This window comes from Muntiacus reevesi, chromosome 1 (assembly GCF_963930625.1).
Source record: "Muntiacus reevesi chromosome 1, mMunRee1.1, whole genome shotgun sequence".
Classification (NCBI taxonomy): domain Eukaryota; kingdom Metazoa; phylum Chordata; class Mammalia; order Artiodactyla; family Cervidae; genus Muntiacus; species Muntiacus reevesi.
Window position 1 is genome coordinate 248,957,453 of NC_089249.1, and position 141,110 is coordinate 249,098,562.

The 141,110-nt window shown below is 46.7% G+C and overlaps 2 protein-coding genes across 2 annotated transcripts; one reads left to right on the forward strand and one right to left on the reverse strand.

The window, feature by feature from the left end:
* The first annotated feature begins 44,052 nt into the window (after positions 1-44,052).
* FABP6 (fatty acid binding protein 6) lies at positions 44,053-49,970 on the forward strand. Its single transcript, XM_065936371.1, has 4 exons — positions 44,053-44,119; positions 45,300-45,475; positions 47,195-47,284; positions 49,917-49,970. The coding sequence occupies exons 1-4, from the start codon at positions 44,053-44,055 to the stop codon at positions 49,968-49,970; spliced, it is 387 nt and encodes a 128-aa protein (XP_065792443.1).
* A 6,235-nt stretch (positions 49,971-56,205) lies between these two features.
* CCNJL (cyclin J like) lies at positions 56,206-120,414 on the reverse strand. Its single transcript, XM_065936381.1, has 6 exons — positions 120,163-120,414; positions 119,658-119,772; positions 89,564-89,777; positions 61,352-61,654; positions 59,651-59,810; positions 56,206-58,217 (listed from the first exon to the last, which is right to left on the reverse strand). The coding sequence occupies exons 2-6, from the start codon at positions 119,721-119,723 to the stop codon at positions 57,803-57,805; spliced, it is 1,158 nt and encodes a 385-aa protein (XP_065792453.1). The 5' UTR covers positions 119,724-119,772; positions 120,163-120,414; the 3' UTR covers positions 56,206-57,802.
* Between the last annotated feature and the right edge of the window lie 20,696 nt (positions 120,415-141,110).

Here is a 141,110-nt window from a genome sequence, read left to right on the forward strand (position 1 = left end):
TAAAAGCAGGTACTTTGGAAACCAGGCAACGCCGGGCTCCAGTCCTATATAATAGCTGGGCCATGAACCCTCAACCTCTTCCTCAACCTGTGACTCCTCCTCTGCAAACTAAAGCTAACAATAGTACTGATTCAATAAAAGAATGCTTATCTGGTGACTCATGAATTCATCCATTTACTCTTTTTTAAAAATATTGTCTCATAGCATCCCTTTCTTCTGGGATCCACACCACGGTATGTCCTCCGTGAAGACTTTCAGTCACAGGGACTTTCTTGGTGGTCCAGTGGCTAAGACCCACGCTCCCAATGCAGTGGGCCTGGGTTCAATCCCTGGTCAGGGAATTAGATCCCACATGCTGCAACTAAAGATCCTTCATGCTACAACGAAGATTAAAGATTCTACGTACTGCAACTAAGAATGTGCTGTCAAATAAATATTAAAAAAAAAAAGACTTTCAGTCACAGAGCCTTGGCCTCTTCCAGGCCACAGGGATGAGGCATGGACCGTGCTCAGCCAGTTACACTGTCCTCTTCTAGGCAACAGTGATTGGACCCTAGGGTGGATTAGAGACTCAAGTGTGCCATCCAGAGTCTGGATCTCTCCTCCCTGGTGGTACTGAACTGGAAGAATATGAGTTTGGGGAGAGCCCGTCTACCTGTGGGTGAAGTCACTGCTTAGAAGGAAACAGAGCCAAGATAATGGCAATGATAACCACCATCATGATGATGGCATCATCATGCATTGCTTCAAGTCGAATCTGATCCTGAACTTCCAGGTTTGAAGAACAAATTCATTCACATTTTCCTCACGCCAATCTAGTTTGGTTTCCTTTACCTGAAGCTCCGAGACTCTTAAGCCATTTGGCATGTGAAACCCTGAGCACAAAGTCTGTCCCCATAGGAAGAGCTCAGTGAACTGTCACCAGAATGAAAAAGGTGAGAATGGTCTTGAGCTCCTTCACCGTCGCCCTTTTCCTTCCCAGAACACAGTCTCACCCCTTTCTATCTAGCCTGGGGAATGGGCTGCTGCCTGTGCTGGTTTCCCATTTGCAAGAATGGGCTGGGGCGTAAAGGGGTGGGGGGGAGGTTCAGGAGGGAGTGGACGTAGGTGTACTTATGACTGACTCACGATGTACAACAGAAACCAGCACAACATCATAAAGCAATTATCCTCCAATTTAAAGAAAGCTGGTTAAAAAAATCAGCTCAAGATTTCCCTCTATCAGAGGCTTTCAATCTGGTCTCCCGATGAGCATGGAACTTCCTTGGTGTAGCTTCATAGGAGGTTTTGAGCCAGAAGGAATCAGGGTGTAATAACCCTTGTCAGCTTAAAGCAGAGCACCTTGGGGCTTCCCTGGTGGCTCAGTGGTAAAGAATCCGCCTGCCAATGCAGGAGACACAGGTTCGATCCCTGGACCAGGAAGGTCACATGCCTCGGGGCAACTACTGGGCCTGTGTGCTCTAGAGTCTGTACTCTGCAACAAGAGAAGCCACTGCAATGAGAAGCCTGCAACTAGAGGGTAGCCCCTGCTCACCAAAACTAGAGAAAAACTCTCGCAGCAACAAATACCACACAGTCAAAAATAAATAAGTAAATAAAATTATTTAAAGCAGAGCACATCGAATCTGTCCTGTTTTATACATTATAATTTCATGTAAGAGTTATTGGAAATAAATGTCTCTATTACCAAAAAAAAAAAAGAATGGGCTGGGGGTTAGTGATATGGTGACAGGCAGGCCAAACACCCAGTGCTCAGTAGTTAGCACAGCACAGAGCTGCAGGAGCCCCCCTAGGTCTCCAGCCTGCCCACTGAGTGTGATTTGGATCTACTGCCTGGTAGAGTGCCCATCACCTGGAGTCCCCCTGGCCTGGTCTGAATCCTGTCACTGCAGAAGTGTGACTCAGTCAACATCTTTCTGGACTTCTCTTTCCTTGTCTATAAAACTGGGGCAATAACAGCTCCTGTCTCTCAGAGAAGCTGTGAGGACTAACTGAGAAAAAAGTCAATAGCCCCTAGTACCTAGTATTGACAGTATGCTTGATATATTCCAGGCACTGTTCTAACCACTTTACAAACTTAGTCCAACTGACTTCCACAATAAGCCAAGGAGATAGGTACTACTATTATCATTCCCACTTTACAGATGAAGAAACTGAGGCACACAGAGATTAATAACTTGCCCAGGGTCTCAAAACTAGGAAGGGGCAGAGATGCGCTGTGAATCCAGACATTCTGACTTGAGTCCACATAAGTGGCTCAGACTCTAGGCTCCCAGTGTAGGGGGCTGGGGTTTGATCCCTGGTCAGAGAACTAGATCATGCATACCACAACTAAGAGTTCACAAGCCTCCATTAAAGATCCTACGGGCTGCAATTAAGATTCACTGAAGCCAAATAAATAAATATTTAAAAACAAACAAAAACCCATGCCAGACAGTTCAAGATAAGGAATTTAATATGGGCAACTAGTTAGAGAGGGGCTAGAAGAGATGAAAACCAAGAAAAGGTGGGGCAACTGTAGAGATTAACAACTGCATGCATGTGTGTGCTCAGTTGTATCCCGATTCTTTGTGATCCCATAGACTGTAGCCCTCCAGGCTCCTCTGTCCATAGAATTTCTCAGGCAAAAAAACTGGAGTGGGTTGCCATTTCCTTCTTCAGGGGATCTTCCCGACCCAGGGATCAAGCCCATATCTCCCGAATTGACAGGCAGATTCTTTACCACTGCACCGCCTAGGAGCCCTAACAACCATATAAGAAATCACTATTTCCCCAGGGCTAAAGGGATCAAGGTGGCTCAGACGGTAAACCATCAGTCTACAATGCAGGAGACCTGGGTTCGATCCTTGGGTCAGGAAGATTCCCTGGAGAAGGAAATGGCAACCCACTCCAGTACCCTTGCCTAGAAAATCCCATGGAGGAGCCTGGTGTCCATGGGGTCACAAAGAGTCGGACATGACTGAGAGACTTCACTTTTCACTTAAAGGGACCAAGGGAGGAGTTAGTGACACTGCAGCCCAAGAAGGGCCTTGGCTCCTGGTAGGAGCTAGGATTTTGGAGGAAGAAGCCATCCTCTGGAGTCATTGCCAAAGACTGCAGAAATGGTGGTGTCAGGGGTATGAGGGGGTGAGGAGGTGGGCACAACCCAAGTTCTCCCTGCCCTCTGTTCTCTGATCTGTCAGTACCTCCCACTGGCCAAACTTAATAGGAAGTCCCTGGTGGCTCAGTTGGTAAAGAATCTGCCCGCAGTGTGGGAGATCTGGGTTTGATCCCTGGGTTGGGAAGATGCTTTGGAGGACAGCATGGCAACCCACTCCAGTATTCTTGCCTGGAGAATCCTCATGGACACGGGAGGCTGGCAGGCTGCAGTCCATGGGGTCACAAAGAGTCAGACACTTAGACCGAGTGACTAAACAGAGCACAGTAGGAAGTCAGTGGGCAAGGGATAGGTCTGCGAGCAAACAGTAAATGACCCACACATCACCACCCCCTTGTGCCATCTAGCCTCCTCATCAAAATGCAGGGTACATAGGGCAACTGCACCCACAAATGGGAATTGTAGGGACAAGAATTTAGATCCCTGACTACTAGTTTAATGTTGTGTCTGGTACAAGAGTAGAACCTAGCAGTTATGAGCATCCTGTGACACTGAAAAGCAGAGGAAGGGGCCACTGGGGCTCCTGATGGTGCCTCCTGGTCATGGCCTTGGCGCATCTAATCACAGCTCTACACAGCTGGGTGCAGATCTGCCACAAGAAGCAAGCATTGTTTTTCTGTTTAAAGGGAGTGAGAGCAGCCTGAATACCCCCAGCAATTGCTCTGAGATCTGAGAGAAACATGCAGCTGCTGCTGAAAACCAGGAGGCAAACAAGTGGGGTGAGGTGCCTCTCAGCTCCCCACGCCCTCCTTTTGCAGAGGCCATTATTCTGTCCCTGCAAAGTCCCCTGCAGGCCCCATATAATCTCCGTGAGTAGCTGGGAAGCAGCTGCCACTTGCAGCCCTGGAAGCTGGCAGGATTCCACAGGTGCCAGCATGAGCATGGGCAAAAGGTCCAGGCCAGAGCACAAGAGATGTCAAATCTGAGCAGGTCCTGCCAAGATGGAGAAGAGGTGGTCATTGGAACCCTTCCCTTTGACCAGGACTCTGCCTCTAGGGATTTATCACAGAGATAATCTTACACAAGTGCATAAAGGCTTCTGGACAAGGCTATTCACCTCACCGTGGGTTATGATTCACAGAAGACCAGGGGGAAGAAAAAGTAGCCAACTGGAATTTATTTGATTGAGCAAATAATGGTGTAGCTGAACAACAGAATACTCTGTGCATCTACAAGGAATGAAACATCTGTATGAGCTGTAACCGGCTGATCTTCTAAACAGATTCTAAAGTAAAAAAAGCAAGGGACAGAACAGTGTGCCTACTGTGCTGAGGGGGCAGGGCAGCAGGGGATATTCTTATATATATTTACATATTAATTTTACACATATATCTATGTATATTTACACAAGCACCTCTTGCTATCCAGATCTATTTGGTTTCTGAATTCAGATAGCAAGGATTCAACGCAAGGGATGCTACATTATTGGAATCTTTGACTCCTGTCTTTCCTTTCAGATAGCAAATATCAGGAGTTCATTAACAAATAGTTCATCCAAGAGGCTATAAGAATCCATTTTGTCCCTGAGTTGGAATAGTGTTTGGATAACCAGGGTAGACAGCAGGGATGTCTGTATATATGAAACTATATCTCTGTATATAGAAAAAAAAAAAGCCTGTGTCTCTGAGTATCTTCTCTCTGGAAAGATACACAGGGAATTAGTTAGTAGTGGTTGCCACAAGGAAGGGTAATTCAGCCCCAGGGAAATGAGGTAGAAGTGAGTCTTGTTTTTCAGTTTACAAATATGTGTTGTGGTGGTTTTAAAACTTGGCCCCTCAGTTCTTTGAGAGGTGGAGTCTATGTCCTGGTCCTGTTCCATCAGAACTGTTTGGCCTCTGCTTAGAAGGATGAAGAATGGCAGGCATGATACTATGTGACTTTGAAGGCTAGGTCATAAAAGGTCCTGCAGTTAGATCTGGGACACTTTCTCTCAGACCCCCGCCACCATGTTAGGAGACGTCCAAGCCACGTGGAACGGCCCTGGGTAGGCACTGTGGTCCAGTGCCACCTGGGCTTCAGCTAACAGCGTATGCAACCATGTGAGAGAGCCGTCTTGGAAGTTCAGTCCCCCCAGGAGCATTCAAATTAGCTGCCATGTGACCAAATCAATGCCAGGGACCCCAGATGAGAACCCCCTATAAGAAGAACACTGGCATACTGAACCCCAAGAGACACTGACACTTTGCTGTTTCAAGCCTCTGCGTTCTGGGGTAGCTCTTTGTGTGTATGTGATTATTTACTGAAACATATATATCGTCACACATATTACCTATTCAAAACTAAGAGCAGCTTCCTTGTAAACACACAGGGATGGTGCTAAATGTTAAATGTGCAGTATCTCAATGATTCCTCACAAGTTCACTGTATCTCCATTTCACAGATGAGAAAACTGAAGCTGTGAGAGTTTCTTTGGTTACTTGTCCAAGATCACACCTCACGAAAAGAAGCCCTATGGGACTTCTCTGGTGGTTTAGTGGCTAAGACTCCATGTTTGCAGTGCAGGGGACCCAGGTTCAATCCCTGGTCAGGGAACTAGATCCCTCATGCCACAGACCCCATATGCCACAATGAAGACCAAAGATCCTGCAGGCCATAACTAATACCCAGCAGGGCCAAATGAATACTTTTTAAAAAATAAACATTAAAAAAAATGTTAAAAAAAAAAAATGTAGCCCTGGGATAAAAAACAAGGAGACCTCTAACGTCTCAGGGCTACTGTACCTCCTGGGACCCTGCTGTCACTCTTTCCCACTATGGGCCTCACCCTCTCCAGTGAGGGGTTGGAAAGAGATGAGGGTTGGAAACTCACAACCCATAGGGGTCTGGTCAGTAACACAGAAGGCCAAAGTGGGCATGGTGGGCTCAGCTCCTGAAAGCCAGCTCAGAGTAGCCAGATCCTTGGATTTTTAAAATAGAATCCAGAAATCAGATTTTTATGCACAATCTATTTTTGTTTTAAAGTTAGCAACTAGTCTTTTTGTTTGTTTGTTTTTAACTGAGTAGACTGAAAAGCAAAACAAAGACAGAAGCCTGTGGGTTTGCCTCTCTGGACTAGAAGATCTCCAAGGAGTCTTCACACAGACATCCTGACTTTCAGCAGAGCCTCACTGGGGAGACAGTGCAATTCCAATCCCAGGAGGCTCAGATCTGAGAAAGGAGAGGGGTGGTGAAGACAGAGACGCCCCAGCCTCTCCAGTGGCGGTGAGGGGAGGCAGGGGGTGCCGGGAAACCAGGCCACAGGGAGCCACAGCCATGCTGGAGGGCAGCTGAGCCTGCGGTCAACAGCCGCCCGGAGCTGCCCGCCTCCCCCAGCTCAGTCTGCTCCCTGGGGCCAAGGGAGGCAGCCAGGGCACCAGGGGAGTCTGAAATTCTGTCGCGATGGGAAACCACCTCTGCCCACACTAGCCATTTTTTCCACGTCTCCTGCTCACCCTGCTGCTCTTCCAATGGGAACCCTGCCCCCCTCCTCCTTGATCGAAACTCCTTAGCAGAGGGGGGATCGATCCCCTCCTCAGCCATCTCCTTGGGCCTCTCTCCCCACCCCCTACTCCCTAGTGTCTTCGATTCCCTCCTGAGCCTGCTGCCCATTCCATCTTCAGCTGACTAGTCTTCCTTTGAGATCCAGTCTGGCAGAGCGCAGCGGAGTGATTGATGAGCTAGGGAGCTGTGGCCGGCAGGACAGCCAGCCAAAGACAGGGCTCTCGCAAGACAGCTGAGCTGCCCAGGGAAAGCCCCCAGCTACCACTGTGCTCCCTGAGGCCCCCCATCCCCCCCACCGCCCCCACAGTGCAGCCCAGATTGACACGGCAGCCACTCTGGACAGACCAGATAACCACAAGGGCCCCTGGGTACAGTAAGTACCTGGCACACAGCAGTCCCTCAGCCAGTGAGAGCACTCTGCTCTCTCTCTGCTCCAAAAACAGAGACCCAAGGAGATGAAGACGGTGAGCTTCTTAGGGCTGAAAATGTTCTCATTCAGCCATGCCTCTCAGTTCAAGTGTTTATAATTTGTACACTCGTTCATTCATTCATGCAGCCATGAGAGTTTGCTAGGAGCAACTAGGATAATTGCTAGTGTGATCAAACCACTGGGGCATGGTGGTTTGAATCCAGGCTCCATCACTTCCTAGCTATGTGAACTTGGGCACATCACTTTACCTCGCTGGTGGTTTAGTCACTAAGTTGTGTCTGACTCCTGTGACCCCCATGGACTGTAGCATACCAGGCTTCTCTGTCCATGGGATTCTCCAGACAAGAATACTGGAGAGGGTTGCCATTTCCTTCTCCAGAGGATCTTCCCCACCTAGGAATCGAACCTGGGTCTCCTGCATTGCATTTCTACTCTCCTAAAAAGCTGTTTTCTTTCCTACCTCTGAGCGGTGCACATGCAGTTGCCTCTTCCAGGAGGGCCCACTTCTCAGGATGTTTCTATCCCCTCTATGTTCATCTCAATTTACATTTTTTTTCCCCCTGAACTGGTTAAATTGACCATCTCCTCCTATAAGAATCTGTATGGGCTCAGGAACAGACTGTGTCTTTCTTACTTCTAGATCCCAAACCCTTGGCACAGCCCTGCCCTTGGTAAACTCTCTGAGTATAGGTTGAATGAATGAGTGAACAAATGAATGAAGGTGAGACCTGAAAAATGAATTGAGTTAGACAGGCAAAAAGCAGGGAAGGGAGTGCTAGTCCAGGCAAAGGGTTTGACTTGTGCAAAGACCAGGAGGCAAGAGAACGTGGTATAATCGGAAAATCAAGAGGACAGACAGATCTGCAGCTACCTGTGTTTTCTCCAAGTCCTTTGCCCAGCTAGCACACATGGGATCCTCAGTAAGCACGGAGGCCTCCCTGCTCTCTCTCATGTGTCAAACAGTGAAACAATAGCAGGATGACCAGAGCCCAAGAGCCCCCAGGGGGATGGACTGTGCCTCACTCTATGCCAGCCCCAGGCTGACGCATCATAGGCCCTCTGTAGTTTTTGGACAGTGACTGAGGCTGAAAGGACATTTACGCCTCTGCTGCAAAAATGACAGGACTTGATCATTCCAGAATGTTATTACAGCTCCAGTAAAGTCTTTACAGCCCAACCTGCCCGGGAAATGGGGAATGAGAAAACTGAGGCCCAGAAAAGAGGATGGATTTGTGTTAGCTCACACAGCAGATCAGTGTCAGAGCTGGGATGGGAGCCCGGATGTCCTGCCTGCTGACGCAGAGCTTCTCCCTCCCTGTCTCCACTTCCCCAGTCCCCCTCCCTCCCTCCCTATCCAGCCTTCGGCCTTTCAAGATGTCAGAAGCCAGCAGACTGGAGCCAACAGAAAATCTCTGAGTGCCTTTTACAGAGTGAAGGCGTTGTGTTACAGGGAGGGCAGATGGGGCGACCCATTAGTCAGCTAAGACTGAGTTCCTGTGGGTTCCATTAGTGCCTCTGATTAACCCATTAGCACCCACTGGAAACAGGAAGCACAGAGACCCCCAGAGGGGCTCAGTAATGGAGTGAGCCGGCTTTGATAAGGCCAAGGGAGCAGAGCTGGAGAGACAGAAAGTGGTCCTTCCTCTTTCCTTAGAAGGTGAATTTCCTTGGAGAGGGTGCCAGGTGGTGTCAGTGATGAAGAAGCCCAGGAAGGACTCAGAAGTCTGACATTTCAGAGCTGGAGGGAGCCAGCTGAGCTGATCCTCTGTAGAGATGTGAAAACAGCAGAGAAGAGGAATTTGTCTTTGAGTCAGCCATGGAGATTATAATGGATTCCTGGCCATTATACTACATTACAAGACTCAGGTGTGCTGCAGGAATTACAGTGAAACATATAGCCAACCGTTATTGGAGCACCAAGCTAACTGCTCTACATATTTATCTTATTCTCACAGCAACCCTGGGTGGAAGGTACTTTTACCCCAAAACTGAAGCTCAGAGTGGTTGAGTCATCTGCCCCAAATCACAAAGCTAATAGGTGGAAGTGCCAATATTCAGATGTGTGCACACTGATTGCCAAGTCCTCATCTTTGTCATCATGCTGTCTTGCTGAGCAGCAGAAATAGATGGAGCCACCATTTGATAAACACTGTCTGCGGAGCCCTTCACTTGGTCGTGCTTTTTATTTTAAGCACTTGAAGATGATATCCTCTTATCTTACAAGTTGAAAGCCCAAGGCCCAGTGAGACCAAGGAGCCCACCTAATGTCATACACACAGATATCATCAGAATCAGGATGCAACCCCCCCGATCTTACGCCATTGTTAAGGCTCTAGGTCACTCCACCACACGAGTGTGAAGACCCCCCACTCTAGGACAAGTGTGTAAATGTGCCTACCTCTCTGCTTGGCATGCAGGCTGGTCCTTCTACTTACTTATCTTCATCCACTCAGACAATAAATGTAATACTGAGGGCCTGCTGTGTCTGCCAGGCCCCTGCTTACAAGACCAATGGGATTCCTGTACATGTGCAGTTTCCATTCTACTTGAGGGACGGGAAAGACAGCAATTTCATTAGGGTAGGGATGACAGGACAGAGAAGGCCAAACTGGGACTTCTAGGTCAAATAAGCATTGTCCAGGCAGAGAGGAGCTGGGAGCAGCACATGCAGTGGTCCAGAGGTATAAAAGTCCACCAAAAGCTGGGTTGGGCCAGAGATTTATCTCTGGGAGGAGCCAGTGGAAATGGAGATTCAGGAAGTGGCTGGAAGGAGGATTTTATCTCCAAGAAAATGGGGACCACTTTTGAATATTACCTGTGCCATGAAGATCAGCACTTAGAAAGCCTGACTGTGGAAGAAGGATGTGATGGGCTGAGGGTAGATGCCTGGAGGCGGGTTTGGTGGAGTTTCCAAAGATAAGGAGGACTAGGGTGATTGATTAGATATGAGAATGAGAGGCAGGGAAGAGGTCTGGTTTCTGACTGGGCTGACAAGAGAATGGGGGTGGGGACTGAGAGGATGAGAGACAAGTTCCTTGGACCTGTTGAGTGTGAGAACCCAAGGGGCTCTATCTAAAGTGTGGCTGAACTTACTGGCCTGGATTTCAGGCCTATGGGTCTTAAGATTTTGCAGAGAACTGACTCCAGACTTCCTTACCCCATGCCTCAGTTTCCTCATCTGTAAAATGGGTAATAATAACAAAATCTCATACAGTTGTGAAGATTAAAAGGATATAAGTATACAGTTAATGTTGAAAGCATTTAACATAGTCCTGGGTATGTGGCGGTGCTTCTTTTTTTTTTATTTGTATGCTTTTTATTGACTTTCTAGATCATTCCACCAGTACCTGTGATTTTCCATCATCTGAAACCATGTAACACTCAACACAGCAATGCTATTATTGCAGATAGGATGTTAGTACTATCTAGCCTAATCTTGAAACTGGAGTAGACCCATCCAGTTAACTCTGGTGATTCAACTCACTCACTCCACAGAGAAGACTTTTAACCATTATCTTAATCTCTTTACCACTCTTCTCCTCACTTGTCCTCATTATCTTCTTCCTCTTGAGTTCTCTCCTTTAATCATTCCCTGTTATGTAAATCTCCCTCCATTACTCCATGAGGATGCTTAATAAAGGTTAGTGGAATCAATATATGAATGGATGATTCTTTGGGCTGTGGCTACTACAAGTTATTTGGAAAGAGTTAATTTTAAAAGTCATGGACCTTTTTCATACACCATGATCTAGTGGGATTTATCCCATGGATGCAAGGATTTTTCAATATCCACAAATCAATCAGTGTGAAATACCACATTAACAAACTGAAGAAGAAAAACCATATGATCATTGCAATAGATGCAGAAAAACTTTTGACAAAATTCAGCTCCCATTTATGATAAAAACTCTCCAGAAAGTGAACATAGAGGGAACCTGCCTCAACATAATAAAGGCCATATATGACAAACCCACAGCTAACATCATTCTCAACAGTGAAGAGCTGAAAGCATTTTCTCTAAGATCAGGAACAAGATAAGGATATCTACTTTTGCCACTTTTACACAATATAGTTTTGGAAGTTTTAGCCATGGCAATCAGAGAAGAAAAAAGTACAAATAAAAAGAATCCAGATTGGAAAAGAAGCAGCAAAACTGTCAGTCTTTGCAGATGACATGACAGTATCTGTAGAAAATCCTAAAGATGCTACCAGAAAACTACTAGAGATCATCCCTGAATTCTGTAAAGTTGAAGGATACAAAATTAATACACAGAAATCTTTTGTATTTCTATACGCTAACAATGAAAGATCAGAAAGAGAAATTGAGGAAATAATCTCATTTACCACCACATCAAAAAGAATAAAATATCTAGGAATAAGCCTACCTACGGCTGCAAAAGACCTGTACTCTGATAGTCTATAAAGTATAAGATGCTTATGGAATAAATTGAAGATGACACAAATGGCAAGCTACATTTGAAATGACAACCCATGTTCTTGGGTTAGAAGAATCAATATTGTCAAAATGAGTATGCTACCTAAAGCAATCCACAGATTCAATGCAATACCTATCAAAACACCAATGATATTTCCACAGAAATAAAACAAAAAGTTTAAAAAATTTGTATGGAAACAGCAAAAATACTGAATAGCCAAAGCAATCCTGAGAAAGAAAAACAGGGCTGGGGGCAAAGCAGACTATAGTCAGTGTTGGCCCTGACACCAGACTATACTACAAAGCTACAGACATCAAAACAGAATGGTACTGGCACAAAAACAGAAATACAGATCAGTGGAAAAAGATAGAAAGTCCAGAAATAAAATCATGTACCTATGGTCAATTAATCTATGACAAAGGAGGCAAGGATACAAAACAGGGAAAAGACAGTCTTTTCAATCGTCAGTGCTGGGAAATCTTGACAGCTACATGTAAAAGAATGAAATCAGAACATTCTATAACACCATACACAAAAATAGGGGGTTTCCCTGGTTGCTCAGTGGTAGAGAATCCACCTGCCAGTGCAGGAGATACAGGTTCGATCCCTGATCTGGGAAGATCCCACATGCCACGGAGCAACTAAGTCCGTATGCCACAACTCTTGAGACTGTGCTACAGAGCCCAGAAACTGCAACTACTGAAGCCCCAGTATCCTAGAGCCCATGCTCTGCAAAAAGAGAAGCCACTGCAATGAGAAACTCAAGCATCTCAAGTAGAGAGTAACCCCTGCTTGCTGCAACTAGAGAAAAGCCAGCACAGGAGCAAAGACCCAGCACAGCCAAAATAAACAAATAAATAAAATTATGTATACAAAAATAAACTCAAAATTGATTATTAAAGACCTCAATGTAAGACAGGATACTATAAAACTCTTAGAGGAAAACATAAAAGCAGTGCACTCATTCACATAAATCGGAGCAATATCTTTTTGGATACACCACCTAGAGCAATGAAAATAAAGATAAAAATAAACAAATGGGACCCACTTAAAGCTAAAAGCTTTTGCACAGCAAAGAAAACCATAAACAAAATGAACAGACAACCCACAGACTGGGAGAAAATATTTGCAAATGAAGCAACTAATAAAGGATTAATCTCTAAAATATATAGGCAGCTCATGTAGCTCAATATAAAACAACAACAACAATAACCCAGCCAAAAATGGGCAGAAGACTTAGATATTTCTCTCAATAAGACATATAGATGTCCAAAAAACACATAGATGCTCAACATCACTAATTATTAGAGAAATGCAAATGAAAACTATAATGAGGTCTCACCTCATACCAGTCAGAAGGGCCATCATCAAAAACTCTACAAACAATAAATGCTGGAGAGGGTGTGTAGAAAAGACAACCCTCCTACACTGTTGGTGGGAGGGTAAACTGGTACAACTATGCAGGCTCCTTAAAAAAAAAACTAAAAACAGAGTTACCATATGATTCCCCGATTGGGGAACTAAGATCACACAAGCCAGAAAAACAGCAACAAAAAAGAAGGTATAGTACATACGTATGATGAAATATTAACTTGCCATAAAAAAAGAATGAAATAATGCCATTTTCATCAACATGAATGGACCTAGAAATTATACTAAGTGAAGTCAGACAAAGACATATATCATATAATATCAATTATATGTGACCGCTAAAAAAATGACACAAGTGAACTATTTAAAAAATAGAAATAGACTCATAGACTTTGAAAACAAATTTATGGTTACCAAAGGGGAAAGGCTGGAGGGAAGGATAAATTAGGAGTTTAGAATTAACATATACATACCACTATACATTGGAGGAGGAAATGGCAACCCACTCTAGTCTTCTTGCCTGGAGAATCCCATGGACAGAGGAACCTGGGGGACTACAGTCCATGGGGTGGCCAAGAGTCAGACATGACTGGGCCACTGAACGACCATCACCACCACCACCACCACACAGAAAATAATCCACAAGAATCTCGGCTTCCCTGATAGCTCAGCAGGTGAAGAATGCTCCTGCAATGGAGGAGACATAGGATACGTGGATTCGATCCCTGGGATGGGAAGATCCCCAGAGAAGGAAATAGCAACCCACCCTAGTATTCTTGCCTGGGAAATCCCATGGACAGAGGAGCCTGATGGGCTCCAGTCAATGGGGTCAAAAAGAGTCAGACACAATTGAGTCACTGAGCACAAACAAGGACCTCCTGTATGTCATAGGGAACTCTACTCAATATTCTGTAAAAATCTACATGGGAAAAGAATCTGAAAAAGAATGGATATATGCATATGTATAACTGAGTCACTTTGCTGTATATATGAAACTAATTCAACCCGTAAATCAACTACACTCCAATATAAAATAAAAATTAAATTTAAAAAAAAAGGGAAAAATAAATCATGGACCTTTTCCCTCCTTCTTCAATATTCAGGGCTGGGTTGGAGAATAGGGGAGAAGCATAGTAATGGCAATGTTAACCTGGAAAGGATTGGGTAATAGAGGGGATGGTACCTTTTTCAATCCTCATCCCCACCCTGGAGACACACACACATCTTTGGAGGTAAAACCTTTGCTAGATACTGAATAACTATAAATCTTATCAACTGGGGGGAACTGGAGGTGGGGGGGTGGTTGGAGGACATTCTATGGGTGTAAGGCTTTGGGACACTGTTTTGGAGGAAAGGAATGGCCAGGCCTTTTCTGTGCTCTCTCTCAATGGAGCTGGGGATCTTTCTGTATGAAAGCACATATTAATGTAGGGAGTAAAGAGCTCAAGGTAGAGCTCAGAATCTTCATTCATTCACTCCCTTGTTCATCCATTCATTCAATTAATTCAATGGTTCTCAGTCGGGGTGATTTTGCCCTCTGGTGAACATCTGTCATTACCTAGAGACATTTTGGGGTGTCTCCCCCAACTGGTGGGGGAGTATTACTGGCACTCAGTGGGGAGAGGCCAGGGATGCTACTAAACATCCCAAAATACACAAGATAATCCTCACAACAAAGAATTTTCTAGCTCAAAGTGTCAGTGCTGTGGTGGTGGAGAAATCCTGATCTAGTTAGTACTTACTGAACTCCTATTGTGTGCCTACTAGGAAATACTGCAGGGAGACAGTCAAATTTACTACCAGGAAGGGGAGACACACAATAAATTTATCAGGTGATGATAAGCATTTTCCGGAAAATGTGGGGGCTGCAGTACAGAGAAGGGACCTTGACTTTACAATTGCAAAGAGCTGGGGGAATGGAACTGCTAGGGCAAAGGCCCTAAAGACTGTGGGGAATTTGGTTTTATTTATTCTGAGCTTCCCCGGTGACTCAGATGGTAAAGAATCCACCTGCAGTGCAGGAGGCCCTGGTTCAATTCCTGGGTTAGGAAGATCCCCCACTCCAGTATTCTTGCTTGGAGAATCCCCATGGACAGAGGAGCCTGGCAGGAACAGTCCATGGGGTCACAAAGAGTCAAACATGACTGAGCGACTAATCACAGCACATTCTGAAAATACTACTGAAGTGCCTCCTGTGAGTTAGGCACTGTCCCAGGTGCACAGTATGGATCAGAGGGCAATAAAGACACAAATTCCTGCCCTCATCAACAGTGTTGGCTCTGGTGCCTAAGGAGACTTTATAATAAAACAAAAAGTGCCTCCTCTGGGCACTGAGAAGGTGACACCAAACGAATATTAGAAGTGAGAGAGTGAGCTTTCCAGAAAGTGAGGACCACCAGTGCTACACCAGTGCAGCCTGCGTTGGGAGGGAGCCTGTGGAAGGAGTGGGAAGTTGTTGAGTGAGTAGCCAGAAAGGGGCTATGGTCTGAATGTTTGTCATCCCCCACAGTCCGTATGTTAAAATCCTAACCCCCAAAGAAGAGGTGATAAGTCAGAAGGGCTCTCATGGGATTGAAGTGAAGCCAAATGAAAGTCACTCACTCATGTCCAGCTCTTTGCGACTCCATGGACTGTAGCCTGCCAGGCTCCTCTGTCCATGGGATTTCTCAGGAAAGAATACCAGAGTGAGTTACCATTTCCTTCTTCAGGGGATCTTCCCAACCCAGAGATCAAACCCAAGTCTCCCGCACTGCAGGCAGATTCTTAAAGTCTGAGCCACCAGGGAAGCCCCTCATGGGATTAGTGCCCTTATAAAGGAGGCTCCAGAGAGATCGCTTTCATTTTTTTCTGCTGCTCAGCATGTGGGAATCTTAATTCCCTGACCAGGGATTGAACCTGTGCTCCCTGCAGAGGCAGCTCCAAGTCTTAACCACTAGACCCCAATTCACGTTGTTTATAAGCCCTCACTCTGTAGTATTTGCTTACTGCGACCTTAACAGACTAAGACGGGCCATGTGGGTCAATGTAGGGACAGGAGCAGATAGGGTAGGGGGAACCAGGAAAAGAGAACCAGACATGGCTTTCTTGACTTAAAAGAAGCCTCCCTTTTTTCTTGGCTGTACTACATGGCTTGCGGGATCCTAATTCCCAGACCAGAGACCAAACCCAGGTCACCGGCAGTGGAAACTTATAGTCCTAACCACTGGGCCACAAGGGAATCCCCAAGAAGCCATCTTTGACCTAAGCCATTTTGTGATCTAAGCCTGGCCACAATGCTCGCCCTTGAACAAGTCTCAGTAATTAGTGATCTTAAGGGAAGTGAGGGAATACAGGAACAAAGGAAAAACAGTCAAGAAAACAATAGTTATCAGTGACAAAACAATCCCAGTTCCTTCTCAAGGGATAGACATAACAATCTGATTATGTCTTTGAGTTCGGCAGGAAATAAGGCCCCCACCCTGGTGGGGAATGGAATGTTGACCAACATGACTTTAATCAACCAAAGCTTAGTAGTAGTAGTGTGTGCTCAGCTGTGTCTGACTCTTTGTGACCCCATGGACTGTCGCCCACCAGGGTCCTCTGTCCATGGGATTTCCCAAGCTATAATGCAGGAGTGGGTTGCCATTTCCTTCTTGGACTTTGTCAACTGTGGCCCCAATTCTATGCTCAATCCTCCTCACCTAGAACCCCTTTATGAATATGCATTGACCTTAGCTTAAAACTTCCCCAAGTTTGCTGTTCAGGGAGACACTATCTTGGGAAAGATCTCTGGTAAGTAAGATTCTCCTTACTTGCTGCCAAGTGATAACTACTTTCCTCTCCCCATCTTTGATTTGGTTGTATCTTTCTGCTGACACCCACCAAAAGGCAAATCCAGTTTCCAGGATTAAAGGCAATGTCTGACCAGTGAGAGCTGCCCAGGAGAAGCCTGTAGGAAAGAATAACAAGAAGGGTTGTGGGCAGTCTAGACTGGCAGTAATTAGTCCACAGGAAGCCGCGTGGACAGACGGGAGAAGTGGGTGGCAAAGTTCCACAAGGAGCAAGCAAGCCTCTACCCTATAGACTGATCTACAGGGGTAGGCGAGAAAATGAACAGCTCCCCCTGAGGGTCCTGCAAGGGAACGGGTGGGGTGGGCGGCGAGGGGGAGAGCAGGTTTCAGGCCAAAAAGGGGAAAGGAAGGTGCAGAGAAGAGGCTGAAAACCCAGCAGTTTGCTGATGAGGACTGTGGGCTCGTGACTGCACCGTGGCATGGGTGGTCGCGGAAGCAGGGACCCTGGGTCAGATTAGGAGTTGTGCGGGGCTGGGGGCGGGGGAGGGGGCTTGTGGGAGACAGGGTGCAGGGGATGGAGCATGAACGCCGTGGGAAGCTCGGGTTTGTGGTGGTGAGGGATCTGAGTCCGGCAGTTACACCTATTCTGATCCACACCTTTAATAAATGTTTACTACTACTTCTACTATTTCTCCAGGCAGCCAGAGCAAGGAGCTTCTGAATTCCTCCGGGGCGGCTTTCCCAGTTCACCCCGGAGGGAAACAGGCTGGGGCGGGTCTCGGATTCCAGCCCGGCGCCTGGAGCCACTGTGCAACCCCACGGCTGCCCTCGGGCAGCTCCAACCGATCCCTTATCAGACAGGAGCTCCCGAACCCGGCGCGGATCAAATGCTGCTTTCTGAGCCGTAAGGAGCTGGGCGTGTCTTCCGTGCTTTGCAAAATCAGGGGGTGCGGGGTGGGGGTGGGGGCGCGGGGGAGCCTGGGCGAATCTTCTGGCCCTGGTAGGAAGCAGGCAGAGCACGGGACTCGCCTTAGAGCTGGGCTGCAGCGGGGCGGGGGCCGAAGCCGCCGGATGCGCCGAGCAGAGAACCGGGGAGCGGAGACCGAGGGGGAAGGCGGGGCGGCCGGGCGGCGGAGACCGAATCGCAGGGGCCTCCCCTTTCCCGCCTGGGAAAGGCCTCCACAGACACCCCCAAGCTCCCCCGCCGCTGCAGCCCCACTCCCGGCCCAGTTGACCCTTAGAGGCCCCAGGGGCCGAGGCGCCCCCTAACCCAGGCGCTGGCCCATGCCTCTCTACCCTGAAGGAGGCAGTCCCCAACCTGGCTGTTAACCACGTGCTGGGTGGCCTTGGACAGGTTGCTTCTAGGCTCTGGGTCTAAATTTTCACGTAAAAAGAGGACGCTGAACTCAAATTCTCCCAAGAATTTCTCTCAGCTCCAAGGAGTTGAACTGGACTCAGCTCCTCCGGGTTGGAGCGGTTCCTGCAATAACATACCTTCTGATTTGGAACCCTTCTTTCCCCCGAAGCTTTCAGGTTATCTCAGATGCTGTTTATCCATTTTGTATTCTTGGGGGCGGATCTGTTGCTGTGTGTGCAGCTGTGCTTCCCTGCAGAGGTCTGCACACTTTTTCTAAGAAGGGCCAGATGATAAAAAGTTTAGGCTTTTTAGGCCATGAGCTCTCTGTCACAACTATTCAACTCTGCCCTTGGCAGCAAACGCAGCCATGGAGGATGATGAACTAATGAGCGGCACTGTGTTCCCATAAGACTTTGTTCATGGCAGCTGATTTCAATTTCTTTTAATTCTCGGGCATCAAGACAATATTGCTGCTTTTAGATATATCGTTTCTTTCACTTAAAAACGCAGAAAGCATTCCTAGTCTAGCAGGCTGCGCTAAATCAGTTTGTAACCCCTGGTTTACAGCCCGGGCTTTGTAATGTGGGCTTTGGGACTGATTCCTTCACTTTTCTGGAGCTGTTTTCCCATCTACAAATCCCTGACAAACTTTAGCATGGTTGTGGATGAAGCTACCACATAATTGATGTTATTCTCCGTGTTGCAGCTGGTACGTGTCTGCAGCAGAAGATGGTGGCTTAGAAGTCAGGATGGTGTCTTGTGGGGTCCCACAGTCCCCCCATTTCCTGAGTGCTTATTATGTGACAGGCACTGTGTTAGCGGTGTGCGTGCTAAGTTGCTTCAGTAGTGTCTGACTTTTTGCAACCCTATGAACTATAGCCAGCCAGGCTCCTCTGTCCATGGGATTTCCCAGGCAAGAATACTGGAGTGGGTTGCCATTTGCTACTCCAGGTGATCTTCCCAACCCAGGGATGGAACCCCCGTCTCATGTCTTCTGCACTGGAAGGCTGGTTCTTTACCATTAGCATTACCTGCTAAGCCTACTGGGTTAGCTGCTCACATGCAAATCTCATTCAATCATCTCAGGCTTAGAGATAGAAACTGTAGGTAGATAGGGTAAGGTGTCCCAGAGAAGGAGAACCAGGCATGGCTTTCTTGACAGAAGAGAACCATTTTTTGGCCTAAGTCATTTTGTGATCTAAGCCTGGGGCACAAATCTTGCCCTTGAAAGGGTCTCAGTAATTAATGATCTTAAGAAGGGACGTGGCATCACTGACTCAGTGGACATGAGTTTGAGTAAGCTCCGGGAGTTGGTGATGGACAGGGAAGCCTGGCTTGCTGCAGTTCATGGGGTCGCAAAGAGTCAGACACGGCTGAGCAACTGAATTGAACCGAACTGAAGAAGGGATGTGAGGGAATGAAGGAACAAAGGAAAAGCAGTCAAGAAACAATAGTTCAGTGATAAAACAGTCCTGGGTCCTCCTTAAGGGATTTACATAACAATCTGATTATGTCTTTGAGTTCTGCAGGATCCGAGGCCCCCACCCAAGTGGAGGAGGGAATGGTGATGCAGACACTCCTGCCTTCAATCAACTAAAACCTGGACCCTTCATGAATATGAATGTACCCTTAGCTTAAACATCTACTTCTGCTTCATTGACTTCACTAAAGCCTTTGACTGTGTGCATCACAACAAACTGTGGAAAATTCTTCGAGAGATGGGAATATCAGACCACCTTATCTGCCTCCTGAGAAATCTGTATGCAAGTGAAGAAGCAACAGTCAGAACAGGACATGGAAAAACAGACTGGTTCCAAATTGGGAAAGGAGTATGTCAAGGCTGTGTATTTTCACCCTGCTTATTTAACATATATGCAGAGTAAATCATGAGAAATGTCAGGCTGGATAAAGCACAAGCTGGAATCAAGATTGCTGAGAGAAATATCAATAACCTTAGATATGCAGATGATATCACCCTTATGTCAGAAAGTGAAGAGGAACTAAAGGGCCTCTTGATGAAAATGAAAGAGGAGAGTGAAAAACCTGGCTTAAAGCTCAACATTCAAAAAGCTAAGATCATGGCATCCGGTCCCATCACTTCATGGCAAATAGATGGGGAAACAATGGAAACAGTGACAAGCTTTATTTTCTTGGGCTCCAGAATCAGTGCAGATGCTGACTGCAGCCATGAAATTAAAAGACGCTTGCTCCTTGAAAGAAAAGCTATGACCAACCTAGACAGCATATTAAAAAGCAGAGACATTACTTTGCTGACAAAGGTCCATCTAGTCAAGGTTATGGTTTTTCCAGTAGTCATGTATGGATGTGAGAGTTGGACTATAATAAAGAAAGCTGAGCACCGAAGAATTGATGCTTTTTAAACTGTGGTGTTGGAGAAGATTCTTGAGAGTCCCTTGGACTGCAAGGAGATCCAACCAGTCCATCCTAAAGGAGAGCAGTCCTGAATATTCATTGGAAGGACTAAAGCTAAAGCTGAAGCTCCAACACTTTGGCCACCTGATAGAAAGAGCTGACTCATTGGAAAAGATCCTGATGCTGGGAAAGGTTGAAGGCAGGAGGAGAAGGGGAAGACAGAGGATGAGATGGTTAGATGGCATCACTGACTCAGTGAACATGAGTTTGAACAAGCTCTGGGAGTTGGTGATGGACAGGGAAGCCTGACATGCTGCAATCCATGGGGTTGCAAAGAGTCGGACATGACTGAGTGACTGAACTGAACTGAACTTAGCTTAAAACTTACCCAATTTTGCTGTTGGGAGACACTGCTTTGGGAAAAATCCCCAGCGTTCTCATTGTTATCATCTGCTTGTTCAGTGGTGTCTGACTCTGAGACTCCATGGACTGTAGCCTGCCAGGCTCCTTTGTCCATGGGATTTCTCAGGAAAGAATACTGGAGTGGGTTGCTATTTCCTCCTACAGGGGATCTTCCTGACCCAGGGATCGAACCTGTGTCTCCTGCATTGGCAAGCAGATTCTTTACCACTGAACCACTTGGGAAGCTCCTATGTTCCAGTATTAATCCTTCCTTCTCCCTTTTTGGGGCTTGGTTGTGTCTTTTGGCTCAGCATCCACCAAGAGGTGAACCCAGTTTGGGGTTAACAAGATGACATATTCCTACTTTACAGGTGAGGAGGCCGAGGCTCAGCCCAGATTTGAACTGGATGTTAGGTCAGAACCCCTTTCCTTGTTTCTTTGTTCTTCCGTTTGATAAAACTTAGGGTTGCTTAGCTTAGCAATGTGATCTCAAACAGAACACTGTTTTTCTAGATATTTATAATCTCTCTGGTCAAAGGACCAGTATTAATTCCCAATATGTGCATCGGTCATTTTGCTCCCATTGTTTCAGAAGAGAAAACTGAGGCTTGAAGGGGCTGAGGACTGAAATCTGGGCCTGGCTGACCCCTCAACTGAGCCCTTTTGACTGAGAACAGTTTCCATGTAGCTGGTTACATAGGCTTCAAACCTAAGCCCCTTCTAGGTTTCCTCCTGTCCCTTCTCCCATGTCCATGTTGACAAGTTGTTTTGATTAATATTTGAAAATATATCCTGAACCTATCACTTGAGGGAGGGAGAAGAGCTGCTTTAGGGCTACTGTGATCTTTTGAAAATGCAGAGCAAAACATTGGGAGCTTTCCTAGTTGACTTGGAATAAGATCCCAAACCTTACGTAGCCCACAGGACAATGTGCCATCTAGCCCGGCTCTAGCCATCTCCTGTCTCCCACTCATGGCCACATTCCCTTGGTCTCAGCCTCAGTGGCTTCCTACCTTCCAATGTAATAAGAGACTGAAAGAGAAAATAGGCACAGTATGGTCACAGGGCAGCCGCCTGGTAAACGACAGCGTGGTGACAGTGGGACTGTGATCAAGAGGACTGTCCCTCAGGCTCAGCACTGTTGACATTTGGGCCAAGATCATTATTTTGTTGTGGGGGCATCCTGAACCTTGAAGGGTATTTAGCAGCATCCCTGGCTCCCACCCACTAAAGGCTGGTGGCATCCCCTCTCAACTTATGATAACCAAAAACGTTTACAGGTATTGCCACATCACCCAAGGAGACACAATTGCGTACAGCTCAGAATCATGTGTCTCGGGGAAGATGCTGCAGGAGTTGAGAGAGTGGCGTGGAGGCAGAAAGAAAAGGAGGTGGATGTGAAAGGCAGCAAGCCTGCCTCCCCCTCCTTGCAAAACTCCACAGTCAGCTCCTCTTGCTCTGTCCCAGGAGACCCTTTGTCTCAGCAGGAGGCTTCCTTCTGATAAGGCTGCAGTAAACTGCATGCGTGCCTGTGTGTGTGTGTGTGTGTGTGTGTGTGAGAGAGAGAGAGAGAGAGAGAGAGCTGGAGAGAGAGCTGGAGAGGGAAGGGAGAGAGGGAGAAAGAACGGAGACAAAGAAAGGAGACAGTGATGGGTATGAGAATGAGAGGCTGCTGATAGAGGGGAAAAGAGCTCTGTGAGGCTGGAAGCCCCTCTGGCCTCAAGGTCCCCAGCCTCTGAACACTCTGAGCTACATCCCTGGAGGCTTTTGGCAATGGAGTCTAGGGTCCTTTACCCCTCTTCTAAGTGACCCCAGGAGATGACTCAGTGGCCTTATCCTCAGGCTGGAAGGAGTGTGGAGGGGGAGGCACCAGCCTGGTCTTGGCCCCCACCACCTGCGGCCCACCAGCTGTTCCTTTCCATCTGGCCTCTCAGATTCCTCAGAATCTGACTCCACCCCACTCTGGTTCAGCAACCATCCCCCTGGATCTGGAGACCTGGAGTACTCTCATAGCTGCCTCCCTGCTTCCACCCTCACCCTTCCTATCATTTCTTCTCCAAGCAGATGGAATGACCTATTATTAAAATTGCAATTCAGATCATGCCATCCTCGCTCACAGCCCTCCAGTGACTTCCTTGGGCCCCAGAATCAAATTCAAACATCCAGACCCCTGGCACACATTCAGGCAGGTGTGGTCCTCAGCCCCCATCTTTTACCTGAAGTTCCCCTGCCTGCTTTCCCCAGTCCTGTGTCCTCAGCAGGCCTCACCAGACAGGCCTTCCCTTCCCTCCTCATCTTAAAACATTTCCTCAAATTTTGGCACTTCCTCCCATTGCATATGTTTCAAGGCACTTTGGACACAAGGCTTACCTTCTTTGTTATCTGCCTCGCCTTGCTGGAATCTCAGTTTCTTGTCTGTCATTAATTCCTGCATCCGCAGGGCCCATGTGGCCGGCAAATAGTAGGGGCTCCATACACACTTACTGAAAAAACAAAAGAATGAACAATTCCATGGTCTCAAGAGCCCCTGTCCTTGCTATGACTCTATCGATTAAAAAAAGATGTACAACTTGAGAGTTGTGAGTTAAGTTTTATTTGGGGCAAAATGAGGACTGCAGCCCGGGAGGCAGCGTCTCAGATACTGCTGAGAGACTGCTCCAAAGCGGCAGTGGGGGAAAGTCAGTATATAAGGTTTTGGTGAAGGGGGAGTTTAGTGCCATGAATCACTCAATTTACTAAAGGTTTTTTGATAGTCATGAGGGTCTGATGTCAGCATGAAGGGATTTAGTGCTTCTCTAGATATGAGGAGATGCAAGCATTGAGACATAAAATCTGTTCCTAAAAACATCCCACTCTCTAAAGACCTGTCCCACCAGGTTCCCTGGAGCACAGGGTGCCTCACCCCACCCTGAACTCTGGGGGATTGTTGAAGGTCACCAGCTATAGCAGCATGGGGTTCCATCTCCATAGAGGCCGACGGTGAATGCCTTTGTTGTTCAGTGCTCTGGTAAGTGCCAATTTGTAGCTGACAGCTCTGTGCCTCATCATGGGCTTTGTGGCCTTGGGCCTGGTGAGGCTCGCAGGCAGGGCTGACTCAGCCCAGAGTGACGGGGCAGGAGGCACAGATTCAGCAGCCCTGTGAACGGGTGAAGACGTCATCAGAGGCAAAGGCAAGATGTCCCCGGTCACAGTGGAGGGGGACACTTGGGGAGTTACACATAGAAAGACTCTAATGATGACCCCCACGGCTTCAAGAATCCGTTCCCTTCTTTCAGCAGTCTCGGGGGCGCTCTTTTTGAGAGTGCCTCAGTGTTACTATTATTAAGCTGGCTTCCCTCTCCACACGGAAGGACAATCCTGGGGGTAGTGCCCGCCTGCGCCCAAGATGATCCTGGTGGGGAAAGGGGCCGCCCCTCCTCCCTTGGGCCCCGCCTGCGGAGCGCGCCACCAGAGGGCGCTCCAGGTCACCGCATCTTCCTGCAGCGACCGCCAGAGGCAGCGGGGCTGGGTTTTGCTGCCTGTGCCACCTGCTGGGGCCTCTCTCTCTCTCTCTCTCCCCATCTCCCTTTCCTTCTCCCTCTCGCTCTCTTTGAGGTTTTGCTGTAAGAAGTGGGGCTGTATATGGCCTTCTCCATGGAGAGAACTCTACACCCCCACCCGCTACCTGCAGCCAGTTCCTCTCTGAGCCCCTCACTGTTCAGTCACAGCCACTTGACTTTCTGAGATGGAAAAGGCTTATCAGGGTCGCTCTGCTTCACCTCACTGAGGGTGAATCTAAGGGTGAAACAAAATGTTAAACCTGGAACTTTTCTTTTTTGTCCTGATAGCTCGTGAGGTCTTAACTCCCAGCCAGAGATCCAGCCCAAGCCTCTGCAGTAGAAGTGCAGAGTCTTAACTGCTGGACCACCAAGACTGGATGTATATCTTGCCTCTGTCACTTAAGACCTGGGCCACTTGAGTTGGTTCCCTACTCTCTCTGAGCTCAGGCTGCAAACCTTCCAGCCTCTTAGGGATGTGGGAGGTTACACATGCAACATGTTATTGGCTGTGCCTGGAGCTTCCTGGTGGCTCACACCATAAAGAATCTTTCTGCAGTGTGGGAGACCTGGGTTTGATCCCTGGATGAGAAGATGTCCTGGAGAAGGAAACAGCTCCCCACTCCAGTATTCTTGCCTGGAGAATCCCGTGGACAGAGGAGCCTGGTGGGCTACAGTCCGTGGGGTAGCAGAGTCCATATGACTGAGCGACTACTTTCACTTTCTGGAGAGAGCTATTATCATTGTGAGAGTGGCCTATTTAGGCCACCTGTCAAGCCAAGGTGGCAGACCTGGGCCCAGAATCCTCTAACTCAGGCTCCAGCCCTTCCTCTGATGGGCAAGGGTCACCTCTGGTTGCTTATGGGATCCTAGTTCCCTGACCAGGAATGGAACCCAAGCCCTCGGCAGTGAAAGTTGCGGAGTCCTAACCATCAGACTGCGAGGGAATTCCCGAGGGGGATTTTCTTTGTGGCCCTTTTTGTTACTCTTGAATACTGAAACATGTGAATGTATTACCTATTTTGAAGCTTAATTCTCGAACTTTCTGTAATGAAAGAAAATGGTGACCAAAGAAAAATTATATAATACACCATAATATGATAGGACATGATATAATGTAATATATTTGGGTTGAAGAGAACTCATCTGGGATTCCTTCTCCATCCCCCTCTTCTTTCCTCCTTTTCTCCACTTCCTCCTCCTTCTCTTCAGGGAACTGCCTTCTCTGGACCAGCCCAGATGGTGAGCTGTCTCTGAACTCATTCATTCATTCACTTGTCATTGATTTATTCACCAAATGTGCTCTGGGACAGAAGGAGGATTTAGGCAGACATAACTCTACTTTCTGCTGTCTATGGGGGAGAGAGATATTATGAACCCACAACTACCCAACAGTGTCATTGCAATTAGTGAGTGCCGTGACAGAGAGGTGTTGTGGCAGCACAGAAAATGGACCTCAGCTAGCCTCCAGGGTTTAAAAGGCTTTTCTGAGGAAGTGACTCCTCCCCCCCGCCCCTTTTATTCTTGAACAAACTCTTATAATTTCTTTTGAAAGAGCTAAAAAATGTACAAAAATATAGAAAGCATTATCAGGAACCCCATGCAGCCATCACCCAGCTCCCACAATGGGCAACATGGTTAATCTTGTTTTGCTTCTGCACTACCCACTCCCCCACTTCACCCCCACCCAATTATCTTGAAGCAAATCCCAGACATCTTATTATTTCATCTTTAAATACTTCATTGCGCTGTGCTCAGCGCTAAACTGTGCTTAGTCGCTCAGTTGTGTCTGACTCTTTGGGACTCCATGTACTGCAGCTCACCAGGCTCCTCTGTCCATGGGGATTCTCCAGGCGAGAATACTGGAGTGGGTTGCCATGTCCTCCTCCAGGGGATCTTCCCAACCCAGGGATTGAACCCAGGTCTTCTGCATTGCAGGCAGATTCTTTACCATCTGAGCCATCAAGGAAGCCCAAGAATACTGGAGAGGGTAGCCTATCCCTTCTCCAGGGGATCTTCCTGACCTGGGAATCAAACAGGGGTCTCCTGCATTGCAGGCAGATTCATTACCAGCTGAGCTACCAGGGAAACCCAAATACTTCATTATGTATCTCTAAAAGATAAGGGGGTGAAAATCTATCTGCAATATGGGAGACCGGAGTTCGATTCCTGGGTTGGGAAGATCCCCTGGAGAAAGGAATGGCAACCCGCTCCAGTATTCTTGCCTGGAGAATTCCACGGAAAGAGGAGCCTGGCGGGCAACAGTCCATGGAGTCGCAAAGAGTCGGACACGACTGAGCGGCTAAGACTTTCACTTTCAAAAGATAAGGACTCTTTAAAAAGAAAAATATCTCAGTGGTAAGGAATCCACCTGCCAATGCAGGAGACATGGGTTGAATCTCTGGTCCCCTGGAGAAGGAAATGGCAACCCATTCCAGTATTCTTGCCTGGAAAATCTCATGGACAGAGGAGCCTGGTGGGCTACAGTCCATGGGATTGCAAAAGAGTCAGTCATAGCTAGTGTCTAACCAACAACAACAAAAATCACAACACCATCATCATGCCTAAATAAAAGGAACTTTTCCTTGGGAGAGGAAGTGACATTATGCTTAGAGTAGGTGAAGCAGGTGCAAACGCCTGAGGCAGAGAGGGGCATTTTATATATATATGGAATAAACAGAAGACCTGTGTGGCCGAAGCAAAGAAGAGAAGGGTCGTGGCATCAGCTGGACAATCTAGGGCTTTGTAAGGTGCAGTAAGGACTCTGGCTTTGAACCTTACCCTCATAGCAATAAGTAGCCCATGAGAAAAGTGAAAGTGAAAGTCGCTCAGTCATGTCCAATTTTGAATTCTCCAGGCTAGAGTACTGAAGTTGGCAGCCTAATCTCTTCTCCAGAGGACTTCCCGGCCCAGGAATCAAACCAGGGTCTCCTGCATTGCAGGCAGATTCTTTACCAACTGAACTATGAGAGAATCCCGTAGCCTGTGAGTGGTTTTAATCAATGTTGAGAGATGATCTGTGGGCAGTGAAACAAACAATTCCAGCTGAATACCTGGGCCTCCCATTGAGCCTGAATTGTGCTTTCATGTTTTCAAGGTTGAACAGTTATTTATCTCCTTCAAGATGTTCAAACAAGGGCTTCCCTGGTGGTCCAGTGGCTAAGACTACGAACTCCCAATGCAGTGAGCCTGGGCTCAATCCCTAGTTGAAGAACTAGATTCCGCAAGTTGCAACTAAGTTTGCATGCAGCAGCTAAAGATCCCAAGTGCTGAAACTAAGACTCGGTGCAGCCGAATAAATAAATTAATAAATATTAAACAAAAAAGATGTTTCGATATCTGTGTTCCTATCTGACAGAATGTGAGCTCTGGAATGAGGCCGATTGGAATTGAAATCCCACCTCTGCCCTTTGTAAGGGCATCCTTTCCCTTTGTAAGCATCCTTTCCCTCTTCTATAAAAAGACCCAGTGTCTTGCTTCAGAGTTCCCTGTAGAAATGGGGTGAAATTCCATAGGGAAGTTGCAGGCTTCCTTGCTTCCTGATCCTTTACTGGGAAATGTGCTGTAGAGTGAAAGAGAAGCCCAGGGCTCAGGGCCCACCGGGGTAGGAGGCACCCAGCCAGCAGCCTTGGGCTCTACTTCCTGCTCTCTCTGAAATCTCGACCTGAAGTTTACAGCCCCTTGGGTGAGGCTAGGGTGGGGATCATGGAGGGAAGCCATATGGCAGCTAAGCTTGCCCATTGGCTGTTGGAGAATGGTGGTGTCCCAGGTAGAAAACCGCAAGCTCTCAGGGAATAAAAAATTGTGGTGGGTCCCCTCCTCCACTGCCAATAGTGTGGTTTGAGCTTTTGATAAGGCCTGAGTCTTCTTCCTGGCTCGAGACCCAAGGCCTCCCAGTCAAGGGCAAGATCCCAGTGATGATTCAGTTGTTACCCTTGGCCAGGATTTGCAGTCTCAGCGTATTTAAAGCCACAGCTCGGGCAGGTCAACACCATCGACTTTCTCTCTTTTTGTGTGCCCACACTCGAGTCCCTGGCTCAAATGGACACTTGCACCTGCATGCACATACACACTACATATTTCCTTGTGTGTATATGCACTTTTCTCTACACAGACTTGTGCATCTACATGTGCATTTTTGCACATAAACAGGTGTGTATAAACTGACACGTACACACATGCACACATATACTGCCCTGCACATACCCACATTCCTTAAAACGTACACACACAAGCAAAAGGGCACATGATCAGATACACCCGCCCTCACGTTCATGACGTACGCCTGCTGTGGGAGAACGTCTTTAAAGATGGCTGCCATTGCTTCTTTTCTTCTCTGAATGTGCATGCTGCCCTACCTAGCCAAAGGTAAATTCTATTCCATTCCTCTTGGATAGCTGTGGAAGAAGTAACATTCTAAGATTTCTGAATCCAAGCTTTATGAGGACTGGCAGTTTTACTTCCTCCTTGCTGGAAGTCAGTAGCTATGTAAGAAGTGCAAACATCCTGAGACCACCATTCTGTAAGGAAGCCCACATTAGTCATAAAAGAGAGAGAAGCGATGCGGAAGGGCATTCACATGTCAGACATGCAAACTTAGACTTTCCAGCTCAGCCCACTTACTAGAGGAATATAGCTTTGTGAATGACCCCTGATGATACCATTTGGGGGAAATGACCACCCAGCCATACCCTGCCCAAATTCTGATCCACAGAGTGATGGGAAATAATAAATAAAATTTTGCTGGTTTAAGCCATTATATTTTGGAACAGTTTGTTATGCAACAATAGGTCATCAAAACAACCATACACAACACATACTCACTTATGCTCACATATACAAAAACTCATGTACACTTCTAAAAAGGCATACTTGCATACATGCAAGTACATAACTTTGTACTAGATAGCTTTTTTTTTTTTTTTTTTTTTTTGCTGTGCCGTGCAGCTTTCTGGAGAAGGGAATGGCTACCTACTCTAGTATTCTTGCCTGGAAAATTGCATGGACAGAGGAGCCTGGTGGGTTACAGTTCACGGGGTCACAAAGAGTTGGACTCAACTGAGCGCAGCACAGCAGCATGCAGCTAGGAGGCTTCTCTGACCAGGGACATGGCAGTGAAAGCCCAGAAACCTAACTGGTAGGCCACCAGGGAACTCCTGTACTAGACACTGTTGGCTATCTATCCAACACCCATTCCTACTTGTCTTCCTTCCTGACAGAACTGTCAGCTGATTACCGTTCCACCAAGCAGCTTTGGGAGTTGAAAGGCTGTGTCTATCCTTAGTTCCAGGAGAGGGATCCTGGTGCATCTAAACCAAACTTGGTGGTCTCATCCCCTCAACAGATAGGCTTAACTTTGGCCATGCTTAGTTCTACCCCATAAGGCATGGAGGGAGGTAGGCTTGGGCTTCTGGGAAAACTTCCTCTCTAGGGAAAGTCACCCCAGAAACATTAGATTCTTTTTTTTTTTTTTTGGCTGTGCCATGAGGCATGCAAGATCCTGGTTCCCCAATTAGGGATCAAATCCGTGTTCCCTGCAGGGGAAGTGTGGACTCCCAACCACTGGACCACCAAGGAAGTCCCAGTCACTGGATTCTTAATGTCTGAGTGTGGGATATGGAAACGCTACAGTCATTTTGTGACCATGAGAATGCAGAATTAAGCCAAGAGGAGAGGTGGTTGTTGTTCAGTTGCTAAGTCATGTCTGACTCTTTGTGACCCCATGGACACCAGGCTTCTCTGTCCTTCACTATCTCCTAGAATCTGCTCAAACTCATGTCCATTGTGTTGGTGATGCCATCCAACTATCTCACCCTCTGTTGCCCCCTTCTCCTCCTGCCCTCAATCTTTCCCAGCATCAGGGTCTCTTCCAGTGAGTCGGTTCTTTGCATCCAATGGCCAAAGTATTGGAGCTTCAGCTTCAGCATCAGTCCTTCCAATGAATATTCAGGGTTGATTTTCTTTAGGATTGACTGGTTTGATCTTGCTATCCAAGGGACTATCAAGAGTCTTCTCCAGCACCACAATTTGAAAGCATCAGTTCTTTGGTGCTCAACCTTCTTTATGATCCAACTCTTACATTCATAGGTGACTATGGGAAAAACCATAGCTTTGATTATAGGGGTTTCCCTAGTGGCTCAGATGGTAAAGAATCCACCTGCCAATGCAAGAGACCTGGGTTTGACCACTGGGTTGGGAAGATCACTTGGAGAAGAAAATGGCAACTCACTCCAATATTCTTGGAGTGAGAATCCTGGAGAATCCCATGGACAGAGGAGCCTGGTGAGCTACAGTCCATGGGGTTGCAAAAAGTCAGACACAACTGAGCGACTAAGAATGCATTTATGCACTTTTGTTGACAGGCCCTTAAAGACATTATTGATCAAAGCAATCAGTCAGCTTGAGAGTCCTCCTTCCCCACCTCTGGAATTCCAGTCACGTGAGATAAAAGCTTATTTATTGTTTGGGAAGGGTTGTTTGCTTGTTTTACTTGAAGTCTAAGGCATCCAACTAATACCTACCCTCCCTTCAGTAAATAAACACTCTCACATAACTATATACAAACAGATCCAGGGTCATGCTCAGAAAGTCACAGCTGAGCACATGTGCACCCTGCTTTGCATGGATACACCAGTATATAATAATACTCCACATGTATACCCAATGATATATACCTACACACAAAGGAAGTATATATCCTTCTACATATACAGATACAGGGGCACCTACACATACTTTCTCAGGACATGCATGCAGTTTCATTGTAGAGTACTGCAGATATAAACGTTCCTGGGCAACGTGCATTTTTGTATAGAGAAGCACAGACACGCACACTGGCCACATTAATGTCAACATGAATTTAGTGATTCCTGCCCGTGTCTGAAGAGCAACAACAAACAGAGCTCTGAGGGGGGTCCCTGGCTGCAGTGAGAAGCCACTGGCAGAGGCCAGCAGCACCTCACCTGGGACTGACGGAAAGTTCTGGAAATAGGAAAGAGGGACTTGCAGACCAGAACATGGCCCAGGAGGCGGGAGGTCAATTCCAGTGTGACCTAGACATGCATGGCAGCCCCATGGTCATGGAGGCTGAACTCAACACAGCACCAAGGAAGGCTGTGAGAAGCTTGTTTCTACCCTCAAAGGGGAAAAAAAACCTCCCCCACCGCTGCCCAGCACCTCCTTCTGCACTAACACAAAACCTGTGCTGTGAGGAAGCCCAAGCTAGTTTGCCCCCCAAGGGCCTCTTTTGGCTTTCTCTGTGGGCAAGCATTTGACACTGCAAGAAAGTGGATTTTCACCATTTAAGGCAATGGACATTCCAGGTAAAGATGAATACATGCAAAGGCACCGTGGTGCAAAACAGCATCGTGAGTGTGTGGGGTTCCAGTGACCATGGGTTTGCAGCAAAGACAGGGCACAGCAGAAAAAGAGGCTGGGGAGGGGGGCAAGGGCCGCATCAGGCCCCTGGGTTTATCTCTAAACTCCACAATTCCGTTCAATCACCCTGACTCCCAGTGTCAAGAAACTCTGCACTTAGGCCTTCACCCTCCATTCACTGCTCTTCTCATGCCAAACTCCTACATCAAACTGATAAACCAGATGTTTTGTGAGATAAGGTAGCAATAAGCAAATTTCCTTTTTGGCTTGCTTATGAGGTTATTTAGACTTTATTCTCTCAATCCCCCTTCTTTTGTATCTTCCTATAACCCAGATGATCTACCAAGGATATATATATATATTTTTTTAACCAAGGATATTTTTGTTAAATTAGTTTTTATTTATCATCTGATAATGTAAACTCATCTTTCAGAAATCTCATATTTCTAATGTTTAATAAAACACAAGTTCTAAAATAGAATGTATGATACAATCCTATTTTGGGTAAAATGTTGGCATGTATATTAATGTGCATATCATAATAACATCTGGAAGGATACATACACCAACTAGTAAACAACTGTCATATCTGAGTGATGGGATTACAAATGATCTTTCTAGTTTTTAGGCTTTACTGCATTTTCCGAAATTTTATGCAAAAACCATAATTGACTTTTAATATCAGTAGAAAATGATGTCAAATTAAAAAAAGAATTTAGGGACTTCCCTGGTGGTCCAGTGGCTAAGACTCTGTGCTTCCCCCCATTCCCCCTAGTGCAGTGGGCCCAGGTTTGATCCTTGGTCAGGTAACTAAATCCCACATGCCACAACTAAGGTTAGATGCCACAACTAAGAGATCTCACATGCCAAAACAAAGATTGAGCATCTACGTGCCTCAACTAAGACCCCACTTAGCCAAATAAATAAATAAATAAAAATGATATATTTTTTAAAAGAGTTTATCCACGTTTTAGCCAAAAGTTTAAAGCTGGTTGTTAGAAAGGAAGAATAAAGGGAGAATTTTAGGGAGAAGTGGGGAAAGGAAACATGAAATCACCTTGTGGATGATAGACTTTTCCAGGTGTCCTCAGAGCCCTGACCTAACCCTTATCGCCATAGTCTTGCAGCCATGCTCTGAACCAAGGCCAGACAAATAGGTAAAGAAGGTCATAGACAGAGCTGCCACCTCAAGGATCGTCTGATACCACTGGGGTGGCAGCCCGAGTCACATGTGCAGGAAATGCATGCCAAGCAGTAAATGAGAGGTGAGCTAGAGAGCTAAGTCACCTGGGGGTGAGGAGACATGGGTTCTGTTCCCAGCTCTGGCACCCAGCAACCTTGGGCAGGTTGCCTCACCACTGTGAACCTCTGTCTCTTATCTGTCAGAGGTATAATGACGATAACCGGGATACTGTGATGATCAGATGAGATAACCTATCTGTGACTGCTTTGTGAACCCTGACAGGTGCCATAGGTCACCTGTCAACCTGCAACAGGGCCTCTACGGTAAAGGAATCCATCTCTAGAGGAAAATTCAGACTCAAGCTGTCGGCAAGGGGAGTAGGCCATGTGGGGCAGGGTCGCCTTTGGATGGGGCTTCCCTAGAGGCTCAGCAGTAAAGAAGCTGCCAGCCAATCCAGGAGACACGGGTTTGATCCCTGGGTCAGGATGATCCTCCAGAGGAGGAAATGGCAACGCTCTCTAGTATTCTTGCTTGGGAAATCCCATGGACAGAGGAGCCTGGCGAGCTATAGTCCACCAGGTCACAAAGAGTCAGACACGATATAGTGACTGAGCATGAACACCACCTTCAGATGGTCTTTAAAAATCCCACCACACAGGCTGCGGCCTGCCCAGCTCTGACATCACACACAGAACGTAAACTCAGCAAGGGCATTCATGTCTTCGCTCAAACACCCACACAGCTGGATCCCCACGGTAGGGCAGTACAACCCAAGGAGAAAACATAGGAGCGACCACTTCCTGGCCTTCTCTGAATGTTCAGTCCTTTCCATAATTTAACTGCCTGCTCTGGGTAATTACTTCTCTCCTGCTTATGAGCTTAGAGCAATAGTAGTTCCCGATTACTAGAAACTTAATAAGGCTAAATTATAATGAGTGTCCCGTGAAATTACATACCGCATTAGCACCAAATGAGTTCATTAGAAATTCATTAGGAGTGATTCCTATGGCTGCCACAGGTATTAATCATGGTTAGCCAGCGGCAGGAGAGGGGGCAATGAATAACTGCACAGGAACTGTACAAAGACCTTTCAGCACCTGACTTTGGCCCGAAGCAATATTTTTCAAGGGTCACAGGCTGCTTTGGTTCTAAGTTTGGAGGGCAGGTTGTTTGGATGTTGTTGGGTCTATCTTCCTTGCTTCCTCCTCCTTGCTGGCTATGGCCCCAGAAAGGGTCAGATGGGGAGACATGGCGGGGTGGCTCTGGGGTGCTGAGAAATTATAAAGAGGATTCAGGGTTCTTGCCTGCCCAGCATGCATTTCCCTGTCCTCTGTATGAGTCCTTATCTGTTCCTTGAAGAGTTACCTCTACCCCTGCTGCACATGGGTCTTCATGGGACTGTCAGTCAAGACCCTCCACCCACCCCCAGGAGTTGAATACAACCTAGTTAGGCCAACAGAACTTTGTCTCCTGGTCCTTTTTTTTTTTTAAAGCGTGCTTGTTCAGTCACTCAGTCGTGTTCAACTCTTTGTGACCCCATGGATTGTGGCCTGCCAGGCTCCTCTGTCCATGGGATTTTTCAGGCAAGAATACTAGAGTGGGTTGCCATTTTCTCCTTGAGGGAGTCTTCCCAACTCAGGGATCAAACCTGAGTTTTCTGTATCTCCTGCATTAGCAGGCAGATTCTTTAGCACTAAACCCCCTGGGAAGCCCAGGGTATCTACATACTGGTTCAGTAATAAATTATTTACAGTATTATGTACAATTTAAAGACAAAAATACACACAAATACAAACCTATGTATGCTAAGTTGGTTCAGTCGTGTCCAACTCTTTGTGACCCCATGGACTGTAGCCCACCAGGCTCCTCTGTCCATGGGATTCTCCATGTAGTGGATTGCCATCCCCTTCTCCAGGGGATCTTCCCAACCCAGGGGTTGAACCCACAACTCTTATGTCTCCTACATTGGCAGGCGGGTTCTTTACCACTAGCGCCACCTGGGAAGCCCGACACAAACCTACCACTGTAATAAAATGTCATGGTATTTTTTTTTTTTCATTTATTTTTATTAGTTGGAGGCTAATTACTTTACAATATTGTAGTGGTTTTTGCCATACATTGACATGAATCAGCCATGGATTTCCATGTGTTCCTCATCCCAATCCCCCCTCCCGCCTCCCTCTCCATCCCATCCCTATCCCCCCTCCCATCATGGTATTTTTAACAGCTATGTATTTCTGTGTATGATTCCACTTGACTCAGGAGGCTCCTAGGTCATTTGCTATAAATTGAATTTCCAATTAAGACTTGGAAATCATAACATAAATAACACTATAGCACCTTGAGACTTTGCCTGCTTTAATGATACTTGCTGAACTGCCTGGCTGTTTTAAAAGTTATTTTTAATCTTTTTTTATTTTCAGGAGAATTTTTACATTCTCTTATATTAATAGCATTCATTAATATGATTCAGTATCATTTAAAGAAAAGAGGATCACAAGGTGAAAAGTCAAAATGACCACTAAAAAATAGTCCTTTAAATTAGGTAGCATCTATTAAGTATTTGCTAGGTCCTATGCTCCTTCCTACATACCTTCATGTGTTGAGTTATTCAGTCCTCCCCACGTCTCTAGGAGTCAGGTTTAATCGTTAGCCCCATTCTGCCCACAAGGACTCCCAAACACAGAGGTTAAGTGACCTGTCGATATAGCCAGTAATTGGTTGAGCTGGGAATCTGAGTCTCCAGTGGAGGACTATAAGAAGGGAGAGTGGGGGACTTCCCTGGTGGTTCAGTGGCTAAGAATCCATGCTCCCAATGCAGGGGGCCTGGGTTCAATCCTTGGTCAGGGAATGAAGTAAAAATGTTAGTCGCTCAGTCATGCCTGACTCTTTGTGACCCCACGAACTGTAGCCCACCAGGCTCCCTTGTCCATGAAGAATTCCCAGGCAAGAATACTGGAGTAGGTTGCCATTTTCTTTTTCAGGGGATCTTCCCAGCCCTGGGATCAAACCTGCACCTCCTGCTTGGCAGGTGGATTCTTAACCACTGAGCCAGGGAATCCCCCAGTATATCCATATGGTGGATTAATTTATGGTCATTAAAGTGATAGCAGGGGACGGGGCGGGCAGGCAGGCAGTGGGAATGATGTAGAAGACTTGATAAGGGCAGTTGACATAGATAATGGAGTTGGGAACCACCGCTGATGAGGGGTAATACCACTGAGCTGTTCAAAACCTGGCTGAGGGCCGACCATGAATTTGTCGTGGTGGTGCGCTCCTCCACCACCTTCAGTTGCGTGTGTTCTTCTGGTTGTAGCCAGCAGTCTAGTGATAGGAGGTGGAAAGGCAATTTTTTTTTTTTTTTTTTTTTTTTGTCCAAAGATGGGACCTGGGAAGCCAGGGTGACCAAAGGACAGTGAGAGTCCTAGCAAAAGAAGTAAAGCATCTGGGATTTCCCTGGTGGTCCAGTGGCTAAGAATCTGCCTTGCAGTGCAGGGATGCAGGTTCAACCCCCAGTCCAGTAACTAAGATCCCACACACCGTGGAGAAACTTAAGTCTGCGAGTGGCAACTACTGAGCCTGCGTGCTGCAACTAGAAAGTCCATGCACCACAACAAAAGATCCCTCGTGAAACAACGAACATCCCATGTGCCACAACAAAGACCCAGGGCAGCCAAATAAATAAGTGAAGCACCCATGGGCTGGAGAGGAGAAGAAATGAGGCCAAGAGTAGGAGATGAACCTGGGAAAAGGGAATGAGCCATGAGGCTAGGAGGTTCATTCAATGGGGCGGGGACTGTTCTCTCTTCTGCTGTGTTATCTTCCTTCCCTAACACAGCCAGATGCTCAGTAAACGCATTTTGAATGAATGAATGCATGGGTTATTACTCTGACGTTAGAGCCAGAGACTGGCATTCTGCTTTTCATCAGAGAGCCACAGTGGTGGCAAATATCACTTCAGATCAGAGAAAACTGAGTTCACATTCAATTTTGATCAACAACAAGCTGTGTGACCCGAAACAAGCCACCTAACCTTTCTGAGCCTAGGCTTTCTTTTCTGTAAATAGGGATAGGGACAGATTTCTCAGAAGTCTGTTGCAGGGATTAAATGAGATGCCATGTGTCGAGTCCCTAGCACTGTGTCTGGCACTTAGGGATCACCTGCTAAGTACCATAGGAGGAATCGTGGTCTCCAAGAGCCTGGCTGGTTCTGGAGGCTGCATCCAAATTCAACTGATGCATTTAGTTAGAGGTCACGACTGCAAGACCTGAAGTACAACTGTTTTTGCAGTCAACTAACTGTGACATTTCTGAGCCTGTTTCCTTATTTATATAGTAGGGATAATATCAAGGCCTACCCAATAGACTGGTTGGGAAAATCTGAGTAATAATTTATGAAAAGCATTTAGCATACTGCAGGTGCACAACATATGCTGGCTGCTAGGATTCCCCATTCTTGGAGGTGAGGAGGAGCTGGCTTTGTTGAGGGCGTAAGAATAGGAGTTTTGGACCTGTCAGCCTGAGATGGCACAAGACATGAAGCGGAATTGTTAGGTGGGCAGTTCAGTGTAAATTCAGAGAGAAGGTCTCAGATGGGGAAAATATCTGGGACTCATCGACATACAGATGATATTTCAAGCCAATAAACTGGGGACTTCCCCTGGTGATCCAGTGGTTAAGAATCCCCCTCCAATGCAAAGGACATGGGCTATAAAACTGGTCACAGAACTAAAATCCCACATGCTGTGGGCAACTAGAGATCCCACATGCCGTAACTACTGAGCCTGTACCTTCCAGAGATTTTGCACCACAAGAGAAGCCCATGCATTGCACAAAGACCCAGCACAGCCAAAATTAAAACAACAACAATAACAAACGAGCTAAAAATTCAGCATTAAAAATAATAATAAGCCCATGGACTGGATGAGACCTCCAAGGAAATAAGTGCTTAGAGAAAAGGCAAGAATGAGGACTGAACTCGGGGGCACTGGATGCTTAGTGATGAAGGACATAATTGTCACTACAAAGCTGGTGACCAGATACAGTGGTGCTGAGGCTGCATGGCCAGCCTGCCCCAGCAACATTTATTTAACGCGCTCTTACATACTGTGCCAGGCTCTGAAAAGAGTGCTTTATGAAAATTAACTCATTTAATACTCATAGCAATCCTTTAAGTTAGAAGCAATTATTATCTCCATTTTGCAGATAAGAGAACTGAGACACAGGAAGATAGCTAACTTAACCAAGGACACTCTGCCAGAAAGTAGCAGAGCTGAGATTTAAACCCAGGGAGCCTGATCCCAGAGCCTCCATCTTTTCTAATTTTAAATTGCTATGTTCTACTTGTGTATAAACCAAATGTCAACTGGATTTTCCAAGGGAATGCTGAATTTCTTATTCTCTGACCATCGAGAGCAGAGCTGGGAGAACTGTCCTGGAATAAATGGCCATCAGAGGTCCCACTCAGCCTGGGTACCCCAGGATTAACCCTAGTTAGCATTTCAGATTCTTGGCTGAGAAGAGAAGAGGAAGGGGATGGATGGCTGATCAGGGAATTTATAACCCTGACGGGTCACTCAAAACTTCATACACGGCTCTGGAAAGTCCTGAGGTGAGGAGGTTAGGGGGAGGTCAAGGGCTCATGTTCCAACTGTGGACTCAAGCACCTGCATTTGCTACTTTCTTCACTAATTATTCTCAGAAATAATGGTGGCTGATTTGACGCTGGAGCCAGAGTCCAGGTGGGAAGTTGGGGTGGCCCAGGGGGGATTAACCTTGGGGGCATTCTTTATCTCCATGGGGAAGAGCTGCTCTAGGGGTTCAATTGCCCCATAAAACCTCACTGTGACACGGAAGCAGTTTGAGTTCATTTACCCCTGTTGGAAGGTTCTCAATGAGTGTCTGAACTAATAGGTGAACCTCAATGGAAGAGGGGGAGAGAGAGAGTGTGTGGGTGGGTGGAAGGCTGGACGGTCAAATGCACAGGGACTCCAGTTCAGAGGAACACAGCTGAGTCAGGTGTCCCGGTGCCAAGCCTGTCCCTTCCCACACCCCTGCCTCTCCCATCCTGTCTGTGCTGCTGGCTTTGGATGAGCTACTGAGGAGAAAACGGTTCTGACCATTCACAAGGAAGTTCATGGGAAAGAAAGCGAAGTCGGGGTCTGCTGAACCCATCTGGTCCATCTGCCAGCTGCTGCCCACAAACCCTGACCTGGAGCTTCTTGGGGTAATAACCACAGCACAACTACTGGGGATTCCAGGGCCCCACCAGGCTCGCCAAATCAAGTTGTGTGGGGCAGGGCCCATAGGTTTCCATTTTTCACAAGCCCTCCTCTCCTGCACCCTTAGCAGTGTATGATTAAGACCACACTTGGAAAACAGTCTCACAGCCTGCTCTTCCAGACTGCTCTGAACCAATAAGACAAAATCAGAGATGTCCCAGTGCTTACTAGGTACACAGTCATAAACAAGTAGGAAATGCACCCTCTTCCCTTAAAGGGATTGTAATCTGATTGGGAGATAAAACACACATTTTGTGAAGAGTTAAACTAATGCTACAATAAGCAGTGGGCATTCCTTGTGGCTTGGTGGTAAAGAATCTGCCTCCAATGCAGGAGACTCGGGTTTAATCCCTGAGTTGGGAAGATCCCCTGGAGAAGGGAATGGCAACCCACGCCAGTATTCTTGCCTGGAGAATCCCATGGACAGAGAGCCTGGTGGGCTATGGTCCATGGGGTTGCAAAGAGTCAGACATGACTGAGCCTCTAAGCGCACGCGCGCGCACACACACACACACACACACACACACACACAGAAATAATAATATCATTCAGTGAGCACCTACAAAATGCTGGATCCTGTGCTAAGCCCTTTATTTATATACGCTCATTTAATCTTCATTTAGTCTCTGGAAGGCAGGTCTGGTTTTGTTTTATTTGGCTGCACTGGGTCTTAGTTGCAGCACCCGGGATATTGTTGCTGCGTGTAAGATTTTAGTTGCAGCATGCTGGATCTAGTTCCCTGACTAGTGATCAAACCCAAGCCCCCTGCATTTGAAGCTCAGAGTCTTAACCACTGGATCACCAGGGAAGTCCCAGAAAATAGGTATTTTTATCCCAACTTGTGTCAGGATGGCCGAGTGGTCTAAGGTGCCAGACTCAAGCTTCTCCTTTCCACTTACTAATGGTTTATTTGCCAACTTCCCTCACGCCAGCCTTCCCTGACCCTTAAGAGGTGACAAGAGTGATGCCTCTGTTTTTCAAAATACCCTGATATAACAGACATTATCTCATTTATCACACCATGTTGCAACTGCCTGTTTCCTAGGCTGGGCCTCTCACAAGACTGAAGACAGATACTTGGTAGTTCCAGGATCTGGTGCACCGTAGGTACTCAGATAATATTTTCTGAATGAATAAAGATTCTGTGTGAAGTCTTGGTTAATATTGTGACTCTAAAGCCCAGGTTTCCCCATGAGCCGTTACAAGCAGCTGGTCCACACCAGGCAGATTCCTGTAACTGATTATCTACAGGTTGGAGTAATCAAAGAAGGCTCCCTGGAGAAGGTGGAGTTGGGAAGACAATTCAAATTTGGAAAGACAGGTGAAAGGTGAGCAGTCATTCCAGGCAGGCCAAGGTACAAAGGTAAAAGAGCATACTTCCTAGAGGCCCCAGGGGATTTGAGGAGACTATATCCCATCCCCTAAACCTCTCTAGCTTAACCATCTTACATCTAGCCTACATCCCAAATACTGCTGTGGATTACTTTCTTCCAAGCTTTCCAGGGAGATGACAAATGCTCTTATTGGCTTCCCACGCCTAGACCAGTGGATTTCTCCATTTGGAAAGTCCCTTTAAATAATGAACGGAGTAGTTTTCAGTTTCCATGAAGAAATAAGATCCATTAATATCTATGACATACTGCTAGGTGGGGGAAAAGGCAAGGGAAAACAGTGTCTTTAGAGATCAGCAACCGGGCAATCAGGGGCTAATCCAATTCAGTCCCAATGTGGCAACACATATTAAGAGTTGAAAGAATGTTCCAGATCCCATAACTTTGTAATCCTTTAATGCAAGAAAATTCATGTAAACAAGCTCACTGTGGCCTCTCATTTAAAGGGGTAACCTGGGAACCCCCTAAAATTCCAACGGCAAACATTATGCAGCCATTTCTAACAATAAACACGGCAGCTTTGTGACTTCCCTGGTGGTTCAGCAGCTAAGACTCTATGCTCCCAATGCAGGGGACCCGGGTTCCATCTCTGGTCAGTGAACTAGATCCCTCATGCCACAGCTAAAGATTTCCAATGCTGCAGCTAAGACCTGGCACAGCCAAATATATAAATATAAATATAAAAATACATATAAATATAAATATTTATATTTAAATATATATGGCAGTTTTACAGAAACATGGGCCTATATTTACAAACCAATACTGAGCAAAGAAAAAGAGAATGGAATATTGCATTTACATGGTGACTATGGCTATTATATATCTGTTATAATTTGAGTCAGTGAGAAAGAAAGCAAGGATGAGAGAGGAGAGAGAGGAGCGAAAGAGATAAGAGAAAGAAAAAGTAATGGGATTATGGAAGGTTTTTGGAAATGTCTTTAAATGATGCTGAAAATTGTCTTGGTAGTAAATATGAACGATACATAGGGACTCTGTGACTTTGATGGGATACTTAACTTCTCTGAACCTTGGTTTCCTGGTTTCCTCCTTGACTAAATGGGGACAATAATGGTATTTACTTCACAGAGTTGTTTGGAAGATTAAATGAGATAATCCATGTAGAACTCTCAGCATCATGCCCAATGGATGGTAAACAGTAAGTGTTAGCTATTACTGTCATTGTTACGTCATCAATGCATCTCCTGTGTCCTGCATTGACAGTTGGATTCTTTACCATTGAGCCACCTGGGAAGCCCTATAAGAACCATAGTCACCATGTAAATGTAATATCCCGTTCTCTTTTTCTTTGCTCAGCACTGGTTTGTAAACACAGCCCCATGTTTCTATAAAGCTGGCATTAAATATGTATATACCTGGCTGTGCCAGGTCTTAGCTGCTGTGTTCAATATCCTCAGTTGCACCATTAGGGATAAGGGGAAATGGATCAATGAAGGAAAATTCTCATGTGCTCTAGATAGGAGTGTAAACTGTTCTAGTATAGATATAGTTTTAACTTACATATAAGTTTATATATAACTTTAGGTACAAAATCTCTGTTCTAGGAATTGCATGTCTAGGAATTCATCCTTAGCAAATAATCTTAGTAAATAATCTGACTTGTACACCAAGAGGAGGGTATGAGAATTTTATCTCAGAGTTATTTATAACAGAAAAAGATTGGGAACAACCTAAAGGCCCAGCAATAGTTACACAAACTGTGAAACATACATAGCATAGAATGTGGTATACTTTTATGTAATGATACACACATGTACTTACATCATTACATAAAGAATAGATGACAGAACAATATAATCTTATTTACAGAAGAAAGTATAGGTATTCACTTAAAAGTCTGAGAAGACAGATACCAACTGTTATCAAGGACATCTCTGCCAGAACTGTCACTCGCTCTGAATTACAAAATTTTAATATATATAATTTAGCATCAGAAAATCCAAGATGGGGTGGGGGGAGACAGTGTGGGTATGCGTTGATTTTTTTTTTTTTTTAATAAGACTCTTGACTGGGGCAAGGAAGTTTAAAATTGAAAATTGTAGATTTGCAGAATGTGGCAAAACTGGTTCCATCAGTTCAGAAACCACTCAGTCCCAGGTCTGGGGTTAGTAACTGCAGTAAATTCTGCTTTGCATATAAATGATGGGGATTCTTAGGGACTCTAGAAAAGGAGACAGATGCAAAACTTTCCTTAATAATAATAAACATGAGAGCCTTTGTAAGTGCTTCATACTTTGCATGGCCAATCTATTTGATCCAGAGAGCAGTCCCATGAGACAGGCAGGGCAGGAGTTATCATGAGGAGATGGAGTCCTTGAGTGTGAAGTGGTGCCAGAGTCAGAACAGAGACAAGGCGACTTCCCTGGTGGTCCAGTGGTCAAGAATCTGCCTTCCAATGCAGGGGACACGGGTTTGATCCCTGGTTGGGGAACTAAGATCCTGCAAGCTGTGGGGCAAATAAACCTGTGTGCCACAACTAGAGACGCTGTGCCTTACAATGGAGATCCAGCACAACCACAAAAGAACAGGGACAGGAAGTTGGGGCTGGACTCCTGGCCCTTCCAGTTGCTCAGCTGGAACAGAGTGAAATTTGCCACACTCCCAGCCCGTGCCCGGCGCATAACTGGTCTGAAACTGGCACTGCCTCCTCTAATTGACTCCCTGGTTAGTGGGCTACACTCCACGGGTGCGGATGATCACACCATCTACACCCATCTCATGCCTGTGCTTCTGCAAGTGTTCTTTGCTACAGACAAACTCATTGTTTCCTTTCTTGGTGGCCCTACCCACCTTCATCACATTGTTCCCTCAACTTACAATGTTATCTGCCTCTTCCAACCTTACCACTTCTCTAAACATCCAGATTCTTTCAAGACCTGTATTAAAGGCCACTTGCTATGCGAAACTGCACCAGCTAGCTGGACCCTATTGCTTCCTCCCCAGATCTGTGTGTCTCAGGACACATCCCATCCTGCTTGCATGAGGATTCTCTGCAGGTGTGTTTTGTCACTGGACCAGACTGGAAGCTCTTTGGGGAAGGGGGCATGTCTCACTGTTTCCTCAGTGCTGGCCCCACACTGAGGTACCCGACACACTCTGGTCAATGAATGCGGGGGTGACTGAGTAAAGGAGGGATGCTAGGAGCATGGATGGAGGGAGGACATGGATGGATGGATAGAGGAGGGCTGGGCAGAGATGGATGACCACTCAAACCCTGCAGCAGAGCCATCCCTAGCCTTGCCAATGGCAATGGGATTCCAGCCAGCAAGTCCCCAGGTGAATAACCTCAGGGTTTCTGCTCCTCCACGTCCTGCCCACATCATAAAATTGCAAGCGTTTCCTCTTCAGGGGTGGGAAGGAGAAGTGGGGTGACTTTGGGGCTGAGCCTCAGCATCCAGGAGGGTTTATAAACTGAGGCACCAGGCCCCTCAGCACCACAGCTCTTCCTTCTCATCCTTTGCTCCTGAGGCTCCAGCTCTTCGGCAGCATGGCCTTCACCGGCAAGTATGAGATTGAGAGCGAGAAGAACTACGATGATTTCATGAAGCGCCTGGGTGAGTGAGCTCCTGAGAGCACCTTCCTGGGGCTGGGCTGTCACAGCCAGCTCTGCACAGGGAACCCAAAATCCATGAGGCTCAGAGAAGCTGAGTGACCAGTGTAAGGTCACGAAGCTAGTAATGGGTGAGATGGAGAGTTGATTGGCTTATTCATTCAAACATCAATTGAATGCTTGCTATATGCACGGGCCAACCTAATGTTACTGATGGGGCATTTCAGCAAGACCTGCCCAAGGTCACGCCTCAGTGCCAGAGGTCATGAGACCCCCCAGGAGCCAAGGATGAGATGACGAGTGATGTCACCACATCCTGCCTGGGGAGAGGTGACAAAGGGGTGGGAACATAGATACCAGGGTTGACAAGCTACTCGTTCACTCCATCGTTCAGCAAACAAGGGCCTCTTACAGTGCGAGGCACCGCAGGTGGAGATCAAACACCCCACTCTTCTGACTGCTCGATTTGTAACACTGGTTGAGAGGAACCAAAGAGACAGTGAACTTGACGATCCTGCAGAAATCTTGGTGTGTCAGCCAACTGTGAGGCAGTGCAGCTGTCTATATTCAGAGGACCGCAGGGGACCTGGGCCTGACCTGGGCCCAGGTAGGAAAGGGGCCCCAAGAGCAGGGGCCTGGGGCCATGGTGAGGAAAGAGCCCTTCTGAGTCAAGCACTGGGACTGGCCCTGAAGGAACAGTGACCCAGCTTCACCTACAACAGTCTAGTTGCAGGAATCCATATCTGTAAAACAGGAGCATTAGAAGACAGTCTTGGAGGTCTCATTCATTTTAGGACTTTGTGAGCTTGGGAAATTTCGAGCGTACTATTTTCTACTATACTACTTTCTAGTAGTATAGTAGTAAATTTCTAGTATAGTACAGAAGAGCAGCTATTATTGTCAACTCCATGCCAGGAGTTTTACCAGACACAATCACTGTCATTTAATCCCTGTAACAGTCCTGTGAAATGGGCCTTATTTGCAGATGAAATGGGCCCAGTTTGCAGATGAAAACACTGAGCCTTGGAGAGATAGTAACTTGCCCAAACCACGTGGCCCTTCCAGAACTGGGGCTTGTGCTCTTGCCTGTCAAACTAACCTGCCCTGGGTGAAGCAAGCGCGTGCCCAAAGCCACAGGTTGTAGGCAGCTCTTACACCGCCTCTCTGCTTGTTCCCGGGCCCAGGGCTCTCCAGCGACACGATTGAAAAGGGCCGCAATTTCAAGGTCGTCTCGGAGATAAAGCAGGACGGGCAGAACTTCACCTGGTCCCAGCACTACCCCGGGGGCCACTCCATTTCCAACAGTTTCACCGTTGGCAAGGAGACCGAGATGGAGACCGTGGGAAACAAGAAGTTCAAGGTGAGAGCCTGCTAGCTACCCCTCCCTCCTTCCCCAGGCCTCTGGCTGACTTCTTGGTCCCCACCATGTCCCCTGGGGCTGCTCCCCGAGCTGGGGCTGCTTCTCAAGTCTGTGTGTGAGTGCTAAGTCGCTTCAGTCGCATCCAACTCTTTTGTGACCCTATGGACTGTAGCCTGCCAGGCTCCTCTGTCCACGGGATTCTCCAGGCAAGAACACTGGAGTGGGTTGCCGTGCCCCCCTCCAGGGGATCTTCCTGATCAAATCCAGGTCTCCTGTGTCTCCTACATTGGCAGGTGGGTTCTTTACCACTAGCGCCATGGGGGATGCCCTTCTTCTCAAGTCTAGCCTACAGCGTTAAGAGCTTGAGTTACTTGGCAATTTAGCCACTCTTGGTTTTTAATGATATGTCAATAATGGACACAATAATGATAAAAATTGTTCCCATCTGCCGAATCCTTCACACATATATTCCAGACACTAGCTGGATCTGTCACACATCTTAATGCAGGTAAGCCCGTGAGGTCGCTATAACTACCGCCCCACTTTACAGATGGGGGCGTTGGGCTGAGTCATGTGATTAAATAGCTGCCTGGATCCCACAGCAAGGCTGGGCCTGCACACCCAGGCAGTCTGCCTTCTGAGAACATAACCACATTTTTATGCTGCCTGTAGGGTGACCTAGAGATTAATCTTGCCCAGGCCCTAGAACCAGACTCATCTGGGTTTGAAACTGCAAACATGGGTAGCAAAGAAGTGAAAGTTGGCTGTTTATCCCCTTCCTACCCAGAATGGCCCCTCAGGTCTTCCACCCATCCCAGGTCCCCTCTGTAGCCCCCAACCCTGACCAAGAAAGTACTCTGCTCCTCAGATTGCCGGGGGGAGGGAGGTGGTGGGGGGAAGGATAAGCAGTCATAATATTGATATTCTGCCACTTGGGTATTTTAAAAATTTAACAACTTCTCACGGTATCTTTCAGTGTCAGCACATATTGACTTGCTTTATTCTTTTCTTAATGGTGGTATAGCGTCCAACAGTATAGAAATGCTAGTCACCATTCCCTCATTAATAGATATTTAGGCTATTTACCAGTGGACAACGTAAGTTGAATATTTAGGTTGTTCACTGTTACAAACAATGCTGCAGTCAACAGCCTCAGATGACATCGCTTAATAACAATGATCATAACAGATTCTGTAGCTAACAAGGAGTGCTCAACAGCGAGCCCGGCACTGTTCTAAGCACATATATCATGTGTGACTGCTCAGTCACGTCTGACTCTTCTAGGGAATCTGCCCTAGAAGGATTGAACCCTCACCTTCTGAACTGGCAGGCAGATTCTCTGCTTCTTCACTGAACCACCTGGGAAGCCCACATATATGATACTAAATCATTTAATCTTCACAGTAACCCCATGGAGTAGGTACAAGTACTATCCCCATTATAGAGATGAGAAAACTGAGGCAGAGGAAGGTCCAGTGACTTGCACAGATTATCTGTATCTTTGGATATATGTAATCACATGTCTATGCTGTTGTGGTTCAGTTGCTCAGTCGTGTCCAACTCTTTGCGATCCCATGGACGGCAGCGTCACATGTCTATAGGACAAATTAATTCCTAGAGGGGGACTGCTGGGCCTGGAGGCAGGTCCATTCATCCCCGAGGGCTGGCCTGCATTTGTCGGGGCTCTGCAACTCAGGCTGCCTTTTGCTTCTCTTTCAGGTCACCGTGAAGATGGAGGGTGCGAAGGTGGTTGTGGACTCCCCCCACTACCACCACACTGCGGAGATTGTGGATGGCAAGCTGGTGGAGGTAAGAGTCCTGCTGGTTCCCACATAATATACAGAATGTTCTGCCCTGAGGGGCGGGCCTCTGGGAAGCTGGCTCTACAGGTATGCCCCGTGGGCTGGGCTCTGTGCTGATCACTGGATGCACACGACTTCATCTGACCTTCACAATCCCCCTGTTAGATAAGGATTTTTATCCCCATCTTGCAGGTGAGGAGACTGAGGTGTGAGGAGATGGAGTGACTAAGAGATTGGCCAGAGGGCACAGAGTTTTTTTGACAGAGCAGGAATTTGGGGTTAGGCGCCAGACTCCAGTGCCTGCACCCAGCCACCTCAGGGGCACAAGTCTGGACTTCCCAGAGTACAGATGAAGCGGGGAGTCCTGGTGGGCCCCGCAAGAACAGTTACCACCCCCTCACTTCCATGAGGGACCTCAGGCCCTTACTGCTGTATCTTCTGGTGTGTCAAGCTGGATATTGGCACTTTTAAGTGAAATTTCCAGGCTAGCCAATATTGGCAACTAATTAAAAGATTTTTTAAAAATGTTGGTGGGGCCAATTCACCCACCTGTGGACTGAGCCCTTTCCTCCTCCAGGGGATCATCCTGACCCAGGGATTGAACCCTTGTCTCCTGCATCTCCTGCATTGGCAGGCGGGTTCTCAGTAAACACAGGTTGGAGGTGCTCCCTCTCCCATCCAACTCTTCCCCCGGGGGCTCCAGAGTTTCCCTGGGTGAAGGAAACGGATGTGAGGTGAAGAGAAAAAGGAAGATGCTTTTCTACATGTCAGTCATTTCCCCCTCGTGAGCCTATGTCTTGGGCTAGAGTCCCCCCAGGGAGAGGTCTGGGCTGTCCTTCCCAAGCCTCTCCAGGAAGAGGTGCTGAGGGAGGCAGGGTTTGCCACCCTTATTCCTATCTTGCAATCTCTTCCCTGTTTCCTTGTTTTCCTCACCCAAGTCCAGTCTAGAGAAAACCAGCACATGGCTCAAGAGGCTCAATGCCCTCACATTACTCCCATTTTACAGAGAAGCCACAGAGGCTCAGAGACATAGGCAACTTGCCCAAGGCCACACAGCTAGTCTGTGGGGGAGGCAGATGAATTGGCTGATTTCTAAACTCTGCCTGCTCTTCCCAGGCCATGGATCTTCTTTCCCTCCCTTCATTTTAGTTTTAAAAAAATCTATAGTGTTTTAAAATATGTCTGTGTACATGTATGTATATACCCACATATACACACATATATATGGCATAGGCTTCCCCAAAGGCTCAGCAGTAAAGAATCCTCCTGCCAGTGTAGCAGATGAGTATTTGATCCCTGGGTTGGGAAGATCCCCTGGAAAAGGAAATGGCAACCCACTCCAGTATTCTTGCTTGGAGAATCCCATGGACAGAGGAACCATGTGGGCTACAGTCCACAGAGTTGCAAAGAGTCAGACATGGCTGAGCCTCTAAGCACAAGCATGAGCATTTTTTTCTGAATGGAAACTGACCTCTTGGAGAATCCGATGAAAGCTGGAGGACACTGACTCCCAGAGGCAAAACTCCCCAGCCTGTGAGGGGTGCAGGGAGAACCCAGGGTGGAATGAAGCACATTTGTGCCCAACAGGAGAACTCATCTTCCCAAAAGGAACAAATCTGTTTCCTAATTGCTGGGGGCACCTGACCATGAAGCCTGTACAGTGTGAGCAGTGCCCAGAGTTCATGGCCATCACACACACACACATGCACACAGGCACAGGAATGCACACACACATGTGCATATGCACAGACTAGGTACCAGAGAGAAGCTGTCTTGGTTGCATATTTCCTCCCATCTCTGGAGGCCCAGAATCATTCTAGACACCTTCCTCCTTCTTCACCCACAGGGATGTATTTTGTGAGTATCCCTCTTCCCACTTCCACCCATCACCAGCACCCCTTCTCTCATCACTTCTCCTCTAGACAGAGCCCTGGCCTCCTCCTCCACGCCATCCTCCATCCACCCCATATGCAAATCACACATCACTTTACTGCTGCCCTTAGACAAAACTGCTTCCACAAAATTCCATTTGCCACCTGTCCCCTCCCACAAGAAAGCAGCTCTCCTCTGCTGGGCATCAGGACCAAATGATGGTACACGTACACCCCATGACAGCATGTCTTGGCCTTGAGCCCAGGGTACTGCACACAACGAGTCTCTGCTGAACACCATCCTCTTTTCAGCCTCTTCCACAAAACCTTCCACTTCCCAAGGGCAGAGATTGTATCCCCCCATCACTGAGCACAGGGACCCCATAAATGCTCAATGGTGTAGAGGGTGAACATGGCTTTCTTCCTTAGGAGGGTGACTGACTTCTCCAACCTTTAGTTTTCTCATCTGCACAATGGGGTAAGCTCACTGTTGGGGGAAATGTAACTGGCATGGGTGAAATGAAATGGATAGACGAGTGGAAGGTTATCCCAAGGAAAGTCACACCATGTCAACATGGGAGTGCTCGGGCCATGTAAAAGTGAACAGAGTAAGCCTTGCAACAAACTAGGAACCGGAGGCCCAGAGAAGTGTTGCCACAGGCTCACTCCCATCAGGGCGGGGACTAGAGGCCAGTCTACCTTCCCTGGGCCCCATGGTCACCTTGGGATCCCTGCACTGACTCCCTCTGTTCCCGCTGTTTCTTCCAGGTCTCCACCTTTGGAGGCGTGATCTATGAGCGCGTGAGCAAGAAGGTGGCCTAAGCTGGCCTGAGCAGACGGGTAGGGCTCCGCGGGGGCCGTAAAGCCGTATCAATAAAGCTGGTGTAACGAGACTATCTGCTCGTTCCAGAACCTCTCTTTGTTCTCTAGTGTCTTGGGGCAGTTCTGGCTGGTGGAAATGGGAAACCCCTGAGGACGGCTGGGCAGGCCACACCTTGGCCCTGAGGTCCCTGTGGGCCCCATGTCACCACAGAGACTTGGGGTGTGGGCAGGCATGGATGTAGACCCCTGGCCCAGAGAGAGGGCACAGGCAATGCTCAAGAGGCATGGTGGGCACATCTCTGTGGTCCCTGCCCCTACTTGCCACCCACACTCAGGGTGGAGAGATCACTCTTTCAAGAGACAAATGTCCCCTGGGAGGGGTGACACTGACTCTGAGATGGGCCACAGGAAAGTGTTATCAGAAGCAGGGGCAGGACTGGCGATTCCCTGGAAGGACTCGCCGCTGCTGGGCGCCGAGGCTGCACAGACACTGGGATGGATGTCCCAGCCAGGGGCAGTGCTTCAGCGTGACTGGGGCTCTCTGCCAATTCACTGTGGAGTCCTTCCTTTGGGCCTCAGTTTACCCACTGGTACCAGAGAGGGCCAGGAGGGCCAATGGGGTACTGAGGAGAAATGGGAGTCTATGAGATGACAAAGGGGTTATGGGTGTGGCAGGCAGGAACTGAAATGTCATGGATTAAACTAGCAGGGCTTGGATGGGGGGCCGGGGAGAAACTTGGAGAGGCTGCAGTGGGATGGGAAAGGGGATCAGAAAGGTCACTCCGACCCTCGGGTAGGTGTCTGGACCCCTGCATTATGGAGGATTCCAGGGCCACACTTGGACTGAGCAAATGTCCCTGCCTGATCACGGTGCCTGTTCCGGGCATGAGAGAGGAGGAGGGAGGTCTGCCTGTCCCCTGGATAGATCATCCCTAACCTTGAATGGTATTTTTTCATTCTCTTCTCTCCTCGGTACCACCCTGAGTTCTTCTCTCTTTTGTTTTTTTAATTGGCTATGCCACACTGCACACAGGATCTTTAGCTCCGGGGAACAAACCCATGCCCCCTGCAGTGGAAGTGCAGAGTCTTAACCAGTGGACCGCCAGAAAAGTGCCCATCCTGACTCCTTTTTACCCCATATTTTTCTCCAGGACAATTAATTTGTTTCTACCCCAAAGGAAACATTATATCACTTTCATACATGGAAAGCCAACATCATTTGCCATCAATAGATGAAAACTATTTTAAAAAGTCAAAGCTGAACAATATTGACTTTGCGTCGGATTCTGCTGCCACAGTTCTGAGCCTTAGCCCCCCCCCCCCCCTTTGTGAAAAGGGAAAGAGCCATACAACAGCCAGGGGCACCAAACAGGAAACCCTCCTTCCCTCATCACCTGCAGGACCCCATGACAAGGATTCATTAGGAATTGAATTATCTAGGTGTCCATCAGTGGATGAATGGATAAAGATGTTTCACACACACACACACACACACACACACACACACACACACACACACACACACACACAGAGGAATACTATTCAGCCATAAAAAGAATTAAATCCTGCTGTTTGCAACAACATGGATGGACCCTGAAGTGAAGTGAAAGTGGCTCAGTTGTGTCTGACTCCTTGAGACCCCATGGACTATACAGTCCATGGAATTCTCCAAGCCAGAACACTGGAGTGGGCAGCCTTTCCCTTCTCCAGGGGATCCTTCCAATCCAGGTCTCCTGCATTGCAGGCAGATTCTTTACCAGCTGAGCCATAAGGGAAGCCCTAAAGCCTGAAGGTATTATATTAAATAAGTCAGATGGAGACTTTTCTGGTGGTCCATATGATTTCAAAATAAAACAAACTCATAGATACAGAAGGAGATTAGTGGTTACTAGAGAGTCTGGCATACATATAAGTGCTATGCTACCTGACCTCAGGTACTTGCAGCCTGTGTAATCTACAGGCTTTCACTCTCAGGAGCCGGCCTCAGCCTGGACAGATGGCACAGCCCAGCTCACTGGCAGCTCAGTCCTTGCCTCCTCCCACATTGTGCCCTGAAACATGTTTCTTTCCAAGAACAGCACTCAGCCTCCCCTACCCACCCACCAAGCCAGGACCCTGTGAATTCCAGCACTTTGCCAAGACTTACTGCTAATTAAGTGAACCAGATAAGCATTAAATTAAACTAGCAGTGTTCCTATTTTCCATCCAGACTGAATAATTACTCATAATGAACTTGGACAATAAGTCTCTAAATAACAGAGAGTTAAATACAACTAGGTGGAAAACTGAGAAAGAGAGAGAAGGGATGAGATAAAGAGTAGAAAGAAAGGAAGAACTGCGAGGAGAGAGAGTGTTTTTGCTTTGGTAACTGACTCAAGAACAAATTCAAACACTGCAGCCAGTGTTACAGAGTCACAGACTCAGAGAACAGAACTCCAGAGCGCAACTAGTTTAAATTCTGTACTTCAGATATGGAAACCAAAGCTCAGAGAGGTGACGAGATTTATCTAAGGTCACATAGCTGAGCGAGTCTCTTGAGAGAAATGTGGGACTGGGCATCACTGGCTGATGGAGGCTTCAGTTTCTCATTCCAGTTTATGTGAGTAAGTGGAGGAAGGTGAGATGCAGTGAGGTGTCCATTTTACCGGCATCTTGGAAAAGAAGTTTCCTCACCCAGAAGGATGGACAGAGGTTAAGAGCTCTGACTCTGGAGTCACATTGCCAAGGTTCAAATCTCTCTTCTGCCTCCTAGAAGCTGTGTCACCTTGGGGTAAGTTCATTCATTTCTCTGAGCCTCAGATTCCTCCCCTGTCGGTGGGGATAAAAACTGCACTTACCTAATAAGAGTTGTCATGCTACGAATTAACTAGCCACTGTGACCATGACCAGCATCAGCTCCACCATCAGCACCACCATTCTCAAGCCAGCCTGATGAAAGTGTTAGGAGTGCCTCCTCCACTCACGTGTAAGACATGTGGGCGTCCTGCAGCGTTTCTCAGTGTCCTGTCCACGTGTACAACAGGCTAATAAGGCCTTCCCTTCTTGGGTTGTAGAGGCGTTTCAAGGGCAAAAATCCATGCCAGTGGCCTCTGGAAAGTTAGATGTGCATCACCATTCTGTTGCATGGTCCAAGGTGCCCCTTTACCCTGACCCTTGGGAATCATCGCTATCTCATTTCCCTCCCACCGTGCTCACTGGGTGTTAATAGGAGCTTCTCGAAGTACCCTTAAAGACCACCACTAGGTGGCGCTCCACCACGCACCCGTGGTCCCAGGGACCCCTGGGTGTGCATCATGTATGCTGGGGGCGGGACAGGTGGTGGACCAGTGAAATCCCAATTGGGCCTTGGGGTGGGTGTGCACGTGTCCTCTGGGGGGTTGGCGGGCAACTCAGAGGCCACGTGGCTTCTCAGTCCAGCATATCTAAGTGCGAAACAGTTCACCATTGCCCGTGGTGAGACCTTGGGCCTCTCTGAACCTCAGTATCATCTGGAAAATTGTGATAGTAAATAATGCTAGGTCATGGATGTTGAGAGGACAAAAGAGGTGCAGAGGGTAAGAGAACATGAGGAAAATGTCATGTACAGGGCCTGGAACACAGTAAATTCTCACTGAACAGGATCCTTATGGGTGGTTCAACTGGTGGAATGGGCATACAGTGGGTCAGAGATTCTAGAGCAAGACAACCAAACCCGGATATGCATACACATTTCCTGGCCCAGGCCCAAACACAGACCTACAGGATGGGACACTTTCAGGTATGAAGACCAGGGAGCTGTAATTCTTCCAAAGTGCTGTCCAGCTAGGTGTGACCTTGCAAACCATTCCAGTCCCAATCCTCCCATTTTGCAGATGAAAAAACTGAGATCCAGAAAGGGGGAATGACCTGCCTACGTCTACACAGCCAGGGGGTAGCAGAAGGTCTGACTTCTAGTATATGGTGTCTGCTGTGGCTCTGGCAAGGGCAGAACCTGAAACACTCATTGGAGATGGGCCAGCAGAAGGCTGATTACTTAAGTTCCTCTCCCTTAAAAATCAGAGCTGGGCTAGAGGGAGGTGAAGCTCTGGGGCTCATCTGAGCACCACTCCCCAAAAAGGAGTGGTCCACTTTTGAGTCCTCAAAGGATGCACTGTTGGATAATGATTCCATATATTCCATGCTTTCCTATCATAAATCTAAAATGCAGCCCAGCCTGACAACCTTCCCACCTTTATAGATGACGAGACAGAAGTTCAGAGGGGAGAGGAAGCTCTTCTCAAGGCCACCCACCTAGCTAAAGGCAGGCAAACTCAGATCTTCCACCTCTTAGATCCAGTGCTCTTGTCTACACACCAGAAGTTGCAAGTTTCTAGGCTAAGAATCTCCCTAACCTACAATATGTTTCATTGGTCTTCTACTGCATTACAATTTTCTAGGTAGTTTTAAAAATTACAAATAATTAGATTTCCTAGAAAGTGTAGACTTCCAGGTTCTCTGAAAATCTGAAGTTGTGGCAACATACAGCTTATATCCCTGAAAGGCTGTAGTTAGTCAGCGCTGAACAGAAGCCAACCATATCCCTTACAGGGGAACACAGGCTTCACTGGTCTCCCCCATCTCACACTGTCTCAGTCATCCAGCTGATCCACTCACTGTTACCTGTCTGGTCCTGATGGGCCATTGGATTTGACGCTCCTGCTAAAGGCTATGGCCTTTCTACTGAAATTTGTCCCAAGGGGCTTCCCTGAGGAACAGAGAATGAGATTAATGAGGTTGCTAAGATTCTTTCGCTGGAACTCAAAAAGAGCCAGGTATTGCCAGAGCCAGCCCAGAGGCAGGGTCCCTCCCAGGGGATGCCCCGAGCAGGGTCTCAGATCTTTACCTTCACAGAGGAGGCTGGGGGATCCCCTCCCAGCTCAGAGCCTGTTGGAGGCAGGCAGATGGAGCTGTAAATTGTATTAGCCTGCGGCAGCTGTGCAAAACCATTTCTGTCTGCTACTGAGCATGCTCCAAGAACCCCCTGGGACCCTGTCAATCAGGAGCACAAATGCCTGGCAACCCTGTCACAAACCCATATCCATTACTCTGTTATGTCTTCTCCAGCAGGTAAGCGGGATGGCCAGCGGGAGCCTTGCACTCATCCAAACCCAAGGCACCTCAGGGTGGCAGGGCAGCTCCTCGCTGCCTGAGTTTGAATTATGGCTCCTTCCTTCACCTGACCTTAGGCGAAGAACCCCTCTGTGCCTGTTTTCTGCTCTGTAAGATAACAGCAGATAATAGTTCCTACTTTGGAGGCTTATTAGGATGATTATAGGAAATAATACGAACAAATTCCTTAGCATAGAGCTTTACACAGCAAATAATAAACGCCAGTTGGGTGATGAGCACTACTATCTACAAATATCTATATATTCTATTGGCTGGAGGAGGTTTAGGGCACAGCCATCAAACTCAGTAAACAAGATGATTCCAGATGATTTAACAGCTATGATGAAAATGAAAGGGGTAATGAAAGGGACCTGGGGGATGATGGAGACCTCATCTGAAGGTGTTCTGTGGGCTGAGGTTTTTCAACCATGGCACTGTTGTCATTTTGGGCCAGTTCGTTTTTCACTGCGGGGACTGTCCTGTGCATTGCAGGATGTTTAGCAGCATCCTGGATTCTACCTGCTAAATGCCAACCATGCCCCTCTCCCAATTGTGACCACCAAAAATATCTCCAGATGTTGTCAAAGTTCGCTGGAGGGCAAAAATGAGCCCTACTGAGAATCACTGTTTAAGGGGTTAATAGAGAGGAGTGTTCAGATGACAGAACAGATGGCTCTGGAGAGATGGATTTTGAACCTAGAGGGCATGAGGAAGTGGAACCTTAGCTCTGATCCTAATGCAGGCATTCGCAATGTTTGGCCAATTCCCTTAGAATAAATCACTCTCACTACATATACAATGGGCTCTGTTTTTCTGGAGCACCCTGCCTGATTTGGGGGTGGTGCTGGGCTGACTCTTGCAGCCCAGCCCAGGTCCCAGGGAGGCATAGCTCCAGCTCAGTGGGCAGGAGCTCATCTTGCTGTCACCCACTCCTCCCCGACAACCTCGGGGTACCCGTGTGGATCCCTGGGGCTGAAGAGGAAGAGACAGGGAGGACTGGCTGAGAGAAGGCCAGGAAGAGAACCCAGAGAGGCCACAAGCAGGTGATGTATTTATTGCAGGTCCACTTTTTCTTGGGGATGGGTTGGCTGTGAGGCTCTATTTGGGGGGAGACCCTCACAAATGCCCAGACCCAGAAAAGACAGACACAGTAACTTGGAATCCAAACCAGTTGCACATAAATAGAAGGAGGCTGGCAAGGAAAAAGAGAAAACAAACGAACGTGCACTTTCCTATGCTAGTGTGACAACGTGACCCCTCCGTGCCAGCGTCCAGGCTCTTCTTTCACTCAGCTTCCATGCTGAGGCTCCCATCAGCTCTGAAAACCACCTTCGGATCTGACTTCTGGCAGTCCCTTTGCCAGTCTCCTAGACTGGCAACCAAGTCAAGAAAACCAAAATGGGTTCTTCTTTAAGAAACAAACCAAAATACGCTTCCATGGTTCTTTGCACCTCCCAGTCCCAGGGGAGGAACAATTTGGCCACTGACCCCAAACCAACCAAGAAATAAAATATGCTGAGCACAAGTCGTGAGTCAGAATAAAAACATATTGCACATGGTTCCAAGAGTCTTCCTGACAGCCCTCTCACTGCAGAGACCCAAATACTGGCTTTTGATCCAAGCCATTGCTGGCTGTCAGTGGTGTCACAGACCCCACATGCCCCCAAATCCAGCTGGCGTCAGGCATACATTCCACATTATGATCCTTTGCTCTGAGCCAAATGCAAGGCTGAGGCTGGATTTAACCTCATGCACTAGAAGCATGCGGTGGATGGAGGGAGGTGGGGGTTGCTGGTGTTAAGTTTTTGTCTACTTTTCAACAGTCCTTTTTCTCTGGGTGGTTATTGAAGTTCTACAGATGAACAGAGCATCCAAGATGTGGAATCTTCTGGAACCGAGAGCCTGGAAAGTGGTTCTCCCCAACCATACACTTTTGCAAAAGGGAGCTCTGTGGTTAACCAGGGGTCCATCCCAAGCTGGGTTAAAACCTACAGCCCACGCATGGGACAGGCAGTGTAGCAATCACCAATGTTTTTCTCCTAAGGAATTTTCAAGTATCACAAAATCCCTGATACAGCATGTAAACAAGACATCTTACTGAACAGAAAGCTAGGTCACTTCGGGAAGCAGCAACACATGAAACATCTAAAAGGCTGAAGAAGGTTTTAGGTTTCACAACAAATCAAGACAGCTGTCACTGTGTCTTGGGAGGCAGATGCACACCCAGGCCCCTGTGGATGGAGCCAGACGGCATCTACTGGGGTTCCTGAGAGCACGTCAGGCCACCCCATTTTCAATTGTGTAGCTGCCATCAGCAAAGAATAAAGGCGTCTTCGATGTTAAAACCTGGAGCTGCTCGTGGACTGCAGGCCTGCATCCAGTCTCCAGCCTCCTGGCCTCTTTCCAAGTCTTCCTGGACCCACTGGGCCCCTCTCCAGAAGGTGGCCACCAAGCCACCCTCCTGCACCCTAGCCACAAGTAGAAGACATTTTTCCAGAGGAATGCTCTCGGGTGAGGTATGTGATTGCCTGTTTTGCTCCGGGTCACTTTTATTTAAAAAGACCACAGACCGGCTCTGTTCACGGGCCCTGAGGCTCTCTGTGGGGGTGGCCTCTCCCAGGTGCCTCCCTGGGCTGGGCTCCCCTGGTCTGCATCCTCTTCCTCTGCCCGGGTCTCCAAGGCCTCCCTGTGTGGCTAAAGGTGCCCTATCTATCAAAACAGCCTGCGGGGAACGCATGAGCCCCACTAAAGTAGCTGCTCCCATAGGTGGCGGCGAGGCAGTGCCGGGGCTCGGCTGTGATGGCCATCTGCATGCTGAAGGACGCGGGCAGCGGCACAGAACACACGTCCAGGGGCTGGAGGGTGGGGTACAGGGTGTGGAGGGACGGGCTGGTGCCCCCTGAGAGCAAGGTCCCCGAGCGGTGGGCTTGCAGCGAGTCCCGATAGGCCAAGCACAGGTCCTGCACGGGGGTCTGGAATTGGGCCAGCGCCGTCGCCGCCGTCTGGCTGAGGCCCGGGTAGGCGGGTGGCTGGAACAGCACCTGGGTGGGTGAGCCGGGCACCATTGCCAAGGCCTGGCTCTTGACAGCAACGGCATCCTTGAGGATGTTGTCGTAAGCTCTGAAAGGAAAGGAGTGGGTGAGACTTGGGAGGCCAGAGGCTGCAGCGCCGGTCACCTGCCTTGCTGACTGGGATGCAAGGAGACCCGTGTCCAGCAGGCCTCTCCTGGTCTGTGCTCACCGCCTCAGCTCATCTCCAACTAAACCCAGGCTCCAGATCTCAGCTTGGATCTGCTTCCCACAAAAGCCCTGCAACCCTCAAGACTAACCTAGCTGTTCATGTAGACCCTCTGCACTGCCCCTAATTGGCGGTCAACACTGCAGACGATAACTTCCGGGTCACTGAGTGGCCCCGTGTGTGGAGCTGAAGCTTCGAGAGGGAGGGCCCGTCTGCTTTTGCTCATCACCGCATCCCCACACAGGGCACAGGAACTGCCCCCTGGTGCTTAGGTGAACAGCCCTTCTACCTTCGAGACACTTTTGGTCAGCTTCATCCCTGGCTGGGATGGAGTTATGAGACTAGCAGATTTCAAACAGGTTGCCCCCAGGGGCCTGTCTCCATCTGAAAAGCAGGATAGAACAGGTTTTTTTCCATCTCAAAAAAAAAAAAAAAGCTTCCCATAATAAATTTGTTTTGAGGAAACAATTAGAGGCTTTGGTAAGAAAGAGGCAAGTGAAGCTGTAGCAGGTCTGAGCAGGGGGCTACCCCAGAGCCTTGGGGAAGAGGCAGGGCTGGTGGCTAAGTATCTGGGGCACTTGTCCTCATATTCTCCAGCTTTCAAAAGGGAGAGATTTTAAAATCAGGGCTAGGGAGCATGACTGATTTCAGAGGATTGAGACTAAGGCAGCTGTACCAGGAGGGTGAGAGATGGCTCTTCAGAGGCGTGGCCCCGAAGTGAGTGGGACCAGCACGCAGGAGATGCTGCCAGCTGTTGGATGCAAGAGAGATCAAGTGCAGCCAGGTGAGAGCTTTCTGTCCTCTCTGCCCTCCTCCCTGCAGTCACTACTCTTTGGCCTCCAATGTCAGTTTTAGGGTGCTGTGTCTTTAAGCATCCTCTCTGAAACCCTGAACATTTCCTCCCCAAGATTCCTAGGCTATGGTCTCTTCAGCGAAGTCACTCTGGGTCGAGCAGGCTAAGAGTTCACTTTGTGACCACGTCTGAGTAAAGCAACTCATAATGAGGGTCTCTCCATGTGATCACCCAGAAGACTGACTGATACACTGGGTCAAAGAGCCCAGACACTCAGAAAAATGTGCAGTGAGCCCCTCTTCTCCTGCACTCTTGACCTGACAATTGCAAACCCAAAGACACCCAAAGTAGGAAGGACTAACTTCCCAAATATGTATTCTATCAGGAGTCATGGTGGTTCACTTTCTGTGGGCCACCAGGACACCATAAGCTTCAAACTGCAGGAAATCACCTGAGGTGGGCCTTAGGAGCAAGTGAAACTTAGCTATTTCAGAAACACGAAAGGATCAGGAGAGGAACTTACACTAGCAGGATTTCGATGCACGTGCTGAGATGTTCCAGGGAGTAGTTTGAGATCCTCTGCAGGTCTCTGGTCCAATAGGGAGAAAGCTGAAGGCAAATCCTAGAGGCCCCAACGCAGGCTGCAGCCACCACGGAAGGCTGGAATTTGTAGAAGATATGATCTGAAAGAGAATCACATAGAGAGAGTCACCATCAGAAGCCTGGCCTTGAAGCTCTGCCTTGTGCTCCCTGGGAACTGGGAGACAAATGATTAGGTCCAAGGTTGTTAACCATACCTGCAGTGCAGAGGGTCTACAAGAAAAATTAAAATAGCATGAGTTTTCATTCTTAAAACACCTCAGCTCTTGGTCTGGGATTTCTGATGTCAGCCTAGAGCAGTGATTGTCAAAATACATCCCTGGCTTCCAGGGGCTGCAATGGACTTGCTGATGCTACAAGGAGAAACACTAAACATCTGTCCTTCCTTTGAAAGACAGTAGTAAACACACACCATTTCAAAGACTTCTGTTTGGGGTGCTGACTGAAGGCTATTTAGTAATGAAGCCGGCCCAAAGCAGGAACTCACTAAAAATCTGCTGAAGAACGAACAAATAAATGAATGTCTATAAGTACTTGATATTCAAAAATTTACTGGGTAATCTTCCCCTCACCCACCCCAGATTTATTGACAAACAACTGACAAATACTATATATTTATGATGTACAGTGTGATGTTTTGGTACAAGTAAACACTGTGAAATAATATAAGAAATCTTCATGTCCTACTAAGATATCTGGCAACCTGGCAAAGCTGGTACTGCTCAAATTTGCACTGCTCAAATACAGTGCAAAGGCAAACTGCTCAAATTCCCACAATTCTCATGAATAGCTGGTTATCAGCACATTACTTTGCTGTCTTAAACTGTTCATGACTTTCAACGATTTCAACATTTGCCCCTTAAAGTATGAATCAGGCAGGGTGGTATGGTTATAAGAACAGTCAGAGTCAGACTCCCCAGGTTCAAATCCTAGCAATGACCTTAGGATAAGTTACTTCACAACCTGAGTATCAATTAAGGAAACTGATTTGTAAAATGAGAATAGCAGAAATGATCTTCACGTGAAGCTGCTGTGAGGTTCAAATGAAACAATACATGCAGAGCACTAAAATAAGATGCCTCGTGTACATTTAGTGCTCACTTACTGCTTAATATCACAACTGTTGATATTGTTACTCATAACCATTTTGGCTTGGAGTGGGTTATCAGGTGGTTAAATCAACTGTATTTCTGACCTAGTGTTGTACCTAATACCTAGATCTTAATACCCAGATCTTAAGACACTTTAAGTAAAAGTCTCCAAATGGGAAAAGTGTATTGCTAAAGCAGATGGAAACAAAATCCTCTCTCCCATCCTACCTGTACGATACTCTTCCAGAATGACCTACCTTGACTCTGTGCTATTTAGACATTTGCAGTGTTCCAAGTGAGTTAAAAACTACCAGGTAGGTGATCAGTAAATAGACAGACTACAGGTTGCCTGCATACAAGCTACTCCCCCATTACACATTATTGCTAACTCGTTCCATCTCTGCTTACCCCTGCAAATCTGTCTCTGCCTATCCCTGCGAAGTGAGGTGATCTGGTGATGTGGGTGCACTGGCCCCCAACCCTGGCCCCCATGTGGGTGGGGAAGGGTGGACAGCCCTTGACATTGGCCCCACCTTGCAGGGTGACCTCTAGGAAGTAGTGGGCGTACTCCTTGAGGCACTCTTTGGTCTTGCGGGGGCAGGTGGTGGGCCAGCTGTGGCAGTGGTGGTCCTTCTGGCTGACGGAGGCTAAGAGGTAGTAGTCGAGGAAGTGGGCAGGCGTAGGCAGGCAGAGGTTCCAGCCAAAGGCCTCCAGCAGCAGCAGCTCTGTACTCAGCAGCTCCTTCCTAGTGAGGGAGAAGTTTTGGCTGCTCAGAATCCTGGTGCTGTTTATCTGCTCCAGCTTGGGGACGTGGTCTTCCCGATCCTCGAACTTACCTAAGGGAGAAGCAGAGATTATGTGAGACAGCCAGCACTTGCTGTAAAGGCCCTCTTTACGGTGCTCAGATGGTGCTGGCAAGGAGAAGAGCAAGCCCAAAGGCACATATTACAGATCTATCACATCTGAGCTCGAATCCCCACACCATCACCTCCAGTTGTGTGATCATGGAAACATATCTCACCCTCTCTGTGCCTCAGTTGTCTCCTATGTACAATGGAACTTATACCTCTTAAAGCTTTTGTTAGATTCAATGAGATAACACACACCAAATGTACAGACCAGCGTGTGGATCACAGAAGATGCTCAACAGCAGTTAGCAATAGCAGCAAGGGCCTGGGCCCTCCTGTCTGGTCTATACTAATTCAACATCAGGACTGGTCAGGGGGCCATAGTCATGGTAACCTTGTAAATCTGGCCTGTCCTTGCAGATGTGAAAGAGCCCTTCAGTGGTTCCCTAGTATCTTCAATACTGAGCTTAAACTCTGTCAAAAGTTTCTGAGTTTGCATTTCCTTAGAAACAGTTTTCTTGGGAGGTGAGCCTAGGGAAGATCTCTAAGTGGTAGAGAGAGACGAAAGCCAAAGGGGCATTTTATCTTGAAGAGGTATCTGCACCCCATCTTCACTGCAGCATTATTCACAAGAGCCAAGAATGCCTAAGTGTCCAACTGACAGATGAATGAATAAAGAAACTAGTTATTTATATACAATGGGTCCCATCATTTCATGGCAAATAGAAAGGGGAAAAGTGGAAACAGTGACAGACTTTATTTTCTTGGGCTCCAAAATTACTATGGATGGTGATTGCAGCCATGAATTTAAAAGACACTTGCTCCCTGGAAGGAAAGCTATGAAAAACCTAGACAGCATATTGAAAAGGAGAGACATTACTTGGCCCACAAAGGTCTGTATAGTCAAAGCTATGGTTTTTCCAGCAGTCATGTATGGATGTGAGAGTTGGATCATAAAGATGGTTGAGCGCCAAGGAACTGATGCTTTCAAACTATTGTGCTGGAGAAGACACTTGAGAGTCCCTTGGACTGCAAGGAGATCAAACCAGTCAACCCTAAGAGAAATCAACCCTCAGTACTCACTGGAAGGTTGTTGAAGATCAAACTCCAATATTCGGCTGCTTGATGCAAAGAGCCAACTCACTGGCAAAGACCCTGATGCTGAGAAAGATTGAAGGCAGGAGGAGAAGACAGGGGAACAGAGGATGGTTGGATGGCATCATCAACTCAAAGGACATGAATTTGAGCAAGCTCTGGGAGATGGTGAAGGACAGGGAAGCCTGGCGCGCTGCAGTCTGTGGGGTCACAAAGAGTGGGATACGACTGAGCAACTGAACAACCTATTTGTTGTTGCCATGTCTGACTCTTTGCAACCCCATGGACTGCAGCATGCCAGGCTTCCCTGTCCTTCACTATCTCCTGGAGCTTAATGGGATATTATTCAGCCATAAAAAGAAGAAAATCCTGCCATTTGGGACAACATGGATGGACCTTGAGGACATTATATTAAGTGAGTAGTGAGACAGACAACTACTATATGATATTGTTACCGAAGATCACCAAGTCTGTGTGCCCGATACATAGTAAGGCCAAACAATACTAAAACACTGGAATTTGGAACAGAGAAAGTTTTATTACAGGGACATGAAAGGAGGTGAGTGACTCATACCTTAAGAACCCCGAAGTTACTGAAAGCTTTCAGCAAAGCCATTTTAAAAGTAAAAAGATGAGGGAGGGGCATGGTTACTTGTTGTGTCAGATCCTTTGTTCTTGAGGTCAGGTAATGATGTTCCTATAAAGCTCCACCAAATGAATGTTATTCCCTGTTCTGACAAGAAAGGGCCAGGTCCCAGGTACAACCTTCACTCTCCAAGGTCCAGGTTCTGGCTGAGAGGAGGCAGAGCTCAGCTGGCAGCTCCCTCAGGGCCACGTCCCAATATCCTGTCCAGCTCATCGCTGAGGGAGCCAGGCACCCAGGACCCAACCGGCCCTCATGCTCCTCAAGCCGCCGGTATGGCGGGGGCAGGTCCTGAAAACTGTGAGCCAGGCAGACAGCCACTGCTGTTAGGTCGCAGACAGGGACTGAGGAGAGGCTCACAGCTGCCTTAGTGCCTGGGCCAAGGCGAGTGAGTGGCCTTGGCAGGGGCTCTGCTGCCCTGCGGGACACAGCCCCCAGTCTGTTCTCTGGGCCCCCAGTTCACCCGCGGGCCCAGGGCTGGGTGAGTTGGGGGGCCTCGGGGAGAAGGCCGCAATCTGCCTCTTAGCTCACTCTGCACCTCACGACCACTTTACAGCTGTCTGAATCCCCTCACTAACTGTCGTTGCTTGTGGGCGGGGCCCACTGCCGTGCTGTCCAATGGCAGAGAAGGGCCACTAGCGGTTCCTCTTTGACAGCTGGTTGCCAGTGGGCGGGGCCCACTGAAGCACCGACCAATGACTGAGCAGGACCCACTGCCTGGTAACAGTGTGCAGAGTAATGATGCACAGCAAAGCCTACTATGCTAAGGGCTGAGCTCCAGGGGCTGTGTTACAGTAATTTTTTACATGTAGAATCTTAAAAAAATTGAACCCAGATACAGATAACAGATTGGTGGTTGCCAGAGGTGGGGTGGGGGATGGGATCAGAAGGTACAAACTTCTAGTTATAAGATAAATTAGTCCTGGGGATGTAACATAGGGTATAGTGACTAGTTAACCATATTGTATATTTGAAAGTTGCTAAGAGAGTAGATCTTAAAAGTTCTCATCTTAAAAGAAAAAAATTCTAAGTGAGATTATGGATGTTAACTAATTGTAATTTCACAATATATGCATACATCAAACCATTATGTTGTACACCTTAAATCAATACATTATGCCAAATGCATCTCAATGAAACTGGAAAACATGGTGTCATGTAACTTCCAAGACAATGCTTTAAGAGGCCTTACAACTTAAAAAAAATTATTATTTTATTTTGGCTGCATTGAGTCTTAGTTGTGGCACACGGGATCTTCATTGTGCCATGGCGAACCTTTCATTGTAGCACATGGACTCTCTAGTTGTGGCTTGCAGTCTTTGTTGCTCCAAAGTATATGGGATCTTAGTTCCCCAACCAGGGATCGAACTGGTGTACCCTGCCTTGCAAGGCGGATTCTTAACCACTTGACTATCAGGAATGTCGAGAGAGACCTTACAGATCTAAACTTGGCCCTACCTGGAGTGTCATTCCCAGACCTCCATGTAAGGAAGCACATTGAGCCTCCCGGAGTCAAAGAAGCCACAAGGATGGGAGCAGACGTGCCCAGGCAACATCCAGCACTGATTCTCACACATGTGAATGAGGCCACTCTGGACCTTCCAGGCCAGTGGATCTTCCAGCAACTGTATGAATGAGCTCAAGTGAAACCAACACAGAACCACCATGCAGTGTGCACATTGCTGTTGTTTTAAATCACTAGGTGTTGGGGTGATTTGTTTTGCAGGAACAGATAACTGGAATATACTCATATCAGTGCAGTAACAAAAAGATGTGAAATCCCACAGACAGACCTGTCACATAGCCTGGAAAGTACTCAGGAAACAATGACTACACGGACTTCCCTGATGGTCCAGTAGTTAAGAATCTGCCTGCCAGTACAGACGACATGGGTTTGAGTCCCTGGTCCAGGAACTAAGATGCTCAGAGGCAACTAAGCCCATACATCACAATACTGAAGCCTAACCACCCTAGAGCCCATGCTTTGCAACAAGAGAAGCCACCACAGTGAGAAGCCCTTGCATCACAACTAGAGAAAGCTCTCATGCAGCAATGAAGACCCAGCACAGTCATAAGTAAAATTAAATAATTAAAAATGGTTTAAAAAAAGAATAACTGAGTCCAAAGATAAACAGGCTCCAGGTTAGACATTGACAACTGGCTTCCTATTTGCATTTCTTGGGGCAGGAAGAAGTAGGCTTCAGACTGGACACTTCTAAGCAGTCTCCTGCTTGCATTTCCTGAGGTAAAAGATAGGTGGGCTACAGTTAAGGCATTTACAATCAGCCTCCTATTTGCCCTCCAATATGGAAGTAACAACAGAAACAGGGTAAACAGCCAGTCTTTGCCTCTCGTAAACACCTTAAGGTAATAGTCATGGCAATAGTCAAGGTAACAGTCATGGGAAGGACAATGAGGGGCAAAACCCTGCCTGAGTAAAGGATTAAGGAATTTCGGCTCCCCACTTTTTGGGATGAAGAGACACCACACATGTGCAGAAAGGCTCCTTGGGGGCCAAAAGTCAGGGAATAATGCCAGACTGTAATGAGTCTTGATCCTCCCAGAAGACTTCACTTGAAATCTATCTTGGTCGAGGGGTGTGCGCACATCCAAGGGAGGGTCCTAGGGTAGGTCAGGTGTGGAAAAAGAAACCAGATAATTGGCTAAAGGTAAACAAAGACCTGTAAGAACTGACCTATCTAAATGACTTAACCGCCTCTTTACTGCCTTCCTCCTCACTAAGGGGGACACCCACAACCTTTCTCTCTGGAGGCACATCTCTGCCTTGCTTCTGTCTTAATAAACTGCTTCTCTGGGTGCCTTCCCACTTGTTATGCAGTCTCTAATGATAAACTCTGTACCTGCATTTACAGTTCTTGTCTCCATGATAAATGCATTTTTCACTGGAGGCAAAGATCCAGGGAAAAATAGCTTCTAGCCTGTAACCCTGGTTGATCTGGTGGCTGGGATTCCTGATTTTCATCCAGGCTACCCAGGTTCAATTCCTGATCTCATCTCACACCATTGCTCACTGCTGCCTCACTGAGATCATGATTACATACTGGAAGATCCTGGAAATAAACTGCATGAAATACATCCAAATGGAGCTAGATACAAACAAAAATAAAACACAAACCTTGGGTTATCCTGCTCAGGGTTAAGGGAATGGAGGATTTCCATAGTAATGCCCCTGGGCAGTCATCCATGGTGGAAGCCCCACAGGCAGCCTGCGCTGGAGGCTACAGGGGAAACTTCTGGGGACTCCGAGCCTTCATGCCAATGCTCAGGGAAACCACTCGCACCAGACTGTGGCCTTGGCCACTGAAGTTTTCTGAAGGCACTGTGCCCTCCTTGCCGACGAGCGTTGGTTAGCACAGCCCCTTGCCCGAAGCACCCTTTCCCATCGTCCTGTCATTCCACAAAGCTCACCTTGTCCTCCACCTCAAAGCTACTCCCCTTTGGAAGCCTTCCCTGACCACAGTCCCCACGAGCTGCCTGACACCCACATCAGACAGCACACCCCAAGGCCTGACCTCAGTCCCATCACGTTGGCCTCCAAGTCCAACCTCGCTGTGTGCAGAACAGCTGCTGGAGCAGGTGTTGGAAAAGGCAATGGGCGACCTAGTTGAGCTTGGAGCACACATCTGTTCCGACAGAGGGAACAGCCAACAAAGCATCCACACACCTGTGCAAAACTGCCAGCGCCCTGTGACCCAGTTCTCAGCCGACGCTCTCGCTCGCCGAGAGATAAGGAAGTAACCACTTCAGGCAGGCGGCCCTGCAGCAGAGACAACACATTCCTCACCAAGGCCTCAGAAGATGTCACTCAGAAATGAAACACCGACTCTGGGAGGCCCGCATCTTTCTTCTCAGGGAGCCAGGTAACAGCCAGCCCACCGGATGGACAGAGTTGATGACATGCAGTTTTCATCTTTGCCTCGGAGGAGGGAAGGAGATGATGCTGACCAGTCCCAAAGTGGCTTACTGCAACCCAGACTCATCTCCTTCCCAGCCTGCCAGGCACAGCCCTGCCTCCAGAGCACACACCTTCGCTTGTACCAGGGCAGGAAAAGGCAAGGACAGCGCTGCCCGTTCCCCAGGTGAAAGAGGCCTTTGTATGATGAAATCCTGGGCGGGGATCGGGGTGGGGGGGCCTGCCTGCTGACCAGGCCTTGCCGCCTTCCATAGCTTAGGGGCCCCACGCCCTCCCAAACACTGAATTCAACCACACCTGAAATGTGACCGCTCCTCCAGCAGGGTGTGCTCATGCCCTCACCCACCTTATCACATGTCCTCCAGAGCTTTGATCTGAGGTCACTGGGTGTCACCAAGGCACTTCTCACACTCAAGATTTTTTAATTTCAAATATTACTGTCAGTGGTCATCACCTGATCATTAATAGGTCACTAACAAGTATGAGAAGAAAGCTGAGTGCCGAAAAATTGATGCTTTTGAACTATGGTGTTGGAGAAGACTCTTGAGAGTCCCTTGGACTGCAAGGAGATCCAACCAGTCCATCCTAAAGGAGATTAGTGTGGGTGTTCATTGGAAGGACTGATGATGAAGCTGAAACTCCAATACTTTGGCCACCTCATCCGAAGACTTGACTCATTGGAAAAGACCCTGATGCTGGGAGGGATTGCGGTCAGGAGAAGAAGGGGATGACAGAGGATGAGATGGCTGGATGGCATCACCAACTCGATGGGCATGAGTTTGACTAAACTCCGGGAGTCTGTGATGGACAGGGAGGCCTGGCATGCTGCAATTCATGGGGTCACAAAGAGTCGGACACAACTGAGTGACTGAACTGAACTGAACTGAACAAGTATGAGAGCTTCCCTGGTGGTTCAGTGGTAAAGAATCCACCTGTCCATGCAGGTGACGTGGGTTCGATCCCTGGGTTGGGAAAATCCCCTGGAGAAGGAAATGGCAGCCCACTCCATTATTCTTGCCTGGAGAACACCATGGACAGAGAAGCATGGAAGGCTACAGTCGCAAAAGAGTCAGACACGACTTAGCAACCAAACCATCAACAAGTGTGAGCCCCAGAAGAATAGGAACCACGTCCCACACGTTCTCAGCGGTGCCCGAGGTCCCAGCACAGTGCCCGGCACACAGTAGATGTCCCACGTCTATTTGTTGAGAGAATGAATGGTTCTCTCTGGATAGTTGAACTGTGCATGTTGCTTCAGTCATATCCAACTCTGGGACCCTAAGGGCTGTAGCCCACCAGGCTCCTCTGGCCATGGGATTCTCCAGGCAAGAATATTTAAGTGGGTTGCCATACCCTCCTCCAGGAGATCTTCCCCACCCCACCCAGGGATCAAACCCACATCTCCTGCGTCTCCTGCCCTGCAGGCACATTCTTTACTGTCTGAGCCACCGGTGAAGCCTTAGTTGAATTGCAGGCCATTTGAATTGTTCTCTGATGCTCTCTGATTATCTGTACTCCCTAATTTTTTTCTCCAATGATTCATGTATTCTTTCCGCAACTTAGGAAAAGAAATTTTTTTTGCCAACTTAGTAAGGTTTCCCTGAACCTTGGGCTCACTTGAGTCAATGCTGTTCGCAGGCACTCAATAGCTAGAGCTCTTTTCTTCCCAGAACAGAAGATGAAGGTGAAGGTCACAGCTCTGGCAGAAATATGAATCCTGCCGGTAGTGGCACTGAGACCCTTCCACGGCTCTGCTGGCAGACAGCAATCTATCCCAACAGGCAGATGTACTCAATCAGATTAGGTCTTCCCTGCCCTGGGTGCTTTCAAACTTTTCAGAGTTGTGCCTTTCCCACAGCTACCAGGACTCAAAGAATCACCCTGAAATGGAAGGGCCAACGATTACTGAGGAATCTGATTCACTGGCTCCCTCTGCTCCCCACACTGGGGAACCATCCTGGGGACTCACTGCACTGCAGGGCAGAGCTGGGTCTGAATCGTCAAGTTGACTCTGGACCTAAAAGCACTGAAATCCACAAGCTGTTCACTTCCTCTCTAGGAATATGCCCCACATGGAGGAAGCATGGCCGTGCAGTATGCAAAGTCCTATAAGACATACCCAGCAGAGAAACGGATGGAGCCCCATGCTGGGCTGGGCACCAGGCTTTGTGCTGGACACACGCTGGATGCCCCCAGGTAGGTTCTGTTCAGAGCCCCAGAGACTCAGAGGAAAAGGTCCAGCCGGCACTCAGGTCCACACCTAGGAGTGACCTCACAGTCCATGCTCTTAGAACAACACATTTCACAGCCAGCAAAGATTTTATGAGTTTCCTGGCACTGCATGTGCCTGGCATCCTTCTTCCCAGGACTGGGAGCCAGGCAGCCCTTTGCCCCCAGCCTGCCAGCACCAAGCACCGCCACCCTGTTGCTTGCTCCTGATTGACAAAGGGCACAGACAACAAATGCCAGGAGTCTTCAGGCAGTTTCCCTGGAGGAGTGGGGGACAGAAGTCTGAGTCTTTCCAAGTCAGGCAAGAGGCACAATTTGCCTTCAACTTGTTTGATGTACTTTTTATTAGGAAAATTTTCAAATCCGCAGGAGAGATGAAAGAACAAAACAATGAACCCAGATGACCCCTCCCCAGAGTCACATAATTGCTGTGTGTGTGCATGTGTGTAGTATATAAATATTGGTTTTGCTGGACTATTTTAATTAAGTTTTAGACATGACATGCCACCTGTCGTTACTTCAGCATCCACCCCTGAGGTCATTTTCTTATATTATCATAATGCCATTAACAATTCCAAGAACATCAACATTGATGCAGTAACATTTTCTAACATTCAATCCATATCTGGCTTTCCCCAAGGGTCCTGAAAATGCCTTTATAACTTTTGCGTTTTGGATCCAGATCCAACAAGGCTACACATGGTGTCTATTACATCTCTTTGGTCCCACTCTTTGTTTTTCATGACACCAACTCTGGATGAATCTGGGCCAGTTGTCTGGTACAATATCGCATATCCTGGACTTCCCTGATTGTTTCCTCATGATCACACAATTTGGTCAAGAAGATTACAGAGGTGACGCTTTGTTCCTACTGGATCTCCTAAGGAATTATACAAGGTCAGTTTGTCCCAGCAATAGCAATGCTACGTTTGATCACTTGGTTAAGGAGATCTGGTTAACCAGATCTCTCTATTTTAAAGGTGCCATTCTCCTGCGAAATTAGTAAGTCATCTGCTAGGTGACACCTCAAGATGAAGTGAGTACCCCGTTTCCCAACAATCTTAACTCAACGGTTTAGCATCCTTTCCTGAATAAACTGTTATACAGGGGTTGAAAAAAAAAAGAATTTCATCTGCATTTCATCTACATTTCATCTATCATTTCATCTAAATTTTTCTTTTCACACTGTTCCAAATTTGAACAGTGGGAGCACTATCAACATACTAAGGTTAAAAAAAAAAAAATCCTAAGCTTCCCTGGTGGCTCAGAGGTAAAGAATCCACCTGCCAATGCAAGAGACATGGGTTCAATTCCTGGTCCAGCAAGATCCCACATGCCGAGGAGCAAAATAAGCCCATGCGCCACAACTACTGAGCCTGTGCTCTAGAGCTGGAGAGCTGCAACAACTAAGTCCATGCACCCTAGAGCCCCTGCTCCACAACAAGAGAAGGTACCACAATGAGAAGCCCATGTGCCTCAGCTAAAGAGTAGCCCCCTACTTGCTAAAATCACAGAAAAGCCCTCGAAACAAGGAAGACCCCACACAGCCAAAAATAAATAAATAAAATTATAAAAAGAAATCCTAAGACCAGAGATCTCTTCAAGAAAATTAGAGATACCAAGGGAACATTTCATGCAAAGATGGGCTCAATAAAGGACAGAAATGGTAGGGACCTAACAGAAGCAGAAGATATTAAGAAAAGGTGGCAAGAATACACAGAAGAACTGTACAAAAAAGAACTTCATGACCCAGATAATCATGATAGTGTGATCACTCACCTAGAGCCAGACATCCTGGAATGTGAAGTCAAGTGGGCCTTAGGAAGCATCACTATGAACAAAGCTAGTGGAGGTGATGGAATTCCAGTTGAGCTATTTCAAATCCTGAGAGATGATGCTGTGAAAGTGCTGCACTCAATAAGCCAGCAAATTTGGAAAACTCAGCAGTGGCCACAGGACTGGAAAAGGTCAGTTTTCACTCCAAAGCCAAAGAAAGGCAATCCCCAAGAATGCTCAAACTACTGCACAACTGCACTCATCTCACACGCTAGTAAAGTAATGCTTAAAATTCTCCAAGCCAGGCTTCAGCAATACATGCACCATGAACTTCCAGATGTTCTAGCTGGTTTTAGAAAAGGTAGAGGAACCAGAGATCAAAGTGCCAACATCCACTAGATCACTGAAAAAGCAAGAGAGTTCCAGAAAAACATCTATTTCTGCTTTATTGACTATGCCAAAGTCTTTGACTGTGTGGATCACAATAAATTGTGGAAAATTCTGAAAGAGATGGGCATACCAGACCATCTGACCTGCCTCTTGAGGAACCTGTATGCAGGTCAGGAAGCAACAGTTAGAACTGGACATGGAACAACAGAGTGGTTCCAAATAGGAACCACCAGTATGTCAAGGCTGTATATTGTCACCCTGCTTATTTAACTTATATGCAGAGTACATCATGAGAAACACTGGGCCGGATGAAGCACAAGCTGGAATCAAGATTGCTGGGAGAAATATCAATAACCTCAGATATGCAGATGACATCACCCTTATGGCAGAAAGTGAAGAAGAACTAAAGAGCCTCTTGATGAAAGTAAAAGAGGAGAGTGAAAAAGTTGGCTTAAAGATCAGCATTCAGAAAACTAAGATCATGGCATCTGGTCCCATCACTTCATGGCAGATAGATGGGGAAACAGTGGAAACAGTGGCTGACTTTATTTTTCTGGGCTCCAAAATCACTGCAGATGGTGATTGCAGCCATGAAATTAAAAGATGCTTACTCCTTGGAAGGAAAGTTATGACCAACCTACAGAGCATATGGAAAAGGAGAGACATTACTTTGTCAACAAAGGTCTGTCTGGTCAAGGCTATGGTTTTTCCAGTGGTCACGTATGGATGTGAGAGTTGGACTATAAAGAAAGCTGGGTGCAGAAGAATTGATGTTTTTAAACTGTGGTGTTGGAGATGACTCTTGAGAGTCCCTTGGGCTCCAAGAAGATCCAACCAGTCCATCCTAAAGGAGATCAGTCCTGGGTGTTCATTGGAAGGACTGATGTTGAAGCTGAAACTCCAATACTTTGGCCACCTGATGCGAAGAACTGACTCATTGGAAAAGACTCTCATGCTGGAAAAGATTGAGGGCAAGAGGAGAAGAGGATGACAGAAGATGAGATGGTTGGATGGCATCACCGACTCAATGGACATGGGTTTGGGTGGACTCCGGGAGTTGGTAATGGACAGGGAGGCCTGGCATGCTGCAGTTCATGGGGTCACAAAGAGTCGGACACAACTGAGCGACTGAACTGAACTGAAGCCTATCAAAGTACTCTCCCTGAATCTGGGAGGCCAGTTGCATGCACATGAGCCCAATGTTAGTGGTGATGGTGAAACATGCAAACAACATATTTGAGGATGCTCTGTGCATCAGCTGACTCACTGCTCCCACACTCCCAGGGGCTGGTTCAAAGAGAGCCTGAGCCACTCTTGGAAGGTCACAGTTAGTAGATTGATGACATGTGTCCACCAAGTGGCCTAAACCACAGTCTCCACCACAGTGGGCAGACACCGCAAGCCAGCAAGCCTCAGAAGGGATACCCAGAGAATAGCTTTTCCTTTTTAAAAACAATGGTATTTTTAAAAATTGTAGTAAAATGCACATAACATAAAATGTACCCTTTTAATTGTACTGATCAGTGGCATTAAGCACATTCGCACTGTTGTATAATCAATCTCCGGAACTCTTTTCATTTTGCAAAAACTGAAACTCTGTACCCACTTAACAACTCTCTGTTCCCCTCTCCCAACCCCTGATAACCTTTCTACTTTCTATCTCTTGGAACTAAAGATTAGCTCTTTCTTATTCTACCTACTGTCCTGACAATCATGCCTTAAGGCATATCAAATAGAATACTGACTTTTCTGAAGTAGAAGCAAGAGAAGCAATATTTTTAATTGCTTAAAAAACCCCTCAAAATATTAATTTCAGGAAATTTTAAATATACAAAAAAAAAAAAACCCTACAGAGAAAATGTTATAATGAAACCCCATGAATGCATTATGAAGTTTTAACGATTATCCACATTTACACTGTCTTTAGAAAAAGTCTTGCAACATCCCTGGCGGGTCAATGATTAAGACTCTGTGCTTTTACTTCAGGGGGTTCAGGTTCAATCCCTGGTTGGAAAACTAAGATCCTGCACGCCACACAGCCAAAAGAGGGAGAAAAAAAAGAAAAGAAAAATCCTTAAACAAAAAGGTAAACAAGCACAGAATGGGAGTTTTTCTTAAAAAAAAAAAAAGAAAAACTGGCTTTTTAATAAAAAGTTGCCTGTTTCTCATGCCCGGGCTCAGCGCTGCCCACTCTCTACTAGACAGATTCCAGTTAATTCCTACAAGAATCCTACATCCCCGGCAAGACACACACGAGATTCATTTAGGATTACCTGCTGCTCATTCAGGAGTTAACCTAGGCTCAGATATGAGGCCAAGGCCTCCTGGCTAAAGAGACCAGGTTTTAATGCAACAGCTATGAAAACAATTCTTCTTTGCTAAAGAAGTGCAATGTCTTTTAGAATAGGCAAAGCTGCTCTTTCTCAAGAAAGGCCACTCTCCTATTTTAAAGACTCCCCCCACACCCACCGACCCCGCTTTTCATCTGAGAAGGAGAAACAAAATGTTCTCGATCAGGGACTGAGACCCCATGGCTACTCCTCCTCCTTCCAGCAGCCCTCTGCCCTCCTGTGTGTGCAGTCGATGACAAAGGGGCAGGTCGGAGGGTAAAAAGCCACCCTGGTGACTGCCTGGCCCTCCAGGTGAACCTAACCTCTTCTGACAAGCCTGTAGAAAGTGCTGGGTGGTAGAGGAGGTGAGGACCCAAGAGGAAAGAGAAAGCCCTGATGGAAAGGGCTTTTCCCCAATAGCTGGGAGAGGAAGTACTGGGCCCTTTAGTTCCCAGGCTGGGCCAGGCAGAATGGAGACCTTTCTGATGCGAATTCTTCCTCAGATTCTTCTTTTAAGGGAGGGGAGAGAAGTGGCCTTCAGGAGGAGCAGGAATTGTTTTTTTGGTTTGTTTTTTGAGCAAGGTATTTACTGAGGGCTGAGCATCTGCTATCAGGGGAAGCCCAGATTCTGGGGGAGGGGGGTCCTTAATGGAAACAGACAAGAATGCCTCCTCTCGCACCCTCACCCCCACCCCCACCAAGGATTTCAGGTTCAGGCTTAGGTGCTAGCTCTCCATCCTCACTGCTGTTATGATTCGCATGATTCTGGGCAATCACATGGAAACCTACACCCCAAAGGATGGTTGGGAGGGCTCAAGGAGACAGAAAGTAACATGACTGGCAAAGTACCCAGGTAAAGCAAGCGCTCCACAAACGGTAGCAGCTGCTGCTGTTATTTCCTGAAGATGGTGTTTATTCTTTGCACCCTGGACCTGGGATCTTCTTCTAAAGTCCTGTTAGTTGCGTAGAGATGAATTAGCATTGGCAGTCAACACTACAAACATTTTCTTACGGGCTCTTGAAAAGGGGAGAAAGTAAGTCCAACCAAAGGCTTCCTCAGCCCACTGATCCCACCGGCCAGGCAATACCAGACCCCCAGAGAGAATGCCAGATTGGCTCCAACCTCCTTGCTCTACACTGTGACCTTGAATTCCACCCTCCTGCTGGTGATTTTAAGGTTCACAGGGCCTGGGAGGTCAAGGGCAGTATGGGGTCCAAGGCCCTTCCCGGATGGGTCCTCCTCACAGGGGAGGGACTTTCCTAGCCTCCTAGCTGGTTGGCAAGAGGCAGAGAATCCACACACCAGGACATGAGCCCCAGAGGGCACGTGGCTCACTCTGGGCTCCCCTCCGCCTCCCAGGCCCCAGCACTGCACAGCAGGCCTCAGACAATGCAGGCAGCCCCCAGGGAGGCGCAGCCTCAGGAACTGACAAGCAAACTCTCATTCTGGGAACAACCCCAGAGGTTGGGAGTGTTTTCCACATGGAATTAGAAGCTCAGAAAGGTTACCGGAGTTGCCCAATCACCCAGCTGTGAAGGGCAAGAGCAAAATGAAAAGTCTGGCTAGCCCCTTATTCCATGAGGACGGGAACACATCTGTCTTTGTAACATTGTAGATGCCCTTCATTTAGCCAGCACAAATTTAATACTTAAGTAGTTCTTTTTAAAATGAATACATAAGTGGTTCCAAACAAGAAATCTCCACAAACAAGAAATCTCAGATACAGTCACAAAGATCCCTGCAGTCCCAGAAAGTCTCCATGAGTATATTTATCTGGGCGCAGGAATTCCCATGAACATGGGTGTCAGGCCAGCTGCAACCTCCCCATCTACACCCTGTTGTCCACAAATACTCATCTCTGTCAATCCTCCTCTTTATGCCATTAAGTAATTTAATCCCAGAGCCTTTCCACTAAAGAGGTGTATGATCAATGAGACTTAGTTTTTTCTTCCAAAGCAAACTTTCTGCAATAAAGAATAGCCTCCCCTAGAGGATGTGGAAAAAAGGGAAACCTCCTACACTGTTGGTGGGAATGTTAAGCTGGTGCAGCCACTGCGGAAAAAACAGTGTAGAGATTCCTCAGAAAATTAAAAATAGAATCATCATATGATCCAGCAACCCCATTCCTGGGCATATATCCAGGCAAAACCATAGTTCAAAAAGATATATGCACCCTTATATTCACATCACATTATTTACAGCTAAGACATGGAAACAATCCAAACGTTCATCAACAGATGAACAAGATGTACATGTATACTACGGAATACTACTCAGGCACAAAAAAGATGGAAACAGCCTATTAAGTAAGTCAGAAAGAGAAAAACAAATATCATATGGTGTCACTTACATGTGGGATCTAAAGTATGACACAAATGAACCTATCTATGAAACAAACAGCATCAGGGACACAGAAAACAGCCTGGTGATTGCCAAGGAGGAGGGCAGTAGGGGAGGGATACAGTGGGAGGTTGAGGTGAGCAGATATAAGCTTTTATATATTAAAATGGATAAATAACATCCTACTGTATAGCACAGGGAACTATATTCAACATTCTATGATAAACCATAATGGAAAAGGATATATTAAGAAAAGAATGTGTATATATATATGTGTGTGTGTGTGTAGGTATAAGTGAATCACTGCTGTAAAGCTGTAATTAACACAACATTGTAAGTCAACTATACTTCAATAAAAAGAAATTTTTAAAAAAGGACAGATTCCTCTCCACCCAAACCAGCTTTTCTTATTGAGGCCAGAAGTTTGCTTCCTATTCATCCCCAAACGAGCACTGCTCATATGCAGCAGACAAGTGTCTTTCCAAGGAACCAGGGGAGACAGATTCTGAGCAATCTGATGGAGAAGGCAGAGCCAGCACAGTGCGCAGGGTCACCCAGGTTCTCTGGAGGCTCGGTCAATCACCGGCTGTGTGGCCAGGGGCGAGTCTCAACCTCAGGGCATGAGCAATAGGAGAAACAGAAGGAGACAAAATGCTGGTGAGGATGACACAGGGCTCAGCATGCTCAGAAGGGTGCCCGGAGCTCAACAAACACTGGAATGTGAACTGCTTTATAAATATCTGCTCACTGCAAAGCCAATCGTGCAGTCAGCCACAGGTGCAGTGACAGCTTCACCTGAGGACGAGATCTGAGATGGGAGAGAGAAAGCCAGGGACAGAGCAAGAAAACCCTCCCACTGTAAGACAGTACTTTGGGGACTTCCCTAGTGGTCCAGTGGCTAAGACTCTGCACTCTGCCCCATGTACGGGGCCTGGGTTTGATCCCTATTCAGGTTAGACCCCACATGCCGCAATTAATACCTGGCATGGCCAAATAAATAAATATTTTTTTAAAAATTAGATCTTTAAAGAAAAAAAAAGACAGTGCTTCAGTGGCAGTCTTCAGTGAAGGGAAGAAGCTATAAAGACCATCACGGGTGGGAAGTGGGGAGCATTCCACGCCCCCAGTCTGTCCTTGAAGACCTACTCCAGACGTACCACATCCAAGAACCCCAGCCCCTCCAGAGATCTGGAGGTTAGGAAATGTCCTACAGAAACAAGGCTGTGATCCCAGCCAAACTGGGGCATCTGGGAGACCCAGTGGGAAGGTAAAGTGGGATTCTTCCCTGGTTGAGCTCCCTGCCTTGCTCAGGACACAAAGAAAGGCCCTTAAGGAATGTCCATGATCCCTGCAATTGAAGATTCCTTTGACACACACACACCTACTACGTGCTGAGCCTGGGAGATGGTGGGGCCGGAAACAATCAGGTCCCCGGGCTTACCCTGCCTTTCAGAGCCTCCCTGTTCCCCTCCTCATAGCAGGCTGCTCTGTTATGGCTGCATCTTCAAGGTCCAGCACAGAGCAGAGTTCAGTAAATAATGAATGAATGACTGAAAGCACATTTCTGATAGGCTGGCTCAATTCCGGAGTTCACCTCTGGGCTGGAGTTGAGGCTGCGGGTAGTTGTTTTCTCCAGGAGGAAATTGTAAAAATGTCTCCGAGTCAGATGTGGCATGCGGCCAGCTGGGTCACACACCGGCGTCCCTTCTGGCCGTGAGGGCTTCCCTGTCTCAGGATTGAGCAACTGGCGCGACGACCTCACATGCTGACCCCAGCAAAGCCTGGGCTCCTTTGTGCTCCTCTTTAAAAGGGACTCAAATAATTCCACTGAGGGTAAAAGCAGGGGCGTGCAATGTGGCCTCCTGTCGTGTACATGGCTGGTTTCTGGGGCCAGGGTCAGGCAGTGTTTTGTGCAGAGGAAGGGAGTTCTCCCCTGTAATGAAGGTCACTGCTTTGCAGAATGCCCCTGCCAGCTGACCCGGGCAGCCCCGGACCAGGCCTGACTGGGCTGCCGGCTGCAGAAAAGCTGACAACAAGTCCTCTTCTGAGCTGAAGGCATGGATGTCAGGAGTTCTGGATCCTTTGTTACTCCAACTTCTCTGCTTGGAGAAGGGAGGAGGGGGAGGGGGAGGAAGATGAGGAGGAAGAAGAGGAGGAGGTGGCGGGAGGAGGAGCAAGGCAGCAACCTTGGCCGCCTCTCTCAAGGTCAGAAGGGGAGCCACTTCCAATCATGAGGCCTGGTCCCTGGCGCTGAAGCTTCCAACCAGGTCAGTTGAAACGCAGCTCAGCAGACTCAGAAAGCAGAGGAGCCAGGCATCTCCGGGCAACCTCTCTGGTTGCTGGTTTGAGTCTTCCTGCTACAGCCAAGGAAGAGAGTGACCTGCTGGGTGACAAAGGCTGCTGTTGTGTAGTGGCTGAAAGCAAGGACTCGGGGCCACCTGGGTCCCCATTCAGGCCTCTCACCCAATGGGCAAGTTACCCAACTGCTGGGTTTCTGTCAACTGAAGGAAATAACAGTGCCTACTTCACAGGATGGTTTTGAGGATTAAATGAGCAAATCCACACAAAGAGTTCCAAACACCACCTGGCCTATAAACAATAAATCTTAACCATCCCATGATCACTGAGGATAGAATCTGCCCTCCACCCCCAAATTCTGATTGTAGGAAAAAACTCAGTGGGTTTGCAAGTAGCTTATATTTTATGCTTTCTACTTTTTTCTATTTTCTAAGTTTCTACAAGGAACAAATATCATTCTGCCGCTGAGGAAAAAGTTTCAACTTCTCAGAAATCAAGATGCCATTGCTGGGACCCTAGAAGCCAGAACCAGCAAAGTAAGTGCCAGAGAAGGTTCCTAAATGTGGATCTGCCCTCATTCAAGACAAGGATGTAGGGAGAAGGGAGGCATGCTCCTTGAAGACCATCTTGAAAATCTAGGCAAACACAAATAATACAATCTTATCTTGGGGAAATTTCCTGGCAGTCCACTGATTAGGATTCCACATTCTCACTTCTGAGGGCCCAGGTTCAGTCCCTGGACTGGGAACTAAGATCTGCCAAAAAAAGAAAAAGATTAATCTCATCTGACCTTTCAGGAAAGGCTAGGCTGGCACATTTCCTTTGGGTCTGAAAGGAGTTTTAAAACAAACCTCCTCTCTCGCCTCGTTTCCAAGATCACCAAGAAAAGAAGGAACAATGATCCTACAGAAAAAAAGCCGTGGTCACGTGCAGCCTGTCCACCACACCAACTATGCCCAATGCACGCCCAAGGATACGGCCATTAAGAAGTTTGTCATTCAGACTTCCCTCGAGGTCCAGTGGTTAAGAATCCGCCTCCCAATGCAAGGGACATTGGTCCCTGCCACCCCGTGGTCCAGGAAGATCCCACATGCCTCGGGGCAACTAAGCCCACGTGCCACAGCTACTGAAGACCATGCCCTAGAGCCCGTGGTCCGCAACAGGAGAAGCCATTGCCAAGAGGAGCTTGTGCACAACTAGATAGCTGCCCCTACTTGCTGCAACTAGAGAAAGCCCGTGCGTAGCAACAAAGACTCAGTGCAGCCAAAAATAAACATGTTTTCTTTTTAAAAAAATTTGTCATTCAGAACATCCTAGAGGCCGCAGCCATCAGGGATGACAACTCTGAAGCAAGTGTTTTCGACGCCTCTGTGCTTCCCAAGCTGTATGTGAAACAACACTATTGTGTGAACGGTACCATTCACAGCAAAGCAGTCAACCAGGCGTCATTCTCAGAAAGCGCCGAAGGACAGAACAGCGCCACCCTGATTTAGACCTGCAGGCTGCTCCACGGCCTCCACTGAAGCCCAGGAAAGGAGATGAGTCCTTAAAGACTGAAGAAATGCTGTTCTCTGAAAAGACAATAAAACGGAAATCATACTTCTCTTTTTTATAAATAATTCTATTTTTTCTTTGGCTGTGCTGGGTCTTTGCTACCTTGAGGGCTACTCTCCACTTGCAGTGCACGGGCTTCTCACTGAGGTGCCTCTTGTTGCAGAGCTCAGGCTCTAGGGTGCGCGAGGGCTTCAGCATCTGCAGACTGTGGGCTCAGAAGGTGTGCTGCATGGGCTTGGCTGCTCCGTGGCATTTTTCCAGACTAGGGTTCAAACCCGTATCTCCTGCATGGGCAGGTGGATTCTTTACCACCGAGGCACCAGGGAAGCCCAGAAATTATACTGAAGAGAAAAAAAAAGAAAAGAACCGAAAGCTGCCTTGCTGGTCCTACTGTAACCAATGCAGACAACTGGTGGGTGCCTCATGGAGGGCAGAATGCTGTGACCAGAGGTGCGAACACCCCACCACGCAGAGCCCAAGTCTCCTTGGCAAGGCAGGGAGGGGCTCTGACCTGGAGGACAGACTCTGGGTGTGGGGAACTGGTGGCCCGGTGATGAAGGACTCTGAACTGCGCCCTCTAGCCTTCAGCATGAACAGGAGGATGCTTATAATGCAATCCTGGCTGTGAGAGCGGAGAAAGTAATGTAAGACACCAAGCATTCACTACTCGGTGGGTTCAAGGTGACTGTAAATAAGAAGATAACGATGCCGAGATCCCAGCAGCCAAACCGCAAATAGCATGAGGAGCAGAGAGGGTGCCCAATGTCAATATCCCAGTCATGGTGTGAGCCGAAATGTTCTCCTAACAGGAAGGACACTTGGATCTTCTCAGCAGGGTGACTGGCTTGTTCTTGGCATGTGTCCAGGACTTGCTGGTCATGCTTGGCTTGAAGACTGCTTTCTTAGGATGAGGGCTTGATCTGCTCTGTGCCCTGCGATGTGCCGCTGAGTCTTCCAGGTGAACTCCTGCTGTTCACCCTGTCTCCCGAGGTGGACTGCCGCGTCTGGCATACAGCAAAGGTGAAATACAGGGGGTTGGTTTTTTGACTATTTTACCCATGTGGGGTCAAGGGTTCTTAAACACTGCATGATAAATCAACTCATGCAGCTCAAGATTCCCCCTCTCCTCAAAAAAATCTCTGAGACCAGAACAGCAAGCCTTGGCCGAACAGGTCTGGGCACTAGACTTGCTAGGGCAAATGGTGCAGTTTCTCAGTTTCCAGCCCAGTCAGCTGTCTGACAGCCACTTCACACAAAATCCCTCACAAAATCCCTCCCCTCAAATAGTTCTAAGCCTGCCAGTCTGCAGAAACAGGAACAGGAAATGGAAAATCACCATGTCCTCGCTCACTGTACAGTAACACTGGACCTGCTCGGCGTGGCCCGCACATGACTAACCCCTGTTTCTAGCCCACCTTGTGCTGTGTGGCCACCGCTGAAATACAACGGATTAGAATATACACCACTGACACTGAAGCAGCTTTTTGGAGGAAGTAACACATACCGGTCACATCAAGTGCACGCATCAAAGGTAAGACCCATCCTGACTTCTGAAAAGTGAAACCATAGCAGGAAGGAAACACAGGGCCGACCACTCTTGCATGAGAGGCAGGGAGCGCTAAATTATTTCCTGAACAGCCAAGTTTCCTTGCAGATTTGAGCCGAATCCTATAAATAAGTCTCACACTTTTTTGAAGCACACCCCTGAACAAGGCTACCTGGAAAAATTGCCTCCATTTGCATCTGCTGAGACACAGGAGATGCAGGTTCAATCCCTGGGCTGGGAAGATCCTCTGGAGGATGAAATGGCAACCCACTCCAGTATTCTTGCCTGGAAAACCACATGGACAGAGAAGCTTTGAGGGCTATAGTCCAAAGGGTTACAAAAGGTTGCTCTGACATGACTGAGCGTGCAGGCTCATGAGCAGCCTGTGACTGGTGCCCCAGTAGGGTCCCAAGCATCCCTGGCCTCAGGGGGAGCTGGGGCGTCTTCCTTCATCCCTGTCCAGGAGGGACATCGGGAGGGATCAGGGCTGCTTTCAAGTTTCCGAAATCTCAAAATCTCAGAGGGAGCGATCCCATCCCCCGACTCTGCTGGCAAAGAAGCTGTTTCTCAGCTGATAAGTAATGAAAGCAGGGGAAGGGGAGGGGAAGGATACAGGGGTGAGAGAGAGGGAGGAAGACCATTTGCTGAGAGAAAGACAGGCCTCTTCTAGAATCTACGGAGGCCCAGAGGCACTGCTTCTTTTGGTACCTTCACTAAGAGATGAGCCTATTGATGTTGGGCTTAAGAAGCCTTAAAAGTAGTTGTTGTGGGAACTCATTTCTTACCTGGGCATCCTGGACAGAACAAGGCAGAAAGGTGGGATACAAATGCACTCCCTGCTGGGAAGCCCTAGTGGACAGTGATGAGGGGCCAGGATAGGGGAGGGACATGGCTCTCCTGAGGGTGGAGAAGCGTGGCTCCAAAGGCTCCCGCCCACGAAGTTCAACTGAAGAAAAAAAGGATCTCCTCAGCTGTTGGACTCAGTGCAACCTACCAAAATCTTAAATGCACACACCTCTGACCAAAGCCATCCCATCTGTGGGAGTTTATTTCACAGACATACTTCAGTGTGCAAAGATGCAAGGGAAAGGACAGTTGTTGTCACATTGTGTAAAGCAGTGTTAAAAAAAAAAAAGATGACAGTGTAAATATACATTGACTATAGAAATCATTCTATAGCTATCAGTGTTTATAACATGGAGAACTCTGCACTCAGTGTAAAGAGTAAGGTACATCCACAAAGACTGACGGGAAAGATGTTCCCTAATGTACCACAAAGAAAGCACCTTTGGTGTTAACCCATTTGTGCAGATCTAACTGATTCTGGTTATTTACGGTGCACAGAGAACCACGCTCCTAGGGGGAAGATACAGGGTTAGGTTACTGTGAGTCTGATCACAATCAATCAACACATAAGCTTTTTTGGACTTCTCTGGTGGTCCTGTAACCACAGAATCAATCCCTGGTCCAAGAAGGTTCCACATGTCACAGAGCAGCTAGGTCCATGTGCCACAACTACTGAGCCCATGTGCCTGGAGCCCATGCTCCAAAAGAGAAGCCACGGCAACAAGGAACCCAGGCACAGAAGCTAGAGAAAGCCCACGCGTAGCAACAAGGACCCAGCGGAGCAAGAAAACCCCCATGTAACCTTTTCTGTGTATTTTTGTTTAATATATCATTGATTCATGATCACTGAACTCACAGCTAACAGCACTATACCTTTTGCCTAAACAAAGCTAACCTAACACACAAATGTTCTCCGAAGAAACATACAGCACAGCCTTCCCAAACGCAACAGAACAGAACACCATAGTTCAATATGATGGTGGGGGCTAATTTCACACAGCAAAGTCTCCAACAAGCAGAAAAATAAGAAAACATAGCGCTAAACAGAGCAAAAAAGGCCACCTGATATTTGTTATTAATATGAGAGCTGAAATGAGAAAGCACAGAGCTGCCCCCCAAAGTTCCAGAAGCATTGGTTTTGGAGTCACAAATAAATCCCAGTGAGCAGGTGAATCTGCAAGTACAGAATCTTGGCTCATGAAAGCTGACTGTATGTTTGTATACACATGGAATATTCCTAGAAAATACATTCAATCAGTTTTGGGCAAAGATATAAGAAACTGTTCCCATAAGTTGTCTCTGGAGAGTCGGATGGGCAACAGATTTTTTTATTTTATTCTTTGAATCTCATTACAAGTGAGTGTACCATTGCTAATTTTAAAACTCTAGCAGAGGGAGATGGGCCTACTACAGGTAAGCACAGAACAGCAGGACTGACCCAGGCCCGGCTAAGGGAGCCTGCCCTGCAAGAGGACCCAAGGACAGAGAGGGGTCCTTTTCTTGCAGAGACCACGGGATCACCCTCCTGCTTCATGCCTCCCTCTCCTGGGGAGAAGGATGAGGGCTGAGACGAAGGCCAGCACTGGACTCAGGCTCAGTTACAAAATAATGGAAGTCAGAATTTTACCCCAAGAAACACACGGACTCATCTCCCTGAGCGCCCACAGCTTTTCACAAATCAGAAGTCAGAGGCAGGATGCAGCTCACCAACAATTCAGCGCTCAGAAACCTTGTTCTCCCAGGGAGTGGGTGGGGGTCCGAAAGTCACAATGAAAGAAAACAGAAGCTTGCAAAGAGAAAGTATAATGGAATTGGGATTAGCTGGAAAGAAAGGATGGAAAAAAGAACGATAAAAGGAGGAAGGGAGGGCAATTTTGTTTACTGGGCAGTTATGCAGCTGTTAACCTATGATTCATTCCCTCCTCCACCCCGAGAAGTGAAAATAGGTTTACTTTCTCAATTATGAAAATACCTAAGTACATCTAGATCTGGAACGATACACCCCAAACTTTGGGAATGGGACTATGGATTTGGGGAGAAACTAATTTTTTTACACTAGGTGCTTCTGTTCCTTTTGGAATCTTTTAAACAATAAAAATATACAGTAAAAAAACCATAAATATATATATATGTATATACACAAATATATATATATATATATATATATAAAGTCTCCTACATATGAACCTTCAAGTTTCGAACATTCAAAGATGCAAATGTGTGTTGCGTCAATGTCAGGAGTAAGTGAAACTGCAACTTGCTCTCTGTCTCCTATTGCTACTGATCCTTCAGCTCTGCCACCTCCCACCTCCTCTCCCTCCTGCAGTCAGTAACACTGCTTACCTGTTCAATCGATACCAGCCCCTGTATGCCAGCGTTGTACTGTACTACTGTACCTTTCAAGGTACTGTACTGCAAGATTAAAAATGTTTTATTTTTTGCTTTTGTTTTTATGTGTTATTTGTATGAGAAGTATTACAAACTTATTATAGTAGAGTACTGCATAGCAGATTGTGTTAGCCAGATACCCAGGCTAACTTTGTTGGACTTACGAACAAGTTGGACTTATGAATGCACTCTCAAAATGGAACTCATTCGTATGTCGGAGACTTACTGCATCTCATACTTTTTACATCATCATTGTAAGATCTTATACTACATTTAAGGCCTTGCCATCCCAGCAAAATACCACTGGTCATGCCTCCTGCCTTTCTGGTTTTCTTTCCCTCCCTCTCTCCTTTCACTGCTTCCCTGGTCCATATCCTGGGGATAAGGACTCAGCACATATTCATCTCTGAATGGCAATAACCAGGCAAAGGCAAAACTCCAAGTTTCCTTCAAAAAGCTCAACACACAATAACCACATATGGGCAGCAATTCCACTCTGATGTTGATACCCAAAAGAACTGAAAGTAAATGTTCAAACAAAATTGGTGCTCAAATGTTCAAAGCAGCACTAATCCTAGCAGCCAAAAGGTGAAAACCACCCAAATGTCCATCAACATGTGAATGGATAAACAAATTGTGGTCCATCCATACAAGGCTGTATGTATCCATACAGCCATAACAAGGAATGAGGTACTGAAGTACTGCTGCATGCTATAACATGGATGAATCTTAAAAACTTAAAGTAAAAGAAACCAGACATAAAACGGTCACATATTGTATGATTCCTTTCCATATGCAATATCCAGAATAGGCAACTCCAGACAGACACAAAACGGACTGGTGGTTCCCAGGGGCTGGGGATGGGGAGGAATGGGAACCGACTGCTTCACGGGGTACATGGGCACCTTTCGGGATGATGGACGTCTTCTGGAACCAGAGAGAGCTGATGGCTGTGCAACAGCGGTACGTGAACTAAATGCCACAGAACCGCACACTTCACAGTGCTTAAAACGGTATATTCTATGTTGTGATATGAATTCTACTTCAATTAAAAAAAATAAAGCAAAATTCCAAACTGTGTGACTTTGGGCCTCTCTGAACCTACAGAATGGGCAGAAGACAGCACGACTACCCGGGCTGGTTGCAAAGCTTCCAAGTGATGTGTGTATGAAGCGGCTGGCACAGGGCTGGGCTTGGAGAAAAGGACCAGTAAACAATGTAGCCACCCAATTAGGACGATGATTACGTGGCACCGTCAAAGCCACCTCACCTGCAAGTGGTGGGGTTTCTGTGTTGTCAATTAAACAACAACAACAACCAAAAGACAGCCGGGGAGGGGTGCTATGTAAGATGAAAGACTACAGAAGACAGTGGCTGTATTCAATTTATGGCACACTTATACCTAGATGAGACTTTTAGAAGGAGTCTCTCCAGGCTATCCCGGTGGCTCAGTGGTAAAGAATCTGCCTGCCAAGGCAGGAGACATGAGTTTGATCCCTGCGTCGGGAAGATTCCCTGAAGGAGGGAATGGCACCCCACTCCAGTATGCTTGCCTGGGAAACCCCATGGACAAAGGAGACTGGTGGGCTAGTCTATGGGGTCACAAATGAGTCAGACATGGCTTAGCAACTGAATAGCAACAGGAGTCTCTCCTCTGTTAAGGAAGGAAATGAAGTTAACTTGGTCATACAGGAACTTCCCTGGTGGTCCAGTGGTTAAGAATCTACTTAGCAATACAGGGGATGAAAAATAAATAAATAAAACTTGATCATAGAGAGGCAAAGGGCGGCTCTGCCACTGGTCTGCCATGGAACAGCCCACAAACTCTTGCTTTCTTCCTTCTTCCACAGTCTGGAGACATGGGTCCTTGACCGGCTCCTGTTTTATGGGAGCAGAGAAACTGCGTGTGGGTGAGAAGGTTCCATCTATGCAAGACCCTTACCTGGAAGCAGCTGCAAAAACCCAAGAACTGTCACCTTCTTATCTGGGAATTAATTATTTGCTAGCAAATTAGCAGAACTCAGAACCTCCTGAGCAAGGTGACCTCCCTTGTGGCTGACAGTTGGCCTGGGGAGAGGCGAAGGAGGAATGAATAGGATTTCAGGCTGTCACGGAAACTTTTCTTTCCTGGGGCCTCTGAGCATATGGCAGGTGTCCTGAAAAATCCGTTCCTGCCACTCGAGGCTGGCTGCCGCCCTCAGACATGTGGGTGTGTGGGGGGGTCCGCCTCTCCGTCTGAAAGGCCCCCTCCCTCTGCCACAGCAGCCACGGCACAAAGAAGTCCCCAGTGCACACCTCCCGCCCCAGCTCCCCAGACAGACGCCAGAGCCTCGGTGGCCCCATGGAAATCCAAGTCCCCCATCCCAGGGGCCTCGAAGCAGCCCGCAGATCACAGACAGCAGCAAGCCAGAGGCCACGGCACAGACTCCCCGAGGGTCCCCCGAAATGCAACGCCCTTCCTGCCTTCTGCTAACAGGGACGTCTCGCCAGCCCCACAGCTCCTCTCAAGACCAAAGAGAGCTTCGAGCTGATGTTTGAAGTTAGCAAGCAGGACTTTGATGTCAGCAAGCAGGCCAGTCTCCCAGCAAACCGGGCTCCCCTACATCACAGGGGAAAGCCAGCTGGCCCAAGGTAAAGAAAATTACAAATCAGAAGGCAGTAAAACCAAAGCTGGCAAAGGGATTACAGATAACAGCAGGTGGCAGGTGCCAGGGTGGAAAACAAGGCAGAATGTTAAAAACTCTAATGCCATGTGTTTGGAACTGGGTGATGGTGATGAAGGGTTCATAGCAGTGTGCCAGGCATAGACAAAGCCACTGGAGAAAATGGGCATGATCTTCTTGAAGCATCAGTGGGAAGTAAAAAGATTGGGCAGGGCCCCCCCCCGTAATAAAATAGGACAATAACATAATGTAGCGACGAAGGCAACACCTGATTAGATATCAAGGAAATGTGACTGCAGCTGGTCACTTTGGGGTATCCACTCCTCTGCATTAAGGGCAAATTGGAGAAGTGCAGACGCCCCACTCTAAAGGAACCCTTGGCTCCATTCATTTCCTTTAGCCCACAAATACTATATCCTGAGGCCTCACTATGTGCTCCTTTTCCCTCTGAAACTCACTGCTTAGGGGCATGTGCTGCTCAGTCACTCAGTCCTGTCCGACTCTTGGACTGTAGCCTGCAGGTTGGACTTCGACCCCATGGACTGTAGGCTGCAGGTTCCTCTGTCCATGGGATTCTCCAGGCAAGAATACTGCAGTAGGTAGCCATTCCCTTCTCCAAGGGACCTTCCCGACCCAGGAATTGAACCAGCATCTCCGGAATCTCCTGCGTGTCCTGCTCCGCAGGTGGATTCTTTGCAGCTGAGCCATCAGGGAAGCCTGCTTAGTGGGGGAGGTGGGTTTTAATTAAAAATCCATGATGCTATGGAACTGTACATCAGAGACACTTTACATACACCCCACTCACTCTGCAGGCAGTGGTGGAGGCGTTCTTGGGGATGCAAGTGTGGGACCCGAGTGCTGTCTAACCAAGACCAGATGGGCAGGGGAAGAGAATGGGAAGCGCTCTGGGCAGGGGGAACAGCATATGCAAAGCTCTGTGACAGGGGAGCAGGGGAACTGGCTGGAACCCAGGGATGGAAGGGGAGAAAGGCATGAGGTCAGAGAGGCAGGACCCTGATGGCTGGTGCTTTTAAGACTGTCGGTAAACCAGGGGGCGATTTTAAAGTGGCAGCATGGTATGGCAGACTGTGTTTGAACCAGACCAGGAGCATGTTCATTTCCTACCTAGGCAGACAGACAGATGGTCAAAGCCACACTGTGTGTTAGTGAGGCCTCATTGAAAGAGGCCTGTGCCCAGGCCTGACAACTATATGAAGGGTCCTGCTTGGGCCCCACACAAGCAGTCACATTTCTAAACATATCTAAGGACAGTGGTTGCTAGAGTTCCCCACCCACCCACCTAGCACATTCAGAGGCCCTATGTCAGAAAGGAGGTAATATGGGGTTAAGACACCAGATGGGGTTGAGATGCCAGAATCGTGCATTTCTGGGCTCAAATCCTATCTGCTATAGACCCAAGGCAAATTTCTTAACCTCTCTGTGCCTCGGTGAAATGCAGGTACTCAAACATCTGTCTTCTAGAGTCATTATGTGGATTCTTTTAAGATCAAGTTGCTAAAATCCTTATGCCTTATAGCCTGGTACATTTTAAATGCTTCCCTGGTGGCTCAGACGGTAAAGAGTCTGCCTGTAGTGTGGGAGACCCAGGTTTGATCCCTAGGCCAGGAAGATCTCCTGGAAAAGGAAATGGCAACCCACTTCAGTATTCTTGCCTGGGAAATCCCATGGATGGAGGAGGGGTCGCAAAGAGCTGGACACGACTGAGCAGCTTCACTTCTTCTCATTCAGCTAAGGATGAATACAGAAGACGCACAAAGACCACGGAAATGTAGAACAACTGGGGAGCACGTGGGCTCATGGAGCGGGAGGGCACGGCACAGGGAAGGAGGCGGGATCCACGTACTTGCCAGCAGGAGGCAGGAGACCGCCACGGCGTAGAGCTGCTTGGAGGTGGTGACGTCATAGCGATCCAGGAAGTGGTCCAGCAGGTAGACAGCTAGGTGCCGGGAAGCCGGGCAGAGCTGGCAGTGGCTGCTCAGCAGGGTCAAGATGTCGACGAAGAACCGGCGGCTCTTCAGGAGCGGGGAGTGGGCTCGGAAGGTGGGCAGCTTCAGCTCCTGGAACAGGTAGGGCAGAAGAGGGGGTCAGGGCTGCCTCCCGGGAGCCTCAGGGCCCACCTGCTGGCTGGTGAGGGAGCATCAATTCCCTCCATTCCCTCTTCACTTTCCTTCAAGTCCCACAAGGCAGTCGCTCTGTTCTAGAAACTCTTGGACCATCTCCCTCCCACCCTCGCTGAGCACAGGCTCGTGAAGTGTCAAGAACGTGAAGACAGAGGCAAGGGTGATAGCCTGGTCATTCCCAGCAAAAGGCTGACTGCCTGAAATGCACAGGCCATAAAACACATAGGAGGACTTAAGTTGGGAGTCTCAAATCCAAATCGGGTTTTTCCACTCAAACAGGTTGTATGACCTTGGTCAGCCCACCTTCACCTTGGCTTCCTTTCCAACAGCTGAGGATAAAATGAAAAATGGATGTAAAGCCCCAAGCAACCTCTCAGGGTCCTCGGCTTAATTTCCTCTATGGGTGAGATTGTGAGAAACACTGTTTTGAAAAAAATTCAGTGTAAGAAAAATTGTTAATTTTGAGCACAAGGACTTCCCTGGTGGCCCAGTGGTTAAGACTCCACGCTCCCAATGCAGGGGGGCCAGGTTCAATCCCTGGTCAGGGAACTAGATCCCACACGCCACAACTAAGAGTTCATACGCCACAACTAAGAGTTCATATGCCACAACTAAAGATCTCGTATGCCACAGCTGCAACATCCTGCATGACACAGTGAAGATCAGAGACCCTGAGTGCCACAACTCAGACCTGGCCCAGCCTAATAAAAACTAGAGTACAGAGAACTCCAAAGAGCCTTCACCCAGATTCATTAGTTGTTATCTTATCTTTTCTTTCTCTATACATACACTTTTTCTAAAAGTAAGTTCTAGCCATCATATGTCCCCTGAGGAGGTGACTCTTCCTTTGTAATTTATATACTACTGTGTCATCTGAATTTATCAGTCTAACACAAGTAAATGCAACAAGAGAACTATCTCACCCAAGATTTTGATGAATGAAAAAATTTTCTTACACCTCTACCATACATTTAAGCAAGCAGACCAGACACAACTTACTTAGGAAACGTCTTAGCAACATTTTGTCGAAAGGGGAAACAAAAAAGAAGCAAAAATCCAGGAAAAACAGAAAGAAGGAAACTGCAGAAAAGGAACTGTGAGCGCCTACTAAGGGCAGGTTAACTGGGGGATGAGATTAAAACAGACCGGGGACCCTCCCCTGTCTAACACCCTCTTTTAACCCTGGGGCTGTGAATAGCTTTGGGACAAGGAGATATTTGTTCATTCACTCATTTAAGAGATACCAATTCATTCATTTCACTCAATAACTATCAAGTAACTTCTATATATCAGCCATTATTCTAGGCAGAGGGGGTATAATCAGGAATGAGACAGACACAGACATGAAAGTAAGATTAAAACTATAAAACTCTTAAAAAAAAAAAAACCGGAGCAAATCTTTATGATTAGGTTAGGCAGTGGTTTCTTTGATATGACATACAAAACAGAAGGAACCAAAAAAAAAGATAAAACTGTGTAAGTTAGACTTCAAAATTTAAAACTTTCAAAAGACACCATCAAGAAGATGAAAAGATAACCCACAGGATGGGAGAAAATATTTGGAAATCATATATCAGTAAAAGACTCTAATTCAGAATATACAAAGAACTCTTACAACTCATCAATAAAAAGACCAACAACCCAATTTAAAAACGGGCAAATGATTGAACAGATATTTCTTCAAAGAAGATATAGAAATTGCCAATAAGCACACAAAACGATGCTCAACATTACTAATCTTTACGAAAATGCAAAGCAAAACCACAATCAGATACCACTTCACATCTATTACAATGGCTATTATAAAAACAAAAATGGAAAATAAACACATGTTGGTGAGAATGTGAACAAATTGGAACCCTCATACACTGCTGGTGGGAAAGAAAAATGGTGCAGCCACTGTGGAAAATGATTTGGCAGCTCCTCAAAATGTAAAAGAGTTACCGCATGACCTAGCAATTCCAATCCTTGGTGTACACTCAACAGAAATGGAAACAGATGACCACACAGAAACTTGTACTGGAATGTTCATAGCAGCATTATTCATAATAGCCCCAAAATGAAAACAACCCAAGTGTCCACCAACTGATGAATGGAAATATATGGTATACCCATCCCATGGAATATTATTATTCCACAAAAAGGAATGAAATACTGATACGTGTTACAACTTGGATAAACCTTGAGAACTTTATGTTAAGTGAAAAAAAATCCAGCCATAAAAAGCCACATATCATAGGACTCTCTTTATATGGAATGTGCAGCACAGGAAAATATTAGGGAACTGTAGACCAAAACTGTCTGCCTTGGTCAGGCATGGTAATAACCACTTGCATGAGTTGTCTCACAACAGGAAGGTCCCCATAAGGAAGACAGTGGTGCCACTGAAAACTAACCAGGAAAATCTGGGAGGGGCCAAAAGGAGAGAGGAATCACCAAGCCGTAGTATGTTCTGCTAACCTCCCAGAAACCCTCCCTTGGCAGAGAGATCCTGGCGCCACCAGGAAGGACCCCAGTCAGACCAAAAGTGGGCATGAGCAAGATGACTGGCCAAAGACAACCTGGTGAGCTAATCCCATGACCACAATAACTGAGACTGTGAGCCATGTGGCAGAGGAACCCGCTGCCCAGGAGCAGGGAACCCCCTCCTGGGTCCCCTCATCCCACTGATCTCTGCCTGGGCGCCCCTTCCCAATAAAATCTCTTGCTTTGTAAGGACATGTGTCTCCTCAGACAATCTGCTTCCGAGTGTTAGACAAGAGCCCACTCTTGGGCCCTGGGAGGTGTCCCCCTTCTGGTAACAAATCCGTACAAACAGAAAGTAGATTAGTGACTGCAGGAAGCTGGGGGCACGTGGGAAGGTTAACAGCAGAGGGAACCTACTAATGGATATGAGGGTTCTTTTAGGAATAATGAAAATGTTCTTAAATTAGATAGTGTCATTGTTGCACAACTCTGTGAATGCACTAAAAGCAACTGAATGTGTACTTCAAAAGGGTGAATGTTATGGTATGTGAATGATATCTCAATAAAGTTGTTATAAAAAAATTTAGATGGGCACATCACCCACTCTAATGGAGTTTATGGCCCTGCTGGAAAGAGATGACCATCAAAGGTAAGGCAACTGCAGAATTCCAAACTGGGATCAGCACTGCAGAGGAAAGCTGTGGACACTGGTAAAGATGCTCGTCTTCCCTGAGGGAGGGGCGGTCTGCCCTCTGAAAGCAAACCCTGTAGAGATTTCAGCTAGGATCTCTTCTCTGACTCATTCCCCCAGAACCTGAGGCCACAACACCACTCTCTCAGTAGCCCTAAAGCTGTGATCCTGGAAGGTGCCCAATGCCTGATCAATTATTTCCTGTCCCTAACATTACACATGAAGAAACTGAATGTGACAAAGTCCTAAAACCCCAGGGGTTAACTAACAAGAAATATTAGATCTGAGACTAGAAGAATTTTAATGTATCCTTTTCCTCAACCTTTTATTATTTTTTTAAATCATGAAGAAAATCTTCTCTAATAAATAATTTTAAATTGAAGTATAGCTGATTCACAATATTTTGTTAATTTCGGGTTACAGCAAAGTAATTCAGCTAACATACATATTTTTTCAGATTCTTTTCCACTATAGGTTATTACAAAATATTGAATACAGTTCCCTGTGCTATACAGTAAATCTTTATTCTTTAAATATTTTATATGCATCTGTTAATCCCATATTCCTAATTTATCTACTGCTCCTTTCCCCTTTGGTAACAAAGATTGTTTTTTACGTCTGTGAGTCCGTTTCTGTTTTATAAATAAATTCATTTGCATTATTTTTAGATTCCACATATAAGTGATACCACATATTTGTCTTTCTCTACCTGACTTACTTCATTTAGTAAGTTACATGATAATGCTGCTGCAAATGGCATTATTTCTTTTTTTAATGGCTGAATAATAATCTGCTGTATACATGTACCACATCTTCTTTATTCATTCATCTGTTGATGTACATTTAGGTTGCTCCCAAGTCTTGGCTATTGTGCTGCTATGAACACTGGTGTGCATGTATCTTTTAGAGATAGAATTTTCATTTTTTCTGGATCTATGCTCAGGACTGGAGTTGCTGGGTGATAATGGCAACTCTATTTTTTTAGTTTTTTAGGGAACGTCCATACTGTTTTCCACAGTGGCTGCACCAGTTTACAAATTCCATTCCCTGGTGGTTCAGTGGTCAAGAATCCACCTGCAATGCAGGAGACGTGGGTTCTATCCTTGGGTCGGGAAGATACCCCCGGAGAAGGAAATGTCAACCCACTCCAGTTTTCTTGCCTGGGAACTCCCACGGACAGAGGAACCTGGTGGGCTACAGTTCACAGAGTCGCAAAGACTTAGCGACTAAACAACAAAACAGTGTAGAAGGGTTCCCTTCTCTCCACATCCTCTCCAGCATTTATTATGTGTAGACTTTTTAAATCATGGACAAAATCTTCACTTCTTTAAGGAACGGATATGACTTCTTTGGGTATTTTTCATCTTCATTGTTTGATGGATTCATGCTACCACCACGGGACTTCGAGCTCCTTGAGGGTGCGAGTCTGGGTCTGCTCTTAGTCCTTGTTTTGCCACTGCCCTGGTGTGACAAGAACATGGTCAGATGCCTGGAATTAAACGGTGAAGGAGTGAAGGAAGGGAGGGGGGGAGAAGAAGGGAGGGACTGCAGAGGTGAGTACTGACTGCCCAGGGTGCAGAGGAAGGTATAGCCACTTGTGTAGAGTAGCAAGTCAGTGGGAACCTCAAGGAGACCTGTCTAATCAAATTCTAGGAGGACGTCTAGGAACTAACCTGTTGAAGATGAAGGGGAAAAGGAAGTTCAGCTGGAAACACAGCACCTGCAAGGCCACACTGGTGTCCCATCTGGGGAAGCTGGAGCCCTTGGACAAGCCAGAGAGGGAGAGTATGCTTGAACAAAGCAGGCTGCGAGGGTGGACAGGGTCTCAGTCTATGTGTCCTGCTAAGATGGTAAAGAACCCACCTGCCAATGCAGGAGACATAAGAGACACAGGTTCAATCCCCGGGTCAGGAAGATCCCTTAGGGAAGGGCACGGCAATCCACTCCAGTATTCTTGCCTAGAAAATCCTATGGACGCAGGAACCTGGCAGGCTACAGTCCATGGGGTCACAGAAGAGTTGGACATGACTGAAGGGACTTAACATGTAAGATATTCTGCCTGTCCTGTAGGCAATGGGAGCCAGTGAAGGGTTTGGAGCAGGGCAATGACAGTGAAGGGTTTAGAGCACAGTGGTCTTGCAGGGAAGATCTCTCAGTCAGCCTCGCCCTGGCTTATTGCCAGACAGCTGGTAGGAGCAGCCAATTTGAGGCTGCAGCCCTCTGATCACCAGGACCCCCTCCCCACCCTCCGCCAGCCCCCACAAGCTTGCAGCCTACTTGGGTATTTCCTTTAAGCAGAGGGTTCTAAGGCTCTTGACAAGAAGCAACAACAATCTCAGATTCTTAGTGTTCCATAGGCAACAGCTGCCGGAAATTAGCGAAGTGACCTTCGGCCCGGGTTGCACTGTCCTCATCCAGGCGGTTCAAAGGCTCCAAACACAAGAAGTGAGATATGCAATGTCCTGACTTCTCTCTGGTTTTAGCTCAGCTCAACAGAGCTTCACTCCCATCCTCTGCATTTTTCCTTGTGTAGGAGAAGCTCAAAGCAAGATACTGTACATCTTTCCTCTGCACACCCCCCTGGAGAAAGAGCCCACTGGCTTGAGCGGATTCTGAGGAAGTCATCGGTACATAAAACAGCCATGGACCTTTGGAACAGGCAATAACAGCTCAAGAAGGAGTCAGCGGGTAGGGCTTCATGGAAAAGGCTGTTCTCAAGGGTGTGCAGGCTTCTAGGAAGGGGAACAGCTGTCTGTGATGCTCCCCAGCTCCATTTCTGCTCGTCCCTCAGACACAGGTTTAATCATCACTTCCAAACAGAGGCTTTCTCTGACCCCTCATCACTCTAAATCAGGTGCCCCTTGTAAGCACGCTGTTCTTCAAGGCCAGATATTTACTTATTTACGTGTCTCTTCCTGCTAAACTCTAGCTGCAAAGAGCAGAAGTCACATCCACCCTGCCAATACCAACTGCCCAGAGCCTGGCACAGGGGCAGGTGTTAAAAAAAAAAATCTCTGCATAAGTTAAAAAAAGGAATGAACATCCATCAGAAGGCAAGGAGGAAACGTACATGCATGTTACTAAGTGAAAGAAGGCAATCTGAAAAGCCGACATACTATGATTCCAACTATATGACAATCTGGACTAGGAAAAACTATGGAGAAAGTGAAGAAAAAGATCAGTGGTTTGCCAGAGTTTGGGTGGGGGAGATATGAACGGGGAGCAAAGAGAACTTTCAGGGCAGTTAAACTACTCAGTACGGTCTACAACGGTGGAGACGTGTCATTCCACATTTGTCCAAACTCACAGAACGTACACCACCAAGAGTGAACCCCAGTGTAGACTGTGGTCTCGGGGTAATGCGTTTATGTAGGTTCACTACAGGAGCGCTTCCTGAGCTGCCCCTCACTGGCTGCTCTTTTGTTTCTGGAATTCAAGTGACGATTTGTAGGTTCACTGACTGTTAACAAACGGACCCTTCGGGTGGGGGCTGTTGATAGTGGAGGAGGCTGTGGATGCGGAGGGGAGGCGGGGTACAGGGGACATCTCTGTACCTTCTGTTCAATACGCTGTGAACCTAAAACTGCCTGAAAACACAAAGTCAGTTAAAAAGTAAGAATGAACACAAAGATATCCCTCCCTGTTCCAAATACACTCCTCCACACTTAAGGGAACAGCCCGGCACGGATTGTAACATTAGGCAGCTCCGGGGTGGAATCTCACCTCCGCTATTTACTAACCCTGGACATGTGAATTCTGAACCCCAGTGTTCTCACCTGAGAAGGAGGTCACACTGTCACAATGCAAAGCGTGTGGCACGTAACAGCACCTAGGCCTGCCTTTCCCTCAAACTGGGCAAGCAACCTTCAGATAAGTTGAGCTTATCTGCCTCTGTCGGGCTCTCAAAGGAACCTTATTTGTACTGCTGAAGGAGACGTTCTACCTGAGGGTTTATAGCTGGGCTAGGGTGGGGAGAGGGGGGTGGCGGTGCAGAGAAAACAGCCTGCCTCCACGTGCTCTGCAGAGACGGAGAGCCAAAGGAAATTAGGACTCTGAGCCTTCACTTCTGCTCAGTACCGCAGAGCAGGTGATTCTTTGGGAAAGGAACAACAAACCAGGACGCCAGCATGCCTACCCTGTGTAGTTGAGAGTCTGGCCAATTATCCCCCTAACCCAATTGAAAGGGGGGGGGTGCCGGCGGTGGGTGTTGGGGGGTAGGCATCCATTACAAGGGCTTTGCTCTAAGGATCGCATTCCTCCTGGAGCACTCTTGACCTAAGGCAGCTCGAAGCAGCTGGGTGCACGAAGCCAGCCCCTCTGCTGAGCCGCCTGAATTCCAGAAACAAAAGAGCAGCCAGCGAGGGGCGGCTCAGGAAGCGCTCCTGGATTAGGCAGGCACTTGGCAGGCAGGCAGGCAGCTGCTGGCGAGGGCGGAAAGGGGGCAGGAACCGGCCAGGCAGGGTGACCCTGATCGTGGTGGGGCCAGGGGCAGCATCAGCGTGGCCGGCACAAAAGCCACACGGAGAAGGGGCGGGGCGGAGGGGCAGGCAGAGGCTTCCTGAAACTCTCCCTCCCTAGACCTTTATCACCTGAGCCAGATGGGGAGAGCTTTCGTCTGCCCTTCCAGAAGGTTGATTGCCCAGTTTGAGCAGGTGGGGGCACAAAGACAGATGGTTGTGATGGGGTTGGGGAGGGCAGGTAGGTGGGAATCCACCTTAAAAAAAAAAAACACCAAAAACCTGCTTTTGCTATCTCAGTTGTTATTGTTTAGTTGCTAAGTCGTGTCCGATTTCTTTGCGACCCCATGGACTGTAGCCCACCAGGCTCCTCTGTCCATGAGATTTCTCGGGCAAGAATAGTGGAATAGTTGCCATGCCCTCCTCCAGGGGATCTTCCCAAGTCAGGGATTGATCTGGTACAGTTAAGGGCAAATGAACATCTGCTGAATGAGGGAATGAATGTATTAATGAATGAATGGAGTGTTCCGTGATGAACACAGGTACAACCCAAGCAACACCAGTTGAGGGAACTTTCCTCCACCTGGCGCCTTCTCTGCCCTCCTCACCCAGGTCTCCCTGACCTGGTCCTGCACTCTTCCCTGGGGGTAACCAACACAGTTGGGTGACAGTCCCGGGGTGAGAAACCCCGGAGGTGCCATCCTGGAGGAGAGGAAGGTGATGGGTGTCAAGACAGGCTGGAGTCCATTAGAAACACTCTCCTGCCTGCCCAAGGGCTCTTCCAGAGGCTTCCAAAGCAGAAAGAGGACTGCCTGAGAGGGGCAGGGCCCCGAGAAAGACCAGGGACAAGTGAATCATGACCAACATGAAGCCCCAAACCAAGTTACACACAGAGGCGGCAGGGCCGCCCGGAGCCCAGGCGTCCAGACCCCTCCTCATCCCCAGCACTGAGGCACTCACTGACCTTGGCAGGGGTGGCAAACCCCGCACACCTGTGCTGGGCTCGGATGTGTCTGGGAACAGGAGTGAGGCCAGCTCCAAGGGCAGTCTGATAGACCCGGAGCCCACAGCCAGGAGAGCTGGGCGGGGACCCCCGCCTGTCACTGCTGCAGGACAGATGGGCAGGAAATTCAGAGTGTGCTCCTCACACTCAGGCTCTGCTCACACTTTGAGGCTAACCTCAGAGGGCTCTGAAGGTCACATGCACTGTGAAAGTTCAGCCAGTCACCCCTGGTTTCTCACGATGGGAGGAAAGGAAGTCTTCATTTGACCCCGTGGTGTCCTGCACTGTGTTACTTTCTAATTGCCTATTAACCCACTCTTCCTGCCGATCTCAACTTAAAAGTCACTTCTGAAGAGAGTGTCCCCAGCGCATGCCCCTGTCAGAACTCAGGGGCATCTAGGACTTTCTATCCAATTGCCTATTAACCCACTCTTCCTGCCGATCTCAACTTAAAAGTCACTTCTGAAGAGAGTGTCCCCAGTGCATGCCCCTGTCAGAACTCAGGGGCATCCAGGACTTTCTATCCATCCCTCCATCCATCAATCCACTGTCCTTCACCCCTGCAGACATCATGTGGGCAGGGACTGGGTTCGTCTTGTTCAGTTCTGGGACACCAATGCCTGACACAATGCCTGATACTCAATTCTTATAATCTCCAAATTTTGGGAACAGTAAACACTTGAAATGAAAAGGCAGGAAAAAACGAGTTACTCCTGATCTTAGGTTGAATAAAACTATTCATCTAGCAGGGCAATTCGAACTACTCAAAGCCTGATGGTGTGGGGGTAAGGGTGTGGGTGATGCGATTCTAACCACTCAAAGCCTGGCAGTGTAGGAGTGGGGGTTGGGGGTGATGCTGAATTCCAGGGGAAAGAAAAAGCTGTCCTTGCCTTGCGGTGGCCTGTGCCTCAGTCTACCCAGCAGCAACACAGGGTAACCAGGAGGAAGCAGGTCAGTGTTTACAGAGGACTGGAAGCTTTAAGAATCTAAATCATACCCTCCATACTTGGTCATTCCAAAAACACTGCTTCCTGACATGTGTCCCATGACACCCCAGCCCCTGAAGAAGAGGATTCTGTGGGCTATTAGTTTGGGAAACACTGCATACCACATTGTGTGTGCATGCTCAGTCACTCAGCTGTGTCCAACTCTTTGTGATCCCACGTACTGTCGCCCACCAGGCTCCTCTTTCTATGGGATTCTTCACGCAAGAATACTGGAATGGGTTGCCATTTCCTACACCAGGGGATCTTCCTGACCCAGGGAAAAAAGTGGTGTCTTCCTGCAAGTCTCCTGCACTGCAGGCAGATTCTTACCTCTGAGCCACGAGGGAAGCCCACTACTACATCGCTCCTTCCTAAAAAGCATCATATATTAACCCATTAGAGGCCCAGAAACATTTGTTCAGACAAAACTCACAGTTATGAGAAACTCTGGGTTAAATTTATCCACTGACCACTATCACCCCCACCCACCGTCTTCAGTGCTTTACGGGGTGCTGGCAGCTGGGACCCCAGCCCATCTGCAAGGCAAGACTCTGGTGAAAATCCCTGGCATACTGCCTAGTAATCTGATAACTCTAAACTTAGAGACTAGCTGAAAAGTTTGCTGAGATGGACAACCACAGCCTCCACCTGCAGAATGGCCCCTGGTAAGAACCCCCACGTGGCAGCAGTATTAAGGAGGCTAGGAGGGGCACAGGAGGTCAAAGATGTCAGCCACAGAAATCCCAGGCAGCCAGGTGCTGGGTGTCCTGCCCTGAGGGGTCCAGGGACTGGACCCCAGATTAACTCCCGCCTGCCTGTGCCGTGATGTGTGCTCAGTCATGTCAGTCGTGTCCGACTCTTTGCAACTCTGTGAACCGTAGACCGCCAGGCTCCACTGTCTATGGACGGGATTCTCCAGGCAAGAATACTGGAGTGGGTTGCCATGCCCTCCTCCAGGGGGTCTTCCCAACCCAGGGATCGAACCTATGTCTCCAGCAACTCCTTCATTGCAGGCAGATTCTTTACTGCTAAGCCACCAGGGAAGCCCATCTCACACAAATATATATATAACTTTGGCAGCATCCTGTCCTCCATAAACACAGACCTGGGTTCCTCCTTGATAACCTCTGTTGTTACTAGATAAGACTGAGGTACATACTACCCCAAGGCAAGGACAGAGCTTTCTCTTTCTCCTGGATTATACCTCCCTTCTGGTCTTCATAAGAATCTGGATTTGCTCATTATGATGAATAGTTTTATATAACCTCACATTTCATATATATGTATCATATACATAATTTGAAAGCTTATATGTCATTAGCCAGACACTATGTCTCATGCATTTTGTCCTCTCATCCTCCAACGGGGCCACGAGATGGGGATCATTGGCGTCCTGGTGCTCCAGACCAGGATGGCTCAGAGACGCTAAGTAACCTGCTGAAGGCGATCCAGTTAATGAAGGACATATCTGAATCTGGGCTTTCTGACTCTGTGCTCTTAACACTATGTTTTGGGGCCTCCATGGGATTATTTAGGCTTGTGTTTTCCTTCCAAAATAATGTTATATGAAACCATTTATAAAATAAAGGCCATGGCAGTCCACTCCAGTACTCTTGCCTGGAAAATCCCAGGGATGGGGGAGCCTGGTGGGCTGCTGTCTATGGGGTCACACAGCGTCGGACACGACTGAAGCAACTTAGCAGCAGCAGCAGCACCACCCCTATAGAAATTTTAGAAAATACGATGAGTACTAAGAACATTAAATCACCAGTAATCCCACACTGGGAGATAACTGTGAGTCCATACAAGTCTCGTTACGTGTCCTTCTGACATTGCTTCTCTACACAGAGATGCCCCCCAACAACTGAACCCAGGCAGGGGAACTGCCACTAAGACTAGCAGAACCCAGGAGACTGAGGCTCGGAAGTGCAATGGCCCAGGCCACACTGCAGGTCAGTGGCAAATCCTGGCGTGGACGTCAGAGGAGCTGGCCAGGCCTGGGGTGGGACACGGCTTTGAGTGTGACAACTGCTGCACAAACAGGCCAAGGTGCAGAGCAGGGAGGAGCTGCCCTCCCACACCAGCCACTGAAAGAAACCCACTCGGGGTCTCCTCCCAGTGCCTCCCACCAAGCTCTTCCTCCCTGCTGCCAACTGCTGCCTCCCTAGGGAGGCTGGGCCTCCAGGCACCGGGCCAGCTGCTTGGGAAACAGCTCCAGGGCTTGAGTCCGCCTGAGAACAAAGAGCAGCAAGACGGTGAAGAAACACCGTGGGTAACCAAGGTGACCAGCAGGAAGTGGAGACTTGCAAATGGGAAGGGAGAGAGAAACGGGAGGGGTGGGCTGATTCTTCAGAGGCCTCAGGAGGACAGGTTGGAGACCTGGGAGGCCCTGCAAAGCCGGAGGATCACCCAACCCCTCCCTCCCCCTCGCGAACCGATTGCTTCATAGAGCCCAAGGAGGCATTTTCCGTAAAGAATCAACTTCTCTGCGGGAACATTATTTCAACATCCTCGAGAGGGTGGCCTGCGGTACATGAAGCCAGCAAGGCTGGTCACATCCTCTCCTGCTGCTGTCTGGCCTGCAGCTTCCTTCCAGCAGAGACAGGTCACCCCAAGCCACCCCACCTCTCATGGAGCCCCCCCAAGTCTGCAAATCATAGGAGGGCCAGCTCCAAACACACTTCCTCATTCCCAGGAGACAGAGCCACTGCCCTTCAGGGCACAAAGGCAAGTCTGAGCAACCCCCTCCCCCCACTCCCAGGGTGATACCCTTACACCCCCCCCATAAAACGCCACCACCCCCTGAGGTCTTCCTTAACAGCTTCCTGATACGACCCTGTCCCACACCTTCTGAACTGGAGGTGCCCCTCATTCTTCCACACCCTCTGTCACCTAGGGGCAGGGGTCATGGTGTGCCCCCTTCCATGCTGGTTCTTTGCAATAGGTTCAACCCTCACAACTCTTCTCCTTTTCCCCTGGGTCACCATTCCAAAGCTGTGGCTTTCACGCCACACTTTCAGCTACCTGCCCTAATTTCCAGATTCCTTTTGATGCATTCTCCTGGGCATCCTGACCCTACTGTGCAGCCAGAAACAGGTCGGTAGTGGTAACCACCACCACTAAGCCCCAGCTGCTCCAGCTGGGATTCCAGTCCCCTGCTGATCTGGGCTCCCGCACCTGTGGTGTTGATCACAGGCACTGGAATCTCCTGGGGATCTACTGAAACATGGAGGCTGTCCCCCCCAACCTCCCGCACTGAGTTGGATAGCATCTCTGCCAGATTCACGTCCACCCAGAACCCTAGAATGTGACCTTATTTGGAAATAGTGTCTTTACAAAGGTAATCAAGATAAAATGAGGTCATACCTGATTAGAGTGGGCCCTAATCCAATGACTGGTGTCCTTATAGGAAGAGAAAACAGAGACACACAGACACACAGAGGGAAGACCAGGCAAAGACAAACACAGGAAGAGGGCCAGGTGAGGATGGAGGCAGAGAACAGACTGATGAAGCTACACGCCAAGGAATGTCGAGCATGGCCAGCAACCACCATATGCTGGAAGAAGCAAGGAAGGATCCTCCCTGCAAGCCTCTGAAGGGAGCACGAGGCTGTAAACACTTTGATTTCAGACTTCTGGCCTCCAGAACTACAAGGGAATACACTTCTGCTATTGTAAGTCACCCAGTTTGAGGTAGCCCTAGGAATCTACTATAGTCCCCATTTGCTGTCTTGCTGACCCAGTCCTCCTGCGATGGAGCTGGGCATATCTCTGTGCTTTACAAGCACTTCATGTGAGCCTGATGCTTGGCAGTAAGCTCCATGAAGGTGGAGAATTTTGTTTTGCTCACCACTTATATCCCCAGTGGCTAGCAGTGCATGGCACGTGATCAGCTGCTAAAAATCGTGCTGAATGAAAGAATGAAGGTGGAACAGCATGCAAGAACTAACTCCGCCTTGGTCAGGACATTTTAATTCTGTTCAGTCCCTCAGTTGTGTCTGACTCTTAGCGACCTCTTGGACTGCAGCACGCCAGGCTTCCCTGTCCATCAACAACTCTCAGAGGTTACTCAAACTCATGTCCATCAAGTCAGTGATGTCATTCAACCATCTCATCCTCTGTTGCCCCCTTCTCCACCTGCCTTCAAACTTTCCCAGGATCAGGGTCTTTTCAAATGAGTTAGTTCTTCACATCAGGTGGCCAAAGTGAGTTTCAGCTTCAGCATCAGTCCTTCCAATGAATGAAAGTGAAAGTGAAGTCACTCAGTCATGTCTGACCCTTTGCGACCCCGTGGACTGTAGCCTACCAGGCTCCTCCATCCATAGGATTCTCTAGGCAAGAACACTGGAAGGGTTGCCATCCCTTCTCCAAGGGATCTTCCCGACCCAGAGATCGAACCCAGGAATTGAACCAGAGTCTCCCACATTGGAGGCAGACACTTTAACCTCTGAGCCACCAGGGAAGCCTTCTAATGAATATTCAGGGTTAATTTCCTTTAGGATTGACTGGTTGGATCTCCTTGCAGTCCAAGGGACTCTCAAGAGTGTTCTCCAACACCACAGTTCAAAAGCATCAATTCTTTGGTGCTCAGCTTTCTTTATAGTCCAACTCTCACATCCATACATGACCACTGGAAAAACCATAGCTTTGACTAGATGGACCTTTGTTGGCAAAGTAATGTCTCTGATTTTTAATATGTGTCTAGGCTGGTCATAGCTTTTCTTCCAAGGAGCAAGCATCTTTTAATTTCATGGCTGCAGTCACCATCTGCAGTGATTTTGGAGCCCCAAAAAGTAAAGTCTGTCACTGTTTCCATTCTTTCCCTATCTATTTGCCATGAAGTGATGGGACTGGATGCCACGATCTTAGTTTTCTGAATGCTGTTTTAAGCCAGCTTTTTCACTCTCCTCTTTCACTTTCATCAAGAGGCTCTTTAGTTCTTCTTCACTTTCTGCCATAAGGGTGGTGTTATCTGCATATCTGAGATTACTGATATTTCTCCTGGCAATCTTGATTCCAGTTTTTGCTTCATCCAGCCCAGCATTTCGCATGATGTACACTGCATATAAGTTTAATAAACAAGGTGACAATATACAGCCTTGATGTACTCCTTTCCCAAATTAATCAACTTTAACAATCAAATGAGATAACGTGCATCAAACATTCATCAATGTCTGGCATGTGGTACCCGATAAACACCTACTCTCTTAATTTAGAGGGTAGTGGGAGCCTTGAAAAATTACACAGAAACTAGCAATTGCTGGAAGGAGCATTCCAACAGCAGTCTTCACCATGAAAAAGGCCAACCCCTCAGCAATGGAAAATTACTTTGTTCCAACAAGTAAGAAACATTAAATCTTTCACTCTGTTTGTTAACTGGTTCCTATGATCCTATTGCCTAATACGCTCAAGTCTTCCCACTTCCTGCCCTGGTTTAGAGGCCATCTCTTTGGAACACTGCCAACACCCAGGTCTTCAAGGCCAAGGATATTTTCCGTAATCCAGTCCCCACTCCTTAGAGTTCTCTATGTCTCAGGATAAGTGTAAACATCCACTGAGACCCATATCCCAGAGCCAATACTCCTGGTTCACCTGCCTGCCCACTACTCACCAGACTGCCCTAGGCAGACCACCAATGCATGACCACCATATGCTGCAGCCCTAGGCCCTAGTAGATGAAATTCCTCTATGGCTCACCTTCTTTTGGAAGCTTTTCGTATTTTCCCAGGCAACTGGTTGTCATCATGGGTATAATGGTTAAGAGTGTGCACTTTGGAGCCAGTCTGCCTGGGTTCAAATCTTGGCTCTTTCATCTACCTGTTGCATGACCTTGGGTAAGTTATTTAACTCTGTAAACTTTACCATCTGTCTTATCTGTAAAGTGGGGGTAAAATGAAGATAATTTAGTACCTACTAGAGGACTTAGAGGATTCCCACATGGCACTAGCAGTAAAGAATCTGCCTGTCAATGCAGAAGACTTAAGAGACACAGGTTTGATCCCTGGGTCGGGAAGATCTCCTGGAGGGGGGCATGGCAACCCACTCCAGTATTCTTGCCTGGAGAATCCCATGGACAGAGGAGCCTGGCGGAATACAGTCCATGGGGTCACAAGAGCTGGACACGGCTGAAGCAACTTAGCAGCAACAGCAGCAGAGGATTTAGATAATGGAAGGTAACATAAGTCAGGCACACAAGCACCCAATAATGGGGAAGAGCTATGCTAACTTTCACTGGCTATTACGACCATTGACAAATACAATGGCCAGGAGTGGTCTGAGATGATTATCCTCAGTTGTACTAAGAATAACACCCCAGGAGTGAGGCTAGGGGCTGTAATATATTCTGTACAGCTTCTCGCTGTCTGCGGGTGACGAAGTTTTGCAACCCCATGGACTGCAGCATGCCAGGCTTCCCTGTCCATCACCATCTCCCAGAGCTTGCTCAAATTCATGTCCACTGAGTCGGTGATGCCATCCAACCATCTCATCCTCTGTTGTCCCCTTCTCCCCCTCCCTTCAATCTTTCCCAGCATCAGAGTCTTTTCCAATGAGTCAGTTCTTCATATCAGGTGGCCAAAGTATTAGAGTTTAAGCTTCAGCATCACTCCTTCCAATGAATATTCCTTTAGGATTGACTGGTTTGATTTCCTTGCAGTCCAAGGAACTCTCAAGAGTCTTTTCCAACACCACAGTTCAAAAGCATCAATTCCTCGGTGCTCAGCCTTCTTTATGGTCCAACTCTCACATCCATACATGACCACTGGAAAAACCAGAGCACTGCCTGATAAAGAAGTGGTCGGCCAACAAGGCATGGGACAATCCAAGGAAATAAGCCAGAATGTGCCTTCCCAGACTCAGAGCCAGGCCACCCTTCCTCCTGATCCGACTGCTGTTATCCCCTTCACCCAAACAGCCTTCCAGAGAGGATTCATTGCTGGGAAGGTGCTGCTAGTGATTTGACCAAAATTCCCCCAGAATTTATGGCCCATCTTAAAAGAAACCATGTAGGGACTTCCAAGGTGTCCAGTGGCTAAGACTCCGAGCTCCCAATGCTGACAGCCCAGGTTTGATCCCTGATCAGGGAACTAGATCTCATATGCTACAATTAAAGATCCTGCAGGGTGAAATTATAACCCAGCGCAGTCAAATAAATTAGAAAAAAAAAAAAAGTAACCATGCAAAAGAAACCCTGAAATGTTAAGGGCATTTTATCTGCATCTTGATCCAAGAGGGGGAAAAAACGCCTAAAGAAAGAAAAAGGTGATGATAAGGCAAATGTGTTAAAGTGTTTACAATTGTGTACTGGGCTGGCAACTCTGCTAAGTTTGAAATTATTTCAAACAGAAAGTTAACATAAGAGGCCCATGAGAGATTTCCACTCAGAGCCAACAGCTCTGTACCACTCGCCCCCGCATTCTCACCTCCCTGTGTGGGTGCCCGGGTGTTGCCCCGCCGCCAGGGGAAGTTCCTGTTACACATCACTGCCTTCAAGGCTGCATGCAACTCTGCTTGCTGAAAGGCAGATTCCGGACAGCAGATCGCGAGGTTTTAAGGTCCCAGCTCTCCCACTTACTGGCCAAGTGCTGAAGTCCTTGGAGGCTGTTTCTCTCCCCGCAGATGGAGTTACTGGCAGCCATGCTACCTACCCCACCAGACAGTGAGGTCCAGGAAGGTGAGGTGTGGACTATAAGGCACAGACCCCAGACCAGCCGTCCGTGATGAGCACATACCCATGGGGGGGTGGGGGGGGGGGGGTGCGCTCATATGCAGCAGCTGCTCTGCTCAGAACTGGGGAGACGCAGTCCCAGCCTGTCCTCACAAACCTGCCCTCCAGGGAGATACAAACGGAGTGACTCCACTAATAAGTATACAATTACAAATTGTGCTCAGTGCTGAAGGAATAATCAAGAACACAGCAGGGGCCCACACTGACCTTGTGTGGAAGTCAGGGAAGGTTCTTCTGAGGAAGTGATGTTTGACTGACAGCTAGAGAACAAGAAAGTTACAGAATGTTCTAGTCCCACAGAGTATAGAATTATACAGGTCACACTTAATAGTGAAGTTAAGGACACCATGAGGAAGTAATAGGTCAAATCAAGAATATGGGGTGTCCTTCAGGACATATGACCTGGTTTAGCCAAAATTCAATGGCATGAAAAATAATTTAAGGCAATGGGAGGCAGGGAGACCATTACAGAATGAAAGACTTAAGAATAATTTTTTAAAACCTACTGAATAGTAGAAGTTATTTGCAATGATATGCCTGATACAATTCAACATCAAAAAAACAAACAACTGGATTTTAAAGAGGGTAAAACTAAACAGACTTTTTTTTGTCTTCCCAATTATTTTTATTAGTTGGAGGCTAATTACTTTACAATATTGTAGTGGTTTTTGCCATACATTGACATGAATCAGCCATGGATTTACATGTGTTCCCCATCCTGAACCCCCCTCCCACCTCCCTCCCAATCCCGTCCCTCTGGGTCTTCCCAGTGCACCAGCCCTGAGCACTTGTCTCATGCATCCAACCTGGACTGGGGATCTGTTTCACACTTGATAATATACATGTTTCGATGCTGCTAAACAGACTTTTTAAAAAAGGATAAAAAATAAAAAAAAAAGAAAAATTAAAAAATAAAAAATAAAAAATAAAAAAAAATAAAAAAAAAAAAAAAAGGAAATGCAGGTGGCCAACAGGCACATGAAAAGATGCTCAACATCAATAATCATCAGGGAAAGGCAAATGAAAACCACGAGACGTCACCTGACATCTATAGAATGGCCATCATCAAAAAGAACTTAAGTAATGGACTTCCCTGGTGGTACAGGGCATAAGAATCCACCTGCCAAAAAAAAAAGAATCCACCTGCCAATGCAGGAGACACGGGTTTGATCCCTGGTCTGGGAAGATTCCACGTGCCACAGAGCAACTAAGCCAGTGTTCCACAACTACTGAGCCCTGCTCTAAAGCCCTGGGAACCACAACTAACAAAACCATGGGCTGCAACTACTGAAGCCTGTGAGCCTTAGTACCTGACTGCCCTAAAGCTGGTGCTTCGAAACAAGAGAAGCCGCTGCAACAAGAAGCCCATGCATGGCAACAAAGAATAGCACCCCCCGTTTGCCGCAACTAGAGAAAGCCCATTCACAAGGACAAAGACCCAGCAGAAGGAAAAGGGAAAAAAAAACAACCAAAAGGGAAAAAAAAATACAAATAACAAATGTTGGCAAGGATGTGGAGGAAAAAAAGAGAACCCTCCTACACTGCTTGTAGAAATGCAAACTGAAACAGCCCTGTGGAAAACAGTATAAAGATTTTTCAAAATATTAAAATAGAACTACCATATGACCAAGCAACTCCATTCTTGGGCAGATGGCCGAAAAAACCAGAGACACAAATTCAAAAAGATACACGTAATCCAACGTTCAAAGCTACATTGTTTACAACTACCAAGGTATGGAAGCAACCTAACTGTCCTTCAACAGCTAAATGGATAAGGAAGATGTGGTGTATACATATATACAATGGAATACTACTCAGCCCTAAAAAGAAGGAAATTTTGCCACTTGCAGCAACATTGATGGATGCTAAGTGAAATAAGTCAGAGAAAGACAAATATTGTATGGCATCACTTATATGTGGAATGTAAAAAATGTAACCAGTGAATATAACCAAAAAGAATCAGACTTACAGATATCAACCACAGAATCAGACTTACAGATATAAACAACAAATTACTGGTTACCAGTGGGGAGAGGAAAAGAGGAGAGACAATATAGGAGAAGGGGGATTTTAAAAAAGTGTTATTACAGGATTATATTAAATCATGTATGTGAAACTTCTGAAAATTTTATAGCACTATAGAATTTAAAGAACCCGTCATTCAATTAAGAAAATGTAATGCATGGACCTTATCTGGATCATAATTGGAACAAAACAACTATAAAAGCCATTTATGAGACAGCTGGGAGAACGGAACATGAACTGAGCCATAGAAGACTATTAATGAATGATAGTGAGTTTTGTAAGAATGGCATAGGTGTTGTGCTGTTTTAAAATGGCCTTTATCTCTTAGTAGATATTTATGGGTGAAATGACATGCTGTCCGGGGAAGATGAAGCAGGTACTGAAGCTAGGTGGAGAGTACACGGGAATTCACTCCACTATTCTCTCTACTTTTGTATATCTTTTTAAATTTCTATAATAAAAAAGGACAAGTTCACTCCAAAGATTCAGAAGTATTAAGTCATTTGGTCACTTTTACAATGATCAGAAAAATCAATTGTTATTAAGTATAAAGTTATATACCTTGTCACATCTAATAATTCCACCTATTTTAGTGAGTGGATGAACCACACTGAAACCAATTCCTCTCCGATGGGCACTGAGGTTTTCTACTTTTCTTTACAATAATTCAGTCAATCCAATTCCTGATGCTTCTTGCTGTTCTTATGATCCTCCCTACCCCTCCCTGTCACCCCAGCCCACCCACTCAAGTCACTAGATGACCATTTTTCGACTCAGTAAGTAAGGAGCTGGTGCTACCAGCAAGGATGTCCCTACCAAGAGAACATCAGGCTCTGGTACCATCTGCTCCAGTGACCTGCAAGGGAGCCAGTGCCTCAGGACAATTCAAATTCAGCCTCAGGATTCAGTTTCCAAGTAACTGCCATGCGAGGATAGAGGGAAGCACACGCTGCAGTGGAGGGGCTCAGGGGGAGCTTGGAGAGTTCTGTGGTCAGAGCTGAAGGTGAGCAGGCCTCCCCTAGCATGACACGAGTCTCAGGATGGTTCTCTGCTGCAGATGGGCATCCCCGGACCCCAGAAAGTGTTCAGAGTTCTCTACCCCTTCCTTTGCATCTTTTAGTACTTTTCCTATTCAGGGTTCCTGATTCTTTTTTTTTTTTTTTTTTCATTTATTTTTATTAGTTGGAGGCTAATTACTTTACAATATTGTAGTGGTTTTTGTCATACATTGACATGAATCAGTCATGGATTTACATGTATTCCCCATCCCGATCGCCCCTCCCACCTCCCTCTCCACCCGATTCCTCTGGGTCTTCCCAGTGCACCAGGTCCAAGCACTTGTCTCATGCATCCAGCCTGGGCTGGTGATCTGTTTCACCCTAGATAATATACATTTTGATGCTGTTCTCTCCAAACATCCCACCCTTGCCTTCTCCCACAGAGTCCAAAATTCTGCTCTGTACATCTGTGTCTCTCTGATTCTTTTTAAACACAGACAAGAGACACCATTTTGGCCTGTTAAAACAGAACAGACTTTTTCTTTTTTTTACCATTTATTTTATTTGTCTTAGTTGCAGCATGTGGGATCTTCGTTGCGGTGCATGCGCTTTCTAGTTTTGGCTCGCAGGCTCAGTAGTTTTGGTGTGTGGGTTTAGTTACTCCAGGTATGTAGGATCTTAATTCCCCAACCAGGGATTGAACCCTCGTCCCCTGCATTGCAAGGCAGATTCTTAACAACTGGACCACCAGGAAAGTCCCTGGACTTTTAGAAAAGGCTAATACCAGGGTTGGCAAAGTTACTGGGAAGCAGACACCCTCCAACACCACTGGTTCGAGTGAAAGCTGGTGCAACTTTTGAGAATTTATTAACTGGGGAAATATAAAGTTCTTAAAATCACACCCTGTGACAAGCAATTCCATTCTAGGCATTTATTCTCATGAGCACACTCATAAACAGCAGAGTAGGATCACCACTGTAGTGTTGTATAAAATCAAATGGTATAAGAGAAATGACCCAAAAGGCCATCAAGAGGGGGATGGACAAATTATCTAATATACATACAGTGGAATATTACTCAGCAATAAAAAAGAAATAAACTCCTAATAGATACAATACAGGGGAATCTCAAAAGTGTTAAAAAACTAAGGTTTAAAAAGACAGAGAGAAAACAGCATATACATGTAACTCCATTTCCACTCTGGAAAAGACAAACTAATCCACACAGACAAAAAACAGCTCAGTGATTGCCTGGGGTTGGGAGCAAGATGGGGTGAATGACTGAGAAAAGGTACCTGGGAACTTTCTAGGTTGATGGCAATGTTTTATCTCTTGACTATGGTGGTTGCTACATGTATATACATTTGTCAAAACTTGCTGTATACTCAAAACTGCATAACCACTTAAGATCTGTGTGTTGTATCATATATAAATTAACTTCAGCTTAAAAAAATGAATAAGCAGCTCATTTAAGTATCCAACAAAGAAATGAGTTAATTCAATCATGGTATATCCATACAATGAAACATTACGCATGATACCTGTAGACCAACAGTTAACTTAGAAAGTTATTTAGTATATACAGTTAACAAAAAAATTGCTATGAAACTATAATATAATGTAATACACTATGACAACATTTATATAAAATAAAATGTATACATTTAGATAAAAAATGGTCAAAAAGAAACATTTCATTCATTCATTCAACACAAATATATTGAGTATCTATGCTATACCTTTATTGTTACAGTGAGCAGAAAAGACCAAAAAAATTCCCTTCTGGTCATGGAGCTTCTGTTGGTGGTTTCATAAAAATATATAAATTATTAAAATGTAAACATTTAAAAAATCAAATGTTACAGGGACGTGTATAAATTCTACTACCACTTGGGTCAGAACACACGCACATGGTTTGTTCATACACAGGATAATGCTGGAAAGATTCGGGAGAAATTGGAGTCAGTGGTACCTTTCAGGGAGGGAACTAGAGCCCCTTCACCATCCAACCTTTCATGTGTGTTTTTTTCCTCTTATCATGTTCTTATATTGTCTATTCTAAATAAATGCAATGAATTGTTGCAAATTTTTTGCAAAAGTTCAATAATCAGGATTGGGAGAAGAAGAATGATATGGAAATGTGAGCATGATATATTACGAAATCAATAGTGTTTTAAGAAAAGATATTTTCTATCTTCACTAAATAAAAGCTCTATAAAAATGTGATCTCACACACACACACACACAAAAACAGAAGAACCTACACTAAAATGTCAGCAGATCACTCCAAGCAGTGGGATCGTGGGGGGACTATTACTTTCTTCTGTTTGCTTGTATTTATTTTCATAGTTTCCTAGAGAACAAAAAACGTACTTTATGTGTTCAATAACTTTTTTTAAAAAATGAAGGGAAATCCCTGGCCATCCAGTGGTTAGGAGTCGGTGCTTCCACTGCAGGAGCATGGGTTCGACCTCTGGTTAGGGAACTAAGCTCCTGCAAGTTGCGTAGCGTTGGCCAAAAGAAGAGAAAGAAAGAAAAGAAACAGCAGACCAACAATGTCACCTCTTTCTGCCAGGTTCTCTCAGAGAGAATTGCTGGCTACACTCCCTTTACCCAAGCGGCTGTGTGGTTTAGGAAGACAAAAAACAAGTCAAGGGCAAGGGAACAGAGCCAACCCAAAGTCTTAACTGTCCTCCCTTCACTTAGGGAGCACAGACTTCCCAAGCCAACTAGGATGCCTGCCAAGACCCTTCCCCACTCCACAATCCAGAGGCCTGGGATCTGGAAGGAGGATACCCATACCCATTTTCTCCCAGGATACCTGGAAGACAGAGAGCAGGAATCACTCTCCTGGTTTACAGGTGAAAGGGAGCCTTCGAGATAATCTGCTTCTTCCACAGATAACGGATAACGTGCAAAGATCTAGTCTCAGCTGTGTCGAGGGCACACTGGGGGCTTCCACAATCTAAGGCTGCTAGGACTCGAGAGAAAATGCCAAGTTCTGGTTCAGTTTTGTCCCCAGCTTCCTAGAGAAAACAGGTAAGGTAGAGAAGTCAGGGAGTCTGCAAGCCAGATGCCACTTTGAAGGCCATCTCCTCCTGTCTCTAAGTCCCATTTCTCAATCCACCTTCCATCCTCTCTCTGCACACACCTCCAGGGCAGCCTGCATCAGCTCTGGAGGATGCACGCCAGAAACTTCTGCTTACGCTAAAAGCTTCACCCTTACCTCTGGGCTGGTTGTCTTCCCACTTGAAGGCCATCACCTCAAGGCGCCCCTGTCAGTACCCAAGGGCTTGTCCGAGCCAGCATTTGGGTTTGAAAGGCCTGGGTGACACATTCCTGGAACTCAGCTGGGCAGACACATCCCAGTATGTGCAACATTTTCTCATGGGTGGACCTGGGTGTGCCTCATGATTTAGGAAGAGCTGCTCCCTGGGGGTGCAGAAACCCAAAAATGAGGCAAAGGGAACAGAAAAACCAAGTAAGAGGTAACCTGGGTCAACACCTTCTACAAGGAGACAGATGTTCAGCTCTGCAGTGGGGACATTCAAGGAATGTAAGGGGAGGAGTGAGAAGGGGGAATATGGATGTTGGAAAAGAAAAATAAAAGAATGTATGCGCTTTAGGGGTCACTAGAAGACAGTGTGGTTTTAATCCAGGTGAAGGACAGAGCTGGGGTGACATCCTACCACATGCTGCTGTCAGAGTTCCAGGAAGAGAAAGGTCCCGAGGCATCTCACCCTTTCCAGGGCCAGGAGAAACAGGAACAGCCCTCCGGGTGCACCCCGGAGGCAGGCAACAGCGGAGGCCAGATCGCTTCAAGGTGAGAAGCACCATGGACCCACCAGGGCCAGATAAGGGAGGCCCTGCCCTCTCAGTCAGCAACTCCCAACACCCAGGTTTCTCAGGATGGTTTAGGGAGAACCCAGCCCTTGGAGAGTCATCGGACCACAAACTAAGATACAGAGCTTACAGTGTCACAGAGAGCAGAGCCTTGATTGTTCCTGGCGTTGTACTTCCATTCTTGGTTAAAATGGGTGGTTTTCTCCCAAACAAATTTATGTTCAGGCTCTGATACAAGCAGGGATTTGATCTCACGACAGTTACTGACACACTCTGTCTTAGAGTTTCCATCTACAGGGTCAGTCCCAGAACCAGGGCAGATATGAGGTGTAAGTGAGATAATACACCGGGGTGTGCCTGGCACACTGCCTGAAAGATAGGAAGTGCTCAAAAAACAGTAGCCACTAACATTATCATCACTAAACATCATTTCTGTTGGTGTTTCAGAAGTTCTCTGTGTAAATTTAGTCACAGATCAGTAAAAATGTCCTTTAACACTCCACTGGCTCAAAAAACAGTCTCACACAGTTAAAGGCCTTTAAGTGTACAAGAAAGCCAGCTTCAGGAAAACTGGCTGGGAAGAGAAAACTGGCTGTTTTAGGGAATATACATTCCCTGGTTGCTTGCCCTGAAGATCTCAAATCTGGGGTGATGGAAAAGACCCCCAAGGTACCATGTGACTCCGATCCTGGGAGAAGGTGGATGCCTGATGGAGGAAGAGGGGGCTTGATGGAGGAAGAGGGGAGGCCTCTGGCACACTCCTGGAAGAGAAAGCTACCAGCGCTGTCAACGGGGCTTCGGGAGGGTGGGGGTACTTCTTCCCTAAGTACTCCCCTCAAATCCCCATATTCAGAAAGTCTTCCACATACCCAAGAAGCCTTAAATCACAGTGATGAGAGCTATTAAACATTCTGTTTTACTAACATAAGCACTTCCTCCTAACTGGAATGATGATTATGTGTAAAATGGACATAAGTCAAAAGGAGGCCAGAGCGAGTTCTATCTACTGTACTGCTCGTCCAAAGATAAAATTCAGGAAGGAAAATGAAACCTCCCGGCAGAAGTGTGGGAGGAATGGTTTAGGTTTCTATTATTTGGGCTAAACCTGTAGTTCTTTTCCTATGATCCCAAGACAGGACTTTGGTCCAGGTCAGTAGATCTGTCTTTGTGGGGAATTCTTTTCCCAGTCCCTCCTCGTTTCTCTCCCCACCCCAACAATATCCAAGAAGAGAAGGAGACTATCTGCTGTCTAAGTCATAGGAGGCCAGGAGGCAGCCTTCGCCTGATCCTGTCACGGACACCGCAGCCAGCACCGCAGCCGCTCACATGGACTGCCCCCACCAGGCCAGGGCCACCTCCTGGGACATGCTCAAGGCCAGCAGAGGGGCCCTGGGGAGCACTCCTGCACCACCATCTGGGGAGCACTCCTGCACCACCATCTGAGCCTGGTCCTTCTCCTCTGTGCTCCCCCAAGCGCTGTGCCCGCAGTGGGTGAGGCAGTGGACACCCCTTGTTTTCCCTCCATACCACACATCAGTCTGGGAGCACTGAGATATCACAAAGCATATGTCACGCCTGCGAGAGGCTCAGAGCCTGTTGAGTAGGACACAGGTGACAGGACCATGAGGGAAGCATGAGGATGGGGCCAGGACCCTTGGGGGAGGGGAGAGAGGCTCGAAGGACCAGGAAGCTGGGCCTCAAGCTGAGAGCCATCCCCTGCCCTAATTCCATCATGCGTCTCCAGAACCCACTCATTTTAAATGGCTGGATGCCTCTTTTGGCCAAAAAAAAAAAAAAAGAAAGAAAGAAAGAAAAAAAAAAGTGGGAGTCAGTCTACTCCGGACACTCCTTGGGCCATATGCCTGAAAAGCATCACTAACAGCCTCACTGTCACCACCAGCCTGGTGGGGATGATCTGCTCCTCTCATGTTCAGTGAAGAAGTTCAAGGGCACAGGAGTGATGGGGAAGAATCCTGACTCCCCTGTACTGGCTGGCACCCCCAGGCCCCACCAGAAAAGTAGTTAAATGAGGAGGAGCTCTAAGTCTGCTTCAACAGAAGCAGTAGGGCCAGGTAGGATGCTTAAAGGAGTACTTTAATATTCATAAATGAGGTGACCTACAGGGCTCAATTTCCAAAATATACAAACAGCTCATACAACTCAATAACAAAAAAACAAACAACCCAATCAAAAATTGGGCAGAAGACCTAAACAGACATTTCTCCAAACACAGATAGATGACGATTAGTTACATGAAAAAATGCTCAACATCACTGATTTTTAGAGAAACCAAAGTCAAAACTACAATGAGGTATCACCTCATACTGCTCAGAATGGGCATCATTAAAATGTCTACAAACAATAAAAATGCTGGAAAGAGTGTAGAGAAGAGGGACTCCTCCTTAGCAGTTAGTGTGAATGTAAACTGGTGCAGCCACTATGGAAAACTGTATGGAAATTCCTCAAAAAGAAAACAAAAATTGAGGTGCCATATGATCCAGCAATCCCACTCCTGGGTTTATACCCAGAGAAAGCACAAATTTGAAATGTCATTCACAACCCAATGTTCACAGCGGCACTATTTACAATAGCCAAAACATAGAAGCAACCTAAATGTCCATCAACAAATGAATGAAGATGTGATATATATATATACAATGGAATACTACTCAGCCATAAAAAGAATCAAATAATGCCATTTGCAGCAACATGAATGAACCTAGAGATTACCACACCAAGCGAAGTTAAGTCAGAAAGAAAAAGACAAATACCATATGATATCACTTACATGTGGAATCTAAAATATGATACAAATGAATTTACTTACAAAACAGAAACAGACTCACAAACATTGAAAACAAAGTTATGGTTACTGAAGGGGTAAAGGGGAAGGGAGGGATAAACTAAGAGTTTGGGATTAGCAGATGCAAACTATTATATAGAGAATGAATAAACAGTAAGGTCCCACTGTACAGCACAGGGAACTATATTTAATATCTTGTAATGGAAAAGAATATGAAACAATATGTATATATATGCATAGCTGAATCCGTTTGCTGTATACCAGAAACTGACACAACATTATAAATCACCTATATTTCAACTAATAAGACCAGTTTCAAGTCACAGGTGACTCTGAGCATTAACTCAAGTGAGTTTTCAATCTCTAACACGTAAGACCTGGACAAACCCATCCTCCCTCAAGGTGGGCAGCCCAACAGTGAACTAATATGACATGGTGAGGCACAATTAATGGGCAACTGCCTGCCCTGCTCCTTTGAGTGGCTAAAGGAGAGATTAGAACATTCTTATTTATACACGAAAGGTCGAGGATTCTCAGGTAACTGAGCTGGTTGAGTTTATACTGCTCTCAGAAATCCTTCCTGCCAGAAAACAACCAATGAGGTCAAAGCCATGCCCCTAAGCTCTCAGAAATCCTTCCTGCCAGAAAAGAACCAATGAGGTCAAAGCCAGTCCCCTAAGCTACAAGCAGAACTGACAACCACTGGCACCTGCAAAGAACAAAGAAGCCCAATTTTTGCTGCTGCTGCTAAGTCGCTTCAGTCGTGTCCAACTCTGTGTGACCCCACAGACGGCAGCCCACCAGGCTCCCCCATCCCTGGGATTCTCCAGGCAAGAGTACTGGAGTGGGTTGCCATTTCCTTCTCCAATGCATGAAAGTGAAAAGTGAATGTGAAGTCGCTCAGTCGTGTCCGACTCCTAGCGACCCCAAGGACTGCAGCCTACCAGGCTCCTCCGTCCATGGAATTTTCCAGGCAAGAGTACTGGAGTGGGGTGCCATTGCCTTCTCTGAGTTTTTACAGCAGGCCTCACTAATTCATTTAGCCACCACCTCCAGGAAAGGACTAAGACCCTTATTACCTGGTCTACCACTCCTACTCCTTGCATGTTAACTGAACCACCAAGATCTGGATTTCTTTTCCAGATACCTTGATATGCTTGCACCTTGGGCCATACTGTTCTGCGGAGAAAACTAAGGGAAGCAGAGGAAAGCCACAGCCCTGACAAGCAATGCAAAACAGAGAAAAAAGTAGGTATAGGAAAAAGATAAGATAATTTGACTGGAACACAGCTACCCCCTCATGAGGAAAAAACTCAATAGCTAATGACTCTAAGCAGAACCCCACAGACATTGGGTACAAATGCACTCGATGTGAGACCTGTCTGTGCACGGACTCAGGGGCTCCACTAAGGAGACACTTCTCCCTCTACTGGGTTGGAGAGTGTCCCCCCAAAATTCATGTCTACCCAGAACCTCAGAATGGCTTTATTTGGAAATAGGGTCTTTTCCGATGTAACTAGTTAAATTAAGATGAGGTCATGCTGGATTAAAGCAGCCCCCATTCCAACGACTGGTGTCCTTACAAGGCAAGAAAACAGAGGCACAGACAGACATACCGACAGAACACCATGTGCCCACAGAGGCAGAGAGACAGAGTGATGCATTCACCAGCCAAGGAAAGCCAAGCAGTAACATGGCCCTGCTAACACCTTAATTTCAGACTTCCAGCCTCCAGCTTGTGAGACAGCACATTTTTATCACCTCCCCAGGTTTGTGGTACCTTGTCCAGCAGCCCTAGGAAACCAATACACACCTTTTATTTCACACCTGTTCCCCAAAACACCCTTCCCAGTCTCAGCCCAGGGGCAAGAGACAAGACACACAGGCCATACTTCTAACCCACCTGGACTCCGCCACCTTCCCAGAGCCCATTAGCCCTTCTCCCCTTAAGGGGTGGGGGAGAGCAGAGATCATACTTCAGTGGTCCCCACCTTCGGCCTGCGGAGGCACACGGACAGGGGAGTGCTGGTTTTCTCCCCACAGTTTTTTTTTTCCAGTTATGTTAATTAGTTGGAGGCTAATTACTTTACAATATTGTAGTGGTTTTTGCCATACATTGACATGAATCAGCCATGGATTTACATGTGTTCCCCATCCTGAACCCCCATCCCATCTTCCTCCCCATCCCATCCCTCTGGGTTATCCCAGTGCACCAGCCCTTCTCCCCACATTTTCCTAGTGTTGTAGCCTCTCCTTTAGATCAGTGTTTCTAAAATCTTATTCAGTCCCATCCTAGATATATTTGGGGTGTGGCATTACTACATATGCCTTAGTCTAGCATTAACCTTACTGTTCTTTATATCGTGTCACTACTTTTACTTAAACAAACTTATATTTAAAGGAACTGCTATATCGTTACAATAAATGGAAAATCAGCACCATTTATTTTACTAGAGCTTGCGAGATACATGTTTTTAAATTGCACATTAAATACACGATAATTTTTTTTTAAGTCCGTTCATGTATCCTTTAAAATAATGTCGGGTGACAATACTATGGGAAATACCACCTTAAGGAGTAGAGTTTAGTTGTCTAAGAACTCTGGGCTCCTATGCAGATAAATCAATTTAAGCTCCCGCAGTCCCGTTTCTCATTCCCCTTCTCCCCGCGACTGTCCCAGAAGGAGGCTAAGAGCAGAAGGAAAGAAAGGCACCGCGAGTTCCTAGTTCCGACGCAGTGCGACCTGAGGATATGGAGTCAAGAGCGAAAGGGACTTTAAATACTCAGTCCTGCGAGTGACAAGGACGGGGAGGGACTGACCTTCTCGCGCAGGGTGCAGTGGACGTCCGAGGCGACGCGCCCTTCCCACCACGGCTCGTCCATCATCTCGTCTGCAGCGCCGCTCTCCGAGGCTACCGGGCTCTGAGGGCGCACCCTGAGTGGACACAGGCAACTTCAGAGCCCGCAGCGCGCCCCCCAGCTCCTACCCGCGGCATCCCCATCCTCTCTTGTCCTCGGCCAGGGGCTCTGCCGGGCGCCCCCTTCAGCCCCACTCAGCGGAGGGCGGTCGCCTCCCATCCCAAGAAGGTTGCAGGGTCCCCTCCCCTTTACTCGCGGAACCTGAGGCGACCTGGAGCTCTGCAACAACTTGCAGAATTTTTATCTTCCTTTTTGCAAAAGTTGCACAGAAAGTTGCAGACTCCGCTAGCTCTCCAGAGGCCCGGGCTCCGACAGCGGCCACCGGCTCGCCGTCCCCAACTCCTCCCCCGCCGCCCAGCCTTTGTCCTGCTCCCACATCCTGCCCTCCAGCTGGGGCGAAACTCACGCATCCCTCTCCGGAGGTGGGGGGCTGCGGGCGCCGGGCCCTGCTCAGGGCCGAGCCGGCTGTGCCCTCGGGTGCCTGCAAGCGAAGGGGCCCCTGGCGCGGGGCGCTCCAAGCCCTCGACGGCCGCCTCCGCAGCCCTGCTCGCCCCTGCCGCCGCCGCGCCCCTGTGTGCGCTCGGGTCCCGCCGCGGCTCGCAGCCTCCCGGCCGCCGGGGGCCTCCCTCCTTCGCTGGGGGAATTGGGGGCCGGGCCTCGCGCATGCGCCGCCGGCCCCCGCACCCCGCGGGGCGGGGGGCTGGGAATTGGAGTCTTTCTTTCGCCCGAGCTGGCTGCTTTTCCTGTCCGCACTCCACCCCCGCCGGGGCGGAAAGCTTCCTCTCACCTTCGCGGGGGCTCCCGGTGGTCGCGGGGGCTCGCGGTGTGCTCACGCCGGCAGCGCTGGGACCGCGGCGCCACCTGCGCGCGCCACTCGTGAAAGGCGCGGGCAGGATGCCCCCAGAAAGTTCGGTCTCTCGCGTGCGCTGTTCTAGCCTACCTTTAGTCGGTTCCACCTGTTTTTTCTTTTTAACTAGCTCTGCAATGCGGAGGTGGATGTCTAAATGTAAAATTCCCACGGAAGCCCCCCAGACCCGCTCTTGATTATCCACGAGTCCCTGTTTCTAAAGGAGGCTCGTAAATCAACGGATTTTGTTTTTGTGCTCCTGCAAAGTATAGATCTACTCGTTACACTGGGAGAAAACCAGTGTTTCTGGAGGGTCAGGTGAATGGAAAACATTGTCTTTTTAATTTAGTTTTACTTTGTTTTCGGAAAGACACTCCCTTGAATCAGCCCCTCTGATGGAACAACAGACTGATTGCTTTTTGTGATACTTTTGGAGATTCACAGACTGGTTTCAAATCCAGCTACCGACTGGATGACTTTTGCCATGTTCCTTAGACTGTCTAAGCCTGGGAACCCTCATGTGAAAATTGGGAATAAAAATTGCACCAATCTGCTGGAGATACTGCATCACTAAATAAGACAATTCGTATAAAGGGATAATCCCCATGACAAGTATAAAACACTCAATAGCTACTAAGGAGGCTTTGGTTTCTGACTAGTTTCCTACAGGCAGGTACCCACCTGGAAAGAAAATTTTAAATCAGCTTTGATAAGCTTCAATAGGTGCTTAAAGAGAAGTTTTAGTGTTAAAAAAAAAAAAAAACACCTTGTAAAAGTGAAAAATATCAAGGAATAAGCTTTAATAAATACAGGCTCTTAATAAAGACATTATAAAGGTTGATCAGAATAAGAAAAGTTTGAGGAAGTAGAAAAAGGTGAAAATACCAACTGTACACAAATTAACTTTTTTAATAAAATTCTAACGATTGTGGGTAGATGGGGGGTAGGGGAGGGATGACACTTCTTTTTCTAACACTTAAAAGGAAGAATATCAATGAGTAAAGCTAAGATTTTTGTCTTTTAAAAATGAGGGCTAGAGCTATATATTGCCAAATCTTAAAACATATCACAGATCTATGATTCAAACATAGAATCTATGATTCTTGTGGTGTTGACACAAGAATGGGTGGATAAGTATCAGTGGAATAATCGAAAGTTTAGAAATATATCCCACATACTTAGAAACTAACTATGATAAATGTGGCATTTCACTTTTAAGGGGAAAAGGATAAATTCTTCAATAAACTGGCCAGGGGAAATTTGTTAATTTGAGGGAAAAAAGTAAAATTAGGGATTTATTTACACCATCATCAAAATAAATGTAAGAAACTGTCAAATGACAAAACTAAAACAATTTAGTGATGGTTTGATGTTATTTATTTAAGGGAAAATAATTCATGGATTGGGAGAGTACAATGCCTTACAAACAGTGGAATATTCTTCCCAAGGAATTTTGGGCAAAAGTGAATTTTATATGCATAATAATGGAATCTAGAAAGTTAGTACTGATGGTCCTCCTTGCAGGGCAGCAAAGGAGACACAGACATAAAGAACAGATTTTTGGACACAGTGGGGGAAGGAGAGGATCAGATGGGATAATTTGAGAGAGTAGCCTTGAAACATATATATTACCATATGTAAAGTAGATAGCCCGTGGGAGTTTGGTGTCTGACTCAAAAACACCTTGAGGTGATTGGCAGGGAACCCAAAGCTCTGTGCTCTGTGATAACCTAGAAGGGAGGGATGGGGAAGGAGGTGGGAGGGGAGTTCAAGAGGGAGGGGACATATGTACAGGCAAGGCCAATTCGTGTTGACATATACCAAAAACCATCACAGTATTGTAAAGTATTATCCTCTAATTAGAAATTTTAAAAGACAGATAGTTTTATAGAGTGTGAGAAAGAGGAGGAAACGGCATGACTGACGAGGAGGTCCTGTTTTTTAGGGTATGGTGAGCCAGTTTTAGCTCACTTGGAGGACTCAGATTGCTGTACAGTGAGATGTTTCCAGTCAGTGTGGGCTGACTTAGGTTTAGATATGTGATGTAGGCCAGACCACTGGGGTGGCCGCCACATAACACATTAACTTTATCAAACCCAAAGAACTACAAACAAATGACAACCTCCCCTGTAAAAAAAAAAAAAAAAAACAATTACAAGTTAATTAAAAGTAAACATAGGTGAATTATTTCAGACGAGAAGGTCTAGAAGTTAAGGCACAGGAAGAAACAAAAGGCCAGGATGAGTATATATAGATTTGAATAAATAAACCCAGAGAATCCCATGGACAGAGGAGCCTGCATCCATGGGATCACACAGCCAGACACAACTGAAGTGACTTAGCACTCAGCACTCAGCCATCAAATATCACCTAAAAGGCAAATGATAGACTGAAGAGAATTGTTGTTAACAAATGTGACAATGGTTGATCTTACCATATAGACCTCTTGTAAATCACTATGGAAAACACTAACACCTGAAATGCAGGAATGGATGAACAGGTATGCATGAAAGAGGAAATTCAAGGGGACAATTAGCATTTTTAAATAAGCTTTTTTTAAATGCTCATACTCTTTGCCAAGACATTAAACATGTTTTAGAAACAGGGTGTATCTCTGACAAGAATTTTTTAAAGCACAATATACAGGATTGACAAATACAGTGACGGTGAGAATGAAATTTAACACCATCTTCTGATAGACAATATAATTGTATTCAGGCGCAGTTTCTAAGCTGACTGGGAGGCAGACGACACAGCCCGAGGTTCCTGGGCCCTGCGTGACCCACAAAACTGACCCACATTCTCCCCTGCGCCAGGGCTTCCTCCATTTCATGGTGAGCTGAACGAGCTGAACCTTCCTGGAAGGTGCCCGGCCCTCAGTTAGGTGCCTGGCCCTCAATTCTTGTCAGAGACAAAGAGCGCTATTTGCAACGCTCAGCTAAAACCATTTACAGCCTTTCTGCACATAGATTATAGTCACTTTTCTCTCCAAAACCTTGGGCTTTTGCGTTTTTGTCTTTTTTTTTTACTTTCACTGATACACTTGATTATTGTCTTTTATATCAAGATGCTGGAAAAGCAGGAGATAGTTGTGCCTCATGTATTATTGTAAAACTGTAACAATAAACTTCCTCAAACTAAAAAAAAAAATCCTTAAAAATGTATCACTGGATCCAACTATTCCACTTCTGGAAATTCACTCTAAAAAAAATAAGCATACGAGTACAAAGATTTCTTTACAGGGGGTTTCATCACAAAGTTTTTCCATTATAGTGAACAGGGACTGGTTAAATATTAATTTGGCTCAACATTTTTTAAGAGAATAAATAATTATTTGAGAAAGTATTCACAAGATATTAAGTGAAAAAGGAGATTAGATTATGATCCCAATTATACATTATGCTCACATACACATACTCAAAAGAAAACAAGTGTCCATAAAAACATTCAGTCAGTTCAATTTAGTCTCTCAGTCGTGTCGGACTCTTTGTGACCCCATGGACTACAGCACGCCAGGCCTCCCTGTCCATCACCAACTCTCAGAGCTTACCCAAACTCATGTCTATCGAGTCGGTGATGCCATCCAACCATCTCATCCTCTGTTGTCCCCTTCTCCTCCTGCCTTCATTCTTTCCCAGCATCAGGGTCTTTTCCAATGAGTCAGTTCTTTACATCAGATGGCAAAAGTATTGGAGTTTCAGCTTCAGTATCAGTCCTTCCAATGAATGTTCAGGGTTGATTTCCTTTAGGATTGACTGGTTTGATCTCCTTGCAGTCCAAGGGACTCTCGAGAGTCTTCTCCAACACCACAGTTCAAAAGCATCAATTCTTCAGTGCTCAGCTTTCTTTATAGTCCAACTCTCACATCCATACACGACCACTGGAAAAACCATAGCTTTGACCTTTGTCGGCAAAGTAATGTCTCTGCTTTTTAATATGCTGCCTAGGTTGGTCATAGCTTTTCTTCCAAGGAGCAAGCATCTTTTAAAACATTACCCAGTGTAATCAAAGTGGTAGTATTATGGGAAATTTTAATTTGGTTTTTATTCTAGTATATCTGAGTTTTCTAAATTTTCTTTAAGAAACATGCATTACTCTCACAATCAGAAAAAAAGAATGAATGCTATTTTTAAAAAACCACTTGATATATTTACAGAGTGGCCTTCCATTGAATAACAATTAACAGTGTTGTTTTATTTCTGGTTTAGTTTTATCTTTTTCATAGCAGTATTATTTATTTCTCAGGGTACACCAAAGGAGGTCAGGTCTTTATTGTTCATTGATTTGGAGTTCTCTCTTCCTAACTTCAGGTTCTCAGTTATCCGGAGTCCCAATAGGTGAGCGAGATGCAGAAGCTTTGGTCTTTTCTCCCAGGGCTATTTTAAGGGGATACTAAACATTATTCATATACTTCAGTCTTTCGTGTATCATTCTCAGGAGTCTCTCATTTTCCCTGTGTCTCTGAAAGATAAAAACATGTTGCACTGATGGTTTTGGTAGTGAGTCCTGTCCACAGGTAGAAATGATGTTGGTGCCCTTAGCAGAAGAGGCTTCCTATGGTAGATGACAGAGGAAAAATACAACTGGAGTTACTTCTCCCACTCATTGCATTATGAGAAGTAAATAAGCCAAGAAGTATTCATTCATTCATTCATTCATTCATAAGACTACAATTTTATCAAATATGAACTATGAACCAGTTACTGCGTCCCCACTTCCAATCTCTAAAACTCACAGGATGGGAACCAAAGATTTAGAGCAAGACCATCCTACCTATCTAAAACTTTCCCAGGTATAAACTGAGAAAATAATTTTTTTTCTCTGATCTTTCCAATCTTCCTCAGAGGACAAATCAATCTAATATTATCAACTGCTCACTTTTTTTTTTCAACTGGTCACTTTAACTTTCCTTTGTCTTTTTTCCCCTCGTAGGATACAAGCTCTCACATTATAAATACATATTGATGGTGAAAAGAATGTGTTCTCATCCTGTTCCCAGGCTTTGATCTCCTCCCCAAGGATAAGCAGTGCCTGATGTTTTCTTCTAGAAGTGATCCACACACTTACCAACGTGAATACCCATGCCTTTTCTCCCTTTCCACGAATGGCAGCGTGTGGAACACATCCTTCTGCATCTCGTTTTTCCCTCTCGGTTGTCCCGTGCAGTGCCTGTAGAGCTGCAGAGTTACCCAATGTGTGTGTGTATGTGCTCAGTAGATCAGTCATGTCTGGCTCTTTGTGACCCTTTGTACTGTACCAGGCTCCTCTATCCATGGAATTCTTCAGGCAAGAATACTGGAGTGGGTTGTCATTTCCTTCTCCAGGGGATCTTTCCAACCCAGGGATCCAACCTCCATCTCCTGCATTGCAGGAGAATTCTTCACCACTGAGCCATCAGGGAAGCTCCACCGTTACCCCATAGTCGCATAGGATAGATTCATCCATCATGATATATGGATCCAGTCTTCTTTGCTGGACATTTACATTGTCTCCACTCTTTTGCTGCCATAACCACACTACGGTAAATATCCTGGGTGGCAGGGGGGGGTCCATGATACAAATTCTTCAGGCACTCAGCTTTGCAGGTCCTAAGCTGAGGCTAGACTTTGAGTAGTATTTCCTTAGAGTCTTTGTCTGTTTGTTTTAAAATTTTTATTGGAGTATAGTTGATTTACAATGCTGTGTTAGTTTTAGGCATATACCAAAGTGAATTAGTTATACATATACATTCTTTTTTTAGATTCTTTTCCCATATAGGCCATTACAGAGTAGTGAGTAGAGTTGCCTGTGCTTTACAGTAAGTTCTTATTAGTTATCTATTTTATACATAGTAATGTGTATATGTAAACCCCGACCTCCAAATTTATCCCTCTCACCCCACCCCTTATTTCCTTAGTGTCTTAATGGTTTGCATTGCTCCATTTAGGACCAAAACCACGAAGCCTGGCTCAGTTTATAGGGACAGAAGGAAGACATCTGGGCTATAAACTTTGAGACATAAGCCTTGTTTACCATTTTGGTCTTTAACCAAAAACCAGTCCAACCCCTTTAAACTCTTTCTAGCTCTGTGCTCTACAGAGTCAAAAGAACATTGACCAAATCCTTTATGATCCTTCATTAGAAATTCTTGACTTATAACTCTACAGATTAGGCCTGAGACCCCAGCAGGACAAATTTTTAAAAGCAGCATTTTGCAAACAAAACTTGAAACCTAGGATATTTATAAAGCAGGCCCGTACTACTTTTTTTCAATTAAAAAGGTAGTATGGAATCTAGAAGGCACGAAAGAAATAAGAAAAAATGAATTTCCCTCTCACTGGGTCAATACCTGGGTGTGTGACTTATGCAGTTGTACAGGCTGAAGCTCAAAAGGGCCTTGTGCTTTTTATGTTCTACTGTTACCGCCTTGAAATTCTTAGAGTTTTATCTTTGGACCTGTGTTTTGTAAATGAAGTCCAGGACAGAGGAGCATGTATGTAAACAAAGGAACTTTCTGCCATAGGTGTCTGCTATTCCTCGCTGCTGTGGGAGCACGGAATTCCAGTGGACCTGCAAGGCCCAGGAATTCAGTGAAATCCAAAGAAATAGAAGGTAAGTGTGTTACACCTATAACTACAGGTCACAGGGCAGGAAGACCTAATAATCCTGAGACACTCTACTTTCCACTTGAAATAGACTTGCTCTGAATGCAAGAAGGTGTGATAGTTTCCCACAGGCTGCTATTAACAAAATACCATAAACCACGTGGCTTAAAACAACAGACCTGTACTCTCTCACAATTCTGGAGCCTAGAAGTCTCCATGGTGTTGCAAAGAGTCTGACACAACTGAGCAATTGAACAACAGAAGTCCGAAATCAAGGTGTCAGTGGGGCTATGCTCCGTTGGAGGCTCTGGGTAGAGTACTTCCTTGCCTCTTCCAGTTTCTGGTGGTGGCTGTCAACCCATGGTGACTTGACTTGCAGCTGCATCTGCCTCATCTGCCTTCATCTTCATAGTGTTCTTATAGGACACTAGTCAGTCATGTAAGATTAAGGGCTCACCCCGCTACTGTGATCTCATCTTAACTAACTATAACTAGAACAACCCTATGCCCAAATAAAATATTAGCATACTTTGGTGGGGGCACAATTCAGCCCATAACAGAAGACAGTAATGCTCTGAGAAATACGAACAACCACGGAAGCCTATCGCAGTCTTTCTTACTGGTGTTGCTTACTTGTATTAAGCAACCACATATTATGACAAAGAAGGAAAGGAAAAGATGGGGCAACCTGTCATTCCTTTTCCTTTCCTCTCTTCACTCCTCATGAGTGAGCCAGAGGTAGAGAGTATTGATAAGATGTGCACGTCTCAAGAAGTTCACTGCAGCTGTTTTCACAACAGCCAAGACATGGAAACACACTAAGTGCCCATTGATGGATGAATGGATAAAGAAGTTGTAGTATATTTACACAATGGACTATTATTCAACCATAAAAATGAAGGGAATCTTGTCATGTTTAACAGTATGGATGAATCTGGAAGGCATTATGCTAAGTGAAATAAGCCAAACACAGAAAGACAAGTACTGTATCACTTATATGTGGAAGCTAAAAACATTGAATTCATAGAAGCAATAGAGCAGTGGTTACCAGGAGTGTGAGCTAAGGAAAATGGGAAGCTATTGTTCAAAGGGTACAAAGTTACAGTTCTGTAATATGGATAAGTTATGAGGATCTAATGTACAGCATAGTTGCTATAGTTAATAAAATTACATTGTAGGAATTTCCCAGGTGGTCCAGTAGATCAGAATCCATCCTTCCAAAGTAGGGGGTATGGGTTCCATCCCTCATCGGGGAACTAGGATCCCACATAAGGCATGTCCAAAAACAAACAAACAAACAAAAACCTCATTGTATACTGGAAATTTGCCAAGAGAGGGGATCTCAGGTGCTCTCACCACCAAAACAAACAAAAACAAAACCTTAGGTACCGGGAGCCAACACACGAGACCCTACCCATGACAAGGTCATGAGGGAGAAAACCTGACAGGCGAGGTGGATCAGGTTTTCAGGGGTTTCGAAAAGGCCAGCTCACGAGATCCCACCCATGACAAGGTCACCAGGAGAAAGCCTGACAGGCAAGGCAGATCAGGTTTTAAGGGATTTCGAAAAGCTGCCCCCGGCGCTTACCTTAAAGATGATATCTGTCTTTCTGATGCCTGCCTCAATAGACTACTCCCTAATTTCTGTGACACAGGCAGAAGGCCTTCCCCGACCTCTTCCCAAATAAGAATCAATTTAGAACTTTAATCAATAAGTTTCCCAGGTGGTGGTATTTTATGAGATTATCCAGGGTGAAAGGAGTGTTTTAATTTAAACTCGTTTGCTGGTAGCTTGTTGGCCAAATGCATTTATGCCCTTGGTACTAATATGCATGATTGCTTATAATATCCTAATCATAAAATAACATAAAGAACCTGATCATATAAAGACCCTAATAGACACAGAGCCGTTTGGGGAGTGAGGAAGCCCTATTAAGAAAACATAAGAAAAATTATTCTAAAAGTGGTTATTGGGTTAACGTTTGCTTGCTGTGTTTTGCTTGCTGTGTTTTTGCTTTTAATGTGTTAAGGTTGTGTTATAGAAACCATTGTTAATATAGTTAAAGATCTAGAGAAATAAGAACCTAGCCCTAGTGTGGTAACAATGAGATGGTTGCTAATTGTCAGCCAGGAGTGCTAGGCAGAGGCTGCCTCACTGAAGCCGCAGAGTCTGTGTGGGGTAAACTTCTTAGATAAACGCAACTGACAACTTCTGCAGAAGGATTAAATTTTGTGTTAACAAGGTTATACTTCTACTCTGTACTGTTGCCCTATGAGACTGCTACCTTTCAGTTAAGGTCACCAGAGAAACAGAAAATAGGTTTACATTCACCTGACTTGCATAAGATGTTAATAGGCCCCAAGGCCAGAAGATAATGTACAAGACCCTCATAAACAAAGAAGTATGCAGAAAACACCCTGGTTTTGTGAAGGACAAGGTGATGTAATGTTAAACTATCTTCCCTTTAGAAATGTACTAACTTAGGGTATAAAAGCTATGGTAAAAAATGAAGTATTGCCAGACTCTGCAGACTCTGCTGCACCCCCTGTCTGGTCACTATCTCTCTCTCTCTCTATTGCCAATGCCGTTCATCCTGAGGGTACCCCCTGGATCCTGCCGAGGCTGGACCCCGGCACTTAGGTAACTATATACCCTGGTGGGGGTGATGGATATGTTAATTAGCTCAGTTGTAGTAATCATTTCACTGTGTATAGGTAAGGCTTCCCTGGTAGCTCAGAGGGTAAGGAATCTGCCTGCAGCGCATGAGACCTAGGTTTGATGTATATGTATATCAAAACACATGTTGTACACTTTAAATTATATAGTTTTTATTGAAAAACAAAAGCAAAAGTCCCTCAGCCACCGATTCCTCACCTCCAGGCAGCCCTGTGTGGGGGTGAGGGTGGTTGGAAACAAGTGGGTCCAGAGGAGGGGCAGCAGGGAAGGGTGGGCAACCGGGATGGAGCATAAGAGGAGCAAGACTTGACCCCCTGAGACTGGTACTAGATAGAGCTCCTTGGTGTCCACTGGTCCCCGGCTCAGGAGGGGACGAGCCTCTGCCTCCACGAGGGCCCGCCGGCCCTCAGGTGGGGATTCGACGTGTGGCCAGCAGTCCCAGTCTTGGCCACCCAGGTGCCCTCGGGCCCAGGACTGTCCTGGGCCTCCGTTCCTCTCAGCAGCAACCCTGGAATCATCTGGAGTGGCTCTAGACCCCTCTGCCTTGGGGCTCTGAGCTGGGTCTGGCTGTCTGGAGGGGGCTGCTCAACGAGTTTGAGCTCCCCCAACCCCTGCCCTGCACAGAAGACCAGCGGCTGATGAGCTGGAACTAATATTTATTTTAGCGAAACTTCGTGCTCACTGTCGAAGGTTTGGGTCAGCCCTGCCCGCTACACTCTTGTTGGCCTGCTGGTGGTTCTCTTTGTAGGGGAAGGGCCTGGTGCTGGGCGCTGCCTGTGGCCCCCCAACTTTTGGGGTGGTGGTTGGTAACCCTACTCTGCCTCACACGCTGACCTCACCCTGGCTCTGACATGAGAGTGAGCGCCCTCAGCTGGCCCCTCACTGCTTCACCTGCCCTCAGAGGCAGGTCATGGAGGGCTCTGAGCTCACCTGCTCCCTTCCTTCCTCCTCTGACTCTGGGTGGCCTGAGGCCCCACCTCCATAAGCTGCCCTAAGCTACCCTAGAGCCGTCTCCTCTCTCCGTCCTTCCCGGGTCACCCCACACACGTGCGGACCTGCACCGCTGCAGGGCTGGGTCCGTAAATGCCAGAAAGTGAATCCGAGAACAGCTCTGCCCTAAACTGAGGACTACGGGCAGAGGGTTGGGCTCCAAGATGAAGATTAGCCTTCCTCATGTAAGGAACCTGGGTTGACGTCCATTTTGCAGCAGATATTTTAATCTCACTGGTGGCCTTCTTAGGCAGAGGACAAAAGCAATTTCTACTCTGTGAAAACGCTGACGAGAACTGCAGATGGGGGCCGCAAGCTTTTCCCGCACACCGGCAGCTCCTGCCCTGTTATGAAAGAGCCACATTCGCCCTGATAGCTGGGGCCCCGGGAGAAACAGAAAGTCAAATCCATGGAGAAGACAGCTTCCCATCCAGAAAGTGGGGACATCTAAGTTGCAGACAAAAATAGCTTTTTACATGCATCAGTAATTTTTGTTCATTAAAACTGGTAGATTATTGAAACAAAAACAACAAAAAAGAAGTGAAGTAAAAAGTTGGTGTTATGGAGTCGGAAATGGCAACCCACTCCGGTGTTGTTGCCTGGAAAAGTCTATGGACAGAGGAGTGTGGCAGGCTACAGTTCATGGGGTCACAAAGAATTGGATACAGCTGAGCAGCTGAGCCCAAACAAACAAGGGCCCACCTTAATCCAGGTTGATCTAATCTCAAAATCCACAATTACATGTACAAAGATTGCTTTTCCAGATAAAGTCATCTTTGCAGGTTCTGGGGGTTACAACTGGGGCGTACCTTTGGGGGCCACTATTAAACCTGCTGCAATCTGGAAAAAAAAGTTGGTGCAGTATTTCCACTGCTATTATGTAAACTAAATACATACGTACATACAAACTGTGAAATGTGATTTGTGTAATTTCAGGGACCCTGCATATGAGTTAAATTCTCATTTTTGCAGTGAAAAGTGACAGTGCACAATATAAAGATGAATGATAAAACTCACAGTGATATTTAAATTAAAAAAAATTTTTTTTTTCCTTTTTAAAATTTTTGGTCTGCCAGGTAGAGTTCGGGGATCTTAGTTCCCCAACCTGGGAATGAACCTGGGACTGTGGCTTTGGCAGTGAGTGTTGCAGGGAAAAGCCAATTCTGACTCCATATTAGAACTGTTTTTTGACATGCTTTTCACTGCTTTTGTTCTTATAATCAAACATAATGGCCAGCCCCTCTACCTCACTGTTAAACTGAAGGGCCTTTGTTCAGAACCCTGTCCACCTGTAGATGGCAGGAAGGAAGAATCAACACATACCCTGCCTGAGGCTTGCCATTCTAGGATATATTTGGATTAATGGCCTTTACTTTGTTTCCTCACCTCTCCCCATCTCTGATCTATAGAAGAACCTGGCATCCAGACCCTCACATCATTAGCTGGTTATTTTGAGACATTTATCTGCTATCTTCTCAGTCAATCAGCTCTCCGAATAATATTCTTCACCTCAATACCTCATCTCCGATTCACTGGCCTGTCGTACTGGATTCATAACAAAAGCTTGGACTCCTAACTACTGGACTGCCAGGGAATTCCCAGTTTTCTTAACTTAGGACATTAAATAGCAAATAAAACCATGACAAGCTGAGAGATGGCAGATGAAGTGGAAAAAACTATATTTTAATAACTTTAAGAGGGCTTTCCCTTGTGTTTTGAACAAGGGGCCCTGTGTTTTCATTTTGCTTGAGTCCCTGTAGAGGACCAGAGCTAGTCTAGCTCCCCACTCTGGTCCTCTGACCTCTACTGCAATGGTTTCAAAGCTTGTGTCTGCCCCTCCCCCCACCTCCCAAATTCATATGTTGAAACCCTAACATTCCAAGGTGATGCTGTTAGGAGCTGGGGCCTTCAGGATACAATTAGGTCTTGAGGGTAGTGCCTTATGAGACAGACCCCAGAGAGATCCATGGCCCCTTCATCCATGTGGAAGACAATGAGAAAGTGCTGGCAGTGAACCAGGAGGAGGGCTTTCACCAGAACACCACCATGCTGGCATGTTGATCTTTGTGTTCCTAGCCTCCTGAGCTTCTGAGAAATAAATAAATTCCTGTTGTTTATTTGCTTGTTTGACTGCACTGGGTGTTAGTTGCTGCACACAGAATCTTCGCTCTTTGTCGCGGCATGCAGGATATTCAGTTGCACAGTGTGGGACGAAGTTCCCTGACCAGGGATGGAACCCGGGGCCCCTGCATTGGGAGCGCAGAGTATCAGCCACTGGACCACCAGGGGAGCCCTCCTGTGGCTTATAAGTGACCCAGTCTGTGGTATTTTGTCATAGTAACCTGACAGGAGTAAGATACCTATTTACGCTCCTTAAAAAGATTGTCTTATACCTTATAATGCTTAATCTGAACTCACCCCTCCCCCTCCATGGGCAATCTTTGGGGCAAGAAATTTCCCCTTCTCCTCACCTTCAGTATTTACCCTCACACCACTTAAGCTCCTTGAGGAAAAGCACAGTGCCTTATGTAAAGGAGTGGTCAATACAGTTTACCTGAATTAACAGATAAATGAGGGACATGTAGCTAGCAGAGTTAATAGGGTCTGAAGGAATCACCTGGCTCAGACTTTGGCTTGGTGAGGCATTACCCCCAGTTTTTGAATGAGACTCAGAAAGTTGTTTGACTCCGGACACTTATGCTCTTCGTTTGTTTGTTTTTTTTTTCCTCTTTTTTTTTTTTCATTTATTTTTATTAGTTGGAGGCTAATTACTTCACAACATTGCAGTGGGTTTTGTCATACATTGACATGAATCAGCCATGGAGTTACATGTATTCCCCATCCCGGTCCCCCCTCCCACCTCCCTCTCCACCCGATTCCTCTGGGTCTTCCCAGTGCACCAGGGCTGGTGCTCTTTGGTTTTAAAAAGGAGGAACTTTGTTTCCTTGAAAGACTGTTGTGATGATGAAAAGTAGCGGGGTGAGGGACTCCCCTGGTGGTCCAATGGCTAAGACTCCACCCTCCCAATTCAGGGGTCCCAGGTTCAATCCCTGGTCAGGGAAACAGTCCTCACATGCAGCAAATAAGGGTTTGGATGCCATAACCAGGAGTTTGAATGCTGCAACTAAAGATCTTGCATGCTGCAACTAAGACCCGGCATAGTCAAAAGAATGAATTTTTAAAGACAATTTTTTTTAAAAACAAAGAAAGGTGAGTGGAAGTACAAAGTGCTCTCTAATAGCGTCACTCATAACAAAACATGCCAGAGCCTTCCTAGGACATTGCACTTTAGAGCCTGAAGCAAGCGCTGTGCAAACTCACCGTAGGGACTTGACCAGCAGCACTTCTTCCACAGGCCTCAGTTTCTCCTTCTGTCAAAGGAGGGGATCAAAGGAGAGGATGGGATTAGATCCTGGCAGGGGCTGGGGGGGCATAAACCCAAGGGGATCAGCATGAGAGGATCTTGCTGGGTGGAAGAAAGCTCTCAGCCCCCCTGTGTAACTCCTCACTCTGAAAGAGACGGAGGGATAGAGACGCATTCTTCTCTGTGAGGAAAACAACAGCCCAAGTCTGATGGTCGATAGCCATGCCACCAAGGTGCTGGGGGGAGGACAACGAGGGTGCTGAGGACTGAGATGACTCAGACCGCTCGTGGCACATCCAGAGTGAGGCCCCTCTGTGCTTCTCTGATTGCTCCAGCTCCATTATCACCAGTGGTTGGGTTTTTCAAAGAAGAAACCAAGACATCTTCTGACTTTTAAAATACTGGCTTTTTTCCTTTCCTTTCCTGTTTTTTTAGATTATGAAAGTATGATAACACATTCACAGGGGACTTGGAAAATACAGACTACACGTAGTTCCACTATATATTACAATTATTTTTTTAGGTAGATAACTTAAGATTTGTAGTTGGAGTTTCAATATCAAACACTCAAAAATTAATACAATGAATATACAGAGAAGTAGAAGGATATAGTAGGCCTGAAAAGCACTGTGAATCAATTCAGCATAATTAAGATTTATACAATTTTCACACAACAGTAGGATATAAATTCTATTCAAGTTCCCATAGACTATAAACTAGGAGACACTGGAACATATCCAGGGACATAAAACAAGGTGCAAAATTTCACGGTCTAAAGTTATTGAAATCGTACAGAGTCTGTGCTCTTATCACTGGAATTATGTTAGAAATCAATATCAAAAGATATTCGAAAATAACCCAAATATATTTTCAAATGCAATGTGACATTTACCAAGAGAAATCTTCAACTTAGCCATCGAAATCCTCAATAAAGTTAGACTGAAAAAAAAAAAAAACACAGAGGGCGATTGCAGAGAAGAAAGCATTTAAATGAGAAATTAATATTTAAGACACTTTAAACAAATTCCCACATATTTTGAACTTAAACATCCTTTTTGAAATGATGTGTGTATCTACCTTTTTTCCTTTTTTTTTTTTTAATGCTTGCAGCCACACTCACAATCAGCCCCAGTTTGTGGACTCTGGACTAGGTGTGTGATAAGGAGCATTCCAGCCTGACTAGGAGTCTGTGGGGAACAATGGAACAAGAGCCTAAGAACTGCCCAGACTCCAGGAGGAAGTAAAAGCCGTCATTAACTTAAAAGCCCCTGAGCCTGCCAGACACCCCTCCTCTGACAGACAATGAACAGGAAGGAAGCTGAGACTGGACAGTAAAAAGCAACCAGACAAGCCTGCTGGGGCCTGCCCATGGCACCCTCAAGCTGAGAGGGTCCTGACCGCAAGCAGCCGGGCACTACGTTCCTCAAGCCACAGGGCGCCATGAGGTCTCCTTCCGTTAGGGGCTTCCAAAGCTTGCAAGTGCTCAGAGACCCAGGCTCGAAGAGCCAAGAATTAGGGCAGCAGTTGCTCAGCTGGGGACCCTGAGGCCAAGGGTGGGGGAAGGTCCTGGGCAATCCTCTATTTTGACATTTTTAAGTTACACAGGTATCACTCTGCTTGAAACATTATTAAAGCATGTTTAAAATATGTTTAAAATCCTGAACAACCCCACTCAGTAACCATACGGTATCAGTGCGATGGTGTCCTGGGCTGGGAACATTGATGGTGGGGGCAAGAGCGACCAGGTCCGAGGCTCAGGGTGGAAGTGATGGGGGAGGTGAGAAGGGGCCAGACTCTGAGCATGTTTGGAAGTTAGAGCTGATAGGATCTGCTGATGGACCAGATGTGGGGTGTGAAAAAGGGGAATGAAGATGAAACCAAGGCTTTAGTTCTGAGTATCTGAAGGTGGAAGTTCTCATTTCCTGAGACCTTAATCCCATCACCCAGGATATTTTTGATGTCTTGCCCTCCCCTACCCTGGCCTCTCTGCCTCCTGCAAGCTCCATGGTTCAATCAGAGTCTTGAGACTGCCCAGACTGAAATTTTTTTTTAATTAATTATGTTTTAAAATTTTAATTGGAGGATAATTGCTTTACAATGTTGTGTTGGTTTCTGCTGTATAACCATCTGAATCGGCTATAGATAAACATACATATATCCCCTCCCTGTTGAGCCTCCTTCCCACTCCTCCTGCATCCCATCCTCTGAGTCATCACAGGGCATGGAGCTGAGCTCCCTGTGCTATAGCAGCTTCCCACTAGCTGTTTATTTGACACATGGTAGTGTGTATGTCAGTGCTACCGTCCTGACCTTGCTTCTTTCTGGTTGATCTGAGGCCCGATACTTAGCCCCAGATTCCTCATTTGTAGAATGGGATAATAAGGAATACCTCCTTTATAGAGTGATATGAAGATTAATTCATACCTGATATGTAGATGGCACTGTGAGCCAGAATTTGTATATAATCATGAAGTTGTAATCACCTGGATGCAGTTCTGCATCCTGCTGCTTCTAAGCCCTAAATTATCTCAGGAGTATTTTTATGAGATATCTTAAAAATATCTTTCAAAATTATTTTCAGGGGCTTCTTTGGTGGCCTAGGGTTTAAGATTTTGAGCTTTCACTGCTGTGGCTTGGGTTCAATCCATTGTTGGGGAACTAAGATTCTGCAAGCTGCCCACCACAGCCAAAAATAAAATAGTAACAATATTTTTCAATAGCTGCATAATATTCTAGCATATTGCCAAATCATTTATTTAACTAGTCTTTTATTTTTGGATAACTTAAAATATGACTAAGAGTATTGGTAACACAGTGTAGGGTTTTTTTTTTCCTTGTGTGTGTGTGTGCGCAATATAAATAAAATCCTAAGACATACTGTCTTTATGCTTCTCTAATTCTATCCTGAAGATTCACTCCTAAAAGTGAGATTGCTGTGATAAAGAGTATGACAGTTTTACGCCTTCTAAAATAGATTATAAATGGGCCTCTAGCAACGTTCTACCAAAACACGTTTCTGTCAATACAATGTTAGAAAGTACCTGCTTCCCTGAACGCACCAAGACTAAATTATCATTTAAAAAAAATTTTTTTAAAGAGAAAGCATGTTAAAATTTTCTCCAAACTGATTATGAAATTGAATATATTGTCTCAGTCCACATTTCTTTCCTCTCCAGTGAGACTGGAGTTTTAAAATGTGATTATTTGTGTTTCTTCTACACACTGTTCTTTATCCATCTTTGTGTTGGCATGTTCGAGTTTTGCTAAAGGAAGTACTAGTTATATGTTAAAACTAGCAAGACTGTTAAATTTGCGGCAAATCTTTTTCCTGCTGTCTTAAATTTTATGTTAGATTTTTATGCTACGTATAGTCAAACCTCTCGTCCCTTCCTGAGAGTATGTGCTTCCACCTGCACCTGGGAAGCCAGAGCGCAGGCCCTTCCTGCCCTAACTTGCCGCGCACCTGCAGGCATGTGACATCTCTCAGATCACAGAGTCTCTGCCTGGCAGTGGGGGGGCAGATCTGATTAGACCTCGGAGCTTCCTCCCAGCTCTGGCATTCTCTGATTCTAGTTCTAGAACCGGAAATTTGCCTCTGAGCTCACATTTCAAGAAGCTGTCATTGCCAATTACAATACTCTCTGTCTTACCCCAGGCTGCTATGACAAATTACCATAGCCTGGGTGACTTAGACAACAGACATTCACTTCTCACAGTTTTGGAGTCTAGAAGTCCAGGATCAGGGTGACAGCATGGTCCAGTTCTTGGGGTGAAGTCTATTTCTAGTCACAGATGGTCAATTTCTTGCTGTATCCTCAGATGGCAGGGAGAGAAAGCTCTGGTCCCGTCATCCCCCTACAAGGGCACCAATCCCATCATAGGGGCTCCACCTCTCTGACATTATTCAAACCCCATTACTTTCCAAAGGCCCTACCTACAAACACCATCACATTGGGGATTAGAAATTCAATGTATGAATTGAGGGTAGGGGATACAAACATTCAATCCCATTTGTGACCCCGTCACGGTCTGATCTTTTATTCATTCATTTATGACTGTATTGGGTCTTAGCTACGGCATGCAGGCTCTTTCATTGTGGTGATGGCCTCAGAAGTTGCAGTTCGAGGACTTAGTTGCCCTGTGGCACGTGGTATCTTTGTTCCCCAACCAGGGTTTGAACCTACATCCCCTGCATTGCAAAGAGGATTCTTAACCACTGAACCACCAGGGAAGTCCCTTCATGGTGCGGTCTTTAAGTGGCATTGCTATCAACAGGGACCTTCCTAAAGGGAAGCTCTGAACACCCTGCTCAAGGTTCCTTGCCTGACTCCAAGCAAGCCTTTGATCTCCTTTCCTGTTCTCCCAGGCTTATCAACCCCTGCTCTCTGTCAAAATGAATATTTGTGGTTCCCCAAATATTTCTGTTCATACCATTACCTTTGCCTTTTCAGTGCTCCCACAATGTAAATTTTAACGTGGAAAAATATTACCTAACTTTTAACTCCATCTATGCACTGCCTTCTCATAAAGCCTTTAGTAACTGCTTCCCAGTCCAGAGAGAATTTTCTCTTTGAACGACAGTGTCTTTCACAGGCCCCTTGCATTATGGCTATTGATATTTATGCCTTACTTCCTGAACAGAAGTATACTGACCTCTGAGGCAATATGAGAAGCCACTGTATGTGGTGAGTGCAAACTGGCAGTCTATATGATATTTTCAGAACTGGGAAATTTCACATAAAGTCTCACTTTCCATCTTCTGTTGGAAAATCAGAAGATCTGGACTACATTCCTTTAAGGCAGGGGTCAGCAGACTACAGCCCATCACCCATCATCTGTTTTTGTAAAGGATGTTGTTTTATTGGAACACAGCCACACCCATTTGCTTACAAATGCTCAGTGGCTATTTTCATGCTACAAAGCAGAGGTGAGTAGCTGCCACAGAGATTATACGGCTCCCTAAGCCTATTTACTACCAGGCCCTTTGCAAAAAGGTTCACTGACCCCTGCTATTAGACACCAGCTGTGGGCCACCATCAGAGCTTCCTCTAAATGGAGCACGTGCCCTCCAGTTTGTGGCAGATCTTCCCCAGTTGTTCTTATATCAAACCAGGCCAACTCCAAGCATTTATCTTGCTCTCCAAGGCCTTTGAGTCATTTGCATTTTTTATTCTTATTCATTCTGTAAATCACACCCTAATACCACTTGAGAACCATTATGCCATAGAAGCAAGACAATCTCTAAAAAGTACCTAAAACCCTTTTACTGCCAAAACTAAATGTGATGACCAAGTGTAATGATCTTTCTCAGTAACTATAGCTGCTGATGAAGGAAGTTCTCGTAGTTCTCAGCTTTGGGGTCTAAAGTCAGAGTGCTTGGGTTGATAATTCCAGCTGTACCACAGTTGCAACTGCAAGTTAGGAAGGTTGAGTCTTAATTTTCTCATCAAAAAATGAGGATAACAGCAATACATACGCTTGGATTGATGAAGGGATTTAATTCCTCCAACTAGTGTTTATTGACCCCTGCTATCTGCCAGGCACCATGCTGGACTCTTGGAAAATAGCAGTGAGCAGAAAGAACAGTCTTCTCTCACTAAAAGTCTACACTCTAGTGAGGAGACAGGCAGGCAGCAGACACCTGACCTGTAGTGAAGGCTTTCAGCCCTGCTTTGAGTTTAGATAGACCTGTGCTGACTTGCCTCTGGTGGCAGGTGTTAGTTGCTTAGTCATGTCCGACTCGTTGCAACCCTATGGACTGTAGCCCACCAGGCTCCTCTGTTCATGGGATTCTCTAGGCAAGAATACTGAAGTGGGTTGCCATCCCTTTCATCCAGGAAATCTTCCCGACCCTGGGATCAAACCCAGGTCTCCTACATTGCGGGCAGATTCTTTACCATCTGAGCCACCAGGGGAGCTCAGAGCCTCCTCCAATACAGCTTTGCCGCTGAAACTAGCTTGGCCCAAAGGCAAGCAGAGCCTAGAAGTCAGGGAATTAAGGCCTCAGAGGCAGCTTTGGGTGAAAGGGCCATCAGAACCAGCAGTTGAAGGTGTAGTCCCTATATATAGCAGGACAACCATGGGAGGTGTTCTCTGTGCTTAAAATGGGGCTGATAATAGTATCCAACACAGAGGGGTTTTGTGAGCATTAGGCGGGTTAACTAATCTCGGAGGGGTTAGGACAATGCCTAGCATACAGAAGGCCCTATTTGTGTTTTCCATTCTTTTCTTTCTTTCCTTGTTTTTGGCCACCCTGCTTGTGGGACCTTAGTTTCTGACCAGGGGTGGAATTCCCTAGTAGTGAGGCTGTAAACATACACAGAACTTGCACCCTCCCTGTCTCACTGTCCCTGCATTTTCACTGCTGCTTTTTGGCCACATCTTCCAGATAAGCCATCTGCACCCAAATCCTAATCTCAGTCTCTGTCTGGGGGGGAATGCAGAGTAGAACAGACACAAACAAAGCAGACAGTGTAGTGAGGATCCTCTGAGAACTGAACTTGGCACGAGCGAAATTAGCGAGCAAAGGCCGCGTGACATTGGGGATGTGGAAGGCCTCAGTTGAGACCTCAGGGACAAGAAGAATCTAGCCGTGCACAGACTAGGAAAAACAATCACCTGGGCGGAGGAAACAGCTGGGCAAAGACCCAACTCAGGAGTGTGCTTGGCGTGTTAAGCGAGGGAAAGGTCAGTGACTCTGAGTAGGTGAGGAAATGAGGTAGAGAGGAAGACCCGATGGTGAGGGACGTAGTAATCCAGGAATGATGATCTGGGGCTTCATTCTAAATGCCGTGGGTGAGCAGTCAGAGGTCGATTTCAAGCAGAGGAGTAGCACAGATTGACGTGCCGTTTTGAAGTATCACCCTTGCTGCTGTCTGCGAGTGGGTTAGAA

Bases quoted from the DNA above. Each gene is read 5' to 3' on its own strand.
- CCNJL (XM_065936381.1), bottom strand. From the start codon at position 119,723: ATGATGGACGAGCCGTGGTGGGAAGGGCGCGTCGCCTCGGACGTCCAC. The intron at 89,778-119,657 runs GTCAGTCCCTCC...TACCTGTTCCAG, and splicing joins ACTGCACCCTGCGCGAGAAG to GAGCTGAAGCTGCCCACCTT. The intron at 59,811-61,351 runs GTGGGGCCAATG...ATTCTCTTTCAG, and splicing joins CCTAGAGGTCACCCTGCAAG to ATCATATCTTCTACAAATTC.
- FABP6 (XM_065936371.1), top strand. From the start codon at position 44,053: ATGGCCTTCACCGGCAAGTATGAGATTGAGAGCGAGAAGAACTACGAT. The intron at 44,120-45,299 runs GTGAGTGAGCTC...TCCCGGGCCCAG, and splicing joins TGATTTCATGAAGCGCCTGG to GGCTCTCCAGCGACACGATT. The intron at 47,285-49,916 runs GTAAGAGTCCTG...TGTTTCTTCCAG, and splicing joins TGGATGGCAAGCTGGTGGAG to GTCTCCACCTTTGGAGGCGT.